The sequence below is a fragment of the Felis catus genome, chromosome A3, assembly GCF_018350175.1.
Source record: "Felis catus isolate Fca126 chromosome A3, F.catus_Fca126_mat1.0, whole genome shotgun sequence".
Lineage (NCBI taxonomy): Eukaryota > Metazoa > Chordata > Mammalia > Carnivora > Felidae > Felis > Felis catus.
In genome coordinates, this window is record NC_058370.1 from 100927020 (window position 1) to 101071198 (window position 144179).

The window sequence follows — 144179 nt, forward strand, 5'->3', positions numbered from 1 at the left end:
TCTTGTCTTTTTAGTTTCTGTATCACTTATTTCTGCTCTAATCTTTATTATTTCCCTCTTTCTGCTGATTTGGGGTTTTGTTTATTCTTTGTTCTTGTTTATTCTTTGTTTATGCTTTTCTAGCTCCTTTGGGTGCAAGGTAAGGTTGTTTACTTGAGCTTTGTTCCTGCTTTTGAGGTAGTCCTGTATTACTATAAACTTCCCTCTAAAACCACTTTTGCTGCATCCCAAAGGTTTTGGACCATTGTGTTTTCACTTTTGTTTCCATGTACTTTCTGATTTCTTCTTCAATTTCTCAGTTGATCCAGTCATTGTTTAGTAGCATGTTATTCAATATCCATGTATTTGTGGTTTTTCTAGATTCTTTCTTGTGGTGATTTCTAATTTCATAGCATTGTGGTCAGAAAAGAAGCATGGTATGACTCCTTGCTGAGCATGGAGCGTGATGTGGGGCTTGATCCCACAACTGTGAGATCATGACCTGAGCCAAAATCTAGAGTCATACACTTAATACACTTAACCAAATGAGTCACCAGGTGCCTTTCATCTTTTTAAAGTCTATTTTGTCAAATATAACACACTCCAAAATCAATATAAAAGAGCTCACTCTTCATTGTGTAATCTATTGCTTCTCTGTTGCCTCTTGTCAGGCTGTTCTGTCTTTAAGGGCTGGTACCCAACTATTATTCGCTCTCCCAGCTTGCCCCAGGCTGAGTTGGCTGACTTTTAAAGTTCCAAGTCACACTCCAAACGCATGGAATTCAGTCCCTCTGGTTTTCAAGGCCGGATGTTATGGGGATTTGTTTTCCTTGTGTGGGCTCACTGGTGCTTTCTCCTCTCCATGACTATAGTTCCCTCTGCACTGGCGGCAACTCCCAACCATTTCTGCCCTTCCTAGCCTAATGCAGCTTCTTCTCTACATTTAGTTATGGAGTTTGTTCTGCCAGTCTTCGAATTGCTGTCTGGTTTACTGACTTGGATAGGTTGCACTTAGAATCCTCCATCTTCTTGGCACCTCCTCCATTTCTTACTTCCAACCTTTTGTGCCTTTGTATCTAAAACGAGTCAGCATACAGGTGATGTTTTTTATCTGTCCTCCCAATCTCTGCCTTTTAGTTGGAGAATTTACATTTAATTACTCATAATGGACTTCTCCTGTTTATATGTTTTCTATATAGGTAGTTCAATTCCTTTTTTCATAACTGAAATTTTGTACTGTACGATTTTTATTTCCTTTATATTTTTCTGTATTAGGTATATTCTTAGTAGTTATTTTTGCAATCACAGTATAACAACTGTGATTAAAACTAGATTGAAAAACTAGATTATAACAATCTAGCTTGAATAATACCTATTACATTTCAATAGTATACAAAAACTGCACTTCTGAATATATTTGTCCCTTTTTATATTGTTATTGTCACAGCTTACATCTCTATACATTGTGTGCCCATTAATATGGATTTATAATTACTTTGTACGTATTTGCCTTTAACTCATGCAAAAAAAAGAAGAGTTACAAACCAAAAGTATAATGCTGGCTTTTATTTTGAATGTGGTTACTTTAATGGTGTTCTTTATTCATATGGCTTTAAGTTATTGTCTATTGTCCTTTCATTTCAGCCTGAAGGACTCCCATTATCAGGGAATACCTTACTTTCTCTTTCATTCTCAAGGGATAGTTTTGCTGGATATATAATTCTTCATTGAGTTTTTTCTTTCAGTACCTTAAATAGGTCATCCCACTGCCTCTCACTTCCATGGTTTGTGATGAGAAATTAGCTGTTAATTTTATTGAAGCGCCCCTTTTTACATGAGGAGTTGCTTCTCTTCTGCTTTCATTATTATTGTCTCTACTGTTAAACAACTTGACTATGTGTCTCAGTGTGAATCCCTTTATTGTGTTTGGAATTTGTTGAGCTTCTTGGATGTGTAGATTCATATATTTCAGATATGGAAGGAGTTTAGCCATTATTCCTTAAATATCAATTCTGTTCCTTTCTTTTTCTCTTCTTCTGGAACTCCCATAATCCATATGTTGGTGAGCTTGATGGTCTCACAAGTCCTTTAGGCTGTTCACTTTTCTTTCTGCTCTTCAAACTAGATTTCAACTATTCTATCTTCAAGTTCACCTTTTTTTCCCCCTGCCTACTCAAATCTGTTGAATCCCTCTGGTGTATTTTTGCACTTCAGTTACTATAATCTTCAGCTCCAGAATTTTTATGTGGTTCCTTTTTAATAATAACTTCTGATATTTTTGTTTTATTCATTGTCTTACTGGTTTGCTTTACCTCGAGTATATTTAAGGTAGCTGGTTTAGAGTCTCTAAGAAGTGCAGTGTCTGGACTTTCTTGGGATGGTTTCTATAAATTTAACTTTCTTTTGAATGGGCCATACTTTGCACTTTCTTTGTATGCTTTGTGATTTTTGTTGTTGAAAACTAAACATTTGAATATGCCAGCATAAATCTGGAAATCAGAATCTCCCTCTTCCCCAAGGTTTGTACTTCTTAATTATTGAAGACTTTGCTGTTTTCAGCCAGTATTTTAACAAAGATTTCTTTGAATGCCAGGATCTTTAAAAAACAAACAAAAAATACCTGTCCCAGTCTTTACGGACTGGCTCTGTGCTGGGACACTCTTAACACTTAGACTATTGACAATTCTGTCTCAGCCTTCACTTCCTGCTTGCACCCAAGTCTACAGATCAGCGAGTGGTGAAAGTGTGGGGTCTTCTCAGATCTTTTCTGATATTTCCTGTGCTAGGCATGCATGTGGCTTTCCACATGCTTTTGAATGCCCTAATATCCCAAAGAAACCCTCTCCCTCACTTTTCTTCCCAGGTTTTAAGCAATCTATTGTAGGTCTCAAGTGTAATCTGTTGCCCCAGGTGGTCTCACTTTTTAAAAATTATTTCCTTAACATGTTTTCAAGCAATGCCTGCTGCTTCTCCACCCTAAGTTACAAAATAGGCAAACCAGAGATAAGCACCTTACATTAGTCCTTCAGGATGGCCCACAGACAGGTAAGGGCAGACAGACTGATAATTTGTGACTAAGTCTACTCTGTTCTCCCCCTGGAACTAGGGACCAGGGTCACACACAGAATGTGAGCTCCTGTCTTTAAGACTGCTGCCAAGTTAGGAGAAGGATTTGGCAATGGCAAGTAAAATGCCACAATGCTTTCTTACTGTTTTTACATTTCTTTTTTCTTAATACAGTGTTCACTTGGTTGCTGTGAACTCTCGTTTCCCAGTTCTGACAAAGTTAGTTCTGACAGTTTCTGGTACTTCTGAAAATCTGGAGGTGTGAGTGTATGGAGCTGTCTACTCCACCATTTTCCTGATGTCACTCTACATTTTTTAAAACTATCATTAATTATATGTAGAAGAGGAATTCCTTAGCTTTAAAAAAAAGGCATTTCCATGCTGTGATTTAGACCTGCATTTCTGAAAAGATTTCAGTGATAAGGAAATGTTAATTCTGGCATCTCAAAAGAAAACTGTCTTGGTCAAATAAATTTGGGAAAAGTATATGAAAAGCTCTGAAAAGTTGGAAAAGACCTTGCTTTTTATTTGAACCAAATATTTCCAGTTTTACTTAAGAGCCTTTCTTACTGATACTACAGATTAGCATTTGAAGAGCAGCTGTGTCACTATGGTAGGACAAGAAAAGTGGTCATAGTTCTTCAACTAGGTGTTGGGTGTCAGGAAGAGGTGCAGAGAAAGGCATGACTAGTACTCTTTGGGAACAAATATGAGTCAAAATCCCTTCTCTCCAGGAGTCCTGAGATAGATGAGGAAATACACGACAAGGAGGCTCCAGGTGATGTGAGCTGTATGAGTGGTAAGTGCTCAGGAAGGCATGAAAGGCAACATGGGGAGTGTGGGGAGGGACAGAGTAAATGAGGTTACAACCTGTCTAGAGTGAAATGCTGAGTGATCACCACAAGCTGGATGGTGGTTTTTAGTGTGAGCTATATTTCCAAACAAAACAAATGGGTCAGTGTTGTGGGATGCTACTCTTGACATTGTTTGTTTGTTTGTTTGTTTAGGGCACCAAGTAGATTCAGTCTATGGTTGGGGTGGAGAATGGGAGCTGGTGCTGCTAAGTGCTGGACCTAAGCTGAGGAAAGAGGAAAACTTTTATTGCAGGTATTTACACCATCATTTCCCTTCCCAGATTGTGGACCCTTACAGAGCCAGTGTAGTAACTGACTCTCCTTATTTCCAATGATGCCCAGAAGAATACTGAGGGAAAATGGACTACATAACATGATAAGACAACAATGATATTTCCTTAACCTGAAAACAGGAATGGAGAAAAGAGGACCTCTTCAAACAATGAAAACAAACCAACCCTACATTTACATCATTTTATTTGAATGGCTGGAAGAGTGGTTGTAATTATTCTGTCCATCCATCCACCTGGATAAACTCTGATTATCCATATAAGACAAAAATGCTCAGGGATTCTGAGCATCCCTTAATTCCATTATCATTCTGTGAATAAACTAGCCAGATAAATGCAATCATGAAAATATATCCTGTTAATGTCAGTTCTTCTCAAGTTAATTTATAGATTCAAAGTAATCCCAATCAAAATCACAGCTAGTTTGTAGATATTGACAAATGAGTTCTAAAGTTTATGTGGAGAGGCAAAAGGCCCAGAATAGCCAACACAACAGTGAAGAACAAAGCTTGATGGTATTATCAGACTTCAAGACTTACTATAAAGGTACAGCAATAAGACAAGGTGGTAATTAGTGAAGGAAAAGGCAAATACATCAATATAACATCAGTGAAACAGAACCAAGGGCCTGAAACAGACCCACACAAAAATGGCCAACTGATCTTTGAAAATGGAGTAAGGACAATATAATGCAGCAGAAATTGTCTTTTCGGCAAATCGTGCCAAAACTGGACATCAACATGCAAAAAAATAAATCTAGACACAAACCTTACACACGTCGCAAAAATTAAATCAAAATGGATCAAAACCTAAATGTAAAACATTAAATTCCTGGAAGAATTTTGGAGAAAATCTAGGTGATCATGGGTATGATCATGACTTAAAATCTAACACCAAAGGCATGATCATGAAAGAAATCATTGCAAAGCTGGACTTAAGACTGAAAACCACTCCGTGAAAGACAATGTGAAGGAGTGAGAAGACCAGCCTTAGACTGGGAGAAAATATCTATAAAAGACATATCTGAGATAGGACTGTTATGCAAAGAACTCTCCAAACTCAACAATGACAACCCAATTGAAAATGAGCAAAGACCTAAACACCTCACCCAAAAAGATATACAAATGGCAGAAAAGCACATGGAAAAATGTTTAACATCATAAATCACTAGGGAATTGCAAATTAAAACAACAGTGAGATAATACTACATACCTGATAGAATGGTCAAAATCCAAAACACTGACAACATCAACTACTCACGAGGATGTGGAGCACTAGGAGCTCTCAGTCATGGCTGGTGGGAATGCAAAATGGTACAGCCAACTTTGGAAGACAGTTTGGCAGTTTCTTACAAAACCAGATATGGTCTTACCAGTGATCCAGCAATTGTGTTCCTTGGTATTTACCCAAATGAGTTGAACAACAAACAGCAGCAGCAGCAGCAGCAGCAGCAGCAGAGAAAAGCAGCAGAGAAAAGCAGCTGGACGGTGAAAGTCCTAATCTCACAGCTGTCTGCTCTGGGTCCAACGTGCATTGGGAAGGAAGGGAAGCAAACTACATATGCACACCTGTCAGGACATAATACAGCCATCCGGCCAACAGGACAAGGAGTCACAATTCTTGAGGATCCTTTTGGTTAAACAGATGACAAAGCAGAAGCGTCGCTCCCACACCACATCTGTGAAAGCTGGGGAACAGCATCCACGGAGCAGAAGCCTCTTCTGCTGGGCTTCCAAGTCCCACATGACTGGCTATAGCACCTTCTCTCTTTCCAAGGCCAACATATAATCTGAGACCGCAAACACCTTGAAAATTCACTGCACATGACAATCTACAATGAGACCAAGTGTTAAAGCAAAAATTTATTAAAATCCATTTTATATAGTGTTTTAGAGACAAAAAAATGGAGAGTCCTCAACATTCAGGCCAACTCTATCCTCAGAAGTGCTTCGGGAGAAGACAGATTCCTTTGCCCTTCCCTCCAAAAGATACTTCTGTTTATGCTCCTGAAAATGATGCATCGCATGAAGTCAGATTTCTTTGCCCTCCCTCCCCAAAGGATGCTTCTATTTATACCCCTGAAAATGATGCATTTATAACCCCAACTCTCAAGGACAATCCCATTGAGATCCCCAAACCTCTGCAAAGTGAAGAGATATGAGCAGAGAACCTTCTCAGAATAAAGGTGCCTCAGAGGCGTAGTGCAAGAGATACATAACATGGTGACTGCTTCAGAGGAGTGTGCCCACTCCCGGTAGGTGGGCTGTGAAAGAGCCTGAGGGCCCAGCTGGGCAGCCACTAGCTGCGGAGTGTGGCCAGACGGGACTGCATGGCCTCCAGGGCCTCTTCTTCCTCCTCATCTTCTGATGCGGCCATGGCTCCTGAAGGTTCAGGCTCCGGAAGGGCGTCGGTCACTTTACTAGGTGCTTTGCCCAAGGCCCCTGAAAAGAAACAGCAAACAAATGAACAAATTATCATTTTCAAGAAGTGGTCCCTTATCCTCTCTGCCTTTCGTACCTGAAGAACCTAACAAGAAACAGAAAAGGGGCAATAAAACAAGCTGTTCGCGGGAGGAACAGTGAGGATTTGCTCACTGTGACAAAAGTGCAAATGCCAACTTATGATGATACCAAGGTTGTCATAACGGAGGATTCGGGTTTTAAGAAATTTGGTACTGCCACTCTTGTTCTAAATTCCTAAACACTATTGAATACTTAAGTTTCAAGATTCATGAAGATGTTACATGTCTCTCAGTAAAACTAAACTGTTTTTAAACTTCCACAAAAGGTTTTCCTGGAGGAACTAGTCTTTCCCAACAATTTAAAAACAAATAATTAAACAAATAATTTTAAAACAGATAAAAATTAAATCTCACGAATTTTTTTGCTAAACATAAAACCCAAACTCCAGAAGTAAAAATAAAGCTTAAAACTTCATTAACCATTTTTCAGAGATGACTGTTTTTGTTCATCCTCTTTCCAGTCTTTTCTTATAGACATGTTTTTTACACACGAGCATGTATTTCAATAACAAGGCTCTTCTCACACATTATATTGTGAATGTCTTTCCATGTCAATGAACGTATTTCCACACTATCACAGCTATAAAGTATTCCATTAAAACAGATATAATTCAACCAGTATTCTATTAGTATCCATTTAGGTTATTTCAAACTTTTCAATATGATAAATAATGCTACAACAGACTTCCTTGAGTTAAATCTTTCAGCACATCCTTAATTACTAGTTTAAAATAAATTCCCAGAAATCAATCTGACAGGTTGATGGCTTTTGACAGCTACTGCCTAATTGCTTTCAAGAAAGTCTATAGAAATTTAAGCTCCCCTGGGGCGCCTGGGTGGCTCAGTCGGTTGAGCGTCCGACTTCGGCTCAGGTCATGATCTCGCGGTCTGTGAGTTCGAGCCCCGCATCAGGCTCTGTGCTGACAGCTCGGAGCCTGGAGCCTGCTTCGGATTCTGTGTTTCCCTCTCTCTCTGACCCTCCCCCGCTCATGCTCTGTCTCTCTCTCTGTCAAAAATAAATAAAACATTTAAAAAAAAAATTAAAAAAAAAAAAAAAAGAAATTTAAGCTCCCAACAGCAGTGTTGTGAGAGCAGTTTCTCCTCACCATTCTGAAAACTTTAGGAATTTTTAAAACTCTTTGCATTTTTAAAAGATCTTGAAAAATAAGCACAATATATAGCTAACTTGCATAAAGAGTCACTGCATTGCATTTACAGTCATAAAGAAAAAGGTACTAGGTAATTTAGTGAATGCAAGAAGAATGACCATAAACAGAGGAGAGAAAGTCAAAGAGTCTCAGGACATACCTGCTGTGATTTCAAACAGAATTTTGTCAATTTCCATTTCTGCTGCTTCTTCCATTTCTTCCTGATCATCCATGCTTTCAAAAGTATCCTCTAACATTTCTTCTATGATGCCAGCCTAAACACAGAAAAAATCACGTCACATCCCTCAACTGGTAAAAATGTTCCTCACAGAAACATCTGTGGGTCCAGTTCCACCTGAGCTCTAGTGTCTGTAAGTCCAGACCACCCTTTTGACGGTGAACACTCAAGACAGATGGTCATGAGAAACGAGGATTCTGTCTGTCCTCTCTGAAGAAAGGCAACGGCCATAGGGAAACTTCCCAGACTCAGCACCAAGGTTGGACGGGGGCCTCTGTCAATGGAGCCTCTCACAGTAACCCAGACAGTAATGATGGCACTTGGGGAACAACTTGTTGAAAGTGAGTGTGCCCTGAGCTGTCTTGGGAAGCATGAGCCCTAACGTTGCAAGCAGAGTCCGTGAGCACCGGACTTGAAACAGTGTGAAAGCTGAGTGGAGTCTTAGTGGGCACTATGATAACAAGTACCAAGAGCAGAGTGGGGCTCCACAGAACCCTAAAAAGGCCTGAAGAGTACTTCAGCACGTCCAGGTCACCGCTGCTGGTGTAGGGCCAGTCCAGGGGGTCTGGCAAGGATCAATCAATTCACCAGAGCCTCATCCTCCATTCCTGACAGAATTGATCAGACAGCATTTCTGGACCCAACAAGGTAATGCCCAGACTCTACTGGAAGCCTTGTGCCTGGAAGCCTGAAGCCAGCCACTCAGCCTCCTTTCTCCTCGAGGTAGCAGGGCTCCAGTATGGCACACAAGAAAACTGTTCTCAGGGCGCCCGGCTGGCTTAGTTGGAAGAGCGTGTGACCCTTGATCTCTGGGTCGTGAGTTCAAGCCCCACACTTAAATAGATAAAACGTTTAAAAAAAAAAAAAAAAAAAGGAAACCGTTCTTGAACACTTGCCAACACAGGCCAGACCCGCAGTCTTCCTTGCCAAGCACTGTCCTCAGCTCCCAACTAGGACCCTACTGACTGTTTTTTGTTTGGTTTTGAAGTAAAAGGTCAGAACAGCATCCTCCAATGTCAGAAAGAGGCCCCCTGGGGAGAAGAGGTGGGAAGGGACGGAGAGGCAGAAAGAAAGCAAGGGTTCGGGCTTCTGAGAAGCTGCCAAAAGAGAAAAATCCTAACTGCTTTGCCACTTGCAACAGCTGAGCCCCTTGCTTTGTACCTAATCCAGTGATTCAAGGAGCAAAAGGTCACCTGTGACAGCTCCAGCCCTGGTTCCCTGCACTGGGCAGAACACGACTCTCACTACCTACGCTGATGCTATCAGATGTAAAAGCAAGCCCTCTCTCCTGCCTGCCTTTGTGCTGCCAGAACACTCAAGTGACTCCTAATAACATGAATCAGAATAACCATATTCTACCCATTCTCAGATCCTTTCCTCTCAACCAAAATGAATAAACAGATTCAATTCAGATTCAATTCAATGGCCTGAATGAATGGATGTCATCTCAGTGCTGGAGGCTACTGAAAAGAGGTGCAGTACATGCTGGTTAACTAGTTACACGAGCCTCCTGGAATCCTGACTGTAACAGCCTTCCACATCCTGGAGGCAGAAACTGTTATTCATTCATTTATCCACCTATTCAATCAGCAACCATTCATCAAATGCCTACTCTGTGCCACACAAAGGACAGGGGCTGGGACAAATGGAATGACTAATATCATGTCCCTGCCCTCGAGGAGCTGGGCCCCTACCACAGGCTTCAGTTTGTACTTGGGGATGTATATCTGGGAGTGACCTGAGTAACTATTATCTACTACATGCAGGCCTTCCTCCAAATCTATACTCCTTTCACTATTTAGAAACCACTGTGGAAAAGACCCCAGGTTCCTAAAGGGGGTTCCCCTCAGATCCTAGTGGCCACAAATTTAGAATTTAGCGGGCCTAAAGTCATTCCAAGAATTACCCTGTTATCCTGTTCTAGATGGACAGTCATCACAACTTGGGAAAAAAGATCCACGTACCACTTTTAAAGGACACACACTCCTGACCCTGGTCCCTCCTTCCTACTACTGCCCAAGGATTTCTCATCCCAAAGACCTAGGTTCTGAGCTTTATATGTTGCTATTCTATCGGTTTTCTCCAGTTCCTCTCCCCCATGCCTCAGAGTCCCGCATATAATTCAAGTTCATAAATGAAATTCCCTAGGAAGAAGAAACGCAATTTCTATGCACAAGCTGAGGTACACAATGTTGGCTCTTAGGTCACAAGTCAAAAGTGTGAAACACACCTGTCTGAGATACTTCCTACCACCATTTCTGAGGCAGCTCAAGCAATAAGGTCAGACATCTGTGCTCCAAGCCCAGATCTGTCACTTACAACCAAGGCCACTTAGGTAAATTACCTGGCAACTTGAAGACTCAATTTCCTCCTGTGTAAAATGGGGTAAAAAAAATATCTCCCCACAGGGTCACTGGGAGGACTCTATAGGACAGCACGTGTGACGTACCACTGGCTGGCAGGGAACTCAGTAACCATGCTCTTCTGAGCCTTGTCCCTCCCTGTCTGAAGGCCACCGGTGTAGGTCCTCTCCAGGCCCTGATCCTGGGGGTGGCAGGTACTTACTGCTTTCGGTTCTCAGTCTCTCCTCTTCTGGCCTAAAATAGGGGACATTAAACTCCACAGAGTGTGGGCCAAATCCAGTCCACTGCCTGTTTTTGTAAAGTTTCACTTTGACACAGTCATGCTCATTTGTTTATATTATCTATGGCTGCTTTTGTGCTACAAAGCAGAGTTGAGTAGTTACAACAGAAATGTATAGCCCATAACATATAAAATACATTTTATTATCTAGCCCTTTACAGAAAAGGTTTGCCAATTCCTGGTCTGGAACGACTTCCCTCCCCAGGCGTCACTAATACTCCACTGAGGAAGACCCTGGTTTCTTTCTGTCTCCCTGCTCATGTTGGAGCCTGGAAACTCTAGCTCCCTGAATCTTCCACCTCCCCTTGAGCCTTGGGTATACTTTCACTTCTTCTAAGGAACACTGGCAATCTGACCCATCCTCTGCCATGCTCAGTTCAGACAGTTTCAACCAGTACTAACAGCTGCTCCTCGGTCTTCAAAATCATTTCTGTCCGGCAACAGTGGTCCGTCCATTCCCACCCAGCCCCAGCCCCCTGCTCTGCTGGAAGTGACTGCTAACAGTTTGGAATAGGATGCAGAGTTGGCCCCAGGTCACCTTCATCATCTCTTTGGATAGCTCCCTCATGGTGGCCTGGATTTCTGGGATCTTCACAAGGCTCTGCATGGCCTTCATCACTTCTGTGCTCTTCTGTAGGGAACCGGCCACTCGCAAAACCGCTGAAAAGGAAAAGGAACAGGATCGTTCAACAGAATGTGACACAGGATTGGGAATAAAGCATGACAGACAGGTGCGCCTAGGTAGCTCAGGTGGTTAAACATCTGAGTCTTGATCTCAGCTCAGGTCTTGATCTCAGGGTCATGAGTTCAAGCCTCGCCCTGCGCTCTGTGGCAGGTGTGAAGCCTAATTAACAACAACAAAGAAAGAGTGATAGTCAAATTATAAGCTATTCTAATAAAAGAGAACAGTAGTAGGTAGACTCCCAAAACTACCTGTGAACCTACATTACTATCCTAGTTGACCAAGAGACTGACTTTTCTAAACCGTACACTTTAGCTACAACAGGTACAAACTCTGAGCATGCACACCATCCGGCTGATGTGGAAAGCAGCCTGAAGGCGTGCATCTGAGCTTTAGGGAAGGAAGCCCGCTAGGAATGACTGTGATACCAGGACAAGTCACACGGGAGGAACAGCTCTAGATCTTGCCAGGGCCACACTGGAAAATACAACACTTTAGGCTATACACAATTAGTGTTCCCCATACACCAGCCTATGGACGGCTGCTGCTCTCTGAGGGCCCTGTCACTAGTCCTCAGGAAAATGAGAGAAATCAGGATGAGATATATAGTGAGTCTACGTGTTGCTGTATGGCGGTTACAGTTCCTTGCTACGGAAACATTTTCTGTAGTTCGATCATATACACACTTCTATATAAGAAATCACGGTAATAGCAAATGATCATCCCTCTGCCCTGCACCCTACCCACCACCACACACACATCTTTAACATGTCAAAGATATGGCAGCCTTCCAAATCTGTTTTGCAATATCATGAGACTTAAAGTTCTGAGCTGTCCAACAAAACTGGCACAGAGACTGCCTGAGCACTGCAGTGCCTGGCTAAGCTACGAGTTACTAAAAATTTACCCATCTGAATCCAGACTCTAGGCAGCTCTCACATGTAAGGGAAAACAAGAGGCAAGGAAACAAGAGTGACCAGGGAAATATCTGGGTGACATACACACCATTTTGCGATTTTTCTAAAGGAGTAAGGAAGTTTGTTAGTTGCAGAGAATTCTTCATTTCTCCTTAACATTGGAATGGGGAAGTGAAATACTGATCTATTAAGATTAAGATTAGTATATATTACAGCAGAAATATCAAGAATCTGTATGGCTGAAATAAATTATATATGCCATTATAATGATACAAAAAAGTTTTAAAATATTAAAGTTACTATTGGTTATTGTAAAAAGGTAAGTGAGGGAAAGAAGGGCAAAAATAAAGTTTATTCCATATAGTTCTTTTTGAACCATAAAGTTTGATGTCTACGCAGGCCCATGTTTTATCCTAATTTACACGCTGAGTTTCCCACAGAGAGTGCTTGAACATGACATGTGTTCAATAAACTTTTTTGAGTTGAATTAGTAAAAAAATAAAAATAAAAATAAAAAGATCGGAGCTAAAGAAAAAAACTGGTGTGATAAGTATTAAATACTAAAACATTTGTACTTTGAAAAGGGTATGAGTTTCTGATTGTTAAAAGAAACAAGAGAGGTGCCTGGGTGGCTCAGTTGGTTGGGCATCTTGACTCTTGATTTTGGCTTAGGTCATTATCTAATGGTTTGGGAGTTCGAGCCCTGCGTCTCCCTCTCTCTCTGCCCCTCTCCTGCTCTCTCTCTCTCTCTCTCTCTCAAAATAAACAAAAAAAAAAAAGAAGAAGAAGAAGAAGAAAAGGAAGAGTATAGTGGGAAAAGAAGAAGCAAAAATAAACTTAGAAATAAAACTAATCCCCAAAGACTTTAACTTGATTGCCAATCAGGATTGGGGGAAGTAGATTTTTAAAAGGCCAATGCTACAATGGAAACTCAAAACAAAGAAAGATGAATATACAAAGAAAAATAAAAGACTAAAAACTAAAATGTACTTTCTATGTTCCACAAGGAAAGAAGCATGTGAGGAAGATAAAAACTGTTTTATAAGTCACCCCTACAGCAGAATGAGAAGTAGGCCATAAGCTGGAAGAAAATATTTGCAAAAAACAAATGAGAAAGGAATGTTTATCCAATGTATGCAAAGAACTCTTAAAACTCAGTAAGAAAATGAACAATCCAATTAAAAATGGGCAAAGACCTAAACAGATACCTCACCAAAAAAGATGGCAAAAACCCCGCAAACCCCACACGAAAAGATGATCAACATATCATTAGGGAATTGCAAACTAAAACAAGGAGATACCACTACACATCTATTAAAATGTCAAAATCCAAAACACTGACAACACTCAATGCTGGTGAGGATGTGGAGCAACAGCAACTGCTGGTGGGAATGCAAAATGGTACAGCCACTTTGGAAGACAATTTGGCAGTTTCTTACAAAATTAAACCTACTCTTATATATGAGCTCCTTGGTATTTACCCAAATGAGCTGGAACGTACGTCTACACAAAAACCTGCAGATTGACAGCTTTCTTCATTATTGCCCAAACTTAGAAGCAACCAAAATGTTGCTTGCAAAAGAACAACAATAATGGAGCAGATAAAGCGTGGTATATACAAGGGAATATTCAATGTTAAAAAAAGCTCTCAAGCCATTAAAAAAATGAAGGTAACTGGGGCACCTGCGTGCTTCAGTCAGTTGGGCATCCGACTTTGGCTCAGGTCATGATCTCACAGTTTTTGAGTTTGAGCCCTGCATGGGGCTCTGTGCTGACAGCTCGAAGCCTAGAGCCTGCTTTGGATTCTGCATCTCCCTCTTTCTCTGCCTCTCCCCCACAGTGCTCTCTCTCTCTCTCTCTCTCTCTCTCTCTCTCTCTCAAATAAGTAAACCTTAAAAAAAAAATGAAGGAAATTTACTTACATGCATACTACTAAATGAAAGAAACAAATCTAAAAGGCTTACTTAACACATTGTATCAGTCCAACTATATGACATTCTGGAAAAGGCAAACACTATGGAGACAGTAAAAAGATCAATGGTTGCTTGGGGTGGGAGGGAGGAGTGAACAGGCAGAGCACAGAAGATTTTTTAGCTATACATATTTCACAATAAAAAAAGAATCTCCAAAAAGGTTAGAATGATACAGAAAACAAGAGGTTAGCATTATAAAAACTACCTGACATTTAAAATTAGAAAGAGCAAAGTCACACGGGAAGGGATCATGACATGAGCCTCATTGCCTGGTTATAGCTCTTTCTGCTAGTCCCTCCCAGCCCACCGCCAGATCTTCCTGCTGTTTTTCCAGCATTCCAGGCTCCTCCAGCTGCAAGGTCTCTGTATGCTCCTCCCTCAATATGCAGGGCAGGGCCCCACTAACAGCTCTAGAGAGTGGAGACCTAAAGGATGGATTTCTTTTTTTAACAGTATGCTTCATGAATTTGCATACCATCCTTCTGCACAGACCATTGAATCTTCTCATTAAAGTCACCATTCTGGTAATATGTGCTGCCCAAGAGAGGACAAGATATCTTTTTTATTTGGAGGTGGACTCATGATTTTATTTCCAGTGCCTTCCATTGTGCCTGACACAGCTGACTCTCAAATGTTGAATAAACCAATGAATGCATTTAGAAGACAACAAGCAAAACTATGATATTCAAACTGGATTTTAAAAAATGTTAAACATATTCACGTCTTAACAGCAAGCAACACTGAGGTGGTTAATAAAGACTCAAATGCCTCTAAATATAATGACATATTTAGATCAGAAATGTGTTATTCCTTTCTTGTACTGACCATAAAAATTCCAGAGCGTTTCTTTATGGAAATAAATAAAATCAACCAATTTCATATGGCAAAAAGAAGGGGAGGGACTTTAACAAATAGAAACTAGTTCTCCCCAAATTTTCAATTACATAGAATGATGGCATCTGGGGAACAACTTGTTGAAACTCTCAACTTCTCACTTCCCCTCCTTCCAACTCCTGGCAACCACCAATGTACTTTCTGTGTCCGTGGATCTGACTATTCTAGGCACCTCGTGTAAGTGGAATCATAGTTAGCTGTCCTTCTGGGACAGGCCTGTTTCACTTAGCATAATGCCTTCCAGGTTTATCCACATTGTAACAAAGTGTCAGCATTTCCTTCCTTCCTTTTTTTTTTTTTTTTTTTAAAGTTTGAGAGTGAGCTAGAGTGCGAGCAGGGGAGGAGCAAAGAGAGGGGGAGAGAGAATCCCAAGCTGGCTCTGCATTAACAGCACAGAGCCTGACTTAGGGCTCGATCCCACAAACCATGAGTTCATGACCTGATCAAAAATCAAGAGTTGCACACTCAACCAACTCAGCCACCCAGGCGCCCCATCATTTTTTTCCTTTTAAGGCTGAATAATATTGTGTGTATATATACCACATTTTGTTTATTCATCCTTCAATGGATACTTGGGTTACCTTTACCTTTTGCCTATTGTCAATAATGTGACTATGAACATGGATGTACAAATATCTGTTTGAGTCCCTATTTTCAATTATTTTGGGTATATACCCAGAGACATTATTTCTGAATCATATGGTAATTCTATTTCCTGTCTCACCTTTGAAACTTTCTCTTAACTTACTCCCCCTTTTAAAGCATACTCATCATCTGTCTTATTCTGCAAGAAGCTGCTGTCAGAAAGCTATCACTTGGAAAGCATCTAATCATAACGTATTAATAGCTGACAAGGCTTACTTAACATGTTACCCTTCCCAGGGATATCTGCATTTTAGCTGAAGATCTTGAGGAAAGTGACTTCATCAAATGGTGGCTTTTCAAAGCAACAACAGGCTAGGACAGAAGGGGGGCAGACATTGAGGGCAAGACCCTAATCTTAGGAACTCTCATTATAGTATTTCTAGTTTTCTCTTCTCTCATTCCAAAATATAGACTCCTCCCTCCTGCTCTGTCCTCGGTGCCACCCTTCTCTGCTGTATTTAATTTGCCAGCAGGAACATCCTACTATAAGGCCTCTCAACAACCTCCCCAGGGCTTCCTCCCACCAGCCTGGTGCTTAAGTACTTAGAAGCAGGGTGATGATCCTCCTGGAGTCAGTCTGGACAGCCCCAAATAGAAGCTCTGTTCTCTCTTTAGGGCCGCTTCCCTTCTCTCAGTTTCCAGTGTCTTTTAATGGCCCTGCATTCTTTTCAGGTTCAAGGTCTTAAAGCATTTCCAGCTTATTTGTACCCTGACTACATCCATTTACTCTGCATCCAGACTAAAACTTCCTAGTGTCCTCTCTTCCGTGCATCTCATTTGACTAAGCTACTCAGGTCCTGCCCATGGCCACTCAGGTCCCCCGCCTGCCATCCTGCTGTGCCAGTCCCTTGCTGCACCTACAGTTTGTGCTCACAATGTGCACGGCACTCTACTGCCTACAAAATGGAATGATAAGTCCTTGCTTAACTTACAAAACTGACTCCAAATTACCTTTGGAGCTCTACCTCCCACTGCCCCACTTAATGTGCTCTTGTCAAACTGAAACACGTACTGTTTGCTGAACACAGCCTGAAGTATTTCATCTGTGCCTTTGTGCACCCTAATCCATGAACTGAGATGCCTCTGATTCGCCTCAGAATACTTTTCCTCTGAACTCGTCCTGCAGTTTATCTGTGCCACCCCTACAGCGATCTCAATCTGAGCTTGTCTCTGAAAACCCTTGCTCTCCTGACGGCTGTAAAAACTGTCTTCCTCACCTCCCTGCTCAGCCTCTCCGGCCATCCCTCCTCCATGTTCTCCTGTACCCCAACCTCCCGGAACTTCCTAAATGTGCAGTTCTTCTTGGCCCCAGGGCTCTCCTACGAGCTGCCTGGCACTCAGGTTGGAGCACCCATGTCGTCCTTCAGTATTGTTGGTCCCTGAAAGGAGCCATTCTCCACTCCGGTTCCCTTTTCCAGTCTCCTGGTGCTTATCACAGTTTGCAAGAGAAGTACCACTTACTTGACTATTAAATTTATTATTTTTTAGGTATTTTTATTAAATTTACAGATTAGCTGCTTTCATCCCATACCTAGAGGGCAATGACTGTGCCTATAATGTTGACTATCCCTGGTGCCCAGCAATACATCTGCCACATAATAGGGGCTAAAAAATGGATTTATTAAAGAATTATCATTTCACTCTTGGTAGCTTTGTCTGCCTGAGAAGACTGGGGAAGTTTCTCATGCTGCCTACACTTAATCCAGCCTCCCCACCATCCCCACCCTCTCCTTTTCTTTCTTAAAAAAGAAGAGAGAGAAGAAGAGGGTGGTGAGAAGGAGCTCTGACAAACAGTTCAAGGAACACTAGAACATTTCAGAAAGAAGTGTCCATGAAATAAGAACAGGATGATTTCTTTTTTTTTTTTTTTTTTTTTTTTTAGTTTTTTTTTTTTCAACGTTTATTTATTTTTGGGACAGAGAGAGACAGAGCATGAACGGGGGAGCGGCAGAGAGAGAGGGAGACACAGAATCGGAAACAGGCTCCAGGCTCTGAGCCATCAGCCCAGAGCCCGACGCCGGGCTCGAACTCACGGACCGCGAGATCGTGACCTGGCTGAAGTCGGACACTTAACCGACTGCGCCACCCAGGCGCCCCAAGAACAGGATGATTTCAAAAAAAATCAGAGAACTCTTCTGTAAATTAAAATTCAGATAGCCAAAATGAAAAATTTGAGAGAAGAAATGGGAAATAAAGTTAAGAAAATTTCTCAGAAAGTGAAACACAACAACAAAATTGGTGACAGTGATCATATTTTGAGCTATATATAGAGCAGTCACCACACACCAGGCGTTGGTTGATAAGCCTCACAACTACTCTATGAGGAAGGTGCTATTATTATTTTCAAAATGGAAAACAGGAAAGGTAAGAAAATTAAAGGATCAGTCTGGGAAGTCTAACAAAATCTTCTGCTTCCAGAAAGAAAGAGAAAATACAGTGGAAAGGAAATGATCTCATGAACACAGCCAAGAACTAAAAGACCAGGGAACTGAAGGGATAGCACCCTTGTCTTTTAGGAATCCATGTGGAAATATTTACAGATGAAACTGTGTGGGGTCTTAGGTTCCCCAGGGGGAAATACAAGGGAGTAGATGCAGATACAGATGAAGTAGGACCAGACAAGATTTCTGTGCAGGTGTAGTAATTCTGACATAACCATTAAGACATAAGTGGAGATAACCACTTAACATAACCATTAAGATATAAGTGGAGTCACCACACCCTAGGTGACAAAGTCAGGTGTGAAGATAAAAATGTGGAAAGCAGTATTTTGAGGCACGACATTAGATAAGGCCACCTGGGGGAAGAGAGTGAATATGGAAAACAGCAGAGGATCTAGAACGGAGTCTTAGGGCACTCTGACTCATTTAAAGACCAAACGGGGCGCCTGACTAGCGTGGTCGGTTGAGCATCCAACTCTTGATTTCAGCTCAGATCATGATCCTGGGGTCATGGGACAGAGCTCCAAGTTGGGCTGTGCGTGGAATGCAGAGCCTGCTAGGATTCTCTCTACCTCTGCCCCTCTCCCCACTTGTGCATGTGTGCTCTAATTTAAAAAAAAAAAAAAACCAGCAAATATTTTACTTTCCAGTTGTGAGAAAACCACAAATAATATGTATCTGAAACAAACAATAAAATATATTGTTATGGGTATATATTTAAAGGATAACAAGCTCTGACTTCTGTGCAGTACATTCAAGAGCTTCTGTTTACTACTGAAAGTACATGCTACAGGAGAAGAGATTTCTCATGTGGATGATTACCTATGAGCTCTACCTGCTTGAAAAGGTCTTTAGGAATCAGTACACCAGAAAGAAAAGCTAAACAGAAGACAGTGATCAAGTACACTAGTTCCCAGAGAAATGTTATCTGCTGTAATAAGGTAACATTTCTCAAAAATTACGAAGTCTGACAAGGGTTGGTGAAAAGGTATGGAAAAAGGAACTCTCATCCACTGCTTGTGGGAATGTAAATTAGTAAAGCCTCTTTGGAGAACAATTTTGCAATTGTAGCAAATTTCAGCCCACTTATTTTTAACCCAGCAATTCTACTTCTGAGTATAAAATTGTTCTAGAGAAACCTTTACACATGGGCAAAAGAGAAAAGACATTCGCAGCAGCACTGTAATAGCAAAATATTGAAAAGAGCCTAAATGTCCATCAGTGGAGGAAAAGTAAAATGTGATACATCCATCTGATGAAACAACATCCACTAGTTAAAAAAAAATATGTCATTATGGGTATGCTTCAAAAACACAATGATAAATGAAAAACACCAAGGCAGAATGGTATATACAGAATACCATTTCTAACAACATCAAGATTCATAACAGTGCTTACTTATGGGGTGGTTGAGAGAGAAGGGAACTGGGAAGACATATTAAAGGAGCTTCAACTTTAGTAATACTGTTTCTTCTAGCATATAAAACTGAAGCAAATACAACAAAATGTCAAATTGTATTCATTCCGGGTGACAGGTACTTAAACATCTACTATTATTGAGGCGCCTGGGTGGCGCAGTCGGTTAAGCGTCCGACTTCAGCCAGGTCATGATCTCACGGTCCGTGAGTTCGAGCCCCGCGTCGGGCTCTGGGCTGATGGCTCAGAGCCTGGAGCCTGTTTCCGATTCTGTGTCTCCCTCTCTCTCTGCCCCTCGCCCGTGCATGCTCTGTCTCTCTCTCTGTCCCAAAAATAAATAAACGTTGAAAAAACAAAAAAAACAAAAAAACATCTACTATTATTATCCTGTGTACTTTCATCTTTGCAACTGGGGAAACAAAAATGGCTGTGCATACAGAGCTTTATGGGGGGTGTGGGGAGAATAAGCCAGATGTTTTCTAATGTTCACTCAGAAAAGGAAATACCGAAAAAATTTTAAATAAACTCATCAGGGTCACAGCACAGAGCCCGATGCGGGCCTCGAACCCACAAACCGTGAGATCATGACCCGAGCCGAAGTTGATCACTTAACTGACTGAGCCACCCAGGCGCCCCTGAAAATGTTCGTTAGTGTAAAATTTCTCTGTAATTTCTGAGTCCACACTCAAGTCTAAATATCTAACAGTCATTTGGTGCCATTCTCAAGGAACTATAATTCTGAGTTAGGACTTCTTAATTTAACAGAAATTAAGTTAAAAAACAGAAACTAGGGGTGCTTAAGTGGCTCAGATGGTTAAGCATCTAAATTTGGCCCAAGTCATGATCTTGCAGTCCATGAGTTTGAGCCCAGAATAGAGCTCTGTGCTTGACAGTTTGGAGCCTGGAGCCTGCTTCAGATTCTGTGTCTCCCTCTCTCTCTCCCCCTCTCTCACTCACACTGACTCTGTCTCCCTCAAAAATGAATAAACATAAAAAAAAAATTTAAAAAACAAACAGAAAACAACTGGATGTAAATTTAACCTATGACTCAAGCTGTCACTGGCCTAGAGACAGATGCATGTGAAAGATCACAACAGTATTACACTGGACAATAAAAGAAAACTAAATTATGTTTATTCTTATTTTAAATATTATAATACATTTTTAGAAATTAAACTGATAGCTCACATGTGTGAATACCCATTACAAGTTTGTAGATTCCTAAGATGTAAGGAAGCATTAGGTAGAGAGCCAGAGATAAGACAGAGAAGGAGGTGGGGTTAAAGCCAAAAATAAACTTGGATTGAGTGATTATCTATCTATCTATCTATCTATCTATCTATCTATCTATCTATCTATTTAAAGTAGGCTTCATACCCAGTGTAGGGCTTGAACTCACGACCCTGAGATCAAGAACTGAGCTGGGATCAAGAATTAGATGCTTAGGGGTGCCTGGGTGGCTTAGTCAGTTATTAAGCATCTGACTCTTGATCTCGGCTCAGGTCATGATCTCATGGTTTATGAGTTCGAGCCCTGGAATTCTGTTTCTCCCTCTCTCTCTGATCCTCCCCTACTCATGCTTTCCCTCTCTCTGTCTCAAAATAAGCAAATAAACTTGAAAAAAAAGAATTGAATGCTTAACTAACTGAGCCACTCAGGAGCCCCAGACCTGGACTATTTTAACATTCTGCCTTGGATGACTTTGCTCTCAGAACAGAGGAAATTCTCTTCTTATTCCTCCAATGCACAGACTCACTTCTTACTCCTCTGACTCAACTCTCAGGTCACTTTATAACACTGTTCACATGAGGCAGAATATTCTAAGCAAAGCAGATTTATATGCTTATTTTGCCATTATTGCAACAACACTGCGAAAGAAAATGAATCATAAAATAATGATAGTAATAATTATATTTTGCATTTGTGTAACACTCCAACCAAGACAATATAAAGAATAAAAACCAGAGTGGAGTCTGTTCTTCCCATTCAAGAAATCCAGCCAGGACTAATAAAAGTAGCAAGAGCCATCAGCATTAATGAGGAGGCTGCAGATAATGGCCATCTTACCCAGCTGGTTCTTCATCCCCATGAGCACAGAGTTCATGTGAGCTTTGGAAGCATAGAGCTTGCTCACAGCCTTCCGTGACCTGATCATCTCCTTGGCCAAAACTACACAGACGTCTTTCTGGCCCTTCTTGGCAGCATCTTTCACTGACCGTTTTACTTTTTCTTCTTCTCTTTGGATATCTAAATTTAGAACATAAGACAAAACACCAAAAAATTAAGGGCAAACCAGATTTATTGGCATTCAAATCCATTCTTATGGTGATCTAAATGGGTCTATTAAAAGGAAAACAGAGGCGCCTGGGTAGCTCAGTCAGTGGAGGGTACAACTCTCAATTTTGAGGTTTTGAGTTCAAGCCCCATGTTGGGTGTAGAGATTACTTAAAAATAAACATTAAAAAAATTTTTTTTTGAGAGAGAGAGAGACAGAGCACGAGTGGGGGAGGAGTAGACAGAGAAGGAGACACAGAATCCGAAGCAGGCTCCAGGCTCTGAGCTGTCAGCACAGAGCCCAACATGGGCTTGAATACATTTACTATGAGATCATGACCTAAGCCAAAGTCAGACACTTAACTGACTGAGTCAACCAGGTGCCCCTTAAAAATAAAATCTTAAAAAAAAACTAAAAAGAAAAACAGAGAGGATGATTTAAACAAAATTAAAATAATTAATGTGATAGGTTTTCATTATTTCCAGAAACAACATTAAAGTAACTTAGGAGTAAACAGGTAAGTAAATCCTATTACATTAGGCAAAATTTCAAAACTGCCTTTCCAAGGCCATTCTAACATTCATTGGTACTGTACTAAGGAACTTTAAACATACTATAAATGAGCTTTCTCTAATAATCAATGTTTCTGCAATTATGGGAGTATAATCTCTGTACATTTATTAATGATTTATAAAAACCTGCAACTTGAGGAAAACCCAAACATATTAAAGTATCAAAACATCATCAACCAGAGGTAAGATACGTCTGTATTATATGCTTTATGAACAGCAGAAATACTTTTATTGTGGTAAAACACACATAACATAAATTTGCCATCTTAACCATTATTCTAAGTGTACAGCTAAGTGGTATTAAGCACATTCATTTTGTTGTGAACCATCACCACCATCCATCTCCAAAATTCTTTACAACTTTGAAAACTGAAACTCAGGCTGTGTGCCCAGGGTCATGGGGATCTGTCTCTTGCTTTAACAATGTATGTAGACAGAAAGGCCCCGTACCATTTTTCTAGTTGCAATTGTTGGAATCATCTTCTCTGCCATCCTCCACCTGTGGGATCAGCCAACACCACATTTCCAGCTTAACTCCTTACTGCTATTAAACACAAGTGCCCAGATTCATCTGAAGTATTTCACTGAGGTTCTGAGATTCCTAAGAATTATTCCACCTTCAACTTCCTGGTCAACATTTACCTGTGTACCTCCTATACCTGCCTCTCCTGGGCTTCTATTTCAACTGTTAGAATGTGACTCAGCAGGGCCTGGGCCACTTCCTTCATAAGTGGGCACCTCGCATCTCTTGAAGATGAAAAATCAGCTCCCTCTTCCAGGAGGTGCAGAAGCCGCCTCAAGATCAGTGGGGCAAAAACTCCAGGGTTCTAGACAAGAACCTGAAGCAGGCCCCTTGGGATCTGAAAGCCAGGGGTTCTGCCCACGCAGACCCCCCATGTCTGAGACTTTTTGAGGAACCATTTCCTGGATGAGGAGGGGAAACTCAGGAGGATGGTGACCACCTGGCTTGCCTGCGCAGGCTGGCCAGCCACTAGGCTGGGCAAAGATCTCTTCGAAAGGCTCACTCCTCAAGCAAGACGGAGTCTGCATAGCCCGGCAGCCTCTGAAGGGATCCCTCTGGTACCCCCTTGGTGTCTGGGCTTCTGCCTGAGCCTCCCCGTGCAGCCACGAGGCAGCTTTCAACCACCCAGGAGCCCCACCCTGACCATGTACCAAATGGAAACAATAATGTTTTTTGCAGCAAAAACAACAAAAAACCTCAAACTCAAACCCATTAAACAATGACATCCCATTCCCTCCTCCCATCACCCCCCCAGTAACCATCATTCAACTTTCTGCCTTTACGAATTTGACTACTCTAAGCACCTTATATAAATGGAATCATAGAGTATTTGTCTTTTTGTGGACTAGCTTATTTCACTTAGCATAACATCTTTAAAGTTCATCTGTGTTGTAGCATGTATCAGAATTTCTTTTTAAGGCTTTCCACTGCATGTATATGCCAATTTTGTTCATTCATGTATCAACAGGCATCTGGGTTGCTTTTAACTCTTAGCTATTGTGAATAATGACACTATGAACATAAGCATGCAAATATCTCTACAAGACCCGTTTCAAATTTTTTGTGTATATACCTATATTACCACAGACTGGGTGGCTTAAAAATCATAGATTTATTTCTCACAATTCTGGAGGCTGGAAAGTCCAAGATCAAGGTGCCAACAACCAATTTGGTTCCTGCTGAGAGCCTACTTCCTGGTTTGCAGACAGTTAGCTTTTTGCTGTATCCTGACATGGCCAAGAGACACAAAAATTCAGTCCACAGCATTCTGCTCTGCCCCCTTCCCCCACCCAAAATTTATGTCCTTCTCACATGCAAAATGCACTCATTCCATCCCAACCACCTCAAGCGTCTTAACTCGTTCCAGCATCAACTTTAACTTCTCAAGTCCAAAGTCTCATCTAATGCCTGAAACTAATGTAACATGTGAGCCAACTATATTAAAAAATAAATTATATATAAAATATACAATCTAAATTTTTTTTAACGTTTATTCATCTTTGAGAGAGAGACAAACAGAGCATGAGCAGGGAGGGGCAGACAGAGAGGGAGACACAAAATTCAAAGCAGGCTCCAGAGTCTGAGCTGTCAGCACAGAGCCTGATGCGGGGCTCGAATTCATGAACCATGAGATCGCATGACCTGAGCCAAAGCCGGATGTCACCCAAGTGCCATATATATACGTAATCTAAATCAGATATGGGTGAGACTCAAGGTATGATTGATCCTGAGGCAAAATTATTCTCCAGTTATGAACATGCAACAGGCATTCCAAAAGGGAGAAATAGGGAAGGAAGGGGTGACAGTTCCAAGCAATTCCAAAACCTAGCAAGGCAAACTCTAGAAGACCTTAAAAGTCAAGAATAATCTTCTTTGACTGAGTGCTCTGACTTCCAGACCCACTGAGGTGGCAATATCACCCTCATACTTTAGTGGGGTACCACCATGCTGTGACTTTCTGTAAAGGCCCCATCCAACCTAAGGCTCTGCTGGGCGGGGGGGCATACCACCAGGGGTCTACTAGAAGTCCTTCCCTACAGCTTTGATTAAAAGCAGTGTGGGTTACTAGAACCAAGATGGTAGCTCTGATGATCTCTGAATCAGCTTTTGAGACATTCTTTCCTTGAAGAACAGTGCAAGTTTGAAGCCTAATGGTCTGTTTTATTGTCCTGTCCTGCAGAATCTAAGTCTGACAGCCTCCGTTCATTCTGACCTGTATCCATCTCCTTCAGCCCAAATTGGCAGTAATCTTGCTGGGGTCAATGAAGAAGTCCATGGTTAACACACATTCTAATCTCTTTATCAAATGGTTGGTCAGTCATACCCTTGTGTCTTCTTCTAAACATGCTTTCTCATTTTTTGCAATATGTACAGATTGAGACTATTCTAAATCTTTAAGTTCTGTTTCCTTTTTAACGATTCCTTCTTTGAAATAATAAGTGAAGTCAGCAAGGTTGCCTGATAAAATACACAGAAATCAGCTACATTTATATACATTGATAACGAAGTGGCAGAAAGATGAATTAGGGAAACAATTCCATTTACAACTGCACCAAAAAGAATAAAACTCCTAGGAATGAACTTAACCCAGGAAGTGAAAGACCTGTACTCTGAAAACTATTAAAACAATGATAAAAACAATGAAGATGATACAAACAAATGAAAATATATTCATTCCATGCTTGTGGACTGGAAGGATATTAAAATGTCTATACTATACAAAGCAATCTGCAGATTCAATGCAATCCTTATTAAAGTACCAACAGCATTTTTCACAGAACTAGAACAAATAATACTAAAATTTGTATGCAACCACATAAGACCCTAAAAAGCCAAAGCAACCCTGAGAAAAAAGAATAAAGCTGGAAGTATCATAATCCCAGGTTTCAAGATATATTACAAAGCTATAGTAATCAAAACCCTATGCTACTGGCACATGCGCACGCGCACACACACACACACACACACACACACACGACATATAAACAAATGGAACAATACAGAGCCGAGAAATAAACCCAAACTTATATGGTCAATATATGACAAAGGAGGCAAGAATATACAATGGGGAAAAGACACTGTTTTTAGTAAATGGTGCTGGGAAAATTGGACAGCTACTTGCAAAAAAATGAGACGATACCACTTTCTAACATCATACACAAAAATAAAGTGGACTAAAGAACTAAACATGAGACCTGAAACCATAAAATTCCTAGAAGAAAACATAGATAGTAATTTTTTTTACCATGGCCTTAGCAACATTTTTCTAGATAAGACTACTCAGGCAAGGGAAACAAAAGCAAAAATAAATTATTAAGGCTACATCAAAATGAGAGCTTTTGCAAAGGAAGGAAATTGTCAACAAAAAGGCAACCTGCTAAATGGGAGAAGATCTTTGCAAATAATATATCTGATAGGGGTGAATATCCAAAGTATATAAAGAACTTAAACAACGTATCAACACTAAAGACACCCAAAAAAAACAAAAAACCCACCCCAAACAAACCAATTAAAAAATGGGCAGTAGACCTGAATAGACATTTCTCTGAAGATCACCAACAAACACACAAAAAGATGCTCACCATTACTAATCATCAGGGAAATGCCAACCAAAACCACAATGAGATATCACCTTACACCTGTCAGAATGGCTAGAATCAAAACAACAAGCAATAACAAGTGTTGAAGAGGATGTGGAGAAAAGAGAACCTTCATGCACTGTTGGTGGGAATGTAAATTGGTGCAGCCACTGTGGAAAAGAGTATGGTCGTTCCTCAAAAAATTAAAAACAGAAATACTATTTGATCCAGTAATTCCACTACTGGGTATTTACCCAAAAACAACAAAAATACTAATGTGAAAAGACATATGCACCCCTCTGTTTATTGCAGCATTTACACTAGCCAAGATAAAGACAGAATAGAAAGATGTAGATAATAGAAAAATAAAGATAATAGAAAAATATCTTTTCTGATAAAGGCACTAAATCCCATTCATAAAGGATCCACCTTCATGGCCTAATTACTTCCCAAAGCCCCACTTCCTCCAAATACTATCACACTGGGGATGAGGGCTTGAACATATGAATTTTGGGAGCAAAACAAACATTGAGTCCATATTAATACTCAAAAGCAGAATTGTGGAATCACATGGTAATTCTATTTTTAACTTTTTTAGGAATAGTCATACTGTTTTCCACAGCTGTTGTGCCATTTTACATTCCCACCAAGAGTGACCACTGGCTTAAATTTCTCTACATCGTTGCCAACACTTGTTTTCCATTTTGTTTTATTTGATAGCAGCCATCCTAATGGGTGTGAGGTGTTATCTCTTTGTGGTTTTGATGTGCATTTCCCTAATGATCTGTGATTTTGAACATTTTTTCATGTGCTTATTGACCACTTGTACATTTTCTTTGGAGAAATATTCTAAAAGCCTGAAAGTCTATTCAAAACCTTTACAAATTTTTAGATAGGGCTATTTTTTAGTTGTTGAGTTTTAAGGGCTTTATATATATATTCTGGATATTAATCCCTTATCAGATATATGATTTATAAATATTTTCTACCATTTGGTGGGTTACCTTTTTACTGTTACTGTTTCTACTATGTATTTTGAGTCACAAAAATCTTTGATCTCCATAAAGTCCAGTTTGTTATATATTTTTTGTTGCCTGTAGTTTTGGGGTCAAATCCAAAAAATCACTGCCAAATCCAGTATCATGATGCTTTTGCCCTATGTTTTCTTCTAGGGATTTCAGTCTTAGCTTTTACATTTAGGTCTTAATTTTGAGTTAATTTTTGTATATGGTATTAAGTAGGGGTCCAACTTCATTATTTTGCATGTGGATGTCTAATTCTCCCAGCCCCATCTGCTGAAAAGACTCTTTTCCCCAGTGAATGGTCTTGGCACCCTTGTCAAAAATCATTTGGCCATATATGGAAGGATTTATTTCTGGGGTCTCAATTCTATTTCATTGGTCTTTATGACTGTCTTCATGCAGGTACTACACTGTTTATTTATAGTTTTGTAGTAAGTTTTGAAATGAGAGACTGTGAGTCCTCCAAATTTGTTCTTTTTCAAGACTGTTTTAGCTCTTCCCTGGGATTCTATATGAATTTTAAAGTGGATTTTTCTATTTCCGAAAAAAAGTCTTTGGGATTTTGAAAGGGTTTACATTGAATCTGTAGATCACATTGGGTGCTACTGATATCTTAACAATGCTAAGTATTCCAGTCCATGGACACAGAATGTCTTTCCATTTACTTAGATATTTAATTTCTTTCAGTAATGTTTGTATAGTTTTCTTTGTACAAGTTTTCCACCTCCTTGGCTAATTCCTAAGTATTTCACTCTTTTTGTTGCTACTGTAAACAGGACTGGTTAAAAAAAAAATTTTTTTAATGTTTATTTATTTTTGAGACAGAGAGAGACAGAGCATGAACGGGGGAAGGTCAGAGAGAGAGGGAGACACAGAATCTGAAGCAGGCTCCAGGCTCTGAGCTGTCAGCACAGAGCCCGACACGGGGCTTGAACTCATGGACCGTGAGATCATGACCGGAGACGAAGTCGGACGCTTAACCGACTGAGCCACCCAGGCGCCCCAATAGGACTGTTTTCTTAATTTCTTTTTCAGACTATTCACTGTTAGTGTATAGAAATGCAGTTAATTTTTGTCTGTTTTATATCCTAATTTGCTGAATTAACTTATTAGTTCTAACAGTTTTGTTGTAGAATCTTTATACACATTAAGATGTTTTAAACACATTAAGATTGTATTATCTGAAAAGAGATAATTTTACTTCTTCCTTTTCAATTTGGATGCCTTTTCTTTCTTTTACTTAATTGCTCTGTTTAGAGAGTCCAGTACTCTGTTGAGGAGAGGTAGCAAAGTCAGGCAATTGTTGCGGTGTTTCCAATGGTACAGAAAAAGCTTTCTTTCACCACTGAGTGTAATGTTTGCCGTGGATTTTTCACATATGGCTTTTATTATGTTGAGGTAATTTCCTTCTATTCCTATCAATGTTACCATAAAAGGGTATCAAATTCTGTCAAATGTTTTTTCCATCAACTGAGATGATCATGTATTTTTTCCTTTATTTTATTGATGTGCTATATTACATTGGTTGATTTACATATATTAAACTATCCTTGCATTCCAGGAATCCAATTTTGCCATGGTGAATAATCCTCTTGAATTTTGTCTGCTAGTTTTTTTTTTTTTCTTTTCTTTTTTGGTTATTTCTGCGTCAGTGTCCGTAAGAGATATTGGTCTGTAGTTTTCTTTTCCTGTAGTGTCATCTGGCTTTGGTATCAGGGAAATGATGGCCTTATAAAAGAACTTAAGTGTTTTCTTCTCAATGTTTTGGAAAAGTTTGATAAGAGCTGGGGTTAGTTCTTACAATGTTTGGTAGAAATCACCAGGGAATATATCAGATCTAGGACTTTTCTTTCTCAGGAGATTTTTGCTTACAGATTCAATCTCCTTACTAGTTATACCTGTTCAGATTTTCTCGTCATGTTTCAGTCTTGGTAGGTTTTGTGATTCTAGGAATTTGTCCATTTCATCTATATTATCCAATTCATTGGTATACAACTGTTCATAGTACCCCTATAATATATATTGTCAATTTTTTTTAGAATCGTAGTAGCACTCCCACTTTCATTTCCAATTTTAGGCATTTGAGTCTTCTTTCTTTCTCTTTTGTCCTTTTAGTCAGTGTAGCCAAAGATTTGTCAATTTTATTGGTGTTTTCGAAGAACTCACTTTTGATTTCTTATTCTCTATTGTTTTTCTATTCTCCATTTTATTTATCTCTGTTCTAATCCTATTACTTCTTTCATTCTGCTAGTTTTAGGTTAAGTTTCTTCTTTTTCTAATTCTGTAACATGTAAAGTTAGGTTGTTGATTTGAGTTCTCCTTTTTTAATGTAAGCATTTTCACAGCTATAATTTCCCTCTGAGTACTGCTTTTGCTACATACCATAAGTTTTGATATACTGTATTGTGATTTTCACTGATCTATAAATACTTTCTAGTTTCCCTTATGGTGTGTATCTATCTATCTATCTATCTATCTATCTATCTATCTATCTATCTATCTATCTATCTATGATACAGATATAGACGTACATATCGTATATATACATATAGGCCCATATACTGTTTCGAGTGTGTTGGGGTACCTGGGTGACTCGGTCAGTCACCGAAGCATCTGACTTCGGCTCAAGTCATGATCTCACTGTTTGTGAGTTCAAGCCCCACATCAGGCTCTGTGCTGACAGCTCAGAGCCTGGAGCCAGCTTCAGATTGTGTGTCTCCCTCTCTCTCTGCCCCTCCCTCGCTCACACTCTCTCTCTCTCTCTCTCAAAAATAAACATTAAAAAAAGAGTGTGTTAATTTCCCAATATTTGTGAATTTTCCAGTGTTCCATCTTCTGACTTCTAATCAACCTTGTGGTCAGAGAAGACACATTATATAACTATATTTTAAATTGATTGAGACTTGATTTTTGAACTAACATATAGTCTATTCTGAAGAATGTCCCATGAGCACTTGAGAAAAATATGTATTCTGTTGTTGGGTATTCTATATAGGCCTATTAGATCTAGTTGATTTATTATGTTATTCAAGTATTCTTATTTCCTTATTATTTTTTAAGTTTATTTATTTATTTTGAGAGAGACAGAGACAGCACAAGCAGGGGAGGAGCAGAGAGAGGGGGAGACAGAGAATCCCAAGCAGGCTCCACACTGCCAGCATAGAGCCCAACATGGGGCTCAAACTCACGAAACTACAAGATCATGACCTGAGCAGAAACCAAGAGTCAGATGCTCAACTGACTGAGCCACCCAGGCACCCCCCTTATTTACCTTATCTGGTTGTTCTATTCACTTTTGAGAGTAGGTTATTAAAGTCTCCAACTATTATTGTAGAATTACTTCCCCTTTTAGTTTTGTCAATTTTTGCTTCATATATTTTGACAATCTTTTCAGGGGCATAGATGTGTATAATTAAGCGTTATATCCTCTTATTCTACTGAAACTGTTAATAACATATAATGTCCTTCTTTGACTCTTCTAATCTTTTTGATTTAAAGTTTGTTTTGTGTAAATATAGCAACCTCCACTCTCTTTTGGTTACCATTTCCATGGATTATCTTTTTTTGTCCTTTCACTTTCAACCTATTTGTACTTTTGGATCTAAAGTGATTAAGTCTCAGGGTCACCTAAGTGGCTCACTCAGTTGAGCATCTCTTGATTTTGGCTCAGGTCATGATTCCAGGTTCATGGGCTCCCGTCCCCTGTTGGGCTCCATATTGAGTGTGGAGCCTGCTTAAAATTCTGTCTCTCCCTCTGCCCCTCTCCCCTATTCGCACTCTCTCTCTAAAGTAAAAGAAAATAAAGTAAGTCTTTTGCAGACAGCATAGAGTAGAATCATTTTTTAAAAACTCCATTCTGCCAGGGTGCCTGGGTGGCTCAGTCAGTTAAGTGTCCGACTTCAGCTCAGGTCATGATCTCACAGCCCATGAGTTCAAGCCCCGCGTCTGGCTCTCTGCTGACAGCTCAGAACCTGGAGCCTGCTTTGGATTCTGAGTCTCCCTCTCTTTCTGTCCCTTCCCTCCTCTTGCTCTCTCTCTCAAAAATAAAAATAAATAAACATTAAAAAAAATACATTCTGCCAAGCTCTGTCTTTCAACTAAAGAATTTAATCCATTTACATTTAATTACTGATATGAAGGGGCCTACTTTTGCCATTTGTTGTATTTTTCTGTAGGCCTTACAGCTTTTTCTTTCATTTCCTACATTAATGTCTTCTTTTGTGTTTACTCATTTCTTTTTTCATAATGGAACTTTTCAAATCCCTTTTCATTGGCTTTTTGGTATAATGTATAGCTATTTTCTTTGTGATTACCATGGATATTACACTTAATATCCTAAAGTTATAACACTAACTTGAATTCATATGAGCTTAACTTCAATAGTACACAAAAACATTACTTGTATACAGCTCTGTCCCTACGCCCATTCAGTTACTGAAGTCACTGAAGTACTTTTTCTGTACTGTGAGTTCAAACACATATTTTTTTTAATGCTCAAGTCTCCTAAATCATGTAGAAAACAAAAACGGATATACAACCAAAGTTACAAAAATGCTAGCTTTTATAATTGTCCATGTATTTACCTTTAACAGAAATATCTATTTTTTGGGGCGCCTGGGTGGCTCAGTCGGTTGAGTGGCCGACTTCAGCTCAGGTCACAATCTCGCGGTCCGTGAGTTTGAGCCCCACGCCGGGCTCTGTGCTGACAGCTCGGAGCCTGGAGCCTGTTTCGGATTCTGTGTCTCCCTCTCTCTGACCCTCCCCCGTTCATGCTCTGTCTCTCTCTGTCTCAAAAATAAATAAACGTTAAAAAAAAATTTAAAAAAAAAAAGAAATATCTATTTTTTCACATGGCTTCAAGTTACTGTCCTATTTTAATTTCAACCGAAAGGATACCCTATAGCACTTACTGCTAGGCTGGTCTAGTGGTTAACAAATTCCCTCAGTTTTTGTTTATCTACAAATATCTTGATTTCTCCCTCATTTTGCTGGATATAGGATTCTTGGCTGATAGTTCTTTCAGCATTTGAATATATCGACCCACTGCCTTCTGGGCCTCAACACTTCTGGTGAGAAATCTGCTGAAAATCTCACTGAGGATCCCTTCTATATGGTGAGTCATTTCTCCCTACTTTAAACACTATCTTTCTAAAATTTGATTATAATGTGCTTTGGCATGAGTCTGTTTGAATATACATCATTTGGGGTATGTGGCACTTATTGGATTATAATCATGTCTTTCATAAAATTGGGGAAGTTTTTGTCAATATTTCTTTAAATCATCTCCCTGCCCCTTTTCTCTACTTTGCTTCTGGGATTCCCACAGGGTGTATGCTGGCCTACTTCATGGTGTCCTACAGATCCCTTGGGCTCAGTTTACTTCAATTTTTTTCCCTTCTTCTCAGACTTGATAATTCCAACTATACTATTTTCAAGTTCACTGATTCTTCTGCCTGCTCATATCTGCTTTCAAATAACGCTGGCAAATTTTTCATTTCAGTTATTGTACTTTTCAGCAGAATTTCTTGTTTTTCATGCTTTCTCTTTACTGATGTTTCCATTTTGTTCATGAACATTTGTTCATGTTTCTGTCATTTTCTTGACCTTGTCCACATCTTACCTTAGCTCTCTGCACACCTTTAAAACAACTGTTTGAAAATATCTGTTGAGTAAATCAGTCATCTGGTCTTTCTCAGGGACATTTTTTGTTCATTTATTTTCTTTTGGATGGACCATATTTTCCTGTTTGTATATCTTGTGATTTTTTTGTTATTGTTGAAAATGAATCTTTGAATCTTATAACTCTGGTATTCAGACTCTCCCACTTCCCCAGGGTTTGCTGTTTTTTATTGATGTAGGGTATTTCTGTGCTGGGCACCAACCTGCTGCACTGTAAAGTTAAAGTCTTCTCAGATCTTTTCAGAGCTGCATTTTCCCCTCAGTGTGCGTGATGACCTTTTATATTCCCTCATATATGTGGTTGTTTTTGGATGTCTTAGCTGTTGATATTAGGAATATAAAATAGTGGAGTGCTCTGGAAAGCACTATGGTGTTTCCTCAAAAATTAAATATAGAATTACCATTTGATCCAGCAATTCCACTATAGGGTATATACATACCAAAAAAAAAAAAAAGATATCAGGGCTTTGATGAGATATTTGTACACTCATGTTCATAACAGCATGATTCACAATAGCCCAAAGATGGAAACAACCCAAATGTCTATCACAAGATGAATATAATGAAGTACTACTCAGTCTTAAAAAGGAAGTTAAATCGGTAGGGTTAGGAAAAGAAAAAAAAAAAAGGAAGCTAATTCTGATTCATGCTATATAACATGGATGAATGCTGAAAACATTATTATGATAAGTAAAATAAGTCAGGCACAAAGGGACAGATATTGTTTGATTCCACTTATATGAGGTACCTAGAATAGTCAAATTATACATAGAAACAGAAAGTAGAACAATGGTTACTAGGGAATTTGGTATCCATTGTGGGGGGAAAGAAAGTTATTGTTTAATGTGTACAGAGTTTCAGTATGGGATAAAGGAAACGTTTTGAAAATGGATAGTGGTAATGGTTACACAGCAGTGTGAAAGTACTTAATGTCACTGAACTGTATACTTAAAACTAGTTTTGTATTAGGTATACTTGACTTTATAAGAAATAAATCAATAAAACATCAACAGGAAAAGTATGATCCATTCATAAATAAGTATTTTTGTACAAATACAAGTACAGATCTAAGTTTCAGATATATCTGAAAGGATGATCACCAAAATATTTGTGGTATTATGTGTGGGTGGTAGAATTTCAGGGTGGTTTTAACTTTCCTATTTATACTTTTCTGCATCGATATGTATATTATTACTTTTATACTCATGGGGAGAGATATAGAAACCAAACTATTTTCATTTGAGAAGGGGGCAATGTATATGGTCTAAATTCATTCTAGTATTGTCTATGATGAGTACTCTAAGTGTATTACACATCTAACTGAAAGCTAAAACTCTGGACTACATGAGTTCTCCATAAGAAGATGAAAATTACTTGTACTTATACTTTGCTTTATTGAGGTTACTATTGTTTTTCTCTTTAAACTTTTTTTTCAAGTAGATCATACACACAGAAAAGCATACATTACTGTAGAGATATACAAATTTTCACAAATTAAACACACCCATGTAACCACCATATCAAGAAACAAAGTATTACAAAAGTCTCTCTATGTCTGCCTTAATGCACCATGCCCCCCAAGGGTAACCAGTACTCTGAATTCAAGATCATAGGTTAATTGTGCAGATTCTAGGTTTTGCACTGGTATTTTTTACAAAATCTATTCACCTTGACTGCTAATATAAAACCAAATGAAAGACAAGTCTATGATAAATTTTTATAAGCAAGTAACATTTATTTTATTAATGTTTATTTTGAGGGGTGCGGGTGGAGAGAATCCCAAGCAGGCTCCTGGCTCAGTGCAGAGCCTGACTTGGGGCTTGATCTCCATCCCATGAACTCTGAGATCATGACCTGAGCCAAAATCAAGAGTTAAGCATAACAGACTGAGCCATTCAGGCACGAAAATTCAGTAATTTTTAAAAGAAATTTTAAAAAGAAAAAACTTATATTTACTTACATATTTAATATTTCCAGCATGCTTCATGCCTCTGGGTAGATCCCAGTTTGTATCTGGTATAACTTTCCTTCAGCTCACAACTTCCTTTAACATTGCTTGTACTGTAGATTTCCTGGCAGCAAATTCTCTTGGCTTTTGTATACAAATAGCTTTGCTTCACCTCCACTTCAGAATGCTATTTTCACTGGATATAGAATTCTAGGATAATGTTGAGTTCTTTTCTTTCTTTTAGCACATTAAAGATGTTTTGGTTTGAGGTGCCTGGGTACCTCAGTTGGTTGAGCATCTGACTCCTGACTTCATTTCAGTTCAGGTCACGATCCCAGAGCCTGGGATTGAGCCCTGAGTTGGGCTCCAAACTCAGTGTGGGGCCTGCTTAAGAATCTCTCCCTCTCTCTGCCCCTCTCCCCTGCTCGTTCTCTGTCTCTAAAAATAATTAAAATAATTTAAGAAACAGGAAAAAAAGATGTTTTGGTTTGCATTGCTTCTGAAAGAAAATTTTAATCATCCTTATCATTTTGTTTTTTAATGTGATTCTTTTCCTCGGACTGTCTTCTCTCTTGATTGTTAACTTTCAGTAATTTGAATGACATGCTGTGGTATGTTTTTGTTTGTATTATCCTTGACACATGACACCACTTGATATTGTTCCACAGGTCACTGATGCTGTGTTCATACATATTTTCCTTTACTTTTCTTCCCTCTGTATTATAGTTTAGATAGTTTGTACTACTTTCACTGATCTTATTTTTTATACTGTCTTATGTGCTTCTTTAACTCATGCAGTGAAGTTTTCATTTTATTTCAATTTATTTCTAAATCCTAGAAGTTCCATTTTATTCTTTTCTGTATCTTCTATTTATCCCATTATATCCATGTTTTCCTTTAAATTCCTTAACATATTTATAATAGCTGTTTAAATGCTTGTCTGCTTTTTCAACCACCCCTTTTTTTCTGGGTCTATTTGTATCACCTGATTTTTTTTCCTGATTCTGAATCACACTTTACTGCTTCTTTCTAGTCATTTTTCATGGGATGTTGGACACTCTAAATGTTTCATTTTAAGTGTCTGAATTTTTTGGTCTTTCTTTAAAGAGCATTCACCTTTATTGGCATTTAAGCTGTCTGCAGATCAGCTTTCAAGAACTTTTTTTCTGGTTTACTTTTGAGAGAAAGAGAGAGTGAGAGAGAAAGCAAGCGCACACAGGAGCGGGGGAGGGCCCCAGAGAGAGGGAGACAGAGAATCCAAAACAGGCACTGCGCCATCAGCGCAAAACCTGACATAGGGGATGAACCCATGAACCAAGAGTTCATGAGATCACGCCCTGAGCCAAAATCGGATGCTCAACCAACTGAGCCACTCAGGTTTAGGCCCCAAGAGCTGTTTTTAAGCTTTGCTGGTGAGGGCTTATGGTTGCCTTTAATCTAGGCCTGCCTTAGCCTTAATATTAAGATGTGATCTTTCTGGGTTCTCTACTGAATGTCCAAGATGTTCAACAAAGTCTCTTTCCTGTGTCTTATCAGAACTCTACCATCTCTCAATTTTGTTAGCTCTAACAATTGTTTAGCTTGTAGTGTATTTGTTTTGTCCCCAGTAATTGTTCTTTGCCTAGCCTCTTGAAATCTCATTCTAAGTATGCAGAGCTTAGAATTCAGCCTACACTGTGTAGGCATTTAGAGCTTTCTCTGGGTACTGCCCCTCTCTCTGATATTTTGCCCCACAAATTCCAGTCACTATAGCCTCCCTGAACCCTGACCTCTGCCTCCTCAACCCCAAGACCACCATGCTCTGCTTAGAATTTCCTCCCATATGCTACAATCAGAAAGTTTCTCCAGGCTGAAAATCAGGACCATATTAAGACTCTCTTTGTGGGGCACCTGGGTGGCTCAGTCGGTTGAGCATCTGACTCTTGATTTCAACTCAAGTTATGATCTCATGGTTCGTGCGATTGAGCCCCATGTTGGACTCTATGCTGACAGCATGGAGCCTACTTAGGATTTTCTCTCTCCCTCTGCCTCTCCCCCCCGACCCAACTCTCTCTCAAAATAAATAAACAAACTTAAAAAAAAAAAAAAAAAGACTCTCTTTGTTTCCCTCTTCCTGGAAAAAAAAAAAAAAATCCTTTGCTGTCAGTTGTCCAAGGTTTGAAAACCGAAGTTTCACAGAATTTGTCCAGTTTTTTTCTTTATTTACGATGGAAGTGCAAATCTAAAATCATTACTCCATCATGCCTGGGAATAGAATTTCCTGTTCCAATTCCTTTCTTGAGGGAGTGATACTGGAATACACTGCTGGTATTTTCTCTAATTATGAAAGTGTTAAAAATCATAAAAGTTTTAAACATTACTATCTCTTTGCAAGTCACTTTAATTTTAAGTTGTACTTAAAACAACATTTAGAAATATATTTTCCTTGCGGGGCACCTGGGTGGCTTAGTAGGTTAAGTGTCTAACTTGGGCTCAGGTCACGATCTTGTGGTTCAGGAATTCAAGCCCCACACCAGGCTCTCTGCTGTCAGCACAGAGCCTGCTTCAGATCCTCTGTCCCCCTCTAACTCTCCCCTGCTGGTTCTCTCTCTCTTTCAAAATAAATAAGTACACTTAAAAAATATATTTAAAAAAAGAAAGAAATATATTTTCCTCGGGGTGCCCAAGCCTGGGTTGTTCGGTCAGTTGAGCATCCGACTCTTGATTTTGGCTCAGGTCAAACTCACAGTTTGTGAGTTCGAGCCCCACATCTGGCTCTCTGCTGTCAGCACAGAGCCTGCTTCAGATACTGTCTCCTGCTCTCTCTGCCCCTCCACTCCCACCCCGCCCCCTCAAAAATAAACAAACATTTAAAAAACTTTTTTTAATGTATTTTCCTCAATTTATAGCTATGCTAAGATAAACAAAAGAGTGATGAAAATGGAATTGCACTGCATTCCTTACCCAAAATTTAACATGAATTTCATAAGATCATTTCTTCATAGGTAAGATGAGGTTTCTTTACTTCCTTTTTACAATGGCTTAAAACACAACTGCTTCTTTTACAATTCTAGTGGCCAAAATTCTAAAATTAAAGTGTTGGAAGGACTATGTTCTTCTGGAAGCTTCAAGGAATAATCAATTTCCTTGCCTTCTCTAGCTTCTAGAGGACAACTGCATGGCTCATGACCTCCTTCTCCATCTTCAAAGGACATTACCTTAACATCTGGTTCCATGGCCACATCTCCTTTTTTCTCACTTTTTCTCAACATCATATTTCCTTCTTGTAAGGCTCCTTGTGATTACACTGGACCCACCCAGACACCCAGGATAATCTCTCCACCTGATGATCCCTAATTTGATCACATCTGCAAAGTCCCTTTTGTCACATAAGTGACATATTTACAGATTCTTGAGATTCGAAAGTGGACATCTTTGGAAGGTCATTATTCTATCCATCACAGTATGTGAGCACCAGCTTTATTTCCAACACTAACCTAATCTCTAGGAAGTCAGAGATAATGAACATAGCCCCTTGAATAGCTGAATTGAAGGCCAGAGGAAAGACTTAGCTCTTATAAAATGTATATGCTTTTCTTACAATGATTAGAAAGCAAAATGATTAGGACAGCTATAAACAATTCATATAAGAATAAACTATGTCTTACAATAGGTAGATGCAGTTTATTTTTATGAACTAATACAAAATACACCAAAAGGGTAAGGAATAGGAGACATAAAATTATAATTTACCTCGTATTTGCCTGTCAACAACTCTCATTTCCTTTCTTATCTTCAATGACCATTCATTGACCTGGGAAAAATTTTAGAAAAGGAATTAAAACAAAAGCCAAAACTCCTAATTCACCAAATTTTAAGGAATTTTGTGTTAACTCTACATTTATTCCAGACACAATCCAGACACAAAATCAGTAAATCCGTTTTCAAACAAAAGCTTTAGGGCCAAATTCTATTTTTCTTCCATGTTTTTATTCACAGTACATAGAAGTCACAAGCTATTTAAAGATTCTTATCTGAATGCAGGCAGTAAGAAGCACTTTACAGAAGACCTCAGAGAGAGTTCAACACCCTGCAGGTACATCAACATTTTTCAAGAGGTGCACAGGCATAAATAGATAGGTTTTAAGGGTATCAGAAGATTTTCAACATCTAAACGTAACTATTTCAAAACTTGCTCTGCCTGTGTCACCTTTTCCTTCCCCTTTTTAACAATGTTTTTTTTCATTTTACAAACAACAGAAATTCCTCTGACCTATGTCTCTTATTACCATGATATATTTCCCTCAGAGGCAAAAATCTCTAAAGCACTAAACATAGGGCCAGCTGGAAATACTAGTGTAGGTATTGAGGAAACACTAAACTACTCTGATGACTATCAAATTCTTAAGCAACTGAAGTGTTTTCTAATTCTTCAGTTGCAAAAAAAATACGAAGGAAAATCTGAGTTGTCAGCTGATGAACCATTAAAACTAAATTTACATTACATCACTTTACGCTCTTTGGCATATGATAATTTCAAAGAACTCGGGAACAATGAAATAATAAAACTTCCATTACCATCTATTTATATTAACAATGTTTCTCAACATTAGAGTCTAATGAAACATAAAATAGGGCTTTCTTCCGGTTGTGGCACCTTGTGATGAGGCTCTCTTGTCCATACCCCTAGCCAGTGCCGTCCACAGGCTCTCTGCAGTTGGCACAGGTCTTTGGAGGCAGGAGGATGGTCACAGGTGTGGCACACTGCAATTGGGGCACCAGCCTCATTAGGTGAATGGGCGATCCCTGGAGATGGTCCAACTAGGCATGCTGCAACACAAGCTACTGAAACCTGCCCTGCTTCTGGGCAAGGAGCAACTCGCTGGCATGCACCTCTGTGTCTGTATAGAGGGTGGTGGTCACATGGCACAGATTCACACATTCGGTCCACCTCCAAGCCATGGTGGCCTAGTACTAAAAATAGGTGATTAGGCTTCCAAGGAAAGACATCCTCATCTGGTGTGACTGGCCCCTACTGGTAGCTGACCTCCATCTCTGCCAATCCAAAACGTTTACCTGTGATCACTACCAGAAATCCAACCAATAAGCCCATGATAAGCATCAGGGTTCACCTTTATAATAAACAATGGCTGTGGGATTTTAAATTAAAAATAATAAATAAAATGGGAATAGAAATGATGCCGAACCTTGCAGTATTCATCCATGGGCACATGAACTAAATGGCATTAAAAAAATCTATACAATTAAAAGAAGATGTAGTTCCAATAAATTTCACTTTTTAATGATTTCATTAAAATCATTATTTAACAAAATATGTACAAAATTTATTTTGCAACAACTATAATAACTCCAACCAAGAAGAAGAAAGTAAACAGTAAAGGACTTAAAACCATATGGATATAAACTTTTTAAAATTTTAACAGGTTTATAGGCATTTTTTAGGTAACATTCACATTACAATTAGTCATTTCAAAATACACAATTCAGGGACACTTAGTGCTTTCACAATGTTTTGCAATCAACTCTCTCCAGTTTCAAAACTTTTTTAACATGTCAGAAGAATACACCATACCCTTTAAATGATCTCTCCCTATGTCCTCCTTCCCCATTCCCTGGCAACCACTAATTTGCTCTCTTTTGATCTGCTTATTTTTACTATTTCATATAAAAAGGATCACACAATATGTAGTCCTTTGTGCCTGGCTTCTTTCATTTAGTACAGTGTTTGGGGGTTTGAAGTATCAATACTTCAGTACTTTTCATGGCTGAGTAATATTCATCGTATGTATACACCACAACTTGTTCACTCATACATCCTTTGATGGATATCTGGGTTGTTTCTGTCTTTTAGTTACTGTGCTGCCATGAACATTCGTATACAAGTATTTATTAGAATTCCTATTTTCAGTTCTTTGGAATATAGATCTAGGAGTAGAATTGCTGCATCATATGGTGATTCTATGTTTATCGTTTTTAGAAACTCCCCAACTATTTTAGAAAGAAGCTTCACCATTTTACATTCACTCCAGCAATGTTCAAGGGTTATTTCTCCACGTCCTTACCAACACTTGTTACCCTCCATTTTTTTTTTATTACCGCCAATCTGTTGGACCTGCGGAAACAGTATCTCATTGTGGTTTCAATTTGCATTTCCTTAATGACCAGTGAAGTTAAATATCTTTTCATGTGCTTGTTGGCCATTGGCGTATCTTCTTTGGAGAAACACCTATTCATGTCTTCTTTCCATTTTTTTAAGTTTGGCTGTCTTGTTGTTGCTGGTTGTATGAGTTCTTTTACATTCTGACAGTAGAACCTTATCAGATATGTCATTTACAAATATATTCTCCCATCCTATAGCTTACCTTTTCACTTTCTTGATAATGTCCTTTGATGCATGAAAGCTTTTAATTTTGATGAATTTCAATTTGTCTATTTTTGCTTTTGGTGCTTGTGCTTCTGGTGTCATAGCTGAAAATCCATTGCCAGATATAAGGTCATGAAGATTTATCCCTATGTTTTTATCTAAGAATTTTATGGTTTTCTAAGAGCTTTAACTTAATTTCTGTATATGGAATGATGTATGAGTCCAGCTTCATTTCTCTACTTGTGAATATCCATTTGTCCCAGCACCATTTGTTGAAAAGACTACCCACTATTAAATGGTCTTAGCACCCTTGCAGAAAATCAACTGGCCATACATGTATGGGCCTATGTGTCTATCCTTATACCAATACCACCCTGTTTACATTACTATAGCTTCATAGTAACTTCTGAAATCAGAAACTGTGAATTCTCCAAATTTGTTTTTCTTTTTCAGTATTGTTTTGGCTATTCAGGGCCTGTTGTATTACATATGAAATTTGAGAATCAACTTTTCCTTTTGAAATTTTGATAGGTATTGTATTGAATCTGCAGATTGCTTTGGGTGGTACCGCCATCTTAACAGCATTAAGTCTTGCAATCCATGATTCTGAAATTTCTTCCAGCAATATTGCAATATTTTATAGTTTTCAGTGTATAAATATTTTGCTTCATTGGTTAAACTTATTCCTCAATATTTTGTTCTTTTAGATACCTTTGTAAACAAATGTTTTTCTGTATTTCCTTTTAAGAGTTTTCATTGAAGGTGTAAAAACTAATTATTTTATAACTGTCTTGAAACCTGAAAATTTGCTGAATTCACTTAATAAGTATCTTGTACATGAGGATTCTTTGGGAGTTTTCTATGTATGGAACCATGCCATCTGCAAATATAGTTTTATTTCTTCCTTTTCAATGTGGATAGCTTTTATTTATTTTTCTTGCCTAAGTACTCTAGCTAAAATTTCTAGTACAATATTGAACAGTAGTGGCAAAAGCAGGTATCTTTGTCTTGCTCCTAATCTTAGAAAAAAAGCTTTCAGTCTTTCACATTACTACATAGTTAGCTGTAGTTTTCCATAAATGCCCTTTATTTATCATGTTAAGAGAGCTCTCTTCTATTCCTAGTTTGCTGAGCATTTTTCTCATAAGAGGTATGTATGTATTTTGTTACAAGTATAATAGGATGACTGTTAAATTATTTCAAGCATAGAAGTATCACATTAGGAGAAATTCATGTGGTGAAAGTAGAATGGAAACAAATGGCAATTCTCTTTTGAAGAAGAAAGAGAATAATGAAAAAATGCCTGACTATAAATAAGAATGTGTGCATATATGTTTCAAATGAATACTGATGGGGATCAAATTGCCGTGATGCTTTTAAAAGAATGATGTAACAATTTTACGGTATTTCAATATGCCAAAAATTACATCCTGTGCAACTTTAAATTGTAACAAATATTAAATATTGATTTATAACTGTCCAAAAGGGTACACAAGTTGTCAAAATTATTTTAAGAGATATAGGAAGAAATTTGAAGACACTCTTATAATCTAACCAGAACTTCAGAACCAGCAGGAATGGAAACCCAAGACTCATACATTCATTCAAACATTTACTGAGTACCTGCTCAATGTGCTAGCGATATAGCAGGAGACAAGGACTCCACCTTATGAACTTACATTCTAATAAGGAAAAAGACAGTAAGCAAATAAACAAGTAAATACTCTGTCACAAAACGAGTGCTACAGAGAAAATGAAGCAAGGAAAATAGGATGAGAGCAGTGGGGTGGGGGGGGGAGGTTTGCTATTTTTTATAGGGTGATGAAGAGAGCTCAACTATTAAGGTGACTTTTGAGCAGAGACCTCAAAAAGTTTGTAAGGGAACCATGTGACTATCCACTATGGTGGACTGGGGAGGAGGGGAGGAGAAAGGGGCTGTACCATTTTACTCAACAAAAACAAAAACCACTAAAGGACCTAGGCAAAACAGTGTCCTTTTCTATAGACTAAGGGGACGGAGTACAAAAATAAATGTGGTTAAATAATGTTTGTCTGGGGGCGCCTGGGTGGCGCAGTCGGTTAAGCGTCCGACTTCAGCCAGGTCACAATCTCCCGGTCCGTGAGTTCGAGCCCCGCGGCAGGCTCTGGGCTGATGGCTCAGAGCCTGGAGCCTGTTTCCGATTCTGTGTCTCCCTCTCTCTCTGCCCCTCCCCCGTTCATGCTCTGTCTCTCTCTGTCCCAAAAATAAATAAACGTTGAAAAAAAATTTTTTTTTTAAATAATAATAATGTTTGTCTGAACTGGCAACACTGATGGGTAAAGCTATTTGATTCAAGTTGCGAGAAAAAAACATTTACGTCTATTATATTATAGCAATGAGTTTTATAAGGCAGCAAGTTATTCCTAATCTGGTGCTAAACATAAATTTTAGATTTTTATTTTCATGGGTCAAATATTGATTAGTTCCTATTATTTCTGCTTTCAACTGCTAATCCCTGAGGATAGCCAATCAAGTGGAAGCAATGCACCCATGAAGAGTACCAACTTGTAGCAGTTACTAAAATTCCAGGAACCACAACTACGATAGGTTTCACAATTCAAATTTAAGCCTTAAAATGAGGCAGAATGGGGGCGCCTGGGTGGCGCAGTCGGTTGGGTGTCCGACTTCAGCCAGGTCACGATCTCGCGATCCGTGAGTTCGAGCCCCGCGTCAGGCTCTGGGCTGATGGCTCAGAGCCTGGAGCCTGTTTCCGATTCTGTGTCTCCCTCTCTCTCTGCCCCTCCCCCGTTCATGCTCTGTCTCTCTCTGTCCCAAAAATAAATAAACGCTGAAAAAAAAAAAAAATGAGGCAGAATGAACCAGTGCAGTGATTTTTAAACTTATTTTTAGAGCAAAATCTTTCAAATAAATCTAACATATAACTTCACAAATACAAGAAGTATGCCAACACACACTTATCATATAGGATCACATTCAAAATTTGTACTACTATGAAGTAAGTAAATGAGAACAGCTTATCTGTATTGATGAAAGACAAAACTTTAAATTAGTTGTTACAGTGTTATAACAACCTTAGCATCCAATTTATTTCCAGGTTTTGCTTACATGTCCAGTATCGAGAAAAAAATTTTTTTAATGTTTACTTATTTTTGAGACACACACACACACACACACACACACACACACACACAGAGTGTGAGCGGGGGAGGGGCAGAGAGAGAGAGGAAGACAAAATCCGAGGCAGGCTCCAGGCTTTGAGCTGTCAGCACAGAGTCCAACATGGGACTTGAACCCATGAACCATGAGATCATGACCTGAGCCAAACTTGGGCACTTAAACCACTGAGGCACCCAGGTGTCCCAGAGAAAATTCTAATTCAAAAAGATAAGAAGCTATCAACTTATTACTACAGCTATTTACAGTTTATCTTTCAACTGAAGCTTATCCAATGCTTAAATAAATCCAGAAGCTTAAAATAAAAGTCATTAAAAACTGGTTGTTTCAAACTTTCTCATTATATAAATGTTTAACTGCTCATATTCCTTAAGGGGTGAGTTCTCAAATCTAATACAATACATGGCAATGGTGAAATATCTTTTGTAAAAATCCATTGTTACATTGTTTATAGTAGCAAAAGACTAGAAATAACTAAATGTATATCAAAAGAACACTAGTTAGTTCTATTAGTTAAAGAATTTCCACGAATGGATATTATGTTCTAACTAAACAGAAAAAGGCAATGCAATGAGGACTACCCATGCAATTAATTCTCAAAATATAAATGAAAACGGAAAAGTAAAGGACATTTATAGTATGACATTATATACGTTAGAGAGAGAAATAAGGGTAAAGAGAGGGAGAGGAGAAAGGAGAGAATGAAGGAACAGAGAAAGGGGAGAAGAGAGAGAGAAAAGGAGAGGATAGAAATATTTATATGTCCAAACATTACAGAATAGCAATGGGAGAATCCATAAGAAATTAAACTGCTGTTTCAAAGATGGAAACCGAACAATTTGCTGCCTTTTGAATTTTTTATTATGTACAAATATAACCTATTTCAAGAAATATTTTTTAAAAACAAAAGGTAAAAAAAAGAATTGTGAAAAACATCGAGTTCTGAATGGGAAGAATACTGTTAAAATGTCCATACTATCGAAAGCAATCTGCACATTCAGTGCAATCCCTATAGTAATACCAAACAGCATTTTTCACAGAACTAGAACAACTAATACTAAAATTTGTATGCAACCACAAAAGACCCTGAATAGCCAAAGCAAACTTGAGACAGAAGAAAGATGGAGGTATCGTGATCCCAGATTTCAAGACATACCACAAAGCTATAGTAACAAAACAGTTTGGAAACTGGTAGAAAAACAGACACATAGATCAGGAAAACAAAAGTGAGAGACCAAAAACAAACCCATACATGTATCATCAGTTAATCTATGACAAGGGAGACAAGAATAGACAATGGAGAAAAGACAGTCTCTTCAATAAATGGTGTTGGGGAAAACAGACAGCTACACGCCAAAGAATGAAGCCAGACCACTTCTTTACACCTTACACAAAAATAAACCCAAAATGGATTCAAGACCTAAATGTGAGACCTAAAGCCATAAAACTCCTAAAAGAAAATTTTAGGCAGTAAGCTGTTGAACATCAAATATCACAATACTTTTCTCAGGCAAGTGAAACAGAAGCAAAAATAAACAATTAGGACTACATGGAACTAAAAAGCTTTTGCACGATGAAGGAAACCATCAATAAGACAGAAAAGCAACAAACAGAGGTAGAAAATATTTGCAAAAGATATATCCAATAAGGGGTTAGTATGCAAAATATATAAGGAACTCCCATAACTCAACACCAGAAAATCAATCTGATTAACAGATGGGCAGATGACCTAAATATCTTCCAAAGAAGATACACAGACATCCAACAGACACATGAAAAGATGCTCAACATGACTAATCATTAGGGAAATGCAAATCAAAAACCACAGTAAGCTATCACCTCACACTAGTCAGACTGGCTAACATCAAAAAGACAAGAAATAAGTGTTGGTGAGGATGTGGAGAAAGGAAGTCCTCATGCATTCTGGTGGGAATGTAAATTGGTGCAACCCCTAGGGAAAACAGTATGGAGGTTCCTCAAAAAATTAAAAATTAAGCTACCATACGATCCAGTAATTCTACTTCCGGATATTTACACAAAGAAAACAAAAACCCTAATTCAGAAAGATATATACACCCCATGTTTATTGCAGCTCTCTTTACAACAGTGAAAACATGGAAGCAACCTAAGTGTCCATCTATAGATAAACGGATAAAGGTGAGGCACATATACACAAATGGACTGTTACTCAGCTGTAAAGAGGAATGAAATCTTGCCATTTGTGGCCACATGGATGGACCTAGAGCGTATTCTGCTAAATAAAATAAGCCAAAGAAAAGCAAACATCACAAGATTTCATTTCTATGCAGAATCTAAAAACTGAAACAAACAAAAAAAAGACAGAAACAGACTCATAGAGTACTGGTGGTTGCCAAACAGGAGAGGAATGGAAGAAGGATGGGCAAATTAGGTGAAGGGGATTAAGAGGTACATACTTCTGGTTATAAAATAAATCATGGAGATGAAAAGTTTGACATAGACAATTTAGTCAATAGTACTGTAATACATTTATCATGGATATTCATAATGTATATGATCACTGAATCTTTATGTTGTATACCTGAAATTAATTTAATATTCTATGTCAACTTTATTTCAATTAAAATTTTAAAATGTAAGACTATTTTATGAATTTTTTTAAAAACCCAGTTTATAAGTGCTTTAAATCATCTTTGGAAGAAGTATTTTGAAATCCTTTTTATTTTTTAATTTTAGAGACAGAGCACACAAGTGGGAGAGGGGTACAGAGGGAGAGAGAGAGAGTCTTTAAGCAGGCTCCACACTCAGTGCAGAGCCCAACACGGGGCTCCAATCCCACAACCCTGGGATCATAACCTGAAATCTAGAGTTGGATGCTCAAGTAACTGAGCCACACAGGCACCCCAGAAATACTTTTAAATTCTATCCCATAATATTAGGAACACTTATTGAGTATTTTTTTTAATTATTTTATTTTATTTTTTTAAAGATCTTATTTTTAAGTAATCTCTACACCCAATGTGGGACTCAAACTTACAACCCCAAGATCAAGAGTCTCATGCTCCATTGACTGAGCCAGTCGGCACCCCTTTTTAATTGTTTTAGATGCCACACTCCCTTCTCTGTTATACAATCACCCAAAACTTCAAAATAGTTACAAAAACCCAGATTTTGTTTCAGTTTCATAACTGACATTTAATCAGCATCTTCTAAAATAAATGAAAAATGTATGGCAAATGATTACTGAAAACTAAAGTCAATCTGTCTTCATTACAGGAAAAATAGTAACTAATGAATTACCTATACTTATTTCCAAACCAGAGTAAATTAAAGTCACAAGTTTTCTAACAGCAAAAATACATATTCATCTCTCAAAAAGGCTTCAATAAGTCATACATTCCACTGTAAGGACCAATATATGGCATATTTAGGGTAGTAACAGGAAAACAATATCATGAAAGAAAAATGTGCAGATGGATGCAAAATAGAGAAGGATATAATACACAATGGTTGAAAAAAATGTAAACAAAGGCACTTAAGAAATGGGTCTAATTTGGGGCGCCTGGGTGGCGCAGTCGGTTGGGCGTCCGACTTCGGCCAGGTCACGATCTCGCGGTCCATGGGTTCGAGCCCCGCGTCGGGCTCTGGGCTGATGGCTCGGAGCCTGGAGCCTGTTTCCGATTCTGTGTCTCCCTCTCTCTCTGCCCCTCCCCCGTTCATGCTCTGTCTCTCTCTGTCCGAAAAATAAATTAAAAAGTTGGAAAAAAAAAAAAAAAAAGAAATGGGTCTAATTTAATGGGGGCACTTTCCAAAAAGAATTTGAGACTTCCATCTCTGCTGAGATACTGAAAGCTGGGAAGACTCTCAATAAGACAGTAAGACAAAGCTGGATGAACTACAAAATAACTTTTCCTGAACTTGCCAAAAAATAGGTTACAAGGTAACGAAGTAATATGAAATATAAACAAACTCACTTCTAAGAAGAGAGGGAACACTGAACACTAAACCAGCTATGACACAGCATGGGATGGCAGGTACTTTACGAGCAATTAAGGAAAACCTGGTTAAAGTTTTTAATACATTGATGAAGTCCAAGAATGGGTTAGTGGAGAGCACAGAACCTCAGGAACCACAGGCACAATGGGCACTCACATCCACTTTCAGTCTCAATTAAATATGGTAGAAAAATGTTGAAACATATACAAAGAATGTCTTAACTGGCTCATCAAACACAGCTGAGGAAAGAATCAACAAACCTAAAGTCAATAAAAGTTACCCAAACTAAAAAACAGAATAAAATAAGACAAAGTATTCAGGAACTACGAGACATAACAAATGGTCTAACAGATGTATAATTGGTATTCCAGCAGGAAGTGAGAAGGAAAACAAAGTATTTAAGGACAGAATGGCTGAAATTTTTCCAAAAATAGTGAAAAGTATCAAACCACAGATCTAAGAAGCTTAGAGAATCCAAAGCCATGGAGACACCAAAAATAAACAAAATAACAGAATGTTACACTACACCACACACCTAAACACGTTATATTTAAAATTTTTGTTTATTTATTCTTGAGAGATAGAGAGAGACACAGCATGAGCAGGGGAGAGGGAGAGGGAGAGGGAGGGGGAGACACAGAATTGGAAGCAGGCTCCAGGCTCTAAGCTCTCAGCACAGAGCCTGACGCAGGGCTCAAACCCATGAACCACGGGATCATGACCTGAGCCGAAGCTGGACACGTGACCGATTGAGCCACCCAGGTGCCCCTACACACATTATATTTAAAATGCTGAAAATCATGGGGCTCCTGGGTGGCGCAGTCGGTTAAGCGTCCGACTTCAGCCAGGTCACGATCTCACGGTCCGTGAGTTCGAGCCCCGCGTCGGGCTCTGGGCTGATGGCTCAGAGCCTGGAGCCTGTTTCCGATTCTGTGTCTCCCTCTCTCTCTGCCCCTCCCCCATTCATGCTCTGTCTCTCTCTGTCGCAAAAATAAATAAACGTTGAAAAAAAAATTTAAAAAAAATAAAAAATAAAATGCTGAAAATCAGAGATAAATATCTTAAAACCAGCTATGGAGAAAAAATACACATTAATCATAATCACAAAGGACCAAAAATAACAATTACATCAGACTTCTCAAAAGAAATTATGCAAATCAGAAGACAATGGAGCGTCTTTAAAATGTTGAAAGAAAAAATTATCTCAATCCCAAATTCTATGAGTGAAAAGTAGCACTTAAAAGTGGAGAAAAATTTCAGATTCAGCTCTGACTGAATATATAAAGAGCTCAGAAGTCATCTTGTCCTATAACAAAAAAAAAGAGTGAAAAGAAAAGAAAAGAAAAGAAAAGAGAAGAGAAGAGAAGAGAAGAGAAGAGAAGAGAAGAGAAGAGAAGAGAAGAGAAGAAAAAAAAATTTACAGGGCAAACTATTAACCAAACTACAGGGCAAATGTGGAAAGAGAGAGGTGAATACAGAAAATCACAGTTGAGACACGCTTACCTGGAACACTGGAAGGAACATTTAAATGGTAATTTTGACTAGTTGCTGCAGGATGGGTATAAAGTATCATGAGAATGAAACTCCTAGGGGACACCACTATTGCATGGGTTTTACCTCCAGAAGCTTTTCATTTTGAAAAGGCAAGAAAGATCCCCCTTGTGTTTCTGACAGAGAGAGGAGGAAAGTAACCACTCTGAAATATGCACAGACTGTCTTCCATAACAAAGGCCTATTCTTCAATAAAATAAACCTTACTAGAGCCTTGTTCCACTTTGGAAAAGGGCATGTACCAGACTGCTCTTTTTTAAATCTTCTTTTGTCACCAGAAGTGGGCAAAAAATTAAGAAATACTTGCAAATGTCATAGTCCAGGGACACAGGCCACAAAAACACTTAATAAGATTATAGAATGCTCCAGTCCCCCACATCTTACCATCACACCAATAGTAGAACAATAAACTAGAGCTAAAAGAGATGCAAGGTAAGTTTTATCCGTCTATCTAAGGAGGAGTTTTTTTGGATGTCCAAGATAACAAGGAGATAAAAACAGGCACACTAGAATAACTTTAAGCCTATGGCACCTATAGCTCCAGAAAAATATTAACAAAGCCAAACTCCTAGCCTAATTAGCATAAAACCTCATACTGAAGACCAATTCACCCTAGTTCTTAATGCTTCATGTATCATGTCCAGTTTTCAACATAAAATTACAAGGCATTCTAAACGGCAAGAAAAAGCAGTCTGAAGAGACCAAGCAAGAATCAGAACCAGGACTAGATATGACATAAAGATTGACATGTTTGTTGGGGCTCCTGGGTGGCTCAGTCAGTTAAGCGTCCGACTTCGGCTCAGGTCATGATCTCACAGTTCGTGAGTTCGAGCCCCGCGTCGGGCTTTGTGCTGACAGCTCAGAGCCTGGAGCCTGCTTCACATTCTGTGTCTCCCTCTCTCTCTGCCCCTTCCCTGCTCATGCTCTGTCTCTCTCTGTCTCAAAAATAAATAAACATTTTTTAAAAAATTAAAAAAAAAAAGATTGACATGTTTTGGCTCTTGTAAAAAAAAAAAAAAAGAAAAAAGTAGACATTATCCAAGAAGAGATGAATAATGTAAGCAAGTACAGGGAATGGAAACACTAAGAATCAAAAGGAAATGATAGAAATATAAAACATAATATTCTAACAGAATGAAAAATACCTTTGATAGGTCTATCAGTAGACAGGACACAGCCAAGGAATGAATGAATGAATTTGAGCCACTGAATAGAAACTTCCCAAATTGAAATTTAAAAAGAAAAAGATGAAAACAAAAAGAAAAAAAAATGACTAAGAACTATGGGATGGTTTCAAAAGATGTTAACATACACATAACTGGAATACCTGAAAGAGATAAAAGAGGAAACCGAACAGAAAAAATACTGGAAATAATTATTATTGAGAACTTTCCAAAATTAATGACAGACACCAAACCAAAGATCCAGGAAGTAAAGGGAACAAAAAGTAGAATAACAATCCAAAAAATGACAACTAGTGATATCATATTCAAACTGAGACACCAAAGCAAAGAGAAAATCTTGGGAGAAGATAGAGCAAAAAAGCACTTTACCTACAGGGGAACAAGGGTATGAATTACAAATGACTTCTTGTTAGAAACTATGCAAGCACTAAGAGAGTGGACATATTTAAGGTGTTGGGGAAAAAAAATCACCAACCTAGAATTCTATGTCCAACAAAATTATCTATCAAAAGAGGAGAAATAAAGACTCTCAAACAAAATTGAGGGAATTCATCACAGCAGATCTGGCCTACCAGAAATGTTTAAACAAAGTTCCTCAGGGAGAATAAAATTATATAGTTAGAAACTTGCATCTATATAAAGAGTATCAGAGAAAAAGATAAGTGAAGCCAAAATTTTTACTTTTCTTATTCTTAAATGATTTAAAAGATAACTGTTCAATAACAGCAAATGTGGGGGCGCCTGGGTGGCTCAGTTGGTTAAGTGTCCAACTCCAGCTCAGGTCATGATCTCGCGGTTTGTGAGTTCAGGCCCCACATCAGGCTCTGCGCTGACAGCTCAGAGCCTGGAGCCTGCTTCAGATTCTGTGTCTCCCTCTCTCTCTGCCCCTCCTCTGCTCATGCTCTATTTCTCTGTCAAAAATAAGTAAACATTTAAAAATTAAAAACAATAATAGCAAATGTGTATTGGCTGAAGATAGCATATGGATAAGTGAAATGAGTGAGAACAACGTCATATTGGACAGGAGAGAGGAACTGGGAATACACTGCTAGAAAGTTACCTGCATTACATGTGAAACAGTATGTTATTAGAAGTTAAGTTAGTTTGGGGCGTCTGGGTGGCTCAGTGAGTTAAGCATCCCACTTCAGCTCAGGTCATGATCTCACAGTTTGTGAGTTCGAGGCCCACGTCAGGCTCTGTGCTGACAGCTCAAAGCCTGGAGCCTGCTTCAGATTCTGTGTTTCCCTCTCTCTCTCTGCCCTGTGCCTGTGCTCTGTGCCCTGTGCCCTGTTCACACTCTGTATGTCTCTCTCTCAAAAATAAATAAACATTAAAAAAAAAAAAAAGTTAAGCTAGTTAATTACAAATGTATATTTCAAATCTGGGATAACCACTAAAATGTTTTTAAAAATTTGTAATTGATATGCAAAAATATGAGATAAAATGAATCATATAAAATCCCCAATTAAAATCACACAAGACAAAAAAAAATTTTTTTAAGATGGGAAAAAAATAACAAAGAAGTATGACAGACACCAGTTACAACACTGTAGACATTAATGCAGCTATATCAATCATTATTTTATTTTATTTTATTTTTTTTTAATTTTTTTTTTCAACGTTTATTTATTTTTGGGACAGAGAGAGACAGAGCATGAACGGGGGAGGGGCAGAGAGAGAGGGAGACACAGAATCGGAAACAGGCTCCAGGCTCTGAGCCATCAGCCCAGAGCCTGCCGCAGGGCTCGAACTCACGGGCCGCGAGATCGTGACCTGGCTGAAGTCGGACGCTTAACCGACTGCGCCACCCAGGCGCCCCTATCAATCATTATTTTAAATGTGAATGGTCAAGGGGCACCAATGGTCTAGGTGGCTCAGTCAGTTAAAAACACCTGACTCTCGATCTCAGCTTAAGTCTTGATCTCAGGGTTGTGAGTTCAAGCCCTGCAATGGGCTTCATTTAAAAAAAAAAAAAATGTGAATGGTCTAAAAAACCAACTAAAAGACAGCATGTGGTGGTGGGGTGGGGGGAGATAAAAAGCAAGACTCAACTGGGGCACCTGGGTGGCTCAATTGGTTAAGCAGCCGACTTTGGCTCAGGTCATGGTCTCACAGTTCCTGAGTTCAAGCCTCACATCAGGCTCTGTGCTGACAGCTCAGAGCCTGGAGCCTGCTTTGGATTATGTATCTCCCTCTCTCCCCGCCTCTCTCCTTCTCACACTCTGTCTCTTTCTCTAAAATAAATAAATATTAAAAAAAAAAAAAGGAACACTCAACTATATGTTGCCTACCAAAAACCCACTTAAATATAAAGACTAAGAGTAAAGGTAAAGGCATACAGAGATATATCATGCAAACATGATTTCTTCTTTCAAAAGCAAGCTCTGCTCCTACCTCCAGCATATAACACAAATCAAAGACTTAGCTATAGGTTATAAATCTGTTAAAACTCTTGAAAGTATCAGATTTGGCAATGGATAATTAGAAATGTCCTAAAAGAATGAATAGAGAAAAATACATAAACTGAACCTCATCAAAATTAAAAACAACTGTGCATCAAAGGATATTATCAAGAAAGTAAAAAAAAAATAACCTATAAAATGAGAAAAAATATTTGCAAATCCTGTACCTGATAAGAGCTTACTATAAGTATATAATGAACTCATACAACTCAACAACAAAAAGTCAGCCCAATTAAAAATGTGCAAAGGACATAAACAGGCATTTCTCCAAAGGAGATATACAAATGGCCAACAAGCACATGAAAAGATATTCAACTTCATTGGTCATTAAGGCAATGCAAATCAAAACAATGAGGTACCACTTTGCACCCAGCAGATTGGCTATCAAAAAATTTTTTTTAATTGTTGGGAAGGATGCAGAGAAACAGTACACTTGTACATTGCTGATGGGAACGTAAAATGGTGAAGCCACCGTAAAAACAAAAACAAAAAAAACAGTTTTGGAGTTTCTCAAAAAGGTAAATAAAGAATTACCATATGACCCAACAATTCTACTCCTAGGTATATAGCCCCCTCCCAAAACAAACCCCTGAAAATAGGTACTCAAACATTTAAGGAAGAAATGAAAACAATTTTCAAGAATAAAATCTTCAAAAAAAAAAAAAAAAAGAATAAAATCTTCAAGAAAACATATGAGGGAACACTTCTTAACTCATTCTATAACAGCATTAATCTAATACCAAACCCAGATAAAGACATTACTAGGAAGGAAAACTACAGAGCAGTAGCTGTCATGAACACAGATGCAAAAGCCCTGTATAAAATGTTAGCAAATTGAATGCAAAAATATATGAAAAGAATTATAAACCATGACCAACTGGAATTTATTCCAGATATGGAAGGCTGGTTCAAGATTCAACAATCGATTACTGTAACCCACATCAGTAAGCTAAATAAGAAAAATCATGTGAATCGACACAGAAAACACATTTGACAAGATCCAACACCTACTCACCATAAAAACTCTCAGCAAACCTGAATAAAGAAAGGGAAACTCTTAACATTTTTTTAAAAATCTGCAACCTCCCCCCCCCCACTATACCTAAAATCATAATTAATGGTAAGAATTTAGAAGCTTTCATACGAAGATTGGGAACACAGCAAGGATATTTCTCTCTACTCCTACTCAATACTGTAATGAAGTCCTAGCTAATACGACATGAAAAAAGGTATACAGAATGGGAAGAAAGCAATTAAACTGTGTGTGTGTGCAAGCACACGCACACAGAAGACATGATTTTTTTCTATGTTAAAAACAAAAAAATCCCAAAGAATCAATTTAAAAAATCTCCTGGTACTAACAAGCAAGTATAGCAAAGTTGTAAGACAGAATGTTAACATACAAAAGTTAACTGCTTTCTCATATACCAGTAATAACTGGAATCTGAAATTTGAAAAAAAAAAAACTTTTACAGTAGCACCAAAAAAAAACAAAAAACAAAAAAAAACCACTCAAGTATAAATCAAATAATATGTATTAGATCTACTGGAAAACTACAAACCACCGATGAAAGAAATAAAAGAAGATACAAATAAATGGAGAGATAGTCCAAGTTCATGGATTGGAAGATAACATTAAAAGACATCAATTCTTTACCCAAGGGATATAGCAGTACTGATGCATAGGGGCACTTGTACCCCAATGTTTATAGCAGCACTCTTAACAATAGCCAAATTGTGGAAAGAGCCTAAATGTCCATCAACTGATGAATGGATAAAGAAATTGTGGTTTATATACACAATGGAGTACTACGTGGCAATGAGAAAGAATGAAATATGGCCCTTTGTAGCAACGTGGATGGAACTGGGGAGTGTGATGCTAAGTGAAATAAGCCATACAGAGAAAGACAGATACCATATGTCTTCACTCTTATGTGGATCCTGAGAAACTTAACAGAAACCCATGGGGAAGGGGAAGGAAAAAAAAAAAAAAGAGGTTAGAGTGGGAGAGAGCCAAAGCATAAGAGCATAAGCATAAGCAAAGCATAAGAGACTCTTAAAAACTGAGAACAAACTGAGGGTTGATGGGGGGTGGGAGGGAGGGGAGGATAGGTGATGGGCATTGAAGAGGGCATCTTTTGGGATGAGCACTGGGTGTTGTATGGAAACCAATTTAACAATAAATTTCATATATTAAAAAAAAAGTTAAAAAATAAAATAAAATAGAATATAGTTTAAAACTGAAAAGACAAAACAAAACAAAAACAACAACAAAAAAAGACATCTATTCTTTTTAACTTCTTCTGTAGATTCAATGCAACCCAATCAAAATCACCAAAATCTGTAATTGTAGATATCAACAACCTGAATCTAAAATGTGTATGTAGGAGCACCTGGGTGGCTCAGTCAGCTGAGCGTCCGACTCTTGATTTTGGCTCGGCTCATGATCTCACAGTTCATGAATTCAAGCCCCACATCTGACAGTACAGAGCTTGCTTGGGATTCTTTCTCTCTCTCTCTCTCTCTCTCTCTCTCTCTCTCTCTCTCTCTCTCTCTCTGCCTCTCCCGTGACTGCTCTTTCTCTCTCTCAAAATAAATAAGCTTAAAAATATAAATACATACATACATACATACATACATAAATAAATAAATAAATAAATAAAAATGTATATGTGAAGGCAAATGCCCCAGAATAGCCAATATAACAGTGAAGAAAAACAGGGCTGGGAGATTCCCCACTATCCAATTTCAAGACAATATAAAGCTACAGTACTCAAGACAGAGTAGTATCAACCAAAGAATAGACACATAAATCAATGGAACTGAAAACAGAACCTAGAATTTGGCCCACACAAGTATACTCAACTTTATATATGAAAATAGATATTTTTCCTATAATTAATTGAAGCAAACTAGTTTTCAAAAGGCCTCACTTCAAATCTTCAGGATAATTCTGACTAAGCTCAATATCCATTTATTAACATCTTAAAATGACAAATTATACCTTATGTTTATACTTGTTAAAGTATTTCTATAATTAGAAGCACTGAGACATGAATTGGAGCAATTTAATAACTATGTAGAAGGTGGCAACTGATAGAATTGATAGAACACTTTCTCATGACTACCAGAAAGTATTTCTTTCCCCCAAATGTTAGCAGTAGTCAAGAAAATAGTTAAAGAACATGTTTTCTGAACTTGTTCTTCAAGTCTCAGCTTTAAGGTTACTTTGAGGAGGTCTTGCTTGACCCCAAGGACAGGTTAAACCCCTTGCAGCATAATTACACACAATGCTATACCTCCTTCCTTTTGTAAACCACATTGTACTTATAATTACTTATAGACTGTCCACTCCAGAAGGTTAAAGATCTTTTATTTATTCACTTAGCCCATATACAACATCTGGCACGAAACAGATGCTCAATAACTTATGTTGAATTCAACTGCACAGAATATGTGCTCCTTGGAGAAATGGCTGATTCCAGGACTCAGGTTGGGATACACTAATCACACTGCTATAGACAGTTTGTATGTCTAAATGTTTGTGCCACCCCACCAAATTTATATTTTAAACATAATCCCCAATGGGACAGTATTTGGATGTGGTGCCTTGGTCATGAGTGCAGAGCCCTCATAAATGAGTTTAATGACCTTACAAAAGAGACCCCAGAAAGCTTGATTCCCCCTTCTGCCATGTGAGGACACAGTGAAAAGATAGCCATCTATACCTAGGAATAAGGTCCTCACCACTGAGGACACTGAATCTGTGGGTGTACTGATCTTAGACTTCCCAGCCTCCAAAACTGTGAGAAATAAATTTTTGTTATGTATAAGATACCTAGTCTATAGTATTTTGTTACAGCAGCCTGAGCAGACTAAAACAAGGATATAGTGAAAACTAAGTTCCCTTCCCACTTTTGACCCTCAGCTACTTAGCACCTTTCCCTAATTATAAAATTATTTATTCCCTAAAGACGTTATATCTCTGTAAACTGGGGTTTTGTGTATCCTTCAAGATTTAAAACATACATATAAGTAGAAATTTACCAAAAGGAATAAATATAACTTAGGTCAAATTTCACATACTGTGATCACTGTCAGATGGATATACAAGAGACAAGTAGGCTGTTCTCTCAAATGTGGAGCTGTTCTCTCACCATCTCTACTTTTGTTCATCAAGCAAATATTTGGAGCTGTTCTCTCACGATCTCTACTCTTGTTCATCAAGCAAATATCTGATAAGCACCTTACTCTTGCTAAGGGAGTTCAACACTATGCTGATCCAGTGAATGATAAAGAAAAACATGATCCTTGCTCTCAAGAAGCTTACATTTTTGTTGAGGAGACAAGGTAGAAAAATATTCTCCTGGGATAAGCTTTTCTCTACTATCTTCCCTGATTTACGGACTTCTGTCCAAAACTGAACTCTGTGGTTCCTTCTCCTCCACTATTACTACTTCATCAAACTTGTTCTTTTCCTTAATTCTCTCAATTTCAGTTCATGGTACCACACTGAGGGGAATGATGGGTTTGATTGGAGGTGAGGTTAAACAGAAACCTAAGAATCAGTTCTGCACTCTTATTCCACATCCACTAGATTAGCAAATTCTGAACACATATCCTAAATATTTCTAAAATTCACCTTATCCTATCTCCATATTTCCAAGCTTACTTAAGACCAGCATCATCTCTCACCTGGACCACTAACTGGCCTCCAAACCCACGTCCCTTCCCTTCAATTCTTGCTCCAAACCACTATTCTAAAAGCTCCCATCCTTAGTAGGCATGACACACAAGCCTTTGCTAATCTGCCCTCTATCTACGCCTCCAATTTTATATGACACTGCCATCACTCCCCCTGCATCCCACTCAGATTTCACAGTATTTCATCTTCTGACCACTCTTCAGTTTTTTCTGGTTCCTCCAACCTATGTTCCACACTTCCACACCTTGTATATGCAGTTTACTTTGCTTGGGATTCCCCCTTTTGTAATTCTATACCAAATCATCCACATGACTGTATCTTGTGACAAGACCCAGATATCCTCCCTGACCGGGTCTTCTTCCTCACTTGAACTGTTAATCACTCCCTCCACTGTGACATCACAAATCTTGCATATACTTATTTCACTGCCCTTATTTACACTAAAATATAAGTATTTGTTCACAGGCCAGTCTGCCCTAGGAACATTGGTATTCTTTGATGTTGTCATCCAGTGTCTTATTTTTGAAAACCACATATCCAACCCAACGAACACTAAAATATCTCAATAAATGTTTATTGTATGAACTAAAATGAAGCTTTCTCTTTTCCTCCATCTCCCCATCTCATTTTTTTCTCTTTTCTGATAGCAACCCACAACCATGAGACATGACTCAGTAGACTAAGTTAGGATGTAAGTTAGTCATATGATTTAGGAATTCTGCTGCCATGATTATAACTACTCTACCCAGAGGCTAAATCGGCAAAATCCCTAACAAGGGCAGCATAATTTTCCAGCAGAACCTCAAGTCCAAGAGAAGAATCTCCTTCCAGCACAATTACATGACCTCTTGATTCCCATCACAATGCAATCACAAGTTTCTAAATAAATTATAAGCCTCCTTCATCCTTAGCAGGCCCAATCTGCTCTCCACTCGGCCACTTTAAGATAGAACAAGTTTCACCACTAAAACGTCTCGATTAAAGCCTCTGAGATGCCTGAGGGTGACGACTTTAGTCTGTAAGGTTCCTTAAATAGCAAAAATGTTTCCCGGGAGTAACCCCTGAAACACTGTTCATCTTAGGACTATTTGACTTTAAACCTTGATCTTATTCCAACCATTATTTATTTATCATTATTCATTTGTACTCAACACATATTTAGCACACACTCTGTGCTTCATACTATACCAGAGTTGTGTGAACACCACCCATAACATATCTTACTTGCCTGACTTGTGACCATGGCCTAAATGACAATCATGATGGTGTGACACAGCTGCACCTGGCCCCTGCTTATCCTGTGCTGGGACCAGGACCCACATGCCCTCATCTTCCAGCCCCCAGTGGAAGACATACTATAAATCTATCCTAACTCAAGAGTTGCCCAGCTGAGACTATGGCATTTGTCAATTCTCTCCTCCTTTCTCTCTTCTTCTCTCTCTGCCAACATCATCTTTAGCTTTAATTACCTTTAGTTCTTTTATAAAGCTGACCATTTTTCTCTTTCTCCCTCTTAAAAAATGCCAAACTAAAACTAAAATGCCTGACACTAAATGTTTTCTTAATCATATATAACTCCCAATACTTTATCTGTGTGTCAGTAGCTCCACAGAGGAAAAAAAAAAGTAGTTCTCATTCCTGCTTCATTGGCACTTTTTGGAATTACAAACTCAATGCAAAAGAACTGTGGCAGGTGACAAAACACTTTCCTTGGTCATAAGTCACAAGTTATACAGAGAACTTGGTAGAAGCTGAACCTAAAGCAAACAGAAACACTGTCTGACAAATTAGAAGATACAATCAGAACTCAAATGTTAGCTTGAAGTACTTTGAAGAAAAACTTGAAGAAAATCTTGAGCAGGGTGTCTCTTGCACCAGTTAAAGTAAATAATCTAATACTAAAAATCCTACCAACTAGTCAGGAACCAATTCACAATATTAGCCAATATACCAGGAGATGTGTTGAAAACATGATAGTAAAGGGCCAAACCACTTCTGATCACCCCAGCCTAAGAGTGATGACTCCAACGTCTTACTTCCTATAATGTGTATATAGTACCCAATCCAGACTTTTGTTTAAAAAAAAAAAAATTTTTTTTAATGTTTATTTCTGAGACAGAGAGAGACAGAGCAAGAGTGGGGGAGGGGCAGAGAGAGAGGGAGACACAGAATCTGAAGCAGGCTCCAGGCTCTGAGCTGTCAGCACAGAGCCCGACGTGGGGCCCGAACTCACAAACTGCGAGATCACGACCTGAGCTGATGTCGGTCGCTCAACCAACCGAGCCACCCAGGCACCCCCAGACTTGTTTTTGAAATGCTTATCTTACTTGCTAGATGATACATTCCTTGGCTGTTTATTTCATCTTTCTTTTTAATTAAAAAATTTTTTGTCTTAAGTTTATTTTTGAGAGAGACAGAGACAGAGCATGAGCAGGGGAGAGATAGAGAGGGAGACACAGAATCCGAAGCAGGCTCCAGGCTCAGAGCTGTCAGCACAGAGCCCAACGTGGAGCTCGAACTCATGAACTGTGAGATCATGACCTGAGCCAAAGTCAGACGCTTAACTGACTGAGCCACCCAGGCACCCCTCTTTAGTTCATCTTTATGATACTCCACTGGTTTAAAAACCAATCTCACGCATTAGCTCTAAAATTTTCTGGCGTGAATTTACTTTCCTAGGTAGGTTACCCTACTCGAAAGAGTACATTGACATCATGTTCTTAGCAATTATATTTATCATTTAAAAATACTGTGTTAAACAAGTAACACATATACGAGAGATCAGTTTAAATAGTATGAAACTATTTTCCCAGAATCTTATCTTATGAATGGCAAAGCTGAGGCCAAACACTGAAAGAAATAATCTTTCTCTAACAACAAAAATATACTTCTACAATGACAAGCATCTTTGAATACATACATGCCACCACACATGCATGTTTACAATGCTCTACAGCTTACACATACAAAAGTGTGTAATGTCACACACTCTTACCTCATTTAAGCACCACAATTTTTATTTTACAGAGTTGAGTTGAGTAAGTTGCCTAAAGAAACTAATATTTATAACGTATTGTTCTAGGATGTATGATTAACAAATACAACCAACATAAACACAGACATTATGTCCCAGCAACTTCATGTTGTAGGACACTGGTTCTAAAAGCATGCCTGTAGGGGCCCCTGGGTGGCTCAGTCATTGAACGGCTCTTGGTTTCGGCTCAGGTCATGAACTTACGGTTCATGAGTTCAAGCTCCGAGACGGGTTCTCTGCTGACAGTTCAGAACCTGGAGTCTGCTTCAGATTCTGGGTCTCCCTCTCTCTCTGCCTCTCCCCCACTCACACTTTGTCCCTCTCTCTCTCAAAAATAAACTTAAAAAAAATTTTTTTTAAACTTGCCCACAAAAGCTGAACAGGTGAGATCATTTATTAAAGGATTTCGGGGTTTGTTTGTTTCCATTATGGATAAATCTGTACTGGATACTGTAAAGCAATGCTTCTCAAACCTTAATATTCACACAAATCCCTGATTAACCTGTTAGAATTCAAATTAGGATTAAATAGGTCTTGGGTAGGGCTCCCGATTTCTAAAAACCTCCCAAGTGATGCTGACACTGGTCTGCACTTAAGTGTCAAGGTTGTAGAATATATAAGGAATTAACCCAGGGGTGTCTGGGTGGCTTAGTCGGGTAAGTGGCCAACTCTCGATGTCGGTTCAGGTCATGATCTCATGGTTCATGGGATGGAGCCCAAGTCCAGCTCTGTGCTGACAGCACTGAGCCTGCTTGGGATTCTCTCTCTCCCTCTTCCCTACTTGAGCTTACTCTCTCTCTCTCTCTCTCAAAATAAATAAACTTAAAATAAAAAAAAACCCATATATTTTAAAAAAAAGAATTAACCCTAACTAGCACTACTAGCCAAAACTTTACAGCCTTTCATCTTCCATGACTCTGAAGTGAAACTATTATCATTCCCAGTTAATAGACAAGACTAAGGCACAGAGAAATGAACTTTCCCTAGATCACAATGCTTGGTCTGTGGAAAACCAGGGTTCAAATTTAGGAAGACGGACTCTGCAGGACCCTCTTAACCGCTACACATTATCCCGACATTATCTCCGTTAACAGGTAGACCCAGAATTCTAAGCCAGGTCCAGAGTTCTCCTCGGTACCATTCGCACGAGTCGGGTGCCTACTACAATTCATATGTCTGCAGTCAACATAACGCTGTAGGGCAGGGAAGGAGGAAACAGAGCCTCCCACTCAACGCAGCGGGACAGGTGGAAGGGGCGGCAGGTCCCTCCTCTTCCCGCAGCTGTGGCTAGGCTCCCGGAGGACCACTCTGCGGGTAACGGCAGGGCGGCCGATGGCCGGAGGCGGGCATTAGAGGCGGGGCGTCGGCAGGGAAAGGTTCCGGGCTGGATGTACCAACGCGGGCAGGGGAAGGGGTTTCCAGGGGCCAGGACCGCCTTGCTACCTCCGAGCCCTGTACCGAGGCTGAGAAATTCTTTATCTAGTCCCAGGCTGCCTTGTGGAGTGTTGAGGTGGCAGGGCTCTTTTTAGCCACGACCGCCTCCTTAGAGACTCTTCCTCTGGCACCTCGGTCGAGTGGAAGGCCCCGGAAACGGGGGCCGAGTGGCACCTGGCCAGTGCTGCGAGAGGGGCCAGCCGCTTACCAACTCCACTACGCCCCACGCAAATCCCCCGACTCTTCTGCCGCCGCCGTAGCCCTTACCAGCTCTTTGGGCGGCTTCTCCTGGGTTTTCCCAAACAGCCCCATGGCGAATTGAACTCGTCTTGCCCCTTCTGGCTTTCCGTTCCCCGCGCCCAGGCAGGTCACGGATAGCCGCCTGGGCGGGGCGGGCGTGAGGAAAGGAGCCCAGACTCCCAGAGAAGGCTGCGGCCGCGAGAAAGGTGATGCGCATGCGTCCGGCTCATGCGCAGAATTGGGCCAGGCGCAGTTTCGTCAGAGAGATTGTTGCAATTGCGCCCCTTCTGGGAGGGGATTTGTAGATGGTAGTGACGAGTTAGGCGTGTTTTTGTGGGGTGTGGAAGTGATTCCTTTGGAAGATACGAACTTACTAACTACATGTGGTGATTACAGCTGCTTCTGATACTTCTCTTAAACCTGTATGTTGTGGCACCGGAAGTCTGTCTCCACCTAGACGAGGTACATTTACAACCACTTTTCCCGCGGCATCACCCATGAGTCCCCTAAGCACGTAACTTGCGGCAAGCCAGAAACGACCCCTTCTTTCTCCCGCTAGACTTGTTCCTCCCTCCCCTCTGTTGTCGCCACCATCACCTAGTCACTCTAGCCTGGGCATCACCTTCTCTACCCCCTTTACCAAGTACCAGTAATGGTAACTTTTCCATGTTTTTGAACTCCAGCCCTCTCCTTTCCACCCAAAGTGTCACAGCGTTTCTTCGGGCCATTGTTATTTCCAACGTGGATGATTTCTACCTGGCACTTGTGTGTCGTCTTATACTCCACACGGACCATGACCTTAATCAGATTCCCAAAGGTATCTGTGACTAAAATAGAGGCATTTTAGCCCAGCAATCTGATTGAACCTACACAGTGAGATGATGGTTGTTGTCATTACCTCACGTCATGGTGGAGAGCCATTCATTTAGTGCCACAACCTCATATTCCCATCTCTGGTGGTAAATGGTACAACCACTTTGAAAACGTTTTGATAATTTCTTAAAATGCTAAACATACACCTATCTTACGCAATTCCACTGCTAGCGGGTTACCCAAGAGTAGAAAAAGCAAATGTCTTTACAAAGACTTGTAAATGGGTGTTCATAGCACCTTTATTTGTAATAGCCAAGAACTGGAAATAATCCAAATGTCCATCAAAAGATGAATGGATAAATCAGTTGCGATAGATCCATATAATGGAATGCTGCTCAGCAATAAAAATGAACAAACTATTGATACATGCAACAATGTGAATCTCAAAATAATTATGCTGAAAGAAGACAGAAAAAAAAAAGTAAATACTACATGATTACATTTATATAGCATTCCAAAAAAGGTGAACTAATCTGTAGTGACAGAAAGTGGCTCAGCGGTTGCTAGGGGACAGGGGTTGTTAGGAAAGAGGCAGGAAGGAGGGATTAGAGACACATAAGGAAGCTCTTGGAGGTGATGGATATTCTCTTGATTGTGGGGATGGTTTCACAGATGTATATAATGTCAAAACAAATGGGTACTTTATGTGCAGTTTATGTCAATCATACTTAAATAAAGTTCTTTTAAAATAGCAGTACAAATTCAGTGTAGAAACTAAAATCCCATTCTTACTTCCTCAGGGGAAAAGGTCTCAAAGAACCTTATAATTAAATTACTATAATTATAGATAGTATGAATTCTTTGAGATCTTCTCCTTTGGAGAATATGCTTTCACATATTTTTACTTAGTTGGGATCATATTATACATATTGTTTTCTGATCTCCTTTTAAAAAGTTTTTATATAAATTGTCATTGATATTAATATTTATAGCTGAGGACTGAGTGTTATACATAAGAGATGAATCACTGGTATGTACTCCTAATTCACTATTGCATTATATGCTAACTAACTTAGAGGTAAATTAAATAATTAATTAATTTTAAAAAAAGAAAAAATTTTAAATCATTAAAAAAAAAAAAAAGAATGGTTTACCTGATGGTAGACATTACCAAGTGGTGGTCCCAATGTATTAAAATGCATTATATTAAATTGGTTGATTTTCATAATAGTTAACTAAATAATAAATTCATAATAAATAAATATTAAAATAATAATTTTATTTTAAGTTACAGATGTCTTAATAGTTCAAATATATTTTGAAAATGAAATTCAGATCAAACATTTTATTCCACCCCTGAAGCACAGGGAAGTTTTAAAACCATTCCACCAGACTCATAAAACCGAAGGCAGAAAATACCTTTTACTCATCTCTGTCTCTTCAATACCAAACACAATAGTTTGATGAATGAACATTGTTAATTGAAAGTATGGAAAAATTGATTTCTAAGCCCTAAAGTAATCTTATTAAAAATTCATCTGTGTTGATAAAAAAAAATTATAGTTGAAGGATAATTTGGTGGGAATGGACTAAAATTTTTTTAACCATTTTCCTATTGTATGAGATTAAGTGGTTTCTAATTTTTCCTTATTAAGTAATAAACATAGACAGCTTAAATTGTAAAAATACTACCATTGCTCTCTACACAGGTTGCACGGTTTTCAACTACCAACAGTGTATGAGAGCATCCTATTCCCTAAATCCTTGCTAACAATGAGTATTATCAATATTTTGCAATTTTGCCAATCTCATGGTATAAAATATTGTTCCTAATTTTCATTTGTATGATTACTAGTCTAGATGATCATCTTTTTGTTTTTTTATTGGATATTTGAACTTCTTCTGTAAATTACTTCTTGTATCCTTTGCCCATTTTCCGTTGAATTGTCTTCCTCTTTTCCTTCCCTCCTTGTTTCAATGTGAGGGAAACCTTTGAAAATGAGAAATCTATGGAAATGTTTTTAAAGTTTCCTTCACCATATCCCTCCTCCTCTTTTTTTCATTTTTTTTTCTTTTTGAATGAACCATAAGGCAGAAATTTTTCACATAAGAGGACACTGAACTTCCAATTAGTCAACAATATTTATCAAATACCTACTATGGGTCAGGGATTCTGTAGGCTCTAGGGAAACTATAGTGAACAAAAAAGAACTTCATACAATCTGGTGAGAAGGACAGGTATTAAACAATGGTGATCCATAAAATTAAGTGAATTACTACAAATGTGCAAAATTCTGGCCATAAGAAGAATATGGTGATCAGTGAATCTTCCCTGAACAGGTTATACATGAGTGAGCCTTGCAGGGTGAACCAGCAGAAATATGAGGAGAACCCAGTACAAAAGAAACGGCATGTGCCTAAGAACGTTCCCAGTTTCTGGGTGTAGGCTTGGGACCACAGACACTTCAGTTCCTAAAGCTGCACTTACCGGAAAATTGGTTATCAAGGGCAGAGAGGCCAAAGGGAGCATGGAGAAAGGTTCGATTGGGCATGTGGCATCCAACTAAAAGAGCCCATAGCTACAGACAGAGCCCTATAAACACGTTGATGCAGTTGTTCCTCAGTGACTAAAAGGGCACTGTGCATCTTCCACGCATGTTCCAGGCTCCAACGTCAGAGCAACATATACTCTATTTATGTCCTGATATTGCCGTGGCACTGGACAAAACTGTGGCTGTAGGTTGTCCTTCATACATGGACCTCAGGAATTACGCACCAGATCCTCCCACCTGCTAAGAATCACATCTGAGGGGGTGGGAAGAACTAAGTGAGCAGGCATTCTAGCTCTGCACTCCTGCCAAACACAGCAAGTGTTTAACAGGATCACACTCCCTTGCCATATGTTCACAAAGACGTTTATTCACACACAACTTCAAAGGTTTTGTGTGAATTCTCCTGATCCCTGAAAAATATTATAAATAGATGCATATCCTTGACTTGAAAGATACTGCAATGCCTGATGCTTTAAATATTTCCCTTGAATTTGAAATGAAAAATAGAAAGGACTGTTTTTCCTTCATTCTCCAGTTTGTCCTTGCTCATTTCTGTAATGTTTCCCATCTTAGGGAGCATTGTGGCTCAGAACTGTTCCCCATTCACCGGGTAGATTGTTAAATGAAATGCCCTGGGCAAGAAAATCACAACCCAATTCCTAGCAGGAATTTTGGCCTAATAAAACCAAGATACACCTTGTTTTATACAGCAGATGGATTCTGAAAATATTAGATATAAACTGGCTTTTGGAAAACTGAATTCCCTCCCATGACTTATCTAATAATTTTGGGATGGATTTATCTGAATTTCTGATGAATCTTCATCTCAGGGGCTCCTAGCCACAGCCTATGACTTGAAAGAAGGTAAAGGAAAACCTTGAGTCATCTTTCCATTTCCAGCATTCCTCCGCCAACCTTACGAAAACCCTGTACCAGTTCCCTAGGGCTGCTATAACAAAGTACAACAAACCAGGTGGTTTAAAACAACAGAAATGTATTCTCCCACTGTTCTGGTGTTTCGAAATCCAAAATCAAAGTGTCAGCAGGACTGTGCTTCCTCTGAGACTCTGGGTAGAATCCTTCCTTTCCTTTTCCTAGGTTCTACTGAGAGCTGTTGATCATGGGCATTCCTAGGCTTGCAACTGCATTACTCCAATCTCTGCCTCTGTCATTAAATGGTGTTTATTAGTCAACTTGTGCTGCTATAACAAAATGCCATAAGTTGGGTGGCTTAAACAACAGAAATTTATTTTCTCACAGTTCTGGAGGCTGGAAATCTTAGATAAGTGCCAGCATGGTCAGGTGCTAGAGAGAGCCCTCTCCCTGGTTTGGACTTCTTGTTGTATCCTCACATGGTAGGCAGAGCAAGCTCTAGCGTCTCTTCTTTTATTAGGGCACTAATCCCATCATGAGGTCCCCACCCTCATAATCTCACCTAAACCTAATGATCTCCCAAAGGCTCCCTCTCCAAATACCAACACATTGGGGGCAGGGCTTCAACCATATGCATTTTGGGGGTGACACACTTAAGTCAATAGCAATGTTCCCTCTGCATCACTCTTCCTTTTCTTGTAAGTACACCAGTCACATTAAGGGCCCACCCTAATCCACCACCACACTGTCCTAACTAATTATATCTATAATGATCCTATTTCCAAATAAGATCACATTCTGAGGTACTAGGGGTTAGGACTTCAATATATCTTTTGAAAGGGTACAATTTAACCTACAACAATCCTCATTTATACACAAGCCCCCACCCCCACTTTTGAGAAGAAAGAAGGTGATAGAGGGTGGAAGGAGACTGGTTAGGTGAATCCTTTCAAAATAAACAAACTTCTGTCTTCTATGAGTGGCCCCAAAGTAGGGACAGTTTCCACCTGGGAAAGGTAAGTAAATATCTGAGGCCTGACTTGAACTTGGAGGATGTACTCTCCCTGCGGAATCACAGTAACCACTGCAGCCACTGCATATTGCCATCTAAAGCACCATTTCCACCATTAAAACTCCTGTCGTGGGAGATTCACATGCCTTTTCTTATTTCCTCACAGCACAGCAGAGACAAAGCCTGAACTTAAAGAAAAATCCAGCTGGAATATTTAAGCAATACTTTACTAAAATTGCCAAAAATTGTTTCAGAATATCAGAATTGGAAAAACAGCATGTGACTCACACATTCAACATGATGTTAGACTGGATATTCTGGAAAAACTCACTACAAACGCATAGAAAGTCTTGATAAAATATAACCAGAATTATTTTATGTGCATGGTTGATCTCAAAAAAAGAGAAATTAGTAATTTCCTCCAATAACAGAAACTTAGGACCTTGTTTGTGTGTTTAAAAAAAAAAAAAAAAAAACCAGGGGTGCCTGGTGGCTCAGTCGGTTAAGTGTCTGACTTCAGCTTAGGTTATGACCTCATGGTTCATGGTTTGAACCCCACATTAGGTTCTGTGCTGACTGCTCAGAGCCTGGAGCCTGCTTCAGATTCTGTGTCTCCCTCTCTCTCCCTGCCCCTCCCCCATTTGTTCTTTCTCTCGCTCTCTCTCTTTTAAAAATAAACAAACATTAAAAAAAAGAAAAAACCAGGAGTGCCTGGGTGGTTCAGTCGGCTAAGCAGCCAACTTCAGCTCAGCTCATCATCTCATAGTTCGTGAGTTCCAGCCCCGCATTAGGTGAGCTCCAGCCCCACATCGAGTGAGCACGAGCCCTGCTTCAGGTGAACGCTGCTTCTCTCTCTCTCCTTCTCTGCCCTCGTGGGATTCTCTCTCTCTCCCTCTCTATCTCTGCCCCTCACTCACTTGCGCCCTCTCTCTCAAAAAAATAAATAAATAAAAATTTAAAAATGAAAAACAATATAGCTTATAGATGGCAAAGTGCATAGGTCTTAAGTGTATGATCTGATGAATTTTTACATATGTATATATATGAAACTATATATATCAATATTTAAAACATTTCCAATATCTTAGAAGGCTCTATCATGCCTGTTTCCAGTCAATACCCACCAAAGAGAATCATTATTCTGACTTGTATCTCCATAGATTAGTTTTATCTCTTCTTGAACATCACATAAATGAAATCAAATTGTAGGCTCCATTTTAATAATTGAGCAGAGGACCAGGAGGCAAGACTTTTAAAGGCTAGGGAAAATGTGGAAGCAAATTAAGACCTCCTGAAGATGAGAGCCTTGAAGACTTCACCCTCAATGAAATTACAGGATAGTGGGGGAAAAAATCTATCTGCTAGCGAAGCAGGTTAAGAAGAAATGTTTGTTTCAGGCCAAATGCCTGGTGAAAAAATAAAAGTAGAAGGCTTCCTTTAGGAGCTGTAATTATAAGGCTGCCTTCCTGTGGGTTTAAATTTATATTACTTCCATAGTGTTGCAAATCCAAAGCCTGGATATTAATTTAAACAGTTCCTAATTTAAACTGTTGATAACTTCATGGTGACCTGAAGGGAGAAAAAAACCAAATTGTGAACTTGTAATTATATACCCTGTTAAATTATCCTTCCAAAATTAGGGCAAAATAAAGACATCTTCAGGAGGAAAAATAACAACAGATCAAAAAAATCCACCAACCAATAGATCAACACTAAACAAAATTCTAAAGAATGTGCTTTACAAATAACAATGATCTCAAAAAGAAGGCCTTAGATACAAGAAGAAATGATCACAAATAATTTAGTGAACATGTGTTAATCTGAAAAGAGTTGACTCAATAAACAAAAATAATATTGATTTGGGGGAAATTAAAAGAGTAAAACTAAAACATCCCAGAATTGTAATATGAAAAACTGGGTAGTGGGGCATGTAGGTGGCTCAGATGTGTTAAGCATCTGACTCTTGATTTTGGCTCAGGTTAAGATCTTGGAGGTTCATGAGAATGAGTCCCTCATGGGGCTCTGCGCTGACAGTGTGGAACCTGCTTGGAATTCATTCTCTCTCTCTCTCTCTCTCTCTCTCTCTCTCTCTCTCTTTCTCTCTGCCCCTCCCCTGCTTGCACTCTCTTTCTCTCTCTCTCAAAGTAAATAAATAAGCTTAAAAAAAAAGAGAAAGATAAAATGGGTGGGGTGGTTAAGTCATTGGATTTGAAATGATCTCAGAGGATTCAAACATCTTCCCTTATTTCCCCACAGCAGTGAGGTACTGAAAACAAGATATACTTTATCTAATATTCTTTGGGAAGGAGTAAAGATATTGAATAATTTTAGATATTAAATAAGCTTGTTAGAATTTTAAGGATAATCACTAAAATAAAAGAGATACTTCCAAAATATTAGAGGGAAAATGGAATTAAGAATATTAATCTAAATAAGGTAGAAAAGGAGAAAGAAAAGTCGGGAAAAGTAGAAGGCACAAAATACAATGATAGAAATAAAGATATATCAGTATTAATAATGAAATGGACTAAACTCACCAGTGAAAAGAGATTCCCAACTAGGTTTTTAAACATTTAGTTTGAGGCCATTTAAAAGGAACACACTACAACATAGGGTACCAAAAAATTGGAAGAAAGACCTGGACAAACATATTTACCAGGCAATACAAAGCTGTTACAGCTATATTATTATCAGACAAAATAGATTTTACAGCAAAATAACTTTTTATGAATAATGAAGTTTATAATGTACAAATTTCAATCTATCAGGAGGCTAATCATATAGTCTCAAAAAAAAAAGGAAAAACTGACAGAATTTCAAGGAGAAATCCATAAACCCACCATCATAGAGGGAAATTTTAACTTTTCTTTTAGTAATTGGTAGATCAAGAAAACAAACATTTGGCAAAGACGAAGAAGACACAAAAATAAGACTCATTTAATCTAATTGTCACAACAAACAGAATAAGTTATCACATATCAAATGTTTACCAAAATTGACTATGTACTAGAATATAAAACAAGTGAAGAAATCATTTTGATTTACATCCCATTATATGACCACATATCAATTGAGTTAAAAAGCAATGACAAAAAAATTAAAATTAAAAAAATTTTTGAAATATAAAAACACACTTCCAAATAACTCATAAGTCAAAGAATAAATCTTAATGGGAACAGGGGAGTCACAAGGCAACCCTCCCCCACTGGTATCAGAGGAGACCTAGTAGAGACTTAGGACTTTCAACATCACCCAGTGATACTGTGACTATGCCCAACATAAGGTCAGTGGAGAACTGGATCTCTCACCTCTACCTAGCATTAAAGGGGAACTCCTCTTGGGGTGCCTGCATGGCTCAGATGGAAAAGCATGCAACTTTTGATCTTGGGGGTCATGAGTTTGAGTCCAACTGTGGTGTAGAAATTACCTAAATAAATAAAAACTAAAAAATATATATATAATAAATATATTTATTATATATTTTTTAACATTTATTTTTTGAGACAGAGAGAGACAGGGCATGAGCTGGGGAGGGGCAGAGAGAAGAGAAACAATTCAAAGCAGATCAAGGCAGATCAAAGCAAATAAAAAAATAAAATAAAATAAAAACAAAAATTAAAAAAAAACAAAAATAAATAAATAAAATAAAAATAAAAACAAAAACAAAAAAAATCAAAAAAGTTGGGGGGTGGTCTCCCCTCATATCTCACTGAAGGCCAAGTAGGGAACTTGGACTTCTACCTTCACCTGTAAGTAATTAGGGGGCACCTCCACTTTTCTACCAAAGCAGTGTCAGGAAAAAAACAGCAGAAACAAGTTTAAATAAGATGCATAATCTCAGAACATAAACTGAAATGTCCAGATTTCAAATAAACGAAAATCACTCATCATACCAAGAACCAGGAAGATTTCAAACTGAATGAAAAAATATAACCATTATATGTCTTACTAGGGTAAACAGTGTCTCCCAAAAGTTCGTGTCCACTGGAACCTGTGAATGTTACCTTATTTGAAAATAGAGTCATTGCACATAAATTAAGGTGAGATCATACAGGATTAAGGTGGGCCCTAAATCCAATGAAATTGTTGTCCATGTAAGAAGAGGGAAATTTGAAAGAAACACATAGTAGAGAGAACCATGTAGAGACAGAGGCAGAGATTGGAGTGGGTATTTAAAAGCCAAGAAACACCAAATATTAACCTATCAAAAGATAAACGAGCAAGGAAGGATTATTCCCTAGAGCCTTCAGAGAAAGTATGGCTCTGCCAAAACCTTGATTTCAGCTTAATTTCTAGCCTCAAGAACTGTGAGAGAATAAATGTCTGTTAGTTTAAGCCACCTAGTTTGTGGTCATTTGTTGTGGCAGTTCCACTAAACTTAATATAGATGCCAAGAATGAGATGACAAATATTAAAATCATCTAATAAAGATTTTTTAATTCCATGATTTTTAAAATTCAATAAGGAATTTAAAACATGATTGAAACAAATGAAAAAAACTCATTAAAAAAAGGAACATACAAAGAAGAACAAAAGGGAAATTTTAGAGTTAAAAAAACACAACAACCAAAATAAAGAGCTTATTGGATAGGCTCAACAGTAAAATGGAGAAGACAGAAGAATCAGTGAAATGGAAAATAGAATAATAAGACAGTACCCAACCTGAATGACAGAGAATAGACTGAAAAAGAATGAACAGAATCTCAGAGACCTGTGGGACTATAACAAAAGATGTAGCATTTGTGTCATCAGAGTCATGGAAGGAGAAGAAAAATAGGGCAGGACTGAAAAAGTATTTAAATAATGGCCAAGGGCACCTGGGTGGCTCAGTTGGTTAAGCCTCTGACTTTGGCTCAGGTCATGATCTCACAGTGTGTGAGTTGGAGCCCCGCGTTGGACTCTGTGCTGACAGCTCAGAGCCTGGAGCCTGCTTTGAATTGTGTCTCTTCTCTCTGCCCCTCCCCAGCTCACGCCCTGTCTCTCTCTGTCTCAAAAAATAAATGTTAAAAAAAAATAATAATAACGGCCAAAGAAAAGAAATACTGACTGAAAACTTCTCCAAATTGGCAAGAGACATAAACCTACAGATTCAACAGACTGAGAAAACCCAAAGAAGAAATAGCCAAAGAAATACAAAAAAATCTTGAAAGCAGCCAGAGAAAAATGACATCTTATCTATATGGGGAAAACAATTCAAACAGCAGTGGATCTCTTATCAAAACCATGGGACATGGAAGTAGCACAATATTTTTAGTGCTAGAAGAAAAGAATTGTCAACCCAGAATCTTATATCCCAAGATAATGTTCTTCAGGAATGAAAGGGAAACAAAGACATTTTCAGTTGAAGGAAAACTGAAGGAATGCGTCCCCAGAAGACTACCTTAAATGAAAAGATAGTTTCTAAATAGAAATTTCTCTAAACAGAAAGGAAACCACAAAAAGAAGGAATCTAGGACCACCAGGAAGCAAAAAAAGAACAGACGAGGCAAAAGTATGGATTAAATATAATGGGCTTTTGCTCTCCTTTGGAGTTTCCTAAACTGTGTTCAATGGATGAAACAAAAATTATAACACTAGCTAATGTGGTTCTAAATGTACGAAGAGGAAATACTTAAGATAATTATATTATAAATGGAGGAAGAAAATGAGATCTAAAGAGAGGTAGGGTTTCTATACTTCACTTGAACCAGTAGACTGTGATAAGTTATGTATATATAATACCTAGAGCAACCACTAAAAATTTACAAAGAAGTATAATAAAAAATGGCATAGATATTAACCATCAGGGAAATAAAAATCAAAACCACAAGATACCACTTCACACATGCTAGGATGGCAATAATAAAAGAGACAGGTAATAAGTGTTACTGAGAATACAAAGAAATTGGAACTCTCACACACTGACAGTGGGAATGTAAAATAATGCAGTACCTTTGGCGAGCAGTTTGGCAGTTCCTAAAGAAGTTAAATACAATACCATATGATCCAGCAATTCAACTCTAGATATATACAAACCAAAATGAAAATATATGTCCACATAGGAACTTGTACACAGATATTCATAGCAACACTATTCATAATAGTCAAAAAGTAGAATTAACCCAAATGTCCATCAACTGATGAATGGATACATAAAATGTATTATCCATGTAATCGAATAGTATTTGGTCATTAAAAGGAATGAGGGGAGCCTGAGTGGCTCAGTCAGTTGAGCATCCGACACTTGGTTTCAGCTAAGGTCATGATCCCAGGGTTGTAGGATCAAGCCCTGTGTCAGGCTCCATGCTGAGTGTGGAGCCTGCTTAAGAGTCTCTCTCCCTATCCCTCTCCCTCTGCCTGTCTCGACCACTCATGCATGCTTTTTCTCTTTCTCTAAAATAAAAAATTAAAAAATGAATAAAATATTGATTCATGCTACAATGTGGATGAAAAATTGAAAACATAATGCCAAGTAAAAGAAGCCAAATTCAAGGGCACACGATTTTGTATAGAATAACCAAATCCATGGTGAGAGAACATAAACTAGTGGTTTCCAGGAGATGGGAAAAATGCAAAATGGAATGTGATTGCTAATAGGTATGGGCTTTCTTTTTGGGGTGATGAAAATGTTCTGGAATTAAATAGTGGTGATGGTTGCACAACTTTGTGAATATACTAAAATTCATTGAATTGTACATATGGAGATGAAAATATAGTCAATAATATTGTAATAATGTATGGTGACAAATGGTAACTACAGTTATTGTGGTGAGCATTTAGTAATGTATAGAATTGTTAAATCACTGTGTAGTACCCCTGGAACTAATATAATAAATTTCAACTATACTTCAATTATAAAATATTTTTAAATGAATGAATCCTATAGTATATGAATTATATTTCAATAAAGCAGTTTTAAAAACACTATAGATAAATCAAAATGAAATTCCAAAAAATGTTTGAGTAATTCACAAGAACAGAGGAAAAGAAGACAGAGAAAGGAAACAGAAAATAAAACATACAGTCAGACTTAATTTGAACATATCAATAATTATATTTAATGTAAATGGTCTAGGGGCGCTTGGGTAGTTCAGTGGGTTAAGTATCTGATTTCAGCTCAAGTCATGATCTCACAGTTCATGGGTTTGAGCCCCACATTGGTCTCTCTGCTGTCAGCACCAAGCCCACTTTGGATTCTTTGTCCCCTCTCTCTCTGCCTCTCCCTCACTCACATTCTCTCTCTCAAAAATAAACAAACATTTAAAAAAATGTAAATAGTCTAAATACAACTTAAAGAGATTGATAGAAAGGGTTAAAAATATAACACCACTATATGTCATGTGCAATAAACTCACTTCAAATATAATGATATAGGCAGGATGAAAGTAAAAGGATGGGAAAAGTTACATCATGCAAAAAATCAAAGGCAAGCAGAAGTGGTTACATTATCAGATAATTTACACTTAAGAGCAAAGAAATTCACCAGGAAAAAGATGTACACTATATGATGATAAAAATATCAATCCACCAAGAAGACATAGCAGTCCAAATGTGTATACATCAACAACAGAACTGAAAATAATGGGAAATAAAAATTGATAGAACTGAAATTTAAGAAATAGACAAATACATAGTTACAATTTGAGATTTCAACACCACTCTCTCAACATCTGATAGAACAACTAAGAAAATCAGCAAGGATATAGAAGAACATCATCAACCATCAGGATCTAAAAGACATTTATAGAACACTCTACTCACAACAGAATACACATTCTTTTCAAGTGCCTACAGAACACACATCAAGAAAAACCATATCATGGGGCATAAAATAAACCTCAAGAAATTTAAAATAAGTTAAATCATACCAAGTATGTTCTCTAGCCACAGTGGAATCAAACTAGAAATCGATGACAGAAAAATCCTCCAAACACTCTGAAACTAAAAAACACACTTGTAAATAATTAATGGATCAAAGAGAAAGTTTCAAGAGAAATTTAAAAAATACACTGAACTAAGCAAAAATGAAAATTGTTATAACATATCGATGTTTGTGGAACACAGCTAAATCAATATTGAAAGGAAAATTTATTGAACTAAATGTACCATTAGAAAAAGAAGAAAAGTTTTAGGGGCGCCTGGGTGGCTCAGTGGGTTGAGCGCCCAACTTCAGCTCAGGTCAGGATATCGCGGTCTGTGGGTTCAAGCCCCGTGTAGGGCTCTGTGCTGACAGCTTGGAGCCTGGAACCTGCTTCAGATGCTGTCTTACTCTCTGCCCCTCCCCCGATCATGCTCTGTCTCTCTCTGTCTCTCAAAAGTGAATAAACGTTAAAAAAATTTAAAAAAAAAAAAGAAAAAGAAGAAAAGTTTTAGGTCAGTAATCTAAGTTTCCACCTTGAGAACGTAAAAGAGAGAACGAAATAAACCTAAAGCAGGAGAGAGAAGACAAATCAATGAAATTGAAAACATAAAAGCAATTGAGAAAATTAATGAAACAAAGAGCCAGTTTCCAGAAATTCAAATAAAATTGACAGAGCCCTAGAAAAACAGACATAAGAATAAAAGATTGAGAGAACACAAATGACCAGTATCAGGAATGAAGCAGAGTATCACTATAGACTTTGCAGACACCAAAGAAATAAGGGATAAAATGGACCAATTTCCTGAAAAACAAAAACTACCACAACTTACCCGATATGAAATGGATAATAAGATAGATATTATTGATAATAATATTATGATATTATTATATATCATATATATACACTATATACTATATATATTATATACTATACTATATAGTATATATATATATACTATATATACTATATATACTATATATACATATACTATATATATATATATAGTATGATAGACAATATTCAATTAAGGATATTGAGTCGTAATTTATTTTTTTAATTTTTAAAAGTTTATTCATTTACTTTGAGAAAGAGAGAGAAAGAGAGAACACATGCACAAGCATAGGAGGGGCAGAGAAAAGGAGAGGCAGAATCCCGAGAAAGCTCTGTGCCATCTGCACACAGTCAGATGTGGGGCTCAAAATCACAAACTGCAAGATTGTGACCTGAGCCGAGATCAAGAGTTGGACATTTAACTGACTATGTCACCCAGGTGCCCCTTGAGTCATAATTTAAAAACAATTAACAAATAAATACAAAAATAACTATGTAAAAAGATCCCCCCCAAAAGTCTCTAGGCTCAGATGGTTAAACTGTAGAATTCTATCAAATGTTTAAAGAATAATTAATGCAGAGACAGACACACAAATACAGAGAATAAACTGATGGTCGCCAGAGAGGTGGCAAAATGGGTGAAGGGGAGTGGGAGATACAGGCTTCAAATTATAGAATGAACAAGTCACAAGGATGAAAGGTAAAGCATAGGGAATATAGTCAGTGGTACTGTAATAGCGATGTAAGGTGACAGATGGTAGTTACACTTGTATGCATAAGATAATGAATAGAATTATAGAACCACTATGTAGTATGTCTGAAAGAAATGTAACATTGTGTGTCAACTATACTTCAATGAAAATGGAAACAAAAAAAAACAATTAACACCAGCTATACAAAACTTCTACAATTAAGAAGATGTGGTATATTGTTACAGTGGAACACTACTTGGTGATGAAAAAGAATGAAATCTTATCCATTTGCAACAATGTGGATGGAACTGGAGGGTATTATGCTAAGCAAAATAAGTCAGTCAGGGAAAGATAGACATCCCATGATTTCACTCATATGTGGAATCTGAGAAACTTAACAGATCATGGGGGGAGGGTAGGAAAAATAAGATAAAAACAGAGGGAGGCAAACCATAAGAGACTCTTAAATACAGAGAACAAACTGAGGGTTGTTCAGGGTGGGGAAAATGGTTGTTGGGCATTAAGGAGGGCACTTGCTGGGAGGAGTGCTGGGTGTTATATGTAAGTGATGAATCACTTCAATCTACTGCTGAAACCAAGACTACCGTGTATGTTAACTAACTAGAGAATAAATTTTAAAAATAATAAATCTCTCCCAGAAAATAGAAGAGGAGCAAATATGTCCCAATTCATTTTATGCAGGTAGTATTACCCTAATACCAAAACCAGACCCCCCCAAACAGTATAAAATAAGAAAACTCCAGACCAATATCCCTCATGAATATAAACACAAAAATTCTTAACAAAATAAAGCAGGGGCGCCTGGGTGGCGCAGTCGGTTAAGCGTCCGACTTCAGCCAGGTCACAATCTCGCGGTCCATGAGTTCGAGCCCCGCATCAGGCTCTGGGCTGATGGCTCAGAGCCTGGAGCCTGTTTCCGATTCTGTGTCTCCCTCTCTCTCTGCCCCTCCCCCGTTCATGCTCTGTCTCTCTCTGTCCCAAAAATAAAAATAAACGTTGAAAAAAAAATTTAAAAAAAATAAAAATAAAAATAAAGCAAAGAGAATTCAGTAATATGTAAAAAGAATTAAACACCATGACCAAGTGGGGTTTATTACAAGGATTTAGGGCTGTTCAATATATGAAAATTAGTCAGTGTAATCCACCATAACAGGCTAGAGAAGAAAATCACAGACCACATTACACAACACAGAAAAAAATTTTGACAAAATTCAATACCATTTGTGATTAAATAAGTAACTCAAAAAATAGTAACAGGGAAAGTTCCTCAACTTGCTAAAAGTCATCAACAAAAACCCTGCAGCTAACATTGAATTTAAAGGTGAAAAACTGAATACTTTCCCCTAAGATTGTGATATCCACTTTCACCACTCTTAATTCAATTTAGTGCAGAAAGTTTTAGCCACTGCAACAAGAAAAGGAAATAAGAGACATACAAACCAGAAAGGAAAAAAATTAACTGTTATTTACAGATGACATGATTGTCTATGTAGAAATTTCAAGAAACCTACCAAAAATGGTAGAAATCTACTATTTCTAGCAATTAACATGTTGACACCAAAATTAAAAATACAGTGCCACTTACAATCACTCAAAAAATTAAATACTTAGCTATAAATCTGACAAAACATGTATAGTACTTGCATGCTGAAAATTACACAACACTGACAGAATCATGAAAGATCAAAGATCCAAATAAAATGGAGACATATACAATGTTCATGGATTGAAAGCACAACAGAGTAAAGATATCAGTGCTCTCCACAAAAAAATATACAAGTTTGGTACAATTCTTGCTTTTAAAAAAGGCTAAATACAAAAACACATTCTTTCTATATATAATAAACAATTAAAAAAGAAAATCTGTTGCCTGTAGCAACTTTATATTATATAGGTCTCCTGAAGCAAGGGAAACAAAAGCAAAAATAAACTATTGGGATTACATCAAGATAAAAAGCTTCTGCATAGCAAAGGAAACAATCAACAAAAATAAAAGGCAACCTACAGAATAGGAGAAGATCTAATAAAGGGTTAGTACTTAAAATATATAAAGTTATAATACTCAACACCTAAAATATGAATAATCCAATTAAGCTGGGAAGAAAACATGAATAGACATTTTTTCCAAAGAAGACATCCAGATGGCTAACAGACACATAAAAAGATGTTCAACATCACTCATCATCAGGGACATGCAAATCAAAACTACAATGAGATATTACCTCATACCTATTAAAACGGCTAAAATCAACAACACAAGAAACAACAGATGTTAGTGAGGATGTAGTGCTTTCCCTGTACTGTTGGTGGGAATGCAAACTCATGCAGTCACTCTGGAAAACAGTGTGGAGTTTCCCCCAAAAGTTAAGAATAGAACTACCCTATGATCCAGCAATTACACTACTAGGTATTTACCCCCAAAAATACAAAAATACTAATTTAAAGGGATACATGCAACCCAATGTATATAGCAGCATTATCAACAATAGCCAAATTATGGAAAGAGCCCAAATGTCCATCAACTGATGGATGGATGAAGAAGAATGGAATATTACTCAACCATCAAAAAGGATGAAATCTTGCCATTTGTGATGCATTTGCATGGCATTTGCAATGCTGTGGATGGAGCTAGAGAGTATTATGCTAAGCAAAATAAGTCAGAGAAAGACAAATACCATGTAATTTCACTCATATGTAGAATTTAAGAAAAACAAATGAGCATAGGGAAAAAAGAGAGAGACAGGCAAACCAAGAAATAGATTCTTAACAATAGAGAGCATACTGATGGTTACCAGAGGGATGTTAGTGGGGGGATAGGTTAAAGAGGCGATGGGGATTAAAGAGTGCACTTGTTGTGATTAGCATTGAGTGTTGTATGTAAGTGTTGAATCACTAAATTGTACACCTGAAACTAATATTACACTGTATGTTAACTGGAATTTAAATAAAAACCTCAAAAAAGTAAAATTTGTAAAACACTATTTTTTATGCCATAAAAAATCATAAAATCATTAAAAAATCAACCAATTAAGAATAAATTGAATTGAATAAATTGAATACAAGGCCCTTTTACAGACAACTACAAAACACTGCTGATAGAAATTAAAGAATATCTAAATAAATGGAGAGATATATTCATGAAATGGAACTCAATATTGTAAAGACATCAGTTCACCCCCAAAGTTATCTATAGATTTAATGCAATTCCATTTACAATCACTCAAAAATCCCAATTAAAACCTAGAAGGGTTTTTGTGTGTGTGTGTGTGGTGAATTTGATAAGCTAATTTGAAAATTTTCTATGGAAATGCAAAATACTAAAGTTGGTGGATTTATGCTACCTGATATCAACAGTATTATAAAATTCTAATAACTAAAATGGTGTGGTGTTGGTATGAAATTATTATACAGACTAATGGAAAAGAATAGAGAACCCAGTAGTAGAACCATATATAAACACTGTCACCTGGTTTATAACAAATACCACCACAATTCAGTGGGGGGAAATGATATTCTTTCCATTAAATTCCACAAGGACAATGTAGATATCCATAAAACAAGAAAAAAAAAAAGAACTTTGATCCCTACCTCACACCACACACAAAACTTCATTTGAGATGGAGCACAGACTGAAATATGAAAGGTAAAAAAGCAAAGCTTCTAGAACAAAACATAGGAAAATATTTTCAACACTTTGGGTAGGCAAAAATGAAACAGAACACAAATTAAGAGCTACACAAAATCATTAAATTGGACTTCTTTAACATTAAAAACTCATATTCATCAAAAGATGAGGGTGAAAAGGGAGGCCCAAAACTGCCCCATATTTCCAAAATAAAAACTCATATCGGGGCGCCTGGGTGGCGCAGTCGGTTAAGTGACCGACTTCAGCCAGGTCACGATCTCGCGGTCTGTGAGTTCGAGCCCCGCGTCAGGCTCTGGGCTGATGGCTCGGAGCCTGGAGCCTGTTTCCGATTCTGTGTCTCCCTCTCTCTCTGCCCCTCCCCCATTCATGATCTGTCTCTCTCTGTCCCAAAAATAAACGTTGAAAAAAAAAAAAAAACTCATATCCAGCATATATAAAGGACTCTTACATATTAATAACAGTAGATTCACCCCAATTTTTAAATTAGCAATGTGAAGTATTATTTAATTTGCTATTGAGAGTATGAAAAGATGATCCATATCATCATTCAGAGACATAAAAATTAAAAACATAATTAAATTCTACTATATCCCCACAAGAATGGTTAATATTAAAATCATCGACAATATCAAGTGTTGGAAAAAATATGGGAACCCATATATACTGCCGGTTAGAGTATACATTGGTACAACTAGTTTGGAAACTTTAGCAGTGTATACTAAAGCTAAACATATATATAAACTTTATGATATAGCAATTCCATCCCTTGTTATATACTCAACATAAATGTTACTGTCCATTGAAAGACATGTATAATAATATTCAAGGCAGCTGTATTGATAATGGCAAAATCTGGAAATAAATGAATCATCAACAAATGAATATATAAATTGCTATATATTTATCACAATTAACATATATTATATATATACCACAATTTATATATTCATATAATAATATACTAATCAATACAGCAATACAAAAAATGAACTATAGATACATACAATATCAATGGAATTTCAGTGGAACTTCTCACCGTGCTTTGCTTGGACTTGAGCTCTCTGCATCGCAGTCAAGAAATTGCCCTTTGCAGAGACCTGAGTAATCATGGGGTTTAGGGGCGCCTGGGTGGCGCAGTCGGTTAAGCGTCCGACTTCAGCCAGGTCACGATCTCGCCGTCCGTGAGTTCGAGCCCCGCGTCAGGCTCTGGGCTGATGGCTCAGAGCCTGGAGCCTGTCTCCGATTCTGTGTCTCCCTCTCTCTCTGCCCCTCCCCCGTTCATGCTCTGTCTCTCTCTGTCCCAAAAATAAATAAACGTTGAAAAAAAAAAATCATGGGGTTTATCCTGTTAGTTTCCTGCTTCTCAGCAATCTCTGTTTTTTTTTTTAATATTTATTTATTTTTGAGAGAAAGCGAGAGAGAGCACACACAAGTGTGAGTGGGGAAGGGGCAGAGAGAGAGGGGGTCAGAGGATCCAAAGTGGGCTCTGTGCTGTTGACATGATAGCAGAGAGCCCGATGTGGGGCTTGAACTCACAAACTGTGAAACCATGACCTGAGCTGAAGTCAGACACATTAACTGGCTGAGCCACCAAGGTGCCCCAGCAATCTCAGTCTATATTGCCTATTGTCCACTTTCTGAAAACAACCGCTCGTATATTTTTGTCTGGGTTTATAGTTATGGCAAGAAGACTAGTCCAGTACCAGTTACTCCATCATGATCAGAGGTAGAAAACCAGAGTTATTTTATTATTTTTGTTATGTTTTATTTTTTAATGTTTATTTATTTTGAGAGAGAGAGAGAGCAGGGGAGGGGCAGAGAGAGAGGGAGAGAGAGAATCCCAAGCAGGCTTCACCTGTTAGCGCAGAGCCCGACTCGGGGCTCGAACCCACAAACTGTGAGATCATGACCTGAGCAGAAACCAAGAGTCAAGATGCTTAACCAACTGAGCCACCCAGGCGCCCCATAGAAATCCAGAGTTATTTTAAAGAAGTGGTATGAAACGCACTTAGGAAAATTGGTTGAGAGAGAAACACTGACTAGGTAATTACAGGAGCCTTTACTCATACTGGAACTATAGACATAGGATATTTAGATGAAAGGATGATTGGTAGATTTTGGATACGATGGGACTGAGATGTGGTCGTAGTTAAAGGTTAATCTGGTATAACAGAGAGACCTCAAAATGCAATGACTTTAAATTAAATAGAAGTTTGTTTCGTGGGAGAGTCTAGTGATCTCCATGGTCAGGTAGCTCTGTTTGAGGTCATTCAGGGACCAAGGCTGGTGAAGCAGCTCTGTGCACTGGTTTCACCTGACTTTCAAGACTGTATCGATTATCACCATATCTTGCAGGGTAAAAGTAGAGAAGAGAAAGTGTTCATACATATACCTAATGTTTTAAGTCAAGATCCAGAAGTGGGATGCATCATTTTTGTTTACCTTGTACTTGTCAAGAATTAGTCACATTGGTCACATGTAACTACAACGTGGGCTGCAGTCTAAGACAGTTCAGCTAAAATTCTAGTAAAATGGAAGAATGGGAGAATAGATTAGTGGCAGGGTTGGGGGAGAACGATCAGCTTGACCACCACGGATGCTTGTGAGTCATCCAAGCAAAATGCCCAGCAGATAGCTCCATACAGAGATCTAGTATCAAATACAGTGTTCTGGAGATGCAGATTCAGAAGCAATCAGCATATTTAGTTGGAGTCTAGAACATGAGTATTTTTTTTTAAGTTTTTTATTTTGAGAGAGAGAGTGTGTGTGTGCATGCAAGCGGGAGGGGCAGAGAGAGGGAGGAGAGAATATCAGGCAGACTGCGCACGGTCAGCCCAACCCAGAATGGTGAGATCATGACCTGAGCTGAAATCAAGAGTCAGACGCTTAATTGACTGAGTCACCCGGATGTCCCGAACATGAGTATTGATGAAATCCCCCAAATGAATTGAGAACTGGAACAAAACTGTAGAGGAACAATAACTCTGAAGGAGCAAGGGAGGAAGATCCCAGAAAGGAAATTACTTTTATTTTTAAAGTTTATTTACTTATTTTGAGAGAGACAGAGACAGTGTGAGTGGGGAAGGGCAGAGAGAGAGAGGGAGAGAGTTAGCGGTCCAAAAAATGAAGGTATTTTTTAAACTGCCACATTCACTCCAAAGCCCATTTATCTCCTTCAGCATCCCAAAGATGAAGCACGTGTTCTGCTCAGCTGTGTAATAAAGTGGCAAACACAACACACACTGACATCACAGGACAGTTGCCTATGTTTAGTTTTGGTAGACACAGTTTTCTAAAGTAGTTATATCAATTTATATCCTCCCCAGCAGTATATGAGTCCCAGTTGTTCTACATTCTTGCTAAAATTTGATATAATTTACAATTGTCAGAAACTGGAAATAAGAAGCCTATTATGGTGGAATGGATAAATTGTGGTATGTTCAGACGATATAACACTATGCAGTAATGAAAATGAACAAAGTACTGCTACACATAATAGAGATGAACCTCATATGTAATCTTAAATGAAAGGAACTATACACAAAATACAACACACTATACGATTCTATTTACATAGCATTCAAAGAGAGGCAAAACTACCCTAGGATTTTAGAAGTTATCAATAGAGATTAAATTTGGGCAGAATGGTGGAAGTAGTGACCAGGAGGTAACCAGGGGAGGTTTCAGGGATGTGACAATTGTTCTGTTTCTTGATCTGGGTGATGGGTGTTGAGTTAGTGAGAAACTGATAACCTGCACATTTAATATTTATATACTTTTATGGAGATGTATTGCCTTTCAGTAAAAACTTCAAATGGAAAAAAGAATGTATTTTCCTTGGATAACTGGAAGTGATTAAAGAAGAAATAGATGGTGAAGGTATCTTCATTTTGTTCCATCCTTCTCTTGTCCTACTCCCCTCCCTTTTAGCTGATCAATAATGTTATTATGAAGCATCAAAAGCCTTTTCTGATTCCTACCTATGGTTTACCCTATAGGAAAACATTAGTCCTGCACTCAGACTATGTACTAATTCTCCAATAAACAAGCAACAAACACATTCGCCGGACTAAGAACTCCAAGCTGTTTCAACAAACGCTAGGTCTCTGATTACCAGATTCTAAATAAAATGCATACATTTGCCCAGAATGGGTTAATTAGATATATTCCTCCTTAAAGGAATGTAAGTGAATGAATTATTATAGTCTTTTTTTAGCTCTCAGAAAACTTTGAAGTTTATTTGAGAGAGAGAGAGCGTGCACATTCAGGGTAGGGGCAGAGAGAGAGAGAGAGAGAGAGAGGGAGACAGAATCCCAAGTAGGCTCCACATTTAGCACGGAGCCTGAGGCAGGGTTGCTCTCACGACCCTAAAATCATGACTGAGCTGAAATAAAGAGTCAGAAGCTTAACCTACTGAGCCACCCAGGCATCCCAGCTCTCAGAAAACTTTCAAATAAGTTTCTCCAGTTTCTATATAACCCAGTCTGGTGCGTATCATGCCATAAACCATCTTTTACCTCTCAACCTTCCCACAGCCATGAAAATACAGCAGAGTCTGTGTAGATATGCCTTGATTCAGTAACAGCAGAGAGTGGAGAATATGCTCAGCGGAAGCAGAAGAAAGCTGATCTCGTATCTCCTGTTCCCTGTTTCAGAGATAATTCAGGGTAACAGGATGAGCTGGTCACTGAACTCATGAGGTTGGGGTTTAAGAATTTACAGTTCACAGGTTTTCCTCTAAATAAAGATCCTGGTTAAATACATGCCATTTTGATGAATAAATGTAGATAGCAGAATATGTTTCAGAGCAAGGAGGTTTTCCTAGGACTGGCTTTTTTAACAGATGAACTCCTGATTTCATTCTCCTTCCCATGGCGACATGGGAAGTATCCAAATCTGGGCATTCATCACCTGCTATTGCTATATTGCCAGTTAATGGCATGCTTTTCTGTGGATCCTGGCAGGTGGGTTGTTTATAGATTTTTGCAAATGTAGCATGCAAATGATGAGTGTGCCAGTTTATTTATGACTGGGATATCAACAACCTAAATTAAGGCAGAAGACTGGACAAAATGGCCTTTTTATTTGCTTCTGACACTCAGATTCTATTATTTGAAACAGGAAAACTGTAAGAATCACGTCCCTTTTCTTTTTTCCTTCTCATCAGACAAGTGTTTTTAAAGTAAAGCAATATACATCAAGATTTGTCACAGTCCGCCATGCTCAATACTAACAAACACTTTGAACAATATTGTTTTAAAGGCCCAAAATTTGCTGTGTTTGGCAAGAGGAGTCTCTTACCCAAGCCTCCTGCAACTCAGAGTCAGCTTGAGGCATTTGGTTCCAGAAACCTACTGTTTTAGCCACTTAACTCAGGAATCGAGTAAAGCTAAATGGGAAGCATTTAAACAATAACAACAAAAGCAGCCCTGAAAATACCAGAATTCTTCTAACTTCTCTTTTGCTGGTCTGAAACCCTACTACTTTGTTTTTGTAAAAGGACTTCCTTCATAAAGCCCCAAATAAGTTTCCATGTGGAAATATGTCACCAGACCCTGCTTTATCAACAGATGAAGATCTCAAAGTACATTCCCAAATGAAAAGAGCTCACAGAATTTCACCAACAGTAGTGACGGTGACTAAATATACATTGTATATGAACATCCTTTTTCTAGTATACAACTGGCAGCGTGCTATGGATAACTGGTGAGGGTGTGAGGAGTTAACCTTTTATAGGGATGCAAGGAACAAGATTTCTGTTTTCCCACCCTAGCCCACTGAATGGGTTTTCCAGGAAACAGAAACTTTCACTTTATTGAAACGTTTTAAAGTTTCAAAATATTTTAAAGTTTAATAGTTTTAAAACGATTTTGAATATAATAAAATGAATTTTCCTGACTTCTTGTGCAAATGGTACTGATAAAATGTTTTTTTGGATAACACAGAATCATTCTTGGCAAGATACTGATATTCTCTCGGGAAATTATTTGACACTATACTTCTGGCACAAACTACTGTTTTTTGTTTGGGTCTTTTACATTTAACTCTTACTATCAAAACTACTGTAACTATGACTTCCTTGCCTGCCCTGCCTCTATCAGATTCCACTCCCTACTTCAAAGTCTCTATATGCGTAGCTTCTACCCTATAGACTGGGAGGCTAAATTACTAAGCTCATTTGAGTTCTATGTAAAGCAAGAATAAATTCTGAGTAAGAATCTGTGTATGACTCCTCATTCATTCAGTAGATGCTTCTAAGAGAACACTGTCCATCGACAGATATATGGATAAAGATGTGGTATATATACTACCATATGTACATACCACATCTATACAACGGAATATTATTCAGCCACGAGAAACGAGGAAATCTTGACATTAGTGACAACATGGATGCATCTTAAGGGTATTATGCTAAGTGAAATAAGTCAAAGACAAAAACTGTATGATATCACTTACATGTGGAATCTACAACAAACTCAACAGCAAAAAGCCAAACTCATAGAAACAGAAAACTTCCAGTTAGAAGATGAGTAAGTTTTTGGGATCTAATGCATAGCATTGTGATTATAGTTCAAAATATTGTATTTATATACTTGAAAGTTGCGAAGAGAGTAGATCTTAAATGTTCTTATTACAAATAAGTAATTATGGGATGTGTTGGAGGTGTTAGCTAATGCTACCCTGGTAATCATACTGCAATGTATAAATTTATCAAGTCAAGTGTACATCATACACTTTAAACTTACACCATGATATATGTCAATTTTATCTCAATAAAGTTGGGAAATATAAATTTTAAAATGAACAAACAAAAAAAAAAAGAAAACAGGTAGTACCTGAACTTTGACATGTTTGGGTGGCTACTTTTTTTTTTTTTTTTTTTTTAAGGTTTATTTATTTTTGAGAGAGAGAGAGCAAGCGAGGGGAGGGCAGAGAGACAGGGAGATGCAGAAATGGAAGCAAGGTCCAGGCTCTGAGCTGTCAGCACAGGGCCCAATATGGGGCACAAACCCAGGAACCATGAGATCATGACCTGAGCCGAAGTCAGACACTTAACCGACTGAGCCACCCAGGCACCCCTCTTTTTTTTTTTAAATGTTTATTTATTTTTGATAGGGAGCGTACACATGCGTGCAAGCAGGGGAGTGGCAGGGAAGGAGGGAGACAGAGGATCCTAAGTGGGCTCTGCACTGACAGCAGAGAGCCCGAGGCAGGGCTTGAATTCATGGAACTGTGACATCATGACCTGAGCCAAAGTTGGACGCATAACCGTCTGAGCCACCCAGGTACCTGTCTACTTTTAAGCTTATATTTGTTCTTATTTGATAAATGTTATCAAGTCAGTTAGGCAGTGTCAATACTAAGAGTGTATTTTAAAACAGACTGTAAATAAGAATATTCAAGCACCATTTAACATAGAACATAAAGAGCTTATTATCCCATCATGCCCATAAACTAAGTGAATTTGACAGTAACAAGTATGCAATTTAGCATCGGCATGAAGGAGAATATAATTTTGACAAAAGACAGTTTCCTATTGTCTTTTCCACAAATGCACTTATTTCTAAGTAAAAATGTGGCAGAAAGAGCCCTGAACAAGTAGAATCTCATCCAGAGGTTATAAAGAAGCCACCACCAGCTTCGACTGGCTGATGCAATCTTTAAAAACAATATTTAAATACCTTTAGATGGAGCAAGCACACTGTTGCCCTCACCACTCCTACTCAAACTGTTTCACTGGGCCCTAAAGACAATTCAAATTTGAAAGCTGTGTCCTTTGCTGAGTCACATCTTTAACTTGATTGACTATTAAGTGGGGATTCCTTTTGTTCTACCTATTGCACAGGAATATTAGGCAGTAAAATGATCTATTACATTATGAAACAATAAAAACGTTGGGTGAGAAGATGGTACAAAAGATCAAGTAAAGAGATTGCCTAAATTAATCATTAATCAGTATACTTAAAATTTGGCACCAAGAACAAGAATACACTTGATCTTAGCCAAAAGGCAGAGAAGCAATGAGAATAAGAATAGAATGATTAAAACATAGATGATTCAAAATGTCATTTTCACAATTGAATTTCTGTTTTTTCTTCTCTAAATTTTAATCAAATCCAATAGCAAAAAGGACCCAACACTTACTTTACTTCTGCCATCTTTTATCCCTTGGGTAGAGTTTTAAGTAACAATAAAATGGCCCAGGGGGAAAACATGGGAGCAAGGAGAAAGATTCCCAAATAATCTAAAGAAGAGCTGAAAAGAGGTTGTGACTACAAAAAATAAATAAATAAATAAATAAATAAATAAATAAAAATTAAAAAATTAAGATCTTTGTCTTGGAGCAGAGCATAAGTATCGATTATCTTTGTCCCTACTAATGGGTACTGAAAATATAATTTCTTTTATCTTTTCTACCAATACTAGATGGGTGGTAAAAAGTTTGGTAAAGGATAAAATTAACAGATTTTTAACATTCAAGCCAATAATTACTTACTGTATATCAACTCTGGGTCTAATACTGTAAGGATATAACAGTAGATTATAGCATTACACCTGTCCTCAGGGATATTATCCTTAAAGAAAGACACAAAAAAATGAGAGACAGTAGAAAAACATTTGAGCAGAACACAATCATGTGTCCTACTATTGCAGTTAACTCCAGAGTTCAGTAACTACAAAGCCCACATACTTGGAATCTTTAGTTCATTAAATTCAATAGGTTGTTCTGTGAATCCATACTTTCTTTTTAAACACAGTTCAAGTCTAGAGTCTGTCAACCTTGAATATGTCTTTCAATTCTCCACCTCCAGGAAACTGACAAAAACATTATTTGCTGTGCTTAACATTTAAGGGATGAGTCAAGCTTTCCCTGGAGATCTGAACGTCTGGCAATGATTTCCTCCCCAACTTTACCGTATTATTTTTATGGCATGTCTAATACGCAAAATGTCTATATTATGCCCTGCACTGTGGATATTTAGGTGAATAATGCACAATTCCTACTACAAATTCACAAAAAAAAAACACGCATAGTTTTAATATAATACAGCGAAATACGACAAATGTGTGAGGTATCAGTAGGATATAAGAACACGTACGTATCAGGAATGGCAAGCTATCACTAAGATTAGAAGGGCACATATCAGTTTTCTCCATTGTTGGTGATGATAAGTTTGATCATTTGAGTAAGAGGACAGCTGCCTGAGTTTTCACTGTAAAGATATCTTTGCCTCTTTATAAACCTGGTGGAGAAGGAAAAGATGGGTAGGAGGGCGTAGAATTTCTGGAAAAAATGGGATCTAGCCAGACAAAGCAGAGAAGAAGGGGTGAGAACACTAGGCAGAAGGGAGAGCAAAGCACCAAGCCGAGAAAAACTAGAGCATGAGCCTGGAGAGACAAGCATGCCAGAGTCTGATGTGTCTAAGAAGTCAGCCAGGAAGATTATGAAGGGCCTTGAAAACTGGTTTTAAGGAGATTATTTTATCATCTAGGGTAGTATTCTCCGAAGTATGGTGTGCCCTGGGATGCTGGAGAAATTTTAATTGTCTTTTAAAATGTCTACACTTTTGTGTACATTTCATAAGGTGACAATATTATATGTCTATGACCCATTAACTGAAATCAGGACCCTAAGAGAATGACTGGGGTGCGGGGGGTAGGGGACAGAATGAAAAGCTGTTTTACTTACTAAGCACTGAGAAGCACCCAGGAGAACCTGTTCAGCAGATGGCTGTACAAAAAACTGCAGATCTGGGGAGGGGACTTTGCCTGGACACGTAGACTGGGGACAACCACTGAAAACATGAAAGAAAAGAGCAGTGGACCAGTCGCAGAACTCTGGGAAACACTAACATTTACAACAATGTGATTACTTTTTTTCAAAAGGAAAATAACACAAGGAGCAGTTTTTGCATTTTTTATTTAAAAACTTAAAAGAGCTCTCAAATACTAACAGCTGGTCCTTACAGTTTTTATTTGAGAGAGAGAAGGTGGGGGTGGGGGGAAAGAGAAGAGAGAGAATTCCAAGCAAGCTCTGCACTGTCAGCACAGAGTCCAAGTGGGGCTCAAACTCATGAACCATGAGATCATGACCTGAGCTGAAACCAAGAACCAGATGATCAGCCAACTGAGCCACCCAGGCACCCCAGTAATAGCCAGTCCTTACTATTTTCATTGATGTATGAAAATAAGGCTCAAGTCTACCATGAAGGCAGTGGGGGAAGGTGGGGGGGTGGGGGGAGGAAGGCTTCTGCTAGTAACCAAGCAATAATTCAGAATGAAAAAATTGCATTTTGTTACCATGTGGGGTGGGACAGTCAAGAAAGATTTTAAAAGTGCACTATGAAACTCAGACATGATCACAGTGCTGGGCCAGAAAAAATACAAAGTGAGCCTGGAATGCCTTGTGTCAAAAAGCAACCGTTTCAAGACTGAAAGGGACATATCAATAGCACAGAATGGAATTAGCCTAGAAGGGGGCTCTCTCTTATGAAATTTGGGATGATTTGGATGCCACAAAGAATAATGAACTTTAACATACCGAATATAAAAAGAAACTGTGAGTCCAGTAATATTCAAAGTATGACAGAAAGAAAAATGGAAAGCTGTTCTTTACAAAAAATGTGAGCTAAAAAATGTAGAATGAAGGGTGCAATTAGAAAATCCCCATGTTACAACTCCTATTCAATAACTGACTCAGATTAATAACCATCAGTGGATGTTAAAACCATTGGCTTACTAATAAAATGTTGTATGCTAACTATACTGGAATTAAAATTAAAAACAAAGAAGACACCAAACCGTTGGGATATTCACATAGCCTCACAGGTTCCATCTTAAATGAAAAAGTATTTTATGATGGAAACAGAAGACAGCTATGACTTTAACCAAATTTAGCTTCACCAATGATGGGACAAACTGGTATCATGTGACTCCCAATGTTATACAAATGGGAGGTACATATCATCCAGGCAATATTGTTTAATTTAAATCTTATCGTGAGGAAACACTCAGAGAATTTCACAATGTAGGACATTCTATAAGTTAACTAGCCTGTACTCTTCCAAAATGTATCAGAAAAGATTTACAAGGGAAAAAAAAAAAAAAAAAAAAGGCAGGGAACTGCTAGAAAAGAATGAAAGGAAGGACTCCAAACCCAGCGCATGAACTGTGCCTAAGTTCACAATAAAAACAAAACAAAAACATCTAAAGATATAAAGGATATTTGGGGAGCAAGTGGGAAGTAGGGATTGTATGTTAAATATTACTGAATCAACGTGAATAAATTTATTCGGTGTAATCATAGTATTGTGGTTATGCAAAAAAAAAAAAAAAAGTCCTTGTTCTTAGAAGATACATGGTGATACATCCAGTGGTAAAGAGGCATCAGGATGACTAAAATTTATTTCCAAAGGGATCAGTAAAAAACAAAAACAAACCAGAAAAAAAGAAAGAAAAAAAGATAAATACATATAGAGAAGATAAAGCAAAGGTAACAAAATACATACAGTTGGTGAATTAGAGAAACAGATGTTCATTGTACTGCTACCAGTTTTTCTGCAGTTTTGACATTTTTCAAAATAAAAGTCAGGAAAAACCAAGTAATCAATGTGTGACTAATATATTATAGTTGATTTTACTTAGACGAATATACTTCTCATAAATGACTTAATACTTAAAAAAAAGCCCACCATGAAATCCCTTCCCATTAAAGCTAACCAAGCTAAGAGGCTGACTAACAGGACCTCTGGCTAGTGTCAGCAACATAATTTATTTTTGTGTTTTTCCTCATGAATCTAGGATCACTTACCTGTGAAATGAACAAACCAGCAAAACACCTATAACATTCAACCACCTCACTAAAAACAATTTAACATTGGGAAAGCTGTAATCTTCTGGTTTTACAATAATTTATTTCATAGGTCCGTTTTAATTTCATGTCTCAGAGCATACATTATTTAATCAAGAGGTGCTGGACAGAGATTGTAAAAAGGGAGGAAACATTTAGGATAAGAAACTGCCTCAATTCCATTAGGATTTGATCCTACCTTGTAAAGTCTTGCTAGGATAAATTTCTATCATACTTCTTTTGTGCTTACAAAAAACATTAACTTCTGAATTTCCAATGTTGTAAATAAAAATTTTTACAATTAAGTATGCATTCAATTGACACACAAGGCAACCAAATAATTGTCATCAACATTAGCATAATGTGTATTTCCTGTCACTGCACTAACATTAAACTAAACTTCAAACCACAAAAACATTGTGACTAACATTAAAAAGGCAAGCTGTAAGATACTCAAAGCTTATAAAGGACAAATTGCACATGGTTAAGATGGGACATCATTTGACAAGGGCTGGTGTTGTGCATACGGCTGCTTTTTTTTATAAGAAGGCCACCGGCAAACAGGGCAACAGTGTCGGCCCCCAGCCAGCCACATCACAATGCAATTCTGATGGAACACATGACCACAAGGCAACCCCATTAGCAAACATCCGTTTTCAAAATTCTCTAGGCAAACAACACATTCAGTACAGTGCAGCATATCAGCAGGCCAAGTTAACCAATCAGGCTCCATATCTTCATTAGCATTATATAATCCATATGACCTCCCCTTCTTTTCGTATGGGCTGGTCTGACAATATTTATTGGCACATGAACAAGCCTCAGCATCACAGTGACTTGCTCTTCCTGGAGAATTGTGAACTATGCTTTCTTTATCTTCAAATACTTCCTTTTCACTGCTAAAAGTGTCTGTGCTCTCGCTGTCTGAGTCATTTTCAATATCTTGAGAACCCTCCGACATTTCCTCTTCAGACTGGACTCCAAGACATTTAAATCGCCACATTGGCAAATTTTTAATGTAATCAGTTGGTATCAGAGGGTGAAGCCAAAGGTCAGGGAAAGCTAACCGCTCCAAGAATAAGTCAGGGTCTTCGTCCCAATCAGATTCTATAGGAAAGTTCTGAAAAGAAGCAATCGGGTGGAAGAGGTAGCTGGTGTACCAGTCCCACAGACTTGATAACCATTCTAAGTTATTGGCATTGACTTCATCATTGTTGCTGTTGCGCCGTCTCTTCTTCTCAAAGTAATCAATTAGTAAACCATGTCCAAGGTACGTACTGAGAAATAGGGCCGGGTGGGAAGAATAGAACATCCAGTCTGCCCTTACCCATGAAGCCAGTGTGGTTGTATTAGAATATCGCAACAATTTTAAGCTATATTCATAAAAGCTATCTAAGTAAGGGAGCTGTAAAAAGCCCAACACAGGTAGCCAGGAAATAATTAACAGAGAGTTGTATGTCCCTAAAGTGCTTATGAGAACCACAAATCGCTTTATGGTTGCTCCTTGTGTGATAAATAAGTCCATCCAAGCCATAAGATTAACTAGAACCAAGCTCAAAACAAACAGATCATTTACTTCAGGTTGTAATGAGCGCAAAAATGAATCCATGGCCTGAAGGGATATAAATTCACCTGTGTGATTTCCATATCTGTAAATTCCTTCAGGAGTTCTAAGAATGTATGACGGCATGTTATATACACCAATATCTGTCATAAAACTCTTGTTGTCCCAATTTTCCACATTAACAAAAATAAACTCCACTCTTCCGGTAAACTTTATACTTAGTGCAGAGAAGAAAGCTGGGGGTTGGTCAAGGTTTGCAAATAGGTATATTTTTACCCAATATTGATCGCTTTTATTCCATTCTTCTTTCAAATGTTCAGCATTATAAATGGTTTTGATCCGAGAAGCTGCATGAGCAGTTATCCACTTAAAAATGTGCTCCACTTCAATCTTGCGTCCACTATATTCTTTAAGCATGACTTTCCCTTTAGAAGTGCTCGTTTGTGGGACAGACATAATGAGTGTAGATCGCAACCAGCCTCTTCTCCTGCAGTATCTGTAAGAGAGCAAACCAGAAGTAACAACTAGGCTGGTAGATCAGCTAGCTTGCTCATCTTCACTGTTGTGCACCTTGTTTCCCCCTAACAAATTTCTTTAGCACCTGAAAGATACTCTTTCCCCCAAACCAAATAACCTCCAAATAATCAAAGTAGTGCCAATACCTGGCAGTTGTACAAGAACAAAAGCAAGCTCTCTTTTTGTTGTTATTGTGCTTGTTTGTTTTTGCTTCATATCTCTGTATTTCTAGTCTTTTGAAGAATAGCCTTTAGTCAGGGAAATCAGAAAATACTTCATGATCTATTATGTACCTACTACTGTATTATGTGCTTATAGGATCCAAAGATAATAGGAAAATAATTCCTGCTCACAGAAAATTGAAAATACTATTAAGAAAACAAAATAGAAGTATAAAGCTATATATATTCAATTACTAAATAATGTAAAAGTTCAAAAAAAAGGAATAAGGAGAGTTTGAGTTGGTGAAGATTTCATGAAAGGTTTGGGAATTGAACGAGGTCTTGAAGGTGGTTAGATTCACATGGGCAGAGAAAGACTAGGTTACCCTACATGCCAAGTCCCTGACTTGAATGCAAGATGCTTGAGGGGAGGAGCCATGCTGTGCCCATGTATTAACCCAAGCCCTCACCAATACCTGCCCCACACAGGCACTGCTACAAAGTAATCCATACGAAAACTCACCTAGGAAAGACCAAGTCCCATACTTTTTTGTATTCTCTCATCTCTTTAATGAAAATCATGAGGATGAGCATTTAATACAGATGGAACAAAGTTACGTTTTCAGATTAAGAAGAGATTCGGTCCAAGGATGAGTACACACAGAAGAATTTAACTAAAATTAAATCACTTGTTTAGATTTATCCAGTGTGGTCATGACTCCAATCCTTTGGAAATGGACAAGTTCTTGCTATACTACTTGTGACATCACTCTCTCCCTAAAAAACTAGATGAGGAATGAAAGGAAATGCTGGAAAATAAAAACAGCTGTTGTAGGACAGTGTAGAGATTATAAGTGAAACATTTTCCTTTTTTAAAAATAGTATTTTCTAAAAACCTATCATGTGGAATTTTATGATATGTAAATTTACCTCAATAAGGTTGGAAAAAAGAAAATCTACCATGCAGATAATTTGTTCATTATAGATTTGTAATTGGATGGTTATAAATACTCAATTTCTTATTTTGCTATTCTAAATACTGATATAAAAATCATAAGTGTTATGCTTTACTTAGTAAGCATGGATTACATTTTATTTAAACAAGCACACTACACATTTACATGATCAGACTGAAAGTCTTGACATGTCATAAAGTTTCATGATGACAATACAATTAATTGTATCTCAGGAATTTTGTGATATAACCTAAGGTAAGTGAAGACAGCATGTTATGTCATAAAGACAAGGTTAAGTAATGACACTGAGAAACTATCTGGGTGACTCAGAATCACAGACCCCAATTCAGCTTCTTGTTGAGTTGATATACTTCCTTAACAAGATAGATTCCATTAATGTCAATATTGTTTTTTTGTTTTTTTTTTTTTTTAAGTTTATTTTGAGAGAAAAGAGAGGAGGGCAGAGAGAGAGGAAGAGAGAGAGAATCCCAAGCAGTCTCTGCACTGTCAACGCAGAGTCCGATGCAGGGCTCAAACTCACGTCAGCCGATTAACCAACTGAGCCACCCAGGTGCCCCAATATCAATATTGCTTTCAGTGAAATGGATTGAGAATTATGAATTCCTACAAAGAAAATACCTTCTATCCCTTAACACTGTATTTGTATAATGCAAGTAATTCATTGACATGAATTCTATTTTTTCCCTCTACTCCCAAAAGCAACAAGTCAAATAGGTAATTGCCTTATTTACATCTTAAAAAGCTTTAAGTAGCTTTAATTCTTGAATTTCATATGATACTTGTGATGACACATTTCTGCTCTTGGTCATCCTTTCTATCTTTCTATAACTACCTCAGGGAATATTGGCTTCTTAGTGCCATAAATTAAATGACAATTTTTGTGACAGAAAACCTTATTGTGCAAAACAGTCAAAGAAAGTCTTAGTGTACACATTTCTTCATGTAAGAAAACAAATGTATTCTGTGCTTTCAGTTCAGAATTAAGTGACAGCTTTAAGGTTTATCTTTCCAGATAGAATCTAAGAGTACCAAGGAAAAGAAAATGTCATATGGTCATCATATATCTTTTGAATTCAATCAGGTTTTCCTGACTTTAAAAAAAAAACCTCTAATACTTATTTTTTTTAATTTTTTAAATGCTTATTCATTTCTGAGAGACAGAGAGAGACAGAGCATGAGTGGGGAAGAGGCAGAGAAGGGAGAGCATGAATGGGAAAGGGGCAGAGAAGTGAGACACAGAATCTGAAGCAGGCTCCAGGCTCTGAGCTGTCAGTACAGAGCCTGATGCGGGACTCAAACCCACAAACCGTGAGATTATGACCTGAACTGAAGTTGGTGGCTTAACCGACTGAGCCACCTAGGTGCCCTAAAACTCTAATACTTATAAACACCAGGCTACTTATATTTACCTAAACACTGGTCTGAAGAAGTCTAATAAACAAAAGTATATCATATCAATTTTAAAATTCTACTGCTAAACAGAAATAAAGACTAATATACATATTTTTAAAAATAATTTTACATTACCTTATACTGATATAAAAACTTTTACTGCCAATTCAAAAAAACACTTTTTTAAAAATTCAAATAAATTCAATGACAATACCATGAAAATAACTTCTAGTTCTTAAAGTAAACCTTTGAGATCTCTTAGAGAATCTGAAGATTAAAAATGATAGAAAACAGTGAGTTTGCTACTCCAGTTTCTTGCGTGGGATGTGTACTTAAAAAGGAACGTTAGTGGGGTGCCTGGGTAGCTCAGTCAGTTAAGTGTTCAACTTCAGCTCAGGTCATGATCTCGCAGTTCGTGGGTTCAAATCCCGCATCAGGTTCTGTGCTAACAGCTCAGAGCCTGGAGCCTGTTTCAGATTCTGTGCCTCCCTCTCTCTCTGCCCCTCTCCCACTCGCGCTCTGTCTCTGTCTCAAACATTAAAAAAAATTTTTTTTTAAAGGAACATTATTTGTTTACATAATGTGGTTTCTTCAGAAAAGTCATTGCCCTCCCTGGCCTTCCAGGTTCACTGTCCAATCTCCCCTTTATTTTCCCTTCTCTGCTTATTCCACAGGCCCCCTGCCCTTCTACTCTCACCATAGGTCCTCCTGATCCCTGTTTGCCACTCAGCTCTTGCAATTCCAATGTTCTCCATCTGCTCTTTACTATCCCCCATCTTTCCAGCCTCCCAAAGACACACCCCACCTTGTTTTCTACTTTAGAAGGGAAAGGGAAAGGAAAGAAAAGGAAAAGAAAGGAAAAGAAAAGGGGCACCTGGGTGGCTCAGTGGGTTGAGCATCGGACTCCTGATTTTGGCTCAGGTCATGATCTCAGAGTTTGTGAGATCCAGCCCTGCACTGGGCTCTGCACTAACAGTGCCCCTCCCTCTCTGTCTCTCTCTCAAAATAAGTAAATAAACATTTAAAAAACATCTAAAATATTAAACATTAAAAAACCATTTAAACATTAAAAAAAAAAAAACGGAAAAGAGAACAGACCTAACAGAAGGCTTTTAGCCCTCTATCCTATATTGCTTGATTGAGGAATGAGATGTATTAGGGCCAGGCAAGCAGGGCAAGAAATTAAAATTGCTGCCATGGGCAGAGTCAGGTGCTTCCCAGAGGTGGTGGTCCTGAACGTTCTTAAGAGGAACTAACCAGGTCAGGAAAGTACTGCTGTACAATGGGACCAGCACATCGGAGGAGGCTGCCCTAGAAGCCACACCAGAGAAAAAACTCCGGTAAACAAAGCAAAATAAACATGGAGTAGAGAGTTTAGTGTTTATAAACATCTGAAATTAAGAGGACTCAACTATCCAACATATGATTAAAACACTTGCTAAATAACACTATTTCCTGCCCAGTTATACCCTGCATTGACATTCTTTATGTTGTTGTTGGTTATTTATTTATTTTGAAAGAGAGGGAGACAGAATGAGCAGGGGAGGGGCCAAGAGAGAGGGGGACAGAGGATCTGAAGTGGGCTCTGCACTGACAGCAGAGAGCCCAATGCAGGGCTCGAATTCACAAACCGTGAGATCATGAGCTGAGCCAAAACCAAGAGCTGGATGCTTAACCGACTGAGCCACCCCAGTGCCCCACCCGACACTGACACTCTGAACACACATTTCTGTATTTCCCCATTTTGTTCTTCTAGATCTCCAAAATCCTCAAAAAAAGAAAAAAACAACCCTAAGCACAGCTTTTATGTCAATAGTTCTTACTCCAGTTGTAAGATTTTCCCAATAAAAGTTAACATGAATATGATAATATCAAAACTGATGTAAGTAACTATGCATCAAGACCTTCATTTTGTGATGAAACTGAAGATGAAGTAAAAGTGCTTTTTTAGTAACAAAGAAAGCAAAATTTGCTCAAAAATGATCTGTTCCACCATAAATAAGAGGTGAGATTTTTTTTTTTTAATTTTTTTTAAAGTTTACTTATTTTGAGAGAGAAAGAGAAAAGGAGTGGGGCAGGGGCAAAGAGAGAAGGACACAGAGAATCCCAAGCAGGCTCTGTGCTTTCAGTGCAGAGTCCGATGCAGGGCTCAAACCCACAAACTATGAGACCATGACCTGAGCTGAAATCAAGAGTCAGACACTCAACTGACTGAGCCAACCAGGGGCCCCAAAGAGGTGAGATTATTTAAAGATGAAAAATTTAGAGGAAAATATACAAAGGTAGTTTATATGTATCTCTTCACCATTCCTCACCTAGTATAGAATCAAAGTTTTTCAAAAGAAAAGCTAGAAAAATTTGTATTAAAATCCGCTAGACTCAATTATCATTTGAAATGATAAAATGCGCTTTTGATGCATTTTGTTCCATAAGATTACACCAAAAGAAGTCAAACACTGCTATTTCCTTCAGTTTTTCATATTAATAGATTATATGTTTTCTGTTGTGCTTAGCTTATTTTTGAATTCTTTATTAATGTTATGTAACAATTTATATATAGCATGTGTTTAACCTTTATATTTTTGTAAATTTATTTTCACTTGATATTTTTTAGTATATTTGTAAGTTGCAGTGTCAAAATACATTAATTAGTTCATTGATTTTTTAAAAAATCAATTCCGAATATTTTTCAATAAAATAGTGATGTTAATACTGACTTTTGGCATTATCTGAAAAAAAAAATGAAAATATTGGCACTATCATTTGTTCTGGTATTACAATCACTAGTGAGGGTAAGAAAGATCTCTCACTCAGACTCTATTTGGGAATGATGGAATCAGACCAAATGCAACTGTCTTTGATAAACGAAGGACAAAAATAACAACGATCTGCTTTTCATTAAAACATTAACACTAAGGCTGTTTTGGACATTTCAACAAAAGGCATTGTTAGAATATGATCAAGACTCTGTGGCAAAGATGAGAATGCAAGCTTTGTGGGAAGACGGGGAGACTGTGAGTTAGAAGATACAAGAACTTTCCTTCTTATCTCCAACTCCTAGGGGATCCTACACCCTACGGTGTGGATCACATCCTGTAATACCAGTAAGCAAAACAATCTTGAGGCAAAATGAAGCAAACATGAGCCTAAAGGAGAAAAGGCAGGAAAATATGCGGTACAACAGTAGCACAGGAGGGTTTTCTACATACAGTTAATGGGCTTCCCACTGGGGCCACATGTAAGTAAGTAATACAGACAGTTATATTACTTACGTTAGAAACTACCTAATGTTGTGGGGTTTTCTACATATACATCATACACCCCCTCCTCAGCACTAAACACAACATGCTATATATGCTAATATTTTATTAAATATTTACTGAATGGATAATTAAATAATGAATACTTGTAAGTGAAAATTTGATGGCACTAGAAGTTGAAATAAAAAGCACTTGAGGGGCGCCTGGGTGGCTCAGTCGGTTGAGCATCCAACATGGGCTCAGGTCACGGTCTCATGGTTCGTGAGTTCAAGCTCTGCATCAGGCTTGCTGCTGTCAGTGCAGAGCCCCCTTCAGATCCTCTGTCCGCCCCCCCCCCATCTCTCTCCCGCTCTCAAAAATAAAAATAGATAGAAATAAAAATTAAAAAAGCATTTCCAAGAAATAATGTAATAATGAAACAAGAAATAACACGACCGATGAAATAGTGGAGATGATGACAAAAGAACACAAAAATGCCTGCAAGGATTCTTATCTGAGAAAATGGGAAAAACAAAAGACAAAACAGTAAAGAACAGAAAAAGGACAGGTAGAAAGGGTACATGCCTGATTTAAAAAAATGAAATTGAAACTGAGAACAAACTGAGGGTTGATGGGGGGTGGGAGGGAGGGGAGGGTAGGTGATGGGTACTGAAGAGGGCATCTTTTGGGATGAGCACTGGGTGTTCTGTGGAAACCAATTTGACAATAAATTTCATATATTAAAAAAAATAAATAAAAAAATACAAAAATGAAACTGAATCTGAATTTGGACACTGGGATTAGGGAAAAGGGCACATCTAGGGGCAGCTGTACAGCAGATGGAAATGAGTGTCCACATGTAAACCAGAAGTCAGAATTATGACAAAAGATTTTGATCAGCACAAAGCTATAAATGTGCTGAAGTCTCTTTGGGAAGAAAACTGAAACAAAAGGACTGAAGACATACTCTTAAGAGTCACCCCCACTAGGAAGAATATGGAAGAATGGGATAGAGAGAGAAAGACATCTCAGAAAGGAAGTAAGTAACTGCCAGCTTATCAAAAACTATTTATCAAGTGCCTGTGTAACCCAAGCGTGCTAAACATTATGATTAGCTTTCAGTTCAAATAGGCTTCTAATATCATGGTCTTCATTGAGTGAGACAATTCTGGTCAGAACTCAAATTCTAAGAATTGCCTAACCAACTCACCTGGGGTCACTGGAACAATTAAAAGTGCCTGTACGTATTCCAAATCTTGACACCTTTTTCACCATTTTCTCCCAGTGGATTTTACCGACCAAGGGACTTCTGTCATTTGCTATGACCTATTCTCCCAGAAACAAAAACAGAAACTTTAATTACCTAAAATGAAGTGAAACCAACCACTTATATCTATAATGTATCTTCACCTTTTGCAAAAAGATTCTGTTCTGTTCTATCATCATTGCAATTCTTGCAGAAGGAATAACTGTCCGACTGAAAAGGCTTAAAACATTGAATACAGTGCATTAAACTTCCACACTTTATGGCAGTTACATTGAGGGGAATCAAAATCATATTAAAAAGCTAGCCATATCCTCCACCCTGATTCTTTAGAAATAAGTTACAGAGGAAGAAAATGGCCTTTGGAGTCATTTCTCCACTATGAAAATTTTAAACAATACAAATAAAGCTTACTAGAAATGATCACATGTGAGTTCAAGGAGTTCAAATTTCACTTTTTAAAAGTATAATTATGGAGCCAAGAGTCAAACATTTGTTTTCTATTAAACTATGCTTTGACTAAATCAATACTACTACTTCTACAGCTTTTTCTTAACAATCACGAAAATGTTCTAATATATAAAAAGAATTACCACAATGAATTGTACACTCTTGAACGTCTACTTCAAATCTGCATATAGCTTTCAAACACAATTAAGATTGGGAGAAGTACAAGATTTAAAAAAAAAAAAGAAAGAAAAAGGAAAAAACTGTAAATTAACCTTCAAAATGTGTAATGACATCTTTCTTGGCTTTTCTAATTGTTAACACCTTTTCCTTTTATTCCCTAATCTTCCTGCTTTGAATGAAGGCAGGACTTCAACACAGATACCGATAAAAAACGAATTATCTATTAAAAACAAAACCACAAAAACAACTAAACGGGAACTTAAAGGAAAGCCAAAAATGTCTAAAGTCTTCATGAACCATCTGTTTGATTTATTTTAAGCCCAGGGTATATAGGCCAAGTTTATTTTCACAAATGCTATGCAGCTGATGTTATCTAATTGAAAATTACAACACAATACTCTGGGGTCCTTCCTGGGAGGAAGGGCCAGTTTCATGGTCACAAAGCCTTCAGGAAGTGAAATCCCAGGTTATGTGTGTGAAATAAGTGCCAATAGTCTACTCCCTAGGAGATGCAAGAGCGGTCCAGCTACCTCATGGTAGCCTTTCTGCTGGGAAGCCTAACAAATTTCAAGGGCAGCAGAAAGAGAGTACATGGTGGTGACAAGTGACTTGAAATTCACTTTATGTGCAGACAGAACACTGTCCACTAACCCCTGCCATATACCACTGCTACTATCACCCCCACATCTACAGAGACGTACATACACACCTAACATTTTGTAACAACTCTGATGCTTAATAAATACACAAACACATACACAATTTAGGGCACTAAACAAATGGTTTTGATAGTGCTTTTCAGTGAAAATAGGTGGTCTTATTGAGGGAGAGAGACACCAGTTATTATTTAAATGTTCAGATGGTGGAGGTAACCAGGGAAAGGGCAATCTGAGGACATGAAAGCTTTTTCTGAGGTTTATATGTTACCCACTAAGTCTCTACTTTCACTTTTTTTTCATGGTCCAAAATGGCTGGATATATTTTACATGAATAACGAGGAAGATAAAGCAAGGCAGATATTTCTTTTCTTTTTTTTCCCTACTACTCAAGAGTCAATATGGTAGGTGCGTGTGGGTGGTCAGTCGGTTGGGCATTCAACTCTTGATCTCAGCTCAGGTCATGATCTCACAGATTCGTGAGTTCGAGCCCCACGTTGGGCTTGTACTGACAGCGCAGAAACTGCTTGGGATTCTCTCTCTCCCCCTTTCTGCCCCCTCCCACGCTTGTGCATGCACGCCCTCTTTCAAAATAAATAAATAAGAATTAAAAAAAAAAGGGGGTCAATAATGGTAGTTCATCTTTTCATCAAGTAATCAAAGAAATCTTGAACTTATTTTCCAGATTACTGAGAAGGATTGAGAAGTCTCTGTGCAATCATATCACCATACTCCCTACTTTTTAAAAGAACTCTTTCCTAAAGAGCTTCCTTTTCATTCCCATTTCCCAATCAAGGCTGTAAATAACCCAAAAATTTCAGGTCTGTGTTTATAATGACATTGCATCAAGGGGTTAAGAGGTTGCTTTAGTCAATGTAAGGTATGGCCCTGAGTCTGGGGGCATCCTTCAGTGAAGATCTTATCCACCACACACATATCTTTTAGATTTACAAGAGCTCCAATTCTAGAAGAGGAAGGAAGAATGAGAGGCAGTTGTTGGCAGGCACTCCTGGTTATAGCACAGACAACACAAGTCTGTGATCAGAGGTGGGAACATCTAAGCAGGTATGTGACAATGTTTACCCCCAGGGCCTTATTTATTCAGCAAGCTGTTCTAATACCTGCTTTTGAAGAGTTTAATGATCCCTAACAGAGAAAGCCACACAAAAATGAAAACTCCCCCAGGCATTCATTGCATGAAAGCATTTTGTTTGACTCTGTAGTTATATTTATGTAGTTAGAAATTGCTCTGTCCAATGCTCTATATAGTTATATTACTCAACTAAAGGTCTAGCATAAATTAAACTTTGTAGAGGCTGAATGAAACCACCACTAAACATTTTAATATCTTCACAAAATAACTCATCTGGCTGAGTCACATGGCACAATCAAACATTCTAAGCCTATTACTACTGGGTCACACCAGTAGGAGTTCCCAACTTACAGCTCATATCCAAAAGTATGCACGATGATTCTGAGTGGCACTCACACTGCTGGTCTTATTAAAAGCAGAGACATACTCCTCGGCAGTTCAGGAAGGATGTTGTGTTCTCTGTGGGGAATATTTTCAGAACTAGAAAAAAACTAGATGAAAGTACAGCCTGAGTTCCAAGTCTGGGACAGACTTGGCAGGATAGGCTGGAAGTGAAAGAATCTTTCCCTCCCTCTTCCCAGGGTATCTGCCTAACTGGCATCCCCACACTGGCTCACCATTGTATCTCCTGCAGCTAGTATAGTGCCTAACTCATTTGGGTACTCATTAAATATTCATGCTGAACTAAACTGTTTCCGCTTTTTACAGCTTAGTAACTTCATTCTTCAACTTTTGCCTATACAGATTCTCTAAAGCCACCAAGTTTTTGACATCTACTGTAAGTCCCTTCCCCAGCAACCTGTCATTTGGAATATTTTCTGGACAAATGCTAGCATAAATAGTACTTTGCTATCCAATTACATATCAATGTTCTTGACCCCAGTGAGACATAAGGACTTCTAATTCAATGAATTTAGAAATATACTTTTTCCAGAAAAAAACTACCGTAATTTTCCCAGGTTCCACTTCACTGTCTAAAGAGTTATTTATCTCTCAAGATGCTAGCACCAATATAGATGATCTAACTCAGCTGGGAAAGTTAATCATATACTGAGATTTTTACTGATCTACACATTTTAGTAAACCAAACTGTAAGCTGTTTTATGACACAGGCTATAGGTTATTCATCTTTGTGCCCTCAGTGCTAATCACAAGGTTCAGCTGGCACACATTAGGTTTCAATAAATATTTGTTAGATGGTTGGATGAATGGATGAAACCAGTGGGTTTGCTGGTACATGTTTAACAACCAGCCCTCCAGAAGAAAAAGGAAGCTCTGATTTCTATTACTTGCTGATTTCCTTGGTATAAATACTCCCATATGGCCAATTTCAAGTTACCAATGTGCTATCTGTAAACATGGAATTGGGAAGAGATCTTAACAGTCACTCTTCATGAAGCAGTATGAGCTGGCTCCAGCATACCATGCATGGAACTACGTTGGACAGTGTGTGATGCTAAGTGCACATATTTTCTGATGTCCACCTTGTGTAGTCCAGTTTAAAATTACAAAAAAAAAACCCACCTGGGGCTCAGTTTACTGTCTATTTCCTTCCACATGTATTATAGGTATTACACTGGTATAAGGAAAAAAAAAGCCATATATTTTTGCCTAATGTTTACAGGTGGGTTTTATTAGTAATCAGAGTACCTGCCATAGATGCCATACAGCATCTAGACTAAATTAAGTAACACAACTCCCCAGAACAGGAGAGCTGTGCTGTGATATTTTCTGCATCTCTCAATATTTCATTTTATTTATTTTTTTTAACGTTTATTCATTTTTGAGACAGAGAGAGACAGAGCATGAATGGGGGAAGGTCAGAGAGAGAGGGAGACACAGAATCTGAACCAGGCTCCAGGCTCTGAGCTGTCAGCACAGAGACCGACGCGGGGCTCGAACTCACGGACCGCGAGATCATGACCTGAGCCGAAGTCGGATGCCCAACCGACTGAGCCACCCAGGCGCCCCTCAATATTTCATTTTAATAAGGAGTTTCTACTTTCAAAATCATAGACCAACTTTTTTTCTTTTTAATGTTTATTTATTTTTGAGAGACAGAAAGACAGAGCATGAGCTGGGGAGGGTCAGAGAGAGGGAGACACAGAATCTAAAGCAGGGTCCAGGCTCTAAGCTGTCAGCACAGATCCTGACACAGGGCTTGAACCCACAAACGGTGAGATCATGACCTGAGACAAAGTCAGCCACTAAATTGACCAAGCCACCCAGGCGCCTCAATCATGGACCAACTTAAGTAAATACATGCAACTTGTATAAAACCATTAAAAATGGAGACAAGTTGGGAATGCAAGCTGGTGCAGCCACTCTGGAAAACAGTATGGAGGTTCCTCAAAAAACTAAAAATAGAACTACCCTACGACCCAGCAATTACACTACTAGGTATTTATTCAAGGGATACAGGTGTGCTGTTTCGAAGGGACACATGCACCCCACTGTTTATAGCAGCACTATCAACAACAGCCAAAGTATGGGAAGAGCCCAAATGTCCACCGATGGATGAATGGATAAAGAAGATGTGGTGTAAATATACAATGGAGTATCACTCGGCAATCAAAAAGAATGAAATCTTGCCATTTGCAACTACTGGAGGGAGGGATGGAACTGGAGGGTGTTATGCTAAGCGTAATTAGTCAGAGAAAGACAAATATCATATGACTTCACTCATATGAGGACTTTAAGAGACAAAACAGATGAACATAAGGGAAGGGAAACAAAAATAATATAAAAACAGGGAGGGGGACAAAACATAAGAGATTCTTAAATATGGAGAACAAACAGAGTTACTGGAGGGTTGTGGGAGGGGGGATGGGCTAAATGGGTAAGGGGCACTAAGGAATCTACTGCTGAAATCATTGTTGCACTACATGCTAACTAATTTGGATGTAATTTAAAAAGAAATTAAAAAAAAAAGAAATAATGGATGAATTCAAAAGCATAAAAAATGGGGACAAGTGATTGACAAAAACAAAACTCAATAGCATTTAATTATTTCTTTGGTATCTTCACTAGCTTTCTTTATGAGTAAACAGAAATAAAAGTTTTTTACTAAACAGAAATAAAAGTTTTTCACCAGAACAAAATAAATGGCACAGTGGTTTGCCATGTATTTTACCTTTAGAGTAGAATCAAGAAAGGAATAAAGGGGTTAGAATCTCCCTGAACAAAGCTTTGTCTAGAAACAAAGATAAACAAGTTTTGTAACAGCTATTAACTCTTTTTAGCCAAACAGGAAATAGAGTAACGTGATACTCTGGTAAATATTGACCCAAAGTTTTACTTTAAATCAAGTGATGCTTTTCACTGCTACCTCAATTCTAGTGACGTTAAATTCCTTATGATGGGGATAAAGCCAGTAGGGAACAAATAACACAGTCCTTCCTTGAACAAAGGTCAAAAAGAGAAATAGAAACGTTAAGATAAGGATAAACCCATAAACCCCACAACGCATGCTAACTTTTCCATTTCAGGCTAGCCACTGTCCCATCTGCCTAAGAGTTTTCTGGGGTGGGAGCAGGGGAAGTAACTGTCTTTAATTTGTGATACTCAGATGACTGGGTGGTGGTAAAATCAAAGAATCACAATACTAGAAGATAAATAACTAATGAAAGATATGAGCAGAGGTTAGGAACAAAGCAGGGAAACTTAGATTGTTAGAACTGCTAGAAAAAAGAAGACTTAGTTGTTCCGTGGGTTATATAGTGTCTTACATGTCCCATATGTGTTGCTGCCTGGAAAACTGAAATTAGTTCTGTTCACTTCATAGTACAGAGACTACAGGATGGATGTGGAAAAGCTTCACATGAAAAGGAGCATCCTACTATTCTGGTTTAATGTTAGGATAATAACACATTTTAGAACAATTAAGAAGAGAAAGACATAAAGACCACTAACATGTATCATGCAGCAAATAAAAGCATGAGCTGCACAGAAGACAGATTCAAAAGGAATACAAATTAAGTAATTTATAGAAATTATTCTTCTCGTGTAGTGTCATTCCACGTGTCATGTCACCAAAAAAGATAACCAACCTAGATTACCAATCCACTACAGAAAAATAATGAACTGACCAAGTGATGAAACAGGTAAGTAATATACCCATTTATTAAAATCACATTTTCGGGGTGCCTGGGTAGCTTAGTTGGTTAAGCAACCAACTCTTGATTTCAGCTCAGGTCATGATCTCACAATCTGTGAGATCAAACCCTATGTTAGGCTCTGCACTGAGAGCGTGTAGTCCACTTAGGACTCTCCCTCTCTCTCTGCCCCTCTCCCCCACTCGTGTGCACTCTCTCTCTCAAAATAAACTTTAAAAAGTCATACTTTCCCTAAATAAATCCAGACATCCTTTCAATGACATACGAAGCCTAATGTCCTAGTTATCAGTTTTATGATGCCTAACTACATTTTTTTCTCAATAAATACAAAAGGAAACCATAATTGATTGCAGGAAGGAAGGATATTAGAAAAATGGGAGGAAAAGAAAGAACTCTGATGTGTTTAAGTATTTCTTATACAGGATACCTACAATAAAGGCAATATGAAGAGGACTGAACTGGCTGGGATCTATGCACTCTCACAAATTAAAAAAAAAAAAAAAAAAAAAAAAAAAGACTGGGGCGCCTGGGTGACGCAGTCGGTTAAGCGTCCGACTTCAGCCAGGTCACGATCTCGCGGTCCGGGAGTTCGAGCCCCGCGTCAGGCTCTGGGCTGATGGCTCAGAGCCTGGAGCCTGTTTCCGTATCTGTGTCTCCCTCTCTCTCTGCCCCTCCCCCATTCATGCTGTGTCTCTCTCTGTCCCAAAAATAAATAAATGTTGGAAAAAAAAAAAAAAAAGACAGAGCCAACTAAAATTGGTCAGCTTCTTTGAAAATAAATAGGAAAGAATAATTCAAATTATTAAAAACAGAATCTTTAAGTTATCCTTCACAAGAGATTAGATAAATATGATTTGAGCTGAAAGAATACAAGCAACCAAGAGAATACTTGTTTCTAACAGACATTTTCAATTTAAAAAACAAAACAAAACAACAACAACAAAACTAAAAGCCCTCTTTTAAGAGTTTAAACCAATGTCTGTGCTGATGAGCTTAGCTTGGTGACTTGAGAATGAGGACAGGGTTTCAATCTCAATCTTCTCAGTTGTCCTGCCAGAGATTGTTCTTCTAAGCCCAGCCAGTTTGACAGATGTAAGTCACTGGCTCCAAGGGATATAAGCCAGACATTGGTGATCAGTGCAAATCCTGAAGGTCACTGGAAAAATTAAATGTGTGTCCTACTACCATTAACACACAGAAAACCATATTAACACATTCCACTTTTCTTAGAAGCCATTTTTCAATCACTAATACCTGTGAGGCTTAAAAAATATTTTCAGAGGAAAAGAATTTAGTGATTACAATTTAAAACATTCACTATCATTCATTATTTGTTCTTCATTTCATTCAAGTGTCACTTTATCAGAGAATTCTTTGCCATTCTCTGACTCCTTGCCTTGTTTATTTTTCTCCTTAGCATTTTCCACTAACTTGATGTTGTATTAAATATTTACTCACTTATTGCCTACCTCTCCCAACTGGAATGTGAACTGCCTGAGAGAGCAAAGACTTAGCCTGCTGTATGTTCCTGGTATATCTCCAGGGCCTGGCATACAACTAACTGCTAAATAAACTATTTCATATTTTAAGGGAGTTTATATCTTTTTTTCTTTTTTATATTTGTGGGAGTTTTTTTGAGGTGGGGGAAGGGCAGAGACAGAAGGAGAGTGAAAATCTTAAGCAGGCTCCACACCCAGCTAAGAACCTGAGGCATAAAGCCCAATGTGGGGCTCGAACTCAAACACCATGAAATCATGACCTGAGCCAAAATCAAGAGGTGGACACTTAACTGACTGAGCCACCTAGGCGCCCCAATCCATGGTTATATTTAATGGAACATTAAAAAATAGGGCACTGGGTGGCTCAGTCGGTTAAGCATCTGACTCTTGATTCTGACTCAGGTATGATCTCAGGGTCATGAGATGGGGCTCCACACCGTGCTTCACACTGACAGTGCAGAACCTGCTTGGGATTCTCTCTTTCTCTCTCAAAAATAAACAAACTTAAAAAAGAAAATAGCAGATCGTTTGTAAGCCAGGAATACACGTTAGTGAACCAGAATGTGTTCATTTTTTATAGGCAGAATCCTATATACCAAAAGAATTTCTAGACTTTTGACATGGCTTTTCCAAGTTTGGAAGGTGTTCTGCATCTTTATTATTCATCTCTATGGGATCATTCAGTGTATGGACACTTAGAGAACATAGGGAAATGGGACAGGCTATTCAACTCAATCTCAGTAATAAAACTAAAATTATCAAAACCAATAAGTCTTTTTTTTTTTAATTTTTTAAATGTTTATTCATATTTGAGAGACAGAGACAGAGTGTGAGTAGGGGAGGGGCAGAGAGAGAGGGAGACACAGAATATGAAGAAGGCTCCAGGCTCTGATCTGTCAGCACAGAGCCTGACGTGAGGCTCGAACCCTCAAACCGTGAGATCATGACCTGAGCCAAAGTTGGATACTCAACCGACTGAACCATCCAGGCACCCCCCAACAAGCCTTTCTTGATCAGACTATCAGATATGAATATCTAGGAAAGGAAATGGAATTAACTATTCACTTATAAATTAAAGCTTTAATGATGCTAGTTTATTTTTCAATACCAATTAATTCAGAGAAATAAACTAGAATTTGATGGATAACGTATAGACTATATCCATAATCTCCCAGGGTCTCCCTTTGCTAAATTTAAAAATTACTGAATTAGATAATCTGGCAGGTAAAAGGTCAGACACAACAGGAAGACTGCATGTAAAGGAAAGTCATGAATAGTCAACGTCATCACCTGAAGAATTCCCAAACCTCAACTCTTTAGCCCCATGGACCACAGTAGTGTTACATCTTCCTTAGGTGTATATGTTTTATTTGAGGTCAGGTACAACAGAAAATCTATCTATAATCATATTGCAAATCTATGACAAGACCAGATCTGCATCTAACTGCATCTGAGCTCATAGCTTTTTCTACCATATTTTGACGTCATTGTTCTCAGAAATATGAAGAAGCAATTTTGATTTTTATACCCTGAATCAAACTTGGCCAACCCCAGTGTGAAATGACAAAAGTAGTTGACAAAAAATCAGGAGTCCTGAGATTTGACCCTGATTCAATAATCATAATTTTAGCCAAAATCATGCTGTTAATTTGGTTGATATTTTATTTTAAATGAACTTACATTTTTAAAAAAATTAAATAACTTTATCCTTGCCCTAAATATCTGTGAAATTAGATGTTCAATGCAATATTGATTTTTCTAATTTGTATAAAAATCCATAAATGATGATGTGTGCCCATTCACTTACCATCAAGTGATACATAAACCGCACTTTGCGAAGCATAAAAGATGAATTTTTAGACCCTTCATAGCTCTACAACTCTAACATGCTAACTCAATTTCACAGTTTTGATATCACAAGAGCTAGGGTTTAAAATTATCATCTCATCAATTTCATAAGCAAAGTAATGAGCACTCCCCACCAGTCCCCACAATATCTTTTCCTCTATTGTCACAAAGTTGGCTATTTCCCTAATAGCAGGATTTTCTTACTTTTACTTCAGGGTTTTTCCTCTAGATACAAAAATCCTTTGGATTACTGCATTACAAACTGGAGTTAATCAAAACTGTAACAGCGCAAATCACTCAACAAAAGGAATAGATGTGTGTTTCTTACTTTCATGAGGATCCAACGACCAAAATGGATTTGTTTCTGCTGATTCTAACCAGTCAACCCTCTTTCCCCAACACTTCCCCTCCCCACTTTTCAATCTTCATTTTCCATGGTCTGCAGACCTCTTTAAGAGGATACTGGAGACTACCTATGAGAATTGAGTTATGTTGAAGAAACACGACACAAATACATAGAAGTGTCACCAGCTGGTGAATACTATTTTGGTAAAAATTTTACTTCTATCACTTTACTTCTGATACCTGAACCAGCCAGATGCCATCTTTTGTGTCTTCTACAAGCTCATAGAAGTGCATTTCACCACTGAAATTGGTACTAGAAACAGATTCAGATGCTTCTTCTTCCTTGAGTGCAGAATAGAGCTCACCTTCCATCAAGTCACCTGAAGAAAGAAAAAAGTAACAGCAGTAAGATTTCAAAAATCCTACCTTCCCAACTTCAACGATTAATTCCATTACACACTGTTAAAAATCATGTCATAGGACTTCCATTTCCCTCTATAGAAGAGTAGAACCTGAATACACCCATTTAAAATTCAGTCAGCCAGTATGTCATAAGAACCTAGCACGTGTCAGACAAAAGTGAACAGACAAAAATCCATCTTCTCATGGAACTTACATGCTAGTGAGGTCATCACATAATTTATTAGGAAATTACTTAATTTCCTGGTAAGCCCAAAAAGCCATCACAGTATTATTTAGTTTTGTGTGTGACATGCCCAGGCTTCAAATAATTTTTAAACGGTATGATTTACATACTTCAGACTTGTAAGATTTAGAAATGGGTTTACAGAATTTGCCATCACCACCTGCTTAAAATAGCAATAGGGCCTGTAAGACTTGAAGGTTAGATACAAAAGATTACCTGTAAGAAAAAACTCCATACTCAAACTTTCAGTGTAAGTTGAGAGCTTATATGATCAAGTAAAAAGGAAAACACTAATGTCAAATTATTCTAATTTTGTCTTAAATGCGAAAACAAGCACTGTATCATGATAGCAGCAAAATCATTTACAACGAATACTTAAATTATAAAGTTAAACTGCTATACCAAGACTTCTCTGCTATAAAAGGTGTGATCTGAGTCATATTTTTGTAGGCTGTGTGCATTCTTTAAATATGTGCATTCTTTGTACACTCAAAGTGACAAGTATTTTTAGGCCCAAAGGAAGCAACACAAATAAAAGTCAAAAGAAAAACGTGTCATTAAATTTTTTAGCATGAGAAGTGATTTGGCTGTGGCAGTGAAGATACTTCTCATTTCTGAACCTAGAAAATTCATTTATTAGGGATCTACTTTACTCCATTTCCCATTCCCCGCCCCCACGGTAGAAGTAAGTTACCATAAACCAGTCAGTAAACGAGAGGCAAGGAAAAAAAACCCGATTTTATGTTTTCTCTATAAAAAAGTATCACGTTTACATGCAAATATTACACATTTATATCACTACCCCAGTACTGAAATACAAATTTGATAACCCTTAACCTGGAAATATGTGAGTGCTCAACTCCTCTGGAGTTAGTATTCTTGTCTATCACACTACACGGCTATACAGTACTAAATAAGGGGACAAAATGCCTTGTTAAAGACACAGATCTACTTGAAACAACAAAAAAGATAACCATCAGTTTCAACTGCTTCCTCCAGCAACCCAGAATGCCTTTCTCTAGTTACAGTACATTCCCCTTCCAGGATGTTTACCTAAACAAAGATATATTTTCTTCAGGGGTGAAAAAAAATTAACTATATATCTTACTTAATCCTTCCCCAAACCTACAGTTACGGCCAACGCATTTTTCTTTAAAATGTTAAACAAATGTTCACTTAGTACTACTTCAATTCTATGTCTCAGAGCATTTACAGTGATGCAGCAGCGTCTGTGACTTCTACAAGAGAAAAGTTTACATCCAAGACATAAGGATTTTTTTTTTAAAAACCCTGACAGTAATACAAACAAGGTAGGAATTCACAAAAAATAAACTCACTTCATTTTCACCAAACTTAAAGTATGAAAAGCCAATACTGTACAGTTCACCCTTTCTCGATATTTATCCTCATGATTTAAAAATTAAATCTTAGCCCTAAATGCCTCTTTGATAGTAAGTATTCCAATGATATTTTTCCCTCCTGTTATTATGCTATTATTGTTATTTATTATTATCGTGACAAACACTGCTATCTACAGACAACGTTTTGGGGTTTCCCTTCTCTTATATCCTTAGGAATTTCGACTGACAAATAATGCTTTCCAGTTTGTCTGCAACCGGCTGACATTCCCTAATTTTAAGAAAATGGTTTCTTACTAAACATTGCTAAGAAGCTGCACTTAAATCTGTTATTAAAAAAAAAAAACAAAAACAGCTTAAAAAGACACAGCAACACCCCCACAAATAATTCCAGCCCCCTTCTCAAAACTGGGATTTACTTTTTTTTTTTTTTTTTCCCGCAGAAAGCCTGGACAGCTCTCGAAGTTGTCTGCGTAACCCACCCAGGTAATGCCCCATTCTGAGGGAACCACTAGGCACGAGGAAGTACAAGTCGCCCCCCCACCGGGTGGAGGGGGACCCCACGGGAGCCCGATACTCGCCTGACTTTTCCACCAGCTCCCGGACATCCTTCTTCTCGGGCAGCCCCGAGTACCCCAGCCCCCGGCACTCCAGAATGGTCTTCAGCTTCTTGAAGCTCAGCGCCACCGGATCCACCAGCTGGGTGGCAAAGATGCCAGTTTCATACCACACAATGGCCTCAAAAAACCTGGCCAGGACGAACAGGACCAGAAAATAGAGGAGTAGGAAAAACAGCTTCAGCCACATCTTCCCCTGCGTCTTCTCTCTTCTCAGAGAGCTCAGGAGACGAAAAAGAGGGGCGCGGAGCGGGGGAGTGTGTGCTCACGCCCGCCGGGGCGCGGGCACTATCCCAGCGTGGTCCGGCCTGCCGCCTTCACTGTCGCGCCATTGCCGGCCCGGGGGCAGGGGGTTCGGCTATTTGTTGAGGAAGAGACGGGGAGAGGCAGAGGCGCAGAGCCTCGCGCGGGGCCTTCCCGTCGAGAGGCGAGAGACATAAAGGGGGGGGGGGGAAACACTAAAAAAACCCCATCAGTCAAACACCGAAAGGAGCGGGGCGCGGGTGGGCCCTCGGGGAACAAAACGAGGGACGTCTCCCCCGGCGGGGGCTCTGACCGAGGTGGCGGGGTCGGTCTTCCAGCACCGTAATCTCAAGGGGTAAGGCGGAGGCCCCCCAAATCATTCAGATCCACAAAGGAAGGCTGGGCGGGAGGCCGGGGCCGGAGGGGCGGCGGGCCGGGGAGGCGGTTGGGGCCGGCGGGCGGCGGCCGGGCTCCCGCGGCGGCTGGTCAGGAGGGCGCGGCGCTCGGCTCCGCCAGGCCCCGGGCCCAGCTCGGGGAGGAGCGGCCCGCCGCCAGGCCCCAGGCCCCGCCGGCCGCCCAGGCTCCGCGAGAGGCGCGGCGGGCACGGCGGCGGCGGCTCCAGATTCGCTCGGGCCGGCGGGCGGCGCCTTTCAGGCGGGCGGGCACCGCGGCCCGGCCCGGGAGGGGGCGTCGCGGTCTCTGCAGAGATAAATGGGGCGCGCGGGCCGACGGTCCTGGAGGAGAAAGGCAAAAATAGGCCCCGACGGCTCCCTGAGCAGCTCTGGGGCGGCTTCCTGGCCACGCAGCGCCCGCCCCGCTCAGATGGGCGGCGCGGGTCTCGGCCGCCGTCCCTGACGCCCCCGCCACCTCGCGAGGCCGCAGCACTCGCCTCGGGAGCAGAGGATCAGCTGGGGCCGCGGCCCGAGCCGAGACATAACAACTGACGTCGGCGGCGGGGCGGGGCCTCGGACGGTGGGGCGGGGCCTCGGGCGGGGCCACGATGAAGCGCTGGCCAGACCAGCGTTGGGGCAAAGTGGGTGTGGGGGGGAGGGGGCGGTCACACCCGGGGGCTGGAAAGCATTTCGGGGCCGCAGCTTTAGCCCCCATAACTTACCTCTCTGGTGTCTTCTCCGCTCTCTTTCATTTTGCCCTGCAGATGTTTAGTAAATGATTTTGGCTAAGGGTTGGACTTTGGACTGTCACTTTGTGTATTTTTTGTACAAATAGGGCAGTTAATGATCCTCTTAAAATCAGTAAAACCAGATGACTACGTTTATGCAAGGTCCTGGTGAGTTGGGAAACTTTGGGCACTGTTGATTTGAGGTGGTAGAAGGTGAAACCCAGAAAACAATGATTTTCCGTTTCTAAGGAGAGAATGTAGTTTGAGCACCACGTGTATTAGAGAAGGTTTGGCAGAAACAGGGAGTTAGAACGAGGCCCACTTGTTCCGCCTGTTGCAATTTTCCCTCTCCCTCTTCAATGTTAGGGGTGTTAAAAGCCAGGTATTGAGGCGGGTATTGGGTTCCCAGGACAAAGGTTGCTGAGTGTTAATATGTCCCTGTGCAAAGTTTACATGTCTTTTCTTTTGTTACCCTCCCTGAGTGTGGCCACTGCTAGCAAGATGAATGTATATAAAGTGAGTAATGTGGGTGACTATGCATTATCAGTTTCTGTATTTAACCTCCATGGAGCATACTCTTTATGTCAAACTCTGTGCCAGTCTTGAGGGAGAAAAGGGTTGCATGGTTAAACCAACAAGGCTGGCTTCTACCAACTCCCTTGATTAGGAAGGGCAAGACCCAGGAATTACAAGAGAACCCTTAGCCATTGTGCAAAGCTGTCAAATGTCCTGAACTGGGGGGGGGGGGGGGGGGGGGGGGGCGGGGGGAGGGGAGGGTATGTTTTAGAAAGGATAGAGTTGTGATCCTCAATCATGAAGCAAAGGAGGAATGGAAAGCAAAGAATGGATGGTGAGAATATAGCCAGAATGGCACCCCTTTAGAATAAAGCGCACACACTAAATTCTATTCCTGAAATTATTATTACACTGTATGTTAACTAACTTGGATTTAACTTTTAAAAATACAAAAGGTAAATAAAATAAAATAAAATAAAATAAAATAAAATAAAATAAAATAAAACACACAAATGAATTTCAGTGGCCAACTAGTGGAGGAGGACTTATGAGGGAGTGGGCCCAGGGAGTAGGGAGAAAGAATCAGAGGAGGAGGTGTAGGAATGTACAACCAGCTCTTGGCTTCTGCTCCTTGTCTTAGCGAGCTTCAATGTGGCTTTGTTTCCATGGCTGGCAGATCAATGCAGGAGACTGTATTAAACAGTTCATTCTAACAAGCTTGTTTTGGGAATTTGGGGATCCTTAGGCATGTCAAGGTGACCTTTTATGGGGTGATAATGCTGTCCAAAACTTGACATATAAGGTGAACCTTCATCTCAAAGGACTGTACTTGCTAGTAAAGAGAGACTCCAAATCAAATAACATAAAAGAGGGACAAGTGGGGAAAGTTGGGCTGTAAGCTGAGGATGAAACCAGCCAGGCCAGAGTTTCAAACTGGAAAAATACTAGTGTGTGGGAGGGACTCCAAAGAAGGAACTAAAGACCTCTTTTGGCATTTCTTGTTTGTTTCAACTGCTTCTCATCTCAGCTCCCTTGCCTGTTCCCTCCTGGTTAAACTCTTAGAAAAGATGACAGCACTGATCAAAGAACACACAGAGTTGGGATACAGTGGTACAGGCATTTGCATCTGTTACTGATAGGAGGTACAACCTTTCAGGAGGGCATTTACAATATGAGTTGTAAATATGAGAGCTCCCTGAAATACATGCTCTCTTACCTAGTAATCTCACTTCAGGGAAGTTATCCTGAGGAAACAATTGGACATGTGCACAGAGATGTGTGTGCAGAGTTTTGTTGTTGCTGTAGAAAAAGAATAGAATAAAAAATAGAAATAATAGAAAAAACAATTATTATTAATCATTAATAATAGAAAAAAAAGAGAAAGAATGAGCATATAGTAATCTAAGTAGTGAACTAGGAGGTAGCTACTAAAAACCATATTAGACAACTGGTTACAGACATGAAACTGTGAAAGAGAGCGTTTGGGGGAGAAAAGCAGGTTACTGAGAAGTTTGCATCATATGATCCTATTTTTTGTGTTAGTGTTAGAAAAAGGCAGAGATACATAAACTAAAATGTAAACCATGTTCATTTTTAGGAAATGGGATTTAGATAATTGAAATGTTTTTCTTTTGTGTTTTATCTCTATTTGATTATTTTTCTGAAATAATCATGCACTGTTTTTGTCATTTTAAGATATGTTCTAAAAACTTCACCGTTAGGACTGCTTCCTTGGTCTGAAGGTTTGCAGCAGGGACTTATCCACTCCAAGGGAGGTGTGGGAGGTCCTTCCCTGAGGGTGATTTCAGCTTCCACTATGCCTAACTGGGTGGACTAATTACAATTTCTGTTCAGAAACCAGTCTGACAAAAGGATGTTTGAATTATTCATTGGTTTTCATCATCTGTTTCTCTAACAGCCAGGCTGTTAACCTGAGTTCTTGATTTTACATATCAGATTCTGTTTATTGGTGGGATGACTTAAATCCTTATTACTTGATATTGTGGCAAGAGCATAGGAACCATCATTCGTGGGCCTGGTCCAGTGTGGCCTCGTATTCTCTGGTCGTATCACCTTGTTAGAAAGTCACACGATCTGTCTAAATCTCATTTTTGTCATCTATAAAATGGGAGAGTATGTTTACCCCATGAAGCAGTTGTAAGGATTAAATGAGGCAGTGAATGTAAAAAGTGCTTTGAAAGAGACATATTGCTTGTATGTATGTATGCATGCATGTATTTTGTATGTATGTATTTTGTATTCATTCCTTTATTTAAGCAATATTTATGAGCAAGTCACTGAGTTTACTACTGAGAAATGTACATGGATGAAGTCAAACAAGACCTTGCTGTCAGGTTATTTGAAATCTAGTAGGGATACTTTCCAAAATTGAATATTTTTTAAAAGTTAAAAAAAAAATGTAGGCCTCTTGTAGACTTAATAGTACAAATACAAGAAAAATAAAGATAGGAGTTCTCTAAAGCAATATAAAGTACAGACTATTCAGAAGTACAAACGAAAAGATACGAAAGAAATAGAAGCTAGTTCCTGCCTTTAAGGGTTTCAATTCGTTATATTTAATCATTTTTTCTTTTATAGCTTTCATTTATTTTTTAAAAAAATTTTATTTGAGCATAGGTGACACACAATGTTACATTAGTTTGCGGTAGTCAACATAGTAATTCAACGTCTCTATATGTTATGTTATGCTCACCACAAGTGTAGCTATCATCGGTCACCATACAACACTATTATAATATCACTGACTATATTCCCCCTACTGTGCCTTTTATTCTCATGACTTCATTTGATAGCTGAAAGCCTGCTTGTATTTAATTTAAAATGAATAATTAATTTTAGAGAAAAGAAAATGAAAGTCTTTGGCTTAGCTGGATGAACTATGGTTATTTTATTTAGGATCCAAAGAGTTCTCTTTTTATTTTATTTTTTATCAAAGCATTACCTAAATATAGTTTAAAAAGTCAAGTACCAACAACAAAAAGTCAAATAACACTTTAAGATTTCATCCAAATTGGAACAATTTTGAGAGTGAAAGGGGAAAAGCTAATAAAATTATGCCTAACAAGGATAAACTGGGACTATGCCAGACAAACTATGAAAAACAGATCCTCTGCCCATCCCTACCCACTCCAAGAAAACCATCATTTCTCAGAGAAAAACTATCTTCAAATTCTTTGAAGCATTTTTCTCGTTTGTCTTTGTATTTCCAAATTAGAGTTTTCTACTGCTTTTCTTGATCTTTTCATTTTATACATTATCTATTGATTTCTTGCCACAGAAAATAAAGAATGATCTCTTTTATACCCTCTACTCACTCACCATTTCCCTCCCTCATTCCCAAAGTGATTATATTATATATTCATTTCTATATTAATGTGACCATATAAATCTTGTTGATGGCTGAACCACATCATTTATATTTCCTTGTGCAATTGTTCATTTTCCCTGGAGTTAATAATTAACTCAGATTTGGGGTTGTTCTGTCTTCTATAGCCCTGTCTACTTATTCATCTCCAAATTCTCTGTCTGAACTGTAAAACTACTCAAATGGTTAATGTATCAATTCCGTATTTTGTTGGAAATCTATCCTGGCTCTCCTGCTCCAGGCTCGACTGGCTCTTCTCCAGATCATTATGCAGCTGTCATCCCAGGGCTACCCTTTGCTCCTATGTTGGATTCTAGTTTCTTGATCCCATGGTGCATGTTTGTTCTTTCACTTCCTTGTTTGCATAGAACACATCTCATCCTGAAGTGACAGGATTAAAAAAGCGGACACCGAGGTAAACTTTGGAGACCTTACACATCTAAAATTCCTTTACTCTCTCCTCATTCTTTTCTTTTTTTCAAACTTAAAGAAGACTTGCAAGAACAGTACCAAAACCCCCTTTGTACCCTTCACCAATTCACCGATTCATGTTTTTACCATATTTGCTTTACATGTCTTTTCTCTATACTGTAATGCATTTTTTTTTCTTGAACCATTTAAGAATTAGTTGTAGTTACCCTGTTTAAATGATAGTTTGGTCAAATACAGAATTCTAAATTGGAAATCCCTTCCCCTCAGAATTTTGAAGGCATCGATCCATTACCTTCTGGCTTCTGTTGTGACTTATTTGTTCTCTCTGTAAGCTCTCAATTCTTCTTTTCCTCCTTGGTATTCTGAACTTTTATGATGATGTGCCTGAGTGCAAGATTCCTTTCCTCATTGTGTTGAGTGCCCAGTGGGCCTTTTTAATATGGCAGCTCATGACCTTTGGTTCTAGAAGATTCTTTGATAATTTCCCAGTCCATTTCTCACTTTTCTGGAACTCCTGTTAATGAGATGTTGAATCTCCTAAATTGATCCTGTAATTTATTCTCTTCTTTCTCCAGTTTTCGTCTTTTTGCCTATTGTTCTACTTTTTTTTTCAATTTTGTTTGTCATCCCTTCTGCTGAATTCTTAATTTTGTCTATTTTATTTTTAATTTTCAAAAGCTCTTTATTGTCACAGGGATATGCCTTTTCTGTAACACTCTGTTCTTTTTGTTTTATGCATGCAATACATTCACATAGCTCTCTGAAAATATTATTTAATAGTAGTTTTCCCCCTAAGTTTTCTTTTGCTCTAAGAGGCCTTAGACCTGAGTTCACTTTCAATTTGTTTATTTTGGACTTGGTCTTTCGTGTTAGAGGCTGTCTTTAATTACTTGATGATTCCTGGCTCTCTCCTTGTTCATAGTTTCATAAATGTGAGGTACTGAAAAGTTCTCTGAGAGTTAGTGGGACTCACTGCAGAATAAATGGTCAGGACCCAGACATTTTACTAGGAAGATCTACAAGTTTTCCTCCTCGGCTGTTTGCTTTCTTCAGAAAGGAATCCTGCCTGGAAAGTTCAAGTACAGTTATCAGCATCCTGAGACTGAGTGGGAGAAGGAGGCTGGGAATATCAAGTCTCAATCATTAGAGCTCCTCATCTGCCTTACATAACCATGCCAGGAATTTCTAAGTCCAGAACCAATCTCTTAATTTCAGAGGACAAACCCCCCATCTTCCTCTGGGATCAGAAAGGGGCAAGTGCCTGGCCGCACAGGGTCAAACTGTACCTCATGAAACTTTTAGCAAATCCTCCAGTTTTTAGTCCCACCCACCACCTTGGGCTTCCAAAGTGTCAGGCTTCCAATTTCTGAACCTTTCCTGGATTCTGTGGCACCAATTGTTTCACGTAGTAGAAATAGTGCCACAGGTCCCCCGCTCTGACCAGCAGTCTAGACAGAGCACAGCTTTTGGCCTTTCTTGCAATTAGGTTGGGTAAATGACGGACTTGTGACCAGTGGGAGGCAAGTAGTGATGTGCACCCCTTTCAAGCCTGGCCCTCATAAACAGCTTCCAGCCCTCTCCAGATTAGGTAGTTAGGGAGAAAGGTGGACCCAGAGAACAGCCCGGACACCTTTGCACCATAGCAGGCCCTGGGCACCCTCAGATTTGTTCTTGTCTGTATTTTTTGTCTATCTCTCTCTCTCTCTCTCTCTTTTTTTTTTTTTGTCAATACATCTCTAAGTCCAAGATGCGATCAGTTCCACTGAGCCAGAGCAGCAAGAGTGGGGCTTGCAGAAATCTCAGAATAGTAGACAGGGAGCATAGAAAAGGGATGTCAGCATTTACTGCCTTGCCTTTCTAGTGAGGACAGGAAGTGTGGCTGATGAAAAGGAAATAACCCTATTTTTCTTCACTTTGATTTTTAACCCCATTATGAAGAACACATTTTGGTTAAAAAAAAGGGGGGGGGGGGTAAAAATGGCTAGCAATGGTTTAAAGAAAAAGTCTAGAAATCTAAGTTCTTTGTAGGTAGGTTAGGTGTTTAGCATTATATCTAATTGATATATCCCACTGAGCACAGATTTGAAGCAGGTAAGGGAACCATTTTAAGTCTGTCTCCAGCATATAAACATATTTGATATTTCGAATTTTGGCACATAAATGTTAATTTCATTCATAACTGGTAATAAATTGATGATATGGGTAGCCCTTGACTTAGGGCAGCTCACCCTTCAGCTATGTCTTCTGGGAGCTCTTTTTTTTTTTTTAATTTTATTTTCGTTTTACTTACTTTTGAGAGAGAGACAGAGAGAGCGAGTGGGAGAGGGGCAGAGAGAGAGGGAGATAGAGAATCCTAAGCAGGCTCTGCACTCTCAGTGTGGAGCCCAATGTGTGGCTCGAACCCACGAACTGTGAGATCATGACCTGAGCTGAAACCAAGAGTTGAACGTTTCACTGACTGAGCCACCCACGTACCCAAAAAGGGAGCTCTTTGCTACAGACACACTGTTATGAGGTGATGCCAGGCAGTGTGTACGTACCTCCCCCTGAAGCTACCATCCCTGGGCTTTCCCCCTCTCTGACCATAGCAAACAACTGTTAAACAACTAAACAAAGATAACTGAAATGATCGATTTCTTTATTACCAGACTAATTGATTCACATTCTGAAAGCTTACTAACGGACAGCATACAATTACGTACTTTATAGCCGACTTGAATACGACATTTATGTTCATTAAAAGAGAAGAGTTGAGAGTAAGAAGGCCTTAGGCATGTAGCTAGTGCAGTGTTTCCACAGGAAAAGCAGAGTGCCCAAGTGTCTTCTCCAGGAACATCCCTGCTGTGATTGTGAGAACTGTACATCCTACCCTTTCTGTGTGGAGATGACCCTATTGACTACCACCACAGCATTGGTACCAAGTTGCTTTTTCCAGTGCATTAAGGCCATTATTTGCTGGAGTAAAAGGTGTCCCAAAGCAATATTCGGAGACCTATTTGGCATTCAAGCTGGAATCTTCAAAAAGAGGAACCTCTTTTCACCAGACAGATACCTGCAGAAAGTGGCTTTCAATAAAGCTGAAATGAAAGCACCCTGGAGAAGCTCTGCTCTGTACACTGCCATCCATTTGATAAACAGCCCTTCTCCCACGGCCAGCCAGCAAGCCGGCCAGCGAGTCTCACCAGTGCTCTCCTCTTCCAGCCCAGGAAGAGCAAGCCTAGGTTACTCTGTGTATAAACACTCTGAAGACCAAGTTAAACAAGGGTGGAGTAAGCAAATAAAGAGTCACCTTTCCTCCTGGAGTAAACTGTTCCCTCCTCTGATCACCTGAAGCTACATGACACATGGTCTGACCCTAGGACAGCAGGGCTGTCTACATAATTTTCTGTGCCCCAGACAAAATGAAAATGCACGCCCCTTGTTCAAAATGCAGGAAAAGGTGCCGTTAAAAGGCACTATCTAAAGTTTTTCCTTTCTTTTCCAGTGGCTTTCTTGAGCCGTCATGGTGTTTGTAATTTGCCATTTAATATAACTCTCCCTCGGTCAGGGGATACTCCCAGGGTAAGTGCAGGTCCTCACACACACCCCGAAACTCTCCCTCCAGCCGCAGGTCCTCCACCTCCTCCCACCCCACCCCACTCAGGCAGCGGTGGGCCCGGAAAGGATTGCAACATCTGTGCCAAGACATGCTCAGTACCTGGGCTAGAGGTAGGCAAGAGGCCTGTCCCCAGAGGTTCACCCTCCAAACATTTGTGGTGCTACCAGCCCTGGGTGAGGACACCTGCTGCCCAGCCTTGCCGCGAAGGGCCAACGTGGGGAGGGTAAGAGTGGGCAGGGCCCCAGGTACCAGGTGATAGAAAGCAGGCTGCCAAGGAGATGGGGAGCTGACAGCAGGCAGACCGAATGTGAGCTGAAGTCTCCAAGGTCATGGCACATGCTCCGATGTTCATCAGATTTCACTTACAAAACACAAATTCAAAGAAAAATTTACTTAGAATTTCAAGAGGGCAACTAAGGAGCATTGAACTCCAAGTGTTCAGAGTCCTTCTGAACTTGGGGTCCTATGCAACTGCTCTGTTCACACACCCATGAAGCCGATTGTGTGGGACAGACTTATTGAACTCAATGAAGGTCCAGAAAATTCTATATATTTTTTATCACATTTGTGGCATTTTTCATAGGCTGCTTGTACATAGTTTTATTTCTGTATATAAACTGCTTCCCTTCCTGGATGTCGTCTTCAAGGCTTAGCTTACCAGTTATTCTCTAACATATTATAGCCCCTCTCTAAGCCTTATCTGTTAAATAGAAATAACAGTAATCTCATAAGATTACTATGAGTGCTTAGTGAAGCAAAGCTTATAAAGCACTAAGTCCAGTGACTGGCGCATGTTTTATATAAACGGACATACACATATACATGTATTTACCTACATACGATGATACCTGTACATCTGCTATAACAGTAACAGAGTACCTAAAAGGTACGCAGTAAGTCTATTTTTTGGATAAAAGAACACGTTATAACACTTTTTCAAATGTCAATCTGGCTAACGGATGCTTTATGTCAAATGCAATGCAAATATAACTCTATTATTTAAAAGAGAAGCCAGGGTGCATGGGTGGCTCAGTCTATTAAGCATACAACTTTTTATTTCAGCTCAGATCATGATTTCATAGTTCCTGAGATCCTGCCCTACATTGGGTCCTACACTGACAGCACAGGGTCTGCTTGGGATTCTCTCTCTCCCTCTCTCTCTGCCCTTTCCTCTCTCTCTCAAAATAAATAAATAAACATTAAGTAAATAAAAAAATGAGAAACCAGAAAACATTTTCAAAAATTCAAACCAATTGTAGTAGAATAATTTAGAGAGTAAGCTCAACCGAATTAAAGACAGAAAAAATGAAGAAAGTTGTGAAAATCTTGAGAAATACAATTTCAGAAGGAAAATAGAGCTTGTACAAAAAGATGATAGAAATGGAATTGGTTAGCATGGTGAAGGATAAGAAAGAACTTTGAAATTGCAATCTTGCTTTCAATTAAAAGTGTTTGTTACTAAAGTGGTATGTAGCTTTATAGAAAACCTACAAGATGCATATTAGCAAAAAGAAGAAAATTGAAAATAGGCCCAATCCCACCGCTCTCACACAAAGAACAAGTGTGTGCTGATTGATTTTCCTACTATGAAAATAGGTTGGATACCCTCCATGAAACTGGATGTTTTCATTTTAAAAAACATTTTGCCAGTTTTACATCTGAAGCAGCGTCTAATTTCTATTTTGACTTAATTACTTCTTTTGAATAATAAATTACTTTTCTTCTTATGATTATTGTCTGTATACATTTTTTTATTTTGTGAATTACCTTGTATCCTTAGGCCATTTTTAATTAGGCTGTTTGTTTTTAATCAGGACGTTTGTTTTTCATTTAAAACATTAGAAATATTTAAAAGTACACATAAAAAGCGCAGAAGATATTAGAGCAGACACAGCATTTCAGTGTGTTTTTCAGAAAGAAGGTGTACTGTGGTAAGGTAGGGGCTATATTAACACAATCTGCCATGTTGCTAGAAAAATAAGAAAAATGTTTGTCTTTTTTGCATGCTGATTTACAAGAGTTTTTAGTACATTAAGGATGTTAACCTTTTTCTATGCCATAGAACTTTTACTTTAATATGTCTGACTAATACACGAAAGTGACTGATAAGAGCAGAACAAAAGGAAATTAGTTTAAATTAAAAAAAACTTTTTAGGTGGACATAAGAAACAATTTCTTAACTATGAAGAGAATAAATTCAAGAAAAGGAATTTGTCATTATGGGCTCTCCGACCCTTCACCTCTCTTCTAGGTTTTATATTACACTTAATTGGCTAGGCAACACAAGGTAGACTAAATGGTTTTTCATGTTTTCTCCTACTTCTATTTATTTTCTTAGATTATAAGAAGAACTAATTTCAGAATTAGTAGTGAAAGTTCTGAGTTATTTGATTCAAGTTGTGTTCCTCACCATTATAAACAAACCAGCTGAATCTCTGCAGGACTTTTGAGTAAGGCCTCTAAGTCTACTATTGTTTGGTGGTTCTGCAAATGAATGTGAATTCTATTATGTAACAACTGGGACAAGTGTTCTATTTATAAAAAAAACAAAAACAAAAAACTGCTTGCTTAGGCAGCACATATACTATTTATAAAAAAAACACAGCATGCTTACTACTGAGTATGGTAGTCATTAGGACTATACACAAATAGTCAACTCTCTCCTAGGCACATGGTAAGATGCACTTTCCCGGTCCCTTGGAGTTGGGAGGGGACATATGACTTTCACTGGCCAGTGAAACACTTCATGCCAGTGACATTTTCATTTTGGGGCCTAAGTTTGAAAAAGGTTTGATATATAATTTATGTCAGGTATACTCAATAAAGAGGTATAATTTTATACACAAAGTTTATACATATGTATTTTTTTACTAAAGTTTATATATAAAGTTTGTAATAAACTACATGTTTAAAGTATGTAATTTTTATATGTATGCAAACCTATAAAATCATTACTACAACCAAGATAGTGAAGATATTGAGGCGCCTGGATAGCTCAGTCAGTTCAGCTCAGGTCATGATCCCAGGGTCATGGGATTGAGTCCCATGTGCGGCTCCATGCTCAGCGAGGATCCTGCATAGGATTCTCTCTCTCTCTCTCTCTGTCTCTCTCTCCTCTGCCCTTCTCTCTCTCAAAAAAAAATATAGTGAAGATACCAATCAGCTCCAAAAGTTTTTGCTTGTACTTTTGTAATTGCTCCCTCCCATACCACTTTGTCCCCTATCTCTAAGCAGCCAGCAATCCCTTTTCTGATTAATTTTAAATTTTCTATAGTTTAATCCATATAATAAGTACATTTTTTTTGGTCTGGCTTCTTTCACTCTGCATGATAATTTTAAGAATCATCCATGGTGTAATATGTAGCAGTAGTTCATTCCTTTTTATTGCTGAATAGTATTCCATTTTATGGTATGTCACAGTTGGATTACTTGTTTACCTACTGGTAAGTGGTTGAGCTGTATCATCTATATCTATGTCTTTATATCTAAATTTAAATGATGGATCACTTTGCATTCTCACCAGCTGCTTATGCAAGTAGTCCGTTTCTTCATGCTCTTTTTTAAAAATTTTGTTTAAATACAAGTTAGTTAACATATAGTGTAATAATGATTTCAGGAGTAGAATTTAGTGATTCATCACTTACATATAACACTCAGTGCTCATCCCAATAAGTGCCCTTTTAATGCCCATCACCCCTTTAGCCCATCCCCCCACCCAACACCCCTCCAGCAGCCCTCAGTTTGTTCTCTGTATTTAAGAGTCTTTTATGGTTTGCCTCCCCATCTGTTTTTATCTTAATTTTCCTTCCCTTCCCTTATGTTTATCTTTTTTTTTCTTTCTTAAATTCCACATGTGAGTGAGATCATATATTTATCTTTCTCCAGCTGACTTATTTCACTTAGCATAATACATTCTAGTTCCATCCACATTGTTGCAAATGGAAAGATTTCATTCTTTTTGATCGCTGAGTAATCTTCCACTGTGTGTATATACATCTTCTTAATCCATTCATCAGTAAATGGACATTTGGGCTCTTTCCACATTGTTGATAGTGCTGCTATAAACATTGGGGTGCATGTGCCCCTTCGAATCAGCATTTTTGTATCCTTTGGATAAACACCTAGTAGTGCAACTGCTGGGTCATAGGGTAGTTCTATTTTTAATTTTTTGAGAAACTTCCATACTGTTTTCCAGAATGGCTACTTCAATTTACATTCCCACCAACAGTGCAAAAGTGTTCCCCTTTCTCTGCATCCTCAACAACATCTGTTGTTTCCTGAGTTGTTAATTTTAGCCATTCTGACACTTGTGAGGTGGTATCTCATTGTGGTTTTGATTTGTATATTCCTGATATTGAACATCTTTTCATGTGTCTGTTGGCCATCTGAATGTCTTCCTTGGAAAAGTGTCTGTTCATGTCTTTTGCCCATTTCTTCACTGGATTATTTATTTTTTTGGGTGTTGAGTTTGGTAAGTTCTTTATAGACTTTGTATACTAACCCTTTATCTGACATGTCATTTGCAAATATCTTCTCCCATTCTGAAGGTGCCTTTTAGTTTTATTGATTGTTTCCTTTGCTGTGCTAAAGCTTTTTATCTTGATGAAGTCCCTGGTAGTGGTGGTCACATGATTGTATGCATTTGTCAAAATTCATAAAAATGTACCCCTAAAAAGAGAACTTTTATTATATGTAAATTTTACCTTGGTAAATCTAACCAAAAAAAAAAAACAAAAAACAAAAAACAAACCAAAAAACTTCTCAGAACTTACCAGTAAAATAAACAATCCAATTGGGAAACAGGCAAAAGACATGAAGAGATGTTTCACCAAAAAAGACATACAGATGGCCAATAAGCACATGAAACAATGTTCAACATTAGCCATCAGGGAAATACAAGTTAAATCTACAATGAGGTATCACTAGACACCTATAAGAAGGGCTAACATAAAAATGATGGCAATGCCAAATGCTAATGAGAATGCAAAGCAAACTGGATTACTCATTCACTGCTGGTGGCAATGTAAGATGGCTCAGCCACTCTGGCAAACAGTTTGGCAATTTCTTTCAATAAACTAAATGTACAACTACCATATGACTCAGTTATCTTGATGAAGTCCCAATAGTTCATGTTTGCTTTTTTCCCCTTGCCTTTGGAGATATGTCTAGTAAGAAGTGGCTGCTGAGGTCAAAGTGGTGGTTGCCAGTTTTCTCCTCTGGGGTTTTGACTGTTTCCTGTCTTACATTTAGGTCTTTCACCCATTTGAGTTTATTTTCGTGTATGGTGTATGAAAGTGGTCCATTTTCATTCTTCTGCATGTTGCTGTCCAGTTTTCCCAAGACCATTTGCTGAAGAGACTGTCTTTTTTCCATTGCATATTCTTTCTTGCTTTGTTAAAGATTAGTTGGCCATACATTCATGCATCCATTTTTGGGTTCTCTATTCTGTTCCATTGATCCAGTGTGCTAGTACCACACTGTCTTGATGATTACAACTTTGTAATACACCTTGAAATCTGGAACTGTGATGCCTCTAGCTTTGTTTCGTTTTGGTTTTGGTTTTGTTTTTTCAACATTACTTTGGCTATTCAGGATCTTTTGTGGTTCCATACAAATTTTAGAATTGTTTGTTCTAGCTCTGTGAAGAATGTTGGTGTTATTTTGATAGGGATTTCAGTGGATATGTAGACTGCTTTGGGTGGTATCAACATTTTAACAATATTTGTTCTTCCAATTCATGATCATGAAATGTTTTTCCATGTCTTTGTGTCTTCTTCAATTTCTTTCAGAAGCTTTCTATAGTTTTCAGCATATAGATCTTTTACCTCTTTGGTTTATTCCTAGGTATTTTATGGTTTTCAGTGCAGTTGTAAATGGGATCAATTCTTTGATTTCTCTTTCTGCTGCTTCATTATTGGTGTATAGAAATGCCACAGATTTCTGAATGTTGATTTTATATCCTGCAAATTTCCTGAATTCATGTATCAGTTCTAGCAGGTTTTTTGGTGGAGTCTTCTGGGTTTTCTATATAGAGTATCATGTCATCTGTGGTGAGTGAAAGTTTGGCTTCTACCTGGCCAGTTTGAATGCCTTTTATTTCTTTTTGTTGTCTGATTGCTGAGGCTAGGACTTCCAACACTATGTTAAATAACAGTGGTGAGAGTGTACATTCCTGTTGTGTTCCTGATCTGAGGGGAAAGCTCTCAGTTTTTCCCCATTGAGGGTGATGTTAACTGTGGGCTTTTCATATATGACTTTCATGACGTCAAGGTATGTTCCTTCAATCCCGACTTTCTTGAGGGTTTTTATCAAGAAAGGATGCTGTATTTTGTCAAATGCTTTTCCTGCATCTATTGAGAGGATCATGTGGTTCTCATGTGATATATCATGTTGATTGATTTGTGGATATTGATCCGGGCTTTTTGGATATTAACCGGTCCTGCAGCCCAGGAATAAATCCTGCTTGATCGTGGTGAATAATTCTTTTAATGTATTGTTGTATTTGGTTAGCTAGTATCTTGTTAAGAATTTTTGCATCCATGTTCATTAGGGAAATTGGTCTGTAGTTCAGCTTTTTAGTGGGGTCTTTGTCTGGTTTTGGAATCAAGGTAATGCTGGCCTTGGAGAATGAGTTTGGAAATTTTCCTTCCATTTCTATTTTTCGGAACAGGTTCAAAAGAGTAGGTGTTAACTCTTCTTTAAATGTTTGGTAGAATTCCCCCGGAAAGCCATCCAGCCCTGGACTCTAAGTTGTTGGGAGATTTTTGATTACTGATTCAATTTCTTTAATGGTTACGGGCCTGTTCAAATTTTCTATTTTTTCCTGTTTTGGTTTTGGTAGTTTATATGTTTCTAGGAATTTGTCCATTTCTTCCAGATTGCCCAATTTGTTGGTGTATAATTGCTCATAATAGTCTCTTATTATTTTTTGTATTTCTGTGGTGTTGGTTGTATTATCTCCTCTCTCATTTGTTCTTTTAATTATTTGGGTCCTTTCCTTTTACTTTTTGGTAAATCTGGCTAAGGGTTTATCAATTTTGTTAATTCTTTCAAAGAACCAGCTCCTGGTTTTGTTGATCTGTTCTACTGTTTTTCTGATTTTGATATCATTGATTTCTGTTCTAATCTGCATTATTTCCCTTTTGCTGGTTTTGGGCTTTATTTGCTGTTCTTTTTCCAGCTCTTTGAGGTGTAAAGTTAGGTGGTGTAGTTGAGACATTTCTTCCTTCTTTAAGAAGGCCTGGATTGTTATATACTTCCCTCTTATGACTGCCTTTGCTGCATCCCAGAGGTTTTGGACTGTTACGTTTTCATTTTTATTGGCTTCCATGTACTTTTTAATTTCTTCTTTAATTTCTTGGTTAACCCATTCATTCTTTAGGAGGATGTTCTTTAATCTCCAAGTATTCATGGTCTTTCCAATTTTTTCTTGTGGTTGATTTCAAGTTTCACAGTGTTGTGCTCTGGAAATATGCATGGTATGATCTCAATCTTTTTGTACTTGTTGAGGGCTGATTTATGACCCAGTATGTGATCTATTCTGGAGAATGTTCCATGTGCACTCGAGAAGAAGATGTATTCTGCTGCTTTAGGATGAAATGTTCTGAATATATCTGTTAAGTCCATCTGGTCCAGTGTGTCATTCAAAGCCATTGTTTCCATGTTGATTTTATGCTTAGATGATCTGCCCATTACTGGGCTGTTGAAGTCCCCTACTATTATGGTACTATTATCAATGAGTTTCTTTATGTTTGTGATTAATCGATTTATATATTTGGGAACGTTCAAGTTGGGGGCATAAATATTTACTGTTGTTAGCTCTTATTGGATAGACCCCTTAATTATTATATAATGCCCTTCTTCATCTCTTGTTACAGTCTGGTTTAAAATCTAGTTTATCTGATATAAGTATGGCCACTCTGTCTTTCTTTTGATGTCCGCTAGCATGATAGATGGTTCTCCATCCCCTTACTTTCAATCTGCAGGTATCTTTGGGTCTAAAATGTGTCTCTTGTAGGCAGCATATAAATGGATATTGTTTTTTATCCATCCTGATATCCTATGTCTTTTGTTTGGAGCATTTAGTCCATTTAAATTTAGAGTGATTATTGAAAGATATGGATTTAGTGCTTTTGTGCCATGTGTAGCATTGGTATTTCTGGTAATGTTCTCTGGTCCTTTCTAGTCTTTGTTACTTTTGTTTTGTTTTTTTCTCCACGCAAAGAGTCCCCCTTAAAATTTCTTGCAGGGCTGGTTTAGTGGTCATGAACTCCTTTGGTTTTTGTTTGTCTGGAAAACTTTATCTTTCCTTCTATTTTGAATGACAGACAGTGTTGCTAGATAAAGAATTCATGCCTGTGGGGCACCTGGGTGGCTCAGTCAGTTAAGCATCTGAATTTGGCTCAGGTCATGATCCCACAGTTTGTGAGTTTGAGCCCTGCATTCGACTCTGTTGTCAACAGTGTGGAGCCTACTTCAGATCCTCTGTCCCCTCTCTCCTTGCCCCTCCTTCCTTTCAAAAATACATAAATATTAAAAAAAATTCTTGGCTGCATATTTTATGATTCAGCACATTAAATATATTCTGCCACTCCCTTCTGGGCTGCCATGTTTCTGTGGACATATCTGCTGTGAACCTGATCTCTTTTCCCTTGTAGGTTAAGGACTTTTTTTCCTTGCTGCTTTCAGGATTCTTTCCTTGTCTGTGTATTTTGTAAATTTGACTATGATATGCCTTGGTGTTAGTCAGTTTTTGTTGAATCTAATGGGAGTTCTCTGTGCTTCTTAGATTTTGATGTCTGTGTCCTTCCCCAGATTAGGAAGGTTTTGAGCTATAATTTGCTCACATAAAACTTCTGCCCCCTTTTCTCTCTCTTCATCTTCTGTGACTCCTGTGATTTGAATGATATGAACCCTAACCCTAACTCCTTTTTCATAAGTCACTTAGTTCTCTACGTCTTGTATCATGATTTTTGCCTTTGTTTTCCTCTTTTTTCTGCTTCATTATTTTCCATAATTTTATCTTTATCTCATTGATTCGCTGCTCTGCTTCGCCCAACCTGGCCATTATGGCATCTATTTGAGATTGGATCTTGGTTATAGCATTTTTAATTTTGGCCTGACTAGATTTTAGCTCTTTTATCTCCACATAAAAGGATTCTCTGATGTTTCTGATGTTTTCTAGAAAAAGCCAGCTAGTATTCTTTTAATAGTGGTTTTAAATTCTGGTTCAGACATCTTAATAATATCTGTGATGATTGAGTCCCTGAACATCATTTCTTCTTGTTCTTTCTCTTGGGTGAATTCTTCTGTCTTGTCATTTTGGAGGAAGAAAAAACAATGAAATTAAAAATTAAAATTAAAAAACAAACAAAAAAATCAAACAAAGGAAGCTATATCCTAGGTGTGTTTTAGTCTGATTGTTAAAAAAAAGCTTGATAGAATAGAGAAAAGAGAGAAAAGAAAGAAAAAATATTAAAACAATTTAAAACTTAAAAAATAAAATAGTAAAATAGAATAAGATAAAGAAAATAAAATAGAATAAAAAAATTTTAAATAAGAAAATAAAGAATAATTTTGTCTTTCTGTATCCAAGAAAGAGGAAAAAAAAAAAAAGAAAGAGAGAGAGAGAGAAAAGAAAACAATTTAAGCGATACAGAAGCAAAGGAAATGAACAAATAAACAAACCAGCAAACACAATGAAACCCAAATGAAGTTACATCCATCCCCTAGAAGGAAACTTTGAGGCACACTATAGTCTGTAGACAAAACAGGTGGAGGGATTTGTGCTCATCTTCTGGGGGATGTGCCTGGATGGTGCAGTTGGGTGGGGTTTTGTGTAATGGCTCCATTCTCCACTTGGTGGTGCTGCTTAGCTTACTGGGGTGGATCTGTGGGCGTGTGCACATGCATGCATGTGCCTATGCAGAGTACGTGCACAGTAGGGTTGAAAACGGCCTCACCCAGCTCCCTAGTCTTTAGTAGAGGAACTGCCTGCTCTCATGGACTGGCTATCAAGCATCCCTCCTTTGTCTCAAGCCTCTGTCTACTCCCCACCTCTACCCTGTCCGTGTGCAAGCTGTCTGCCTGCCAGGTGACACCTCCCTCCAGAGTTTTAGCTCAGATGGGACTGTGTTTCAAAACCCCACACTTCAAAGACCCCCACAGCTTGGACCCACACTGATTCCCTGAAGGGTTTCATCAAGCGATGGCCAGGTGCTGGCCTGTCCCAGAAAATGTTTGCAGTGGTAGAAGTTCAGAGTTTATGATAAATCACAACACACAGTACATGCTAGGTTTCACCATACTCTGGTCTTTGTCTTAATACCAGCAAATGTGGATGCTTTTTAAGGTCCTCCAGGACCTTTGCCCACAGGGAAACTCTATGTATGTCCTCTACCAAATGCACTCCAAGCAGGGAAACTGCTTCTCCACCATGTGGCACATGGACCCCTTAAACCACATGGCCTGCCTTCTGGGGATACACCTTACTTCTTCATCGCCAGATGAAGCTTACAGAGCATCGCCAGGCACTGAGCTCCAGACCTTCAGACTCTGTACTCTGTTGTTTATATATTAGTATTATTTATATACTAATTTATATACTGGTGGTACTGAAACCTTCTCTCTTCTCCCTGTTCATGGTTTTGGGCAACAGATTTCTTGTCCAGTCCCCTGTGAACGTTTTCACCTTCTCTCTCTCTCTTTCTCTCCAGCTACTTTTGAGGGGAGTGCTTTTCTTGTGTGATCCCAATGGGCCGCACTCTCCCTCTTTCTCTTTCTCCCTCTGTCCTCTCTCCACGAAAATGGCTCTCTACTTTCTGCAGCTCCGTGGCTTTTCTCTCCCCCATTTCACCTCTCCACCCCATGTACCTGCAAAGTTCTGTGGCTCAAAATATGCAGATTGTTGTGTTAATCCTTAGATCAATTTCCTAGGTGTTCAAAATGGCTTGATGTTGATTTAGCTGCATTTCAGGGATGAGACAAGCTCTGGGTCCCCATACTGCTCTGCCATCTTAACTCTAAGACAAATTTCTGTTATTAGTATCTAATTTCATTACGGTCAAAGAACATATCATGTAGGACTTGTGAGTTGTAGTAGGAAAATTATAACTTAATATCAACCAAAGAGGAATTCTTCTTTCTCAGGAAGCCCTCCCAACCAACTAAAGGTGCTATAACCATCTAGGTACCAGTTTAATTCAAGTTGACAAATATTTGTTGAACACAGATTATATATGCTAAAACTCTGGGTAGTGCACAGGTTACAGAAATAAAGAAAGCAGAGTGCTTCATCTCAGGGAACTTACAATTTAGACATTAACTACTGATACTAGGAAAGCCATGGTAAAATCCCAAAACAGATTAAACAAAGAACAGAGGGGGTTCAAAAAAGAAAAGAATCAGGAAAGGTTTCACAAAGGAGGTGGCCCTTAAGAAGGGTCTTGACAAAGAGGGCTTCAGTTTGACAGGTAGAGATGGTAGAGACAGCCCTCCAGGAAGAGGAAACAGAATAAGCTCAAGACAGGAAAACATAGTGCATGCTCAGGAAACTTCACTTGGACTGGGGGTTTGGTGAGTGGTGGGAGATAAGGCTGGAAGGGTAGCTTGAGAATATTTTATTAGGACCTTTATACTTAGCTGAATAGGCATTTAGGTGGCACTGAGATTTTTTTTTTTTTTTTTTTTTTTAGCAGAAGAGACCCTTTCCTTCACCCACCACATTTTCTCCATCAAATCTGGTTGGGGCTACATCCACCATAGAGCTTTAGAAAATGTTGAGTGGTTGGAATACATCACTGACTCCCTTGCTCCCCACAGCAGTTAGATAAAATCCCAAAATTTCTTTTCAGCCCTGCATGGTCTGCTTTTGACTACCTAATCTACCACTACTTTTTTTTTTTTTAGCTTGATTTAGTACATTTTATCTCCATCAGCTTCCTCAAACACAACTAGGATTCTCCCCAGTCAGGACCTTTGCATTTTCTCTTTTTTCTGCCTGAACACTCTTTTCCCAGCTCTTTGCATGGTGCGGTAGGCAGCCTCTAAGATGGTACTGACCATTCCTGCCTCCTAGTATTCATACCTTTGTGTAAGTCCCTCCTCTAGAATACAGGTTGGATTTAGTGACTTGCTTTTGGCAAGTAGAATGCAGTAGAGGTGATGAGTTACAAAAAGAAGGTGGTTCCCATTGGGGTGCCCTCTTTCTTTCTCATTCTGTCATTGGCTTGCTCTGAGGGAAGCCAGATGACTACTGTGAGCTACTCTACCGACAGGCCCATGTGTGGCAAGGCACTGATATTTCAGGCCAATAGCCAGCAAAGACCTAAGGCCTGCCAACAGCTGTGTGGGTGAGGTTGTAAGCTGATCTTCCCCCAGTGGAGCCTTAAATTGACTACACTGCCCAGCTATTTTCTGGATTTTAGTCTTGTGAGAAGTCAAGCCAGAGACACCTAGCCAAGCCACACCTCAATCATCAACCCAAAGAAATAATGAGATAATAAACATTTGTTGTTTTAAGTTGCTAACCTATGAGGTAGTTTGTTATGCAGCAATAGGTAACTAATACATATAGTTGGCTCAGTCTCATCCTTCATGGCTCAGCTCAAGTGTTACCTCCTCAGAGAGGCCTTTCCTAACCAGCCTGGCTAAAGTAACTTCCTGCTCTGCTTCTTCCCCAAGTCAGTTTTAAATATAGTGCCCTATTTTCTTTCTACCACAGCACTTACTATCATCTTTAATTTATTCATTTACTAATGTATTACCTGACATCTCACAACTAGAATGTAAACTCTTAAAGGGTAGAGTTATTGCCTAATCTGTTCACTTCTCTATCTCCAACAGCTGGAATGATACCTCGTTCAAATACTTGTTGAATAAATGTAAGGGGTTAATAGCTCTCTATTATTTGCTCCAGAAATTTCCTGGTGCTTAACAGAGCCAAATACTATGAACTGAGCATAATCTGTGCTTTGATAAGAACTTTGATAGCCCATAAGGGCTGGGGCTTTTTCAGTTTTTATTTTTATTTATTTATTTTTTTCATTTTATTTATTTTTGGGACAGGGAGAGACAGAGCATGAACAGGGGAGGGTCAGGGAGAGGGAGACACAGAATCTGAAACAGGCTCCAGACTCTGAGCTGTCAGCACAGAGCCCGACACGGGGCTTGAACTCACGGACCATGAGATCATGACCTGAGCCAAAGTCGGCCGCTTAACCGACTGAGCCACCCAGGTGCCCCTGTTTTCAGTTTTTAGAACAAGATCTGCTTTTATTTCACAGATCAGGAAAGAAACTTGCCAGAGTCACAGAGGTAGTAAGACGTAGAACTGGGATTCAAATAATGATCTATCTAAGTTCAAAGCCAATGCTGCTGCAAAAAATTAAAATTATTTAATACAAAATAGAAGACAAGAGGTAATAATGAAGGGGGTAGGAGAGGAAGTGGAATACTTTATTGGAAACCATGTACTAGTCCATGAACAGTTAAAGCGAAAGACATCATAGGAACCTGGGCTTACTTAGAAACCTCCTGTGTATTGAAAGGATCAAATAGGGAAACAGACTAACCATGAGGAATGTATGGGCAAAAATCATTTGTCAGGATAAAAGTACCCACACTACCACACTGCTTGCTGTCCACCCTCCCACCTCAGGTGGCTTTGTAGGTGCAGGTAGGTATCTGACCCTCTTCCAGAGGACTTTGGTCCTGCAGTAGATTTGTGTGAGCCTTGCAGATCTTACCACTCTGACAACTCAAGATGCAATGCCTAGCAGGGACTACAAGATGTAGTACACTTGTAGTACATTATAAAATGAATAGAGCCACAAAACCATTGCCCATGCCTCATTTACCTCCCCTCACCTGCCCTCAGTCTCCACAGCAGTAGTAAGAATGAAACAAGAATGCCATCTTGCTGGCAAGGGCTCTCATAGGGCTTTGTGTTCACATCCCAGCTCTGTCATGTTCCAACACATACTAGTGTTTGGGCCTTGAGCAGAATACCTATTGTGCACTTCAAAAGCCCTTGGCCTCACTTCTTAATTTGGCCATTGATGAGGTGACCAGTACTATGCAAGCTTAGATGGTGTAATCTGATAGTGTCTAAGCCACATGACTCTTGATTTTAGTCCCAGGGCTTTTCTGACATGCCTTGTGGTGATTCTACAATACTCCTCTCAGCAATCACTCATATGCAGCTTGGAAGTATGGCACTTGATGTACTATAGGGCAAACTTTGACCAATGGAGTGTGGGCTGGGTTAGCTAATGGATAGTTTGTCTTCTGTCTTCCTTGGGTGGAAAATTCTCAGAAAATCCCATAAGATGAGGCAACCAGTTTTCCACCATGCTCGTCAACTCAGTATGCAATATTGTGTTGGTTTCCTTCCCTTCTCATTTCACTCCCTTTCTCCCTCACTCCTGTCCCTAGAATCCCATTTCCCCATTTAAGCATTCCTTCAAACCATTTGCTTGGAATATCTTTCTCTGTTCTCCATCTGTCCAGTTTAGAATCGTTCTTAAATTTTCAGCTCTTTTCTTCTCCATGAAGCAACCTCAGGTCCCTATCTTGCTGCTTCTTCTCCCTCTAGAATCTCAGCTAATGGTTATACTCACTAGGAGATAACCTCTCCTGAAGCTGCTCCCAGTCCTGGAATATACTCTTCTTCCTCTACTGAGACTAGCTGAAGCCCAGTGTCATCCATTAAGCCACAAGCAGCTGCTTCAGCCTATGCTGACAACCCTTTTCTCAACACCCATCCTAGGCTAAGTCTATATGCCTAAACTACTAATATATAATTAAACAGTTAGTTATACAATTGTGTATATATGAGATGCTCTTTGTTTCAAGTTTCTGTGTGGGAAGAGTTTTAAGGCAATGAAAGGGAGGAGGAGCCCAGGTAGAGGCTCTGCATGAATTAAGGAGATGAAATTCAGAGTTCATGAAGACCAAAGGGGCTAGAGTTTGCAGGACAGAGTATCAGAGAGGAAAAAGTTTCACAGAAAGACTACTCTGAAGATTTTTAGAATATGCCCCTTGATTATTGATCAGCACATGTGTATGTGGGAACTAGCCAAAGCTAGGTGAAGAACTGCCCATAAAGATTACTGGCAACTGTGACTGGCATTCACATAAGCTGGGAATTATGCCTCTTTCCACCAGCTAATCGGAACAGCTTCATGATTTACATGGCATTGGGTAGCATACAACGGATGTTACTTCAATAGAAGAATACTTATCTTCAAATCAAAGATTGGTCTGGTCCCACCTGACAAATCATAAAAGCAAGACCCAAAAGTATTGGACTGTTTTCATGTAACTGCATTCCACAACAAAGCTTAAGAATATTTGTAGGGATTGGGGCACCTGGGTGGCTCAGTCAGTTAAGCATCCAACTCTTGATTTTAGCTCAGGTCATGATTTCCCAGTTTCCATTGATTACGCAGAGCCTGCTTGAGATTCTCCCTCTCTCTCTCTGCCCCTCTCCCCACTGATGCTTTCTATATCTCTCAAAATAAATAAATTAATAAAAAAGAATATTTGTAGGGATCAAAAATATTCACCTGGGAAAGGGATTGAGGAAGGCAAGTGAGTGAGTAGAGCACAGAGGATTTTTAGGGCAGTAAAAATATTCTGTATGAATTATGATGATGGATATGTGTCATTATACTTTTATACAAACCCCTAAAATGTACATCAAGAATGAATCTTAAGGTAAACTATGGACTTTGGGTAATTATGACATGTCAGTGTAGATTCATCCTTGGTAAATGTGCCATTTTGGTAAGTGATGTTGAAAATGAGGGAATCTATGCATGTGTGGGAACAGGGAATATATGAGTTCTTTGTACCTTCCATTTTTGTTGTAAATTGAAAACTGTTCTAAAAAGATAAAGTCTTTTATTTTTAGTTTATTTGTTTATTTTGAGAGAGAGAGAGAGTGAGAACGTGAGTAAGGGAGGGAGAGAGAGAGGAAGAGAGAGAATCCCAAGCAGGCGCCATGTTTTCAGCACAGAGTCTGATGTGGGGCTTGAACTCATGAACTGTGAGATCATGACCTGAGCCAAAATCCAGAGTTGGACGCTTAAATGACTGAGCTACCCAGGTGCCCCTAAAAATGTAAATCCTTAAAAAAAAATCTATCTCCCAACAAGGTGAAATTTGCAATGTCCATAATCCAATCAAAGATTGCCAGACATTTGAGGAAGCACAAAAATATGTCCCATAATGAGAAAAATCAATCAAAAATGAACTTGAACTGACATAGCTGTTAGAATAAGAAATCAACTAAATTAGAAGTTATTATAACTGTATTCTAGATGTTCAAAAAGTTAAGTAGAAACATAAAGATAGAAAACTATCCAAACTGAAATTGTAGAGATGAAAACTACAATGCCTAGGATGAAAAATACATTGGATGTGATTAATGGCAGATTATACATGACTGAAAAAGGATTCGTAAATGTGAAGATCTAGCACTAGAAACTATTCAAATGAAATACAAAGAGACAGAGAGAGAGAGAGAGAGAGAGAGAGGTTGAGTTTAAAAAAGAAAAATGAGGGTTCTGGGGAAGATGGCAGGATAGGAGGGCCCGAAGCTCTCCTTGTCCATTGAATATAACTAGATAATACCTACATCAGTCTAAATAACCCCAAAACTGACCTGAATACTGGCAGAACAGACATACATAGAGAAAATGTAGAGAAAAGTCCATATTGAAGCATGTAGGAAGGATGGAGACACAGTTGGGAAGATGAGGGAGAAGAAACAGACACCCCAGGCACCCCAGGCATGGGGAAGATGAACCCCCATAGCATTTGGCTTTGAAACCCAGAGGGGCCAAATTTGGCAAGTTCTTACTATCAGCAGGGCTTAACACCTAGAACTTTAAAAATCAACACAATTGGGCTCTGGAAGAGCGAGGGTGACAGGAAACTGAGTCCCCACCCTTAAAGAGATAGCACAACAAACAGCCCTGGGGAGATACAGCATAGAAGCAGCAGTTTAAAAAACTCAAGGAGATTTATTTACTAATCTCAGAGGTGTGCTAGAGGGTCAGGGATCATTGGGAGACTTCTCCAGGAACAAAGAAACTGAAAGCACCATTTCCCTCCCCTGTCCTCCTCTCCCCCCCCCCCCCCCCCCCCCCGCCAATCTAGACAAGTGGACACTTACAGGAACCAGCCCAGGGACAACACTCTCCAACTAACTTGCTAACACCACTTGCTCGGCCCATGTGCTTCTGCCGACCTGCCCCTACCAACACGGTGTCCTTGACAGGAGTTTTGACCAGGCCAATGGAGACCCTGCTGGCACTGCCTTCCATGCCCCCCACATTCTCCTGTAGACCTGCACCCTCCTATATGGACTGAGACTATCCAAAGAGGTGCCACAAGCCTGGCTGTGTGCAAGCTGCCCCAACTGGGGCTAGCACCACTCCAAAGTGACTTCTATCCTGGGAAGAAGGAAAGATAACCACAGGAATGAGGCTCCAGCAGTGGGCTTGGGCAGACATCTTGTCTGATTGCAGGCCCCACCTATCAATGAAAGCTTATCAAGGGAAAGTGCCCTGCAGTTTGATGCTACTGTTATCTTTGGCAAACATTTGATCTGACTCAACTCAAACCCAAGGCTGTCCAAACTAGCCCACTAACAACAAAGGGACTAAACCCTGCCTACAACAGGCAAGAGAATCATTGTAAATGACTGGACTGAAGGCAAAAGCAGCTCAGCCACAATAGTAGAGTGCACACAAACACACATAGGAGACATCCCTGAAGCACCAGATTCTGATGAACAGTGGCCACTGCAGGGCACTACAGGACCTCTTCTTCATAAAGCCACTACTTTGAAGAGTAGGAGACATAGCTGACTTTCCCAACACAAAGAAACAGACACAGGGAGTTAGACAAAATGAGGAGACAGGAAAATGTCCCAGATTAAAGCACAGGACAAAATCACAGCAAGAAACCTAAATGAAATGGATATATGTAATATGCTTGATAGAGAACTTAAAGTAATGATTATAAAGATACTAAATGGACTTGAGAAGAGAGTGGAGGTTTTCAGTGAGACCCTTAACAAAGAGATAGAACATGTAAGAAAGAACCAGAGATGGAGAACTCAATAACTGAAATTAAAAACACACTAGATGGAATAAACAGTAGACTAGAGGAAGTAGAAGAATGGATGAACGACCTGGAGGATTGAGTAACAGAAAGCAATCAAGCTGAACAGGAGAGAGAAAAAATAATAATAAAAATGAAAATAGACTTAGGGAATTCAACAACACCATTAAGCATACATAACAACATTTGCATTATAGGGACCCCAGAGAGAGAAAAGGGGGGGGCAGAAAGCTTATTTGAAGGAATAATAGCTGAAAACTTCTTGAGTATAGGAAATAAAACAGAAATGCAGATCCCAGAGGCACAGAGACCCCCTCCAACAAAATCAACCCAAGGAGATCCATGCCAAGAAACATAGTAATTAAGATGGCAAAAAATAGTGATAAGGAGAGAATTTTAAAAGAGCAAGAGAAGGGCATCTGACTTCGGCTCAGGTCATGATCTCACGGCTCATGGGTTCGAGCTCCACATCAGGCACTGTGCCAACAGCTTGGAGCCTGAAGCCTGCTTCGGATTCTGTGTCTCCCTCTTTCTCTGCCCCTCCCCCGCTTATGCTCTGTCTTTCAAAAATAAATAAACATTGAAAAAAAATTTTAAGAGCAAGAGAAAAGAAAACAGTTACATACAAGGGAAACCCCATAAGGAAAGGGTGGAAAGGAAAGACCATAAGTAGGAGTAAGAAAAATAGAAAGCACAAAAGCAGTAAAAACAAGTATATCTATAAAAATTGGTCAAGGGATTCACAAAATAAAAGGATGTAAAGTGTGACACCATATACATAAAATGTGGTGGTGGAGGAGGGAGCAGAAGTAAGGAATGGGTTCAAACATAAGCGACCATCAACTCAATATAGACTGCTATATGCAGAAGATGTTATATACAAACTTAATGGTAACCACAGATCAAAACCAGCAATAGATATGCAAAAAATGAAGAGAAAGGAATCCAAGTATGTCACTAAAGAAAGCCATAAAACTGTGAGAAAGGACAGCAAGGAAAGAAAGAAAGAAAGAAAGAAAGAAAGAAAGAAAGAAAGAAATTAGCGAGCAAACAAAAGGACAAGAACAAGAGAAAGACTAGAGAAACAACCACAAAACGAACAAAAAAATGGCAATAAGTACATACCTATCAACAATTACTTTAAATTTTTTTTCAACGTTTTTTATTTATTTTTGGGACAGAGAGAGACAGAGCATGAACGGGGGAGGGGCAGAGAGAGAGGGAGACACAGAATCGGAAACAGGCTCCAGGCTCCGAGCCATCAGCCCAG

At 38.6% G+C, this 144179-nt stretch overlaps 1 protein-coding gene across 8 annotated transcripts; it reads right to left on the reverse strand.

Annotated features, from left to right (window-relative positions):
* Positions 1-6031: 6031 nt before the first annotated feature.
* Positions 6032-116166, reverse strand: LOC101094500 (E3 ubiquitin-protein ligase RNF103). 8 transcript variants are annotated; one of them, XM_006930275.4, is made up of 7 exons: positions 115448-116095; positions 113103-113242; positions 39037-39097; positions 21775-21954; positions 11278-11399; positions 8019-8133; positions 6032-6630 (listed from the first exon to the last, which is right to left on the reverse strand). In XM_006930275.4, exons 1-7 carry the CDS (start codon positions 115671-115673, stop codon positions 6488-6490), a joined length of 987 nt encoding a protein of 328 aa, XP_006930337.1. In that variant the 5' UTR covers positions 115674-116095; the 3' UTR covers positions 6032-6487. The 8 variants fall into 8 exon arrangements, 7 of the variants coding, with proteins under 7 accessions (XP_006930337.1, XP_003984282.1, XP_006930334.1 ...); XM_003984233.6 differs by lacking the exons at positions 113103-113242; positions 115448-116095 and adding an exon at positions 63456-63637; XM_006930272.5 differs by lacking the exons at positions 6032-6630; positions 8019-8133; positions 11278-11399; positions 21775-21954; positions 39037-39097 and adding exons at positions 93608-95623; positions 102623-102738 and having other exon boundaries at positions 115448-116166.
* Positions 116167-144179: the final 28013 nt, after the last annotated feature.

Coding starts and splice junctions, on each gene's coding strand:
- LOC101094500 (XM_006930272.5), bottom strand. CDS start 115,673: ATGTGGCTGAAGCTGTTTTTCCTACTCCTCTATTTTCTGGTCCTGTTC. Junction 113,243..115,447: donor GGAGCTGGTGGAAAAGTCAG/GCGAGTATCGGG, acceptor TTCTTTCTTCAG/GTGACTTGATGGAAGGTGAG. Junction 102,739..113,102: donor ATGGCATCTGGCTGGTTCAG/GTATCAGAAGTA, acceptor CTGGGAGAATAG/GTCATAGCAAATGACAGAAG.